This window comes from Chiloscyllium plagiosum, unplaced genomic scaffold, assembly GCF_037043375.1.
Source record: "Chiloscyllium plagiosum isolate Xiang-an unplaced genomic scaffold, Cpla_swu_hap1 HiC_scaffold_7, whole genome shotgun sequence".
Classification (NCBI taxonomy): Eukaryota; Metazoa; Chordata; class Chondrichthyes; order Orectolobiformes; family Hemiscylliidae; genus Chiloscyllium; species Chiloscyllium plagiosum.
This window is the reverse complement of record NW_028270145.1, coordinates 113,232,946-113,377,124: the sequence shown is the minus strand read 5'-3', so window position 1 is coordinate 113,377,124 and position 144,179 is coordinate 113,232,946. Positions and strand designations below refer to the sequence as shown.

Genomic DNA, 144,179 nt, shown 5'->3' with positions numbered 1-144,179 from the left:
CAATCAGCCCAAATACCTCCAAATGTTTCTACTTCATGTTCTTATCCAAATGTCTTTTGGAATATGTACCTGTATCCACCACTTCCTCTGGCAGTTCATTCCACATGTTAACCATTCTCTGTATAAAAACATTGCTCCTTGTGTCCTTTTTCACCCTTTCTCCTCTGACCTTAAAAATATGCCCCCTAGTTTTAAACTCCCCCACCTTCAGGAAAAGACCTTTGCTAATCTTCTTATCTATGTTCCTCAAAACGTTATAAACCTCCAACAGGCCACCCCGTCAACCTCCTACGATCCAGTTACAAAAGTGGGCGGCACGGTGGCACAGTGGTTAGCACTGCTGCCTCATAGTACCAGAGACCCAGGTTCAATTCCTGCCTCAGGCGACTGACTGTGCGGAGTTTGCACATTCTTCCCTTGTCTGTGTGGGTTTCCTCCCACAGTCCAAAAATGTATAGGTTAGGTGAATTGGCCATGTTAAATTGCCCGTAGTGTTAGGTGAAGGGGTAAATGTAGGGGAATGGGTCTGGATGGGTTGCACTTCGGGGGGTCGGTGTGGACTTGTTGGGCCGAAGGGCCTGTTTCCACACTGTAAGTAATCTAAAAAAAAATTCACAGCCAATCTAGACTGTAATTATAGTTTAAACCCTCCATTCCTGGCAACACGCTGGTAAATCTTTTCTAAATCCTCTTCAGTTTAATAATGTCCTTCTTATAATAGGGCAACCAGGATTGTACACAGTACACCAGAACCGGCCTTACCAATGTCCTATAAAGCCTCAATATGAAGTCCCAACTCCGATACTCAAAGGTTTGAGCACTGAAGTCAAGCATGCTGAACGTCGTCTGAACCACACCATCTACCTGTGATACAAATTTCAATGAAATATGTACCTGAACCCCAAAGTCTGTCTGTTCTATAACACTACCAGGGCCCCACCATTAATTGTATGAATGCTAGCCTTGTTTGTTTTACCAAAATCCAATACCTCCCACTTTTCCAGATTAAACTCCATCTGTCACTCCTCAGCCCATTGACCAAGGTCTCTTTGTAATCTTAGATAACCTTCTTTATTCTCCGCTTGACCACCAATATTGGTGTCATCTGTAAACTTACTAACCCTGCCTCCTAAATTCTGATCCAAATAATTTATATAAATGACAAACAAAAGTGGACCCAGCACCGATCTCTGTGGCACTCCACTGGTCACAGGCCTCTAGTCTGAAAAACAACCCTCCACTACCACACTCAAAACTATAATGCTACTACTACTATACTGCTATACTGTCTCCTACTATAATGCTAATTTTGTGTCCAATTGGCATAAATCCCGTAAAATCTAACTTTAATAATTAGTCTACAATGTGGAACCTTATCAAAGACTTTACTAAAATCCAAGTAAACAATGTGTAAATTTCTCAAAACATTCAATCAAGTTTGTGAGACATAATTTCCCTTGCACCAAACCAGGCTGACTACTCCTAATCATTCCTTGTCTCACCAAATACCTGTAAATCCTATTGTTCAGAATCACTTCCAATAACTTACCTACCACCGCTGACAGGCTGGGAAATGTTGGGTAAGTAGAAGTACAGTAGCTGATATTTAAGGGCAAGGATGTTGCCAGGGCTGGAGGATTTGAGCTATAGGGAGAGGCTGAACAGGCTGGGGCTGTTTTCTCTGGGGCATCAGAGGCTGAGGGGTGACCTCATAGAGACTTACAAAATTATGAGGGGCATGGATAGGGTAAATAGGCAAAGTCTTTTCCCTGGGGTCGGGGAGTCCAGAACTAAAGGGCATAGGTTTAGGGTGAGAGGGGAAAGATATAAAAGAGACCTACGGGGCAACTTTTTCACGCAGAGGGTGGTACGTGTATGGAATGAGCTGCTAGAGGAAGTGGTGGAGGCTGGTACAATTGCAACATTTAAGAGGCATTTGAATGGGTATATGAATAGGAAGGGTTTGGAGGGATATGGGCCGGGTGCTGGCAGGTGGGACTAGATTAGGTTGGGATATCTGGTCGGCATGGACGGGTTGGACCGAAGGATCTGTTTCTGTGCTGTACATCTCTATGACTCTATGTTTGGACAATCAGTCACAGTACCGTGAGAATGAAAGACTTAAGTGAATGATTTACCATCTGTAGCCACCTAAGAAAGTTAACGATAGTATCAAAATAGAAGATGAGCAGCAGGTCAGAAGTTTAGACAGAATACTATAGAACATAGAACATAGAACATAGAACAATATAGCGCAGAACAAGCCCTTCAGCTCTCGATGTTGCGCCGACTTGTGAACTATTCTCAGCTCGTCCCCCTACACTATCCTATCATCATCCATGTGCTTATCTAAGGATTGATTAAATCTCCCTAATGTGGCTGAGTTAACTACATTGGCAGGTAGGGCATTCCACGCCCTTACCACTCTCTGCATAAAGAACCTGCCTCTGACATCTGTCTTAAACTTATCACCCCTCAATTTGTAGTTATTAAATTGAATTATCAAAGTCAGCAAAGAATTAAAGACAATTAATAAAGGGGGAGAAATTATGTAGAGAAAGTTTACTGGAAATATGAGAACATTTTACAGCAACTTCACAAAGGAAAAGACGTAAGTTATGTGACATTGGTCCTTCAGAGTGACAGTTGGATAATTAGTAATGGCAAATAAAGAGCAAATGAATTGAACAGTTAATTTCTATCTGTCTTCATTTAAAGGGCATAATCAATCTCCCAGAGTTAATTATGAATTGAGGAGGCGAAAGGAAGGGTGTACCTGGGTAAGAGATGGGAAAGTGATGGGCAGGGGTTAGAGTCATCATGGCATTTACAGATTCATCAACATCTACAACATAGAAAAAGGACCTTCAGCTCACCAAGTCTGTCCACACCCTTGTACGCCTTGGCCTCACAAGTGCACATCTGATCACTTCATAAATGTTATGAGGGTTTCTGCCTTTATCACCCTGACGGGCAGTGGGTTCTAGATTTCTGCCACCCTCTGGGTGATTAAGTTTTCCCTCACATCTCCTCTAAACCTCCTGCCCCTTACCCTTACAGTTTTGCCACTTGGTCATTTATCCATCCAAGAGGAAATGTTTATTCCTTCTAGCCTATCTATGACTCTCATAACCATGTACCCCTAACCTTCTCTGCTTCAAGGAAATAACCCCAGTCAGTCTAATGTCTCTTCATAACTGAAATTCTCCAGCCCAGGCAACATCCCCCTTGGTAAATCTCACTTTACCCTCTCCAGTGTAATCATAACTCTCCTGTCATGGGGATTCCAGAACTTCATACAATAGTCTTGCTGTGACTTAACCAACTTTTATTCAGTTCCAGCATAACCAACCTGCTGTTAAACTTTATGCCTCAGCTAGTAAATGCAAGTATCTCATAAGAACATAAGAACTAGAAACAGGAATGGGCCATCCGGCCTTCGAGCCTGCTCTGCCATTCAATAAGATCATGGCTGATCTTTTCGTGGACTCAGCTCCACTTACCCACCCTCTCACCATATCCCCTAATTCCTTTATTGTTCAAAAAAAATCTATCATAACTTTAAAAACCTTTACTGAAGTAGTGTCAATTACTTCACTCAGCAAGGAATTCCATAGATTTACAACCCTCTGGGTGAAGAAGTTCTTTCTCAACTCAGTCCTAAATCTGCTCCCTGTAATTTTGAGGCTATGCCCTTCTGTCCTAGTCTCACCCGCCAGTGGATGCATCGTCTCTACTTCTATCTTATCTATTCCCTTCATAATGTCATATGTTTCAATAAGATTCCCCTTCAATCTTCTGAATTCCAATGAATATAATCCCAGTCTAATGAGTCTCTCCTCATAAGCCAACCCCATCAACTCCGGAATCAACCCAGTGAACCTCCTCTGCACCCCCTCCAGTGCCAGTCCATCCTTTCTCAAGTAAGGAGACCAAAACTGCACACAGTCTTCCAGGTGTGGCCTCACCAGCACCCTGTCCAGCTGCAACATAACCTCCCTGCTTTTAAACTCAATCCCTTTAGCAATGAAGGACAAAATTCCATTTGCCTTCCTAATTACTTGTTGTACCTGCAGACCAACCCTTTATGATTCATGCACAAAGACACCCAGGTCCCTCTGCATAGCAGCATGCTGCAATTTTTTACCATTCAGGTGATAATCCCTTTTACTGTTCCTCCTGCCAGAATGGATGGCTTCACATTTATTAACATTGTACTCCATCTGCCAAACCTTTGCCCACTTGTTAAAGTATTTATGTTTCTCTGCAAGGTTTCACAGTCCTCTACACACTTTGCACTGCCACTCATCTTAGTGTTATCTGTAAACTTTGACACACTACATCTGGTCCCCAACTCATATGCCTTCTTAACCACATTATCCACCTGTCTCACCACCTTTCAGGACCAGATGCACACCAAGGTGCCTCTGATCCTTGGTGCTTTCCAGAATCCTACCATTCATCATTTAATTTAGTAGGTATCATGTTGGATTTGAACCCAAACCATTAGGATTTTGATCTATGCCTCTGGATTAACATTGACTTTACTACTAAACCCCACCACCTCCCTACAGAATGCAACCAATTTTCTGAAGCCTTTCATTCTTACTGGTTAAACATCATTAAATCGCTCTTAAATATCTGCTACTATACAGTCATCATTTAACCCAATTTCCCAGTTCACTGATTTAAGAATAGTGAATATCAATGCTCTATTCAATAAATAAGGCAGATCAAAAGCATAAAACCACAGTACATTGAAATGAGTATCTATGATTGGGAAAATGTTGGATACTTTAATTAACAAGGATACAGTCACACACTTGGAAACTTCTGATGTAGAGTCAATGTGGTTTTGTGAAAGGGAGATCCAATTTATGAATGAACCTGTATAAAAGGGAAGCAGAGACAAAAATAGAAATTGCTGGAAAAGCTCAGCAGGCATGGCAGCATCTACAGAGAGAAATCAGTGAAAATATTTCGGATCGAGTGACCTTTCCTAGAACTGATGGTAGCTCGGACAATGTTGGTTTATATTTTTTTCTTCTTTTTTTCATGTAGGTGTTGGGCACAGTGAAGTAACAGCAAGTGCAGAAACCTTTATTTATTTTCCACCACCAGGAAGAAAAAATACCCGAGTGGCCAGTGACAAGCAGCGCGCTTTATGTTGGTTTATATGCAGAAGGTGGGGGGTAGAGGTAAGGACTAAACGACAGGTGGGGATAGAGCCCAAAGAGAGAGAAGAGCAGTTAGACATCCAAAGGATTGGATAACAATCTGGCTAGCAGGGTGAAAAGCTGTTAATGGGGATAGTTAGTGACTAACAATAGGTGGTGTGTAATAGCAACTTACGCATGTGTTGGTGAATTAGTCATGGAAAATGTAGAGCAATAGGGTAGGGGAATGGGTCTGGCTGGGGTATTCTTCAGAGGATCGGTGTGGACTTGTTGGGCTGAATGGCCTGTTTTCACACTGTAGTGCTTCTAGGATTCTATGTGATAACAAGGCCTGATTGTGGGGGTTGGGGTAAGGACATGGGAGAGCTCAAACCCTAAACTTATTGAATTTCATATTGTGTCTGGAAGACTGCAGGGTTCGGAGGCGAAAAATCAAATGGTTTTCTTTCAGCCTGCGCTGAGCTTCACTGGAGCATTGCAATAACAGAGTCATAGAGATGTACAGCACAGAAACAGACCCTTCAGTCCAAAATGTCCATTCCAACCAAATATCCCAACCAAATCTAGTCCCATTTCCCAGCACTTGGTCCATAACCCTCTAAACCCTTCCTATTCATATACCCACCCAGATGCCTGTTAAATGCTGTAACTGTACCAGCCTCCACCACTTCCTCTGGCAGCTCATTCCATACATGTACCACTCTCTGCATGAAAAAGTTGCCCCTTATGTGCCTTTTATATCTTTCCCCTCTCACCCTAAACCTATGACCTCCCCCACCCCAGGGAAAAGACAATGTCTATATACCCTCTCCATGCCTCTCATGATTTTGTAAACCTCTATAAGGTCACCCCTCAGCCTCCGACGCTCCAGGGAAAGCAGCTCCAGCCTATTCAGCCTCTCCCTATAGCTCAAATCCTCCAAACCTGGCAACATCCTTATAAATCTTTTCTGAACCATTTCAAGTTTCACAACATCCTTCCGATAGGATGGAGACCAGAATTGCACGCAATATTCCAACAGTGGCCTAACCAATGTCCTCTGCAGCCGCAGCATGACCTTCCAATTCTTTAGAATCTTGGAATCCCTACAGTGTGCAAACAGCCCTTTTGCCCCACAAGTGCACACCAACCCTCTGAAGAGCACCCCACCCAAACCCATTATTCCACATTTACCCCTGATTAATGCACCTAACCCCACACCCTGAACACTGTGAGAGGAAACTGGAGCACCCGGAAGGAACGCACACAGACACAGGGAGAATATGCAAACTCCACACAGTCGATTGAGGCTGGAATCAAACCCATGTCCCTAGCACTGTGAGGCAGCAGTGCTAGCCACTGAACCACTGTGCCACTATACTTAATACTCTGACCAATAATAGAAAGCATACCAAATGCCTTCTTCACTATCCTATCTACCTGTGACTCTACTTTCAGGGAAGTATGAACCTAGACTCCAAGGTCTCTTTGTTCACAACTTTCCCCAGGGCCTTACCATTTAGTGTATAATTCCTGCTAAGATTTGCTTTTCCAAAATGCAGCACCTTGCATTTATCTAAATAAACTTCGTCTGCCACTTCTCAGCCCATTGGCCCATCTGATCAAGATGCCGTTGTAATCTGAGGTAACCTTCTTTGCTGTCCATCACACCTCTAATTTTGGTGTCATCTGCAAAGTTACTAATTATACCTCTTATATTCACATCCAAATCATTTATACAAATGACAAAATGCAGTGGACCCAGCACCTTTTGGCACCCCACTGGTCACAGGCCTCCAGTCTGAAAAGCGACCCTCTACCACCAACACTCTTCTATCTTTGAGCCAGTTCTGCATCCAAATGGCTCGTCCTCTCTGTATTCCGTGAGATCTAACCTTGCTAACCAGTCTACCATGAGGAATCTTGTCGAACGCCTTACTGAAGTCCATATAAATCATCAAGAAGGGCTTATGCCCGAAACATCGATTCTCCTGATCCTTGGATGCTGCCTGACCTTGGATGCGCTTTTCCAGCAACACATTTTCAGCTCCAGATAAATCACGCCTACCACTCTGCCCTCATCAATCCTCTTTGTTATTTTTTTCAAAAAACTCAATCAAGTTTGTGAGACATGATTTCCCATGCATACAGCCATGTTGACTATCCCTAATCAGTCTTTGCCTTTCCAAATACATGTGAATCCCATCCCTCAGGATTTCCTCCAACAACTTGCCCACTACTGATGTCAGGCTCACCTGTCTATGGTTCCCTGGCTTTGAACCACCCTTCTTAAACAGTGGCACCACGTTTGCCAACCTCCAGTCTTCCAGCACCTCACCTGTGACTATCAATGAAACAAATATCTCAGCAAGGGGCCCCGTAATCACTTCCTTAGCTTCCCACAGTGTTCTAGGGTACACCTGGTCAGGTCCTGGGTATTTATCCACTTTTATGCATTTCAAGACATCCAGCACTTCCTCCTCTGTAACATGGACATTTTTCAAGATGTCACCATCTACTTCCCCACGGTCTATATCTTCCATGTCTTTCTCCACAGTAAACACTGATGCAAAATACCTGCTTAGTACCTCTCCCATCTCCTGCAGCTTCACACATAGGCTGCCTTGCTGATCTTTGAGGGGCCCTATTCTCTCCCTAGGTAACCGTTTGTCCTTAATGTATAAACCTGAGACAGAGATGTTGGCCAGGGAGCAGGGTGGCGTGTTGAGATGGCAGGCAACTGGAAGTTCAGGGTCTTCTTTGTGAACAGAATGCAAGTGTTCTGTGAAGCAGTCACCCACTCTACATTTCATTTCCTCAATGTAGAGGAGACCACATTATGAGCAGCGAATGCAGTAGACTAGATTGTAGGAAGTGCTTCACCTGAGTGTGTGTTTGGGTCCTTGGATTCCAAGGAGGGAGGAAGTAAACAGACAGGTGTTACATCTTCTCCAGTTGCAGCGGAAGGTGTCACGAGGCTGTGGGGGGTTGTTGGGAGTGAAAGAAGAGTGAACCATGGTATCTCAAAGAGAATGCTTCCCTCAGAAGGCTAACAAGAGAGGAGAGGGGAATATGTGTTTAGTGGTGACATCTTACTGGAGGTGGCAGAATTGACTGCTAATAATCCTCTGGATGTGGATGCTGGTGGGATGGTAAGTAAGGACAAGGGGGACCCTATCATTGTTGTAGGAAGGAAGAGAGGGGGTGAAGGCTGAAGTGCAGGAGATGGGTCAGGGTCGCGTCAACAATAGTGCTGGGAATCCTTAGTTGACAAAGAAGGTGAACATTTTGAAGGCTCCCTTGTGGAAGTTGGCATCATCAGAACAAATGTGACAGAGACATAGGAACTGGGAGAATGGAATAGAGTCTTTACAGGAGGAGGGTACAAGGTGTATAGACCAGTTAACTGTGGGAGAGACTGCTGGTGGGTGGAGACAGTTCAAGCCTTTGTTCCAGGAAAAATCTGAGAGACCTGAGATCATCCAGGTGGGGGATGGATTTGTAAAGGTATTGCATGTCCATGCTAAAGATAGGTGGCTGGAGCCTGCAAACTGAAAATTCTGAAACTGGCGTAAAGTGTCCAGGGAATCAGTGCTGGCAGTGCCACAGGAATCAGTGCTGGTGTCTCAATTATTTGCTAACCATGTCAATGATGTGGACGAAGGAACTGAAAATATAGCTGTAATTCTTTCTGATCACGTTAAGATTGTAATTATAGAAGAGGAGACTGCAATGAGATCAAGATAGATTAAGTGAATGAGAAAAAAAAAGCAGATGAGAGTGTAATATAGATGTATGTGAGCTTGTCCACTTCACTAGGAAGAAGAAAAAAGAGCATATTATCGAACTGGAGAGAAATTGCAGAACTCTGTGGTGCAGTGAAATTTAAGTGTCCTGGGACATAAATCACAAAAGGTTAGTCTGCAGATGCCACAAGTGATTAGGAAAGTGAATAGAATGTTGTTCATTCCAAGGAGATGGAATATTAATGTAGGAATGTTTTGCTAAGACTGGGGGTGCATCTAGGGTACAATGTACCATTTTAGTCTCCCTATTTCAGAAAGGATACAGTCTTATGAGCAAAGGCTAAACAGTTGGGACTCTACTCACTGGTGTTCAGAAGGTTGAGATGTGATCTCATTGAGATGTTTAGGATTCTTCAGGGATTTCACAGGGTAAAGGCTGTGAGGATCATAGAATCCCTACCGTATGGAAGCAGGCCATTCGACCCATCGAGGCCACGCTGACCCTCCGAAGAGCTAATCCACCTAGCCTGCATATCTCTGGACACTATGGGCAATTTAACATTGTCAATCCACGTAACCTGCACCTCTTTGGACTGTGGGAGTAAACCGGAGCACACCATGCCGAGACAGGGAGAATGTGCAAACTCCAAACAGACAGTCACCTGAGGGTGGAATCAAGTCCAGGTCCTGGCTGCTGTGAGGCAGCAGTGCTGACCACTGAGGGACCATGCCATCCCCTGAGGATGTTTCACCTCATGGGAGAGTCCAGAAACAGAGGGCATAGCCTCAGAACAAAGGGGCACCAATCCAATTTGAGACTGAGATGAGAAGAGATTTCTCTGTCAGACGGTTGAGAGTCTTTGGAACTCTTTGCTACAGAGAGCTGTGGTGCAGAGTCCTTATGTATATTTAAGGCTGAGATGGATAGATTCTTACGCAGTGGGGGAATCAAGGATGATGTGGAAAGGGAAGCAAAGTGGATGCGAGAAAGTTTGGATTAGCAATGATTGGTTTGAATGGCGGAATAGGTGATGAATGGCCTACTCCTGTTCCTATTTCTTATCATCTTAGGATTAGGAGCAGTTTAGAAAAGATTCATTCAACTGGTTCCTGACATAGAGTCATAGAGTCATAGAGATGTACAGCATGGAAACAGACCCTTCGGTCCAACCTGTCCATGCCGACCAGATATCGCAACCCAATCTAGTTCCACCTGCTAGCGCCCGGCCCATATCCCTCCAAACCCTTCCTATTCATATACCCATCCAAATGTCTCTTAAATGTTGCAATTGTACCAGCCTCCACCACATCCTCTGGCAGCTCATTCCATACACGTACCACCCTCTGCGTGAAAAAGTTGCCCCGTAGGTCTCTCTTATATCTTTCCCCTCACACCCTAAACCTATGCCCTCTAGTTCTGGACTCCCCAACCCCAGGGAAAAGGCTTTGCCTATTTACCCTATCCATGCCCCTCATAATTTTGTAAACCTCTATAAGGTCACCCCTTAGCCTCCGACGCTCCAGGGAAAACAGCTCCAGCCTGTTCAGCCTCTCCCTATAGCTCAAATCCTCCAACCTTGGCAACATGCTTGTAAATCTTTTATGGACCCTTTCAAGTTTCACAACATCTTTCCGATAGGAAGAAAACCAGAATTGCACGCAATATTCCAACAGCGGCCAAACCAATGTCTTGTACAGCCGCAACATGACCTCCCAACTCCTGTAGGAGAAAGTGAGGACTGCAGATGCTAGAGATCAGAGCTGAAAATGTGTTGCTGGAAAAGCGCAGCATCCAAGGAGCAGGAGAATAGACATTTCGGGCCTGAGCCCTTCCTGAAGAAGGGCTCAGGCCCGAAATGTCTATTCTCCTGCTCTTTGGATGCTGCCTGACCTGCTGCGCTTTTCCAGCAACACATTTTCAGCTCCCAACTCCTGTAATCAGTACTCTGACCAATAAAGGAAAGCATACCAAACGCCTTCTTCACTATCCTATCTACCTGCGACTCCACTTTCAAGGAGCTATGGACCTGCACTCCAAGGTCTCTTTGTTCAGCAACACTCCCTAGGACCATGAAGTGGTTCCTTATGAGGAAAGGTTATATTAGGTTGCACCTGTATCCCATTGGAGTTTTGAAGAATGAGAGATGACTGAATTAAACCATGTCCGATCCTGAGGGGATTTGACAGCATGAATCCTGAGAGGAGGCTTTCTTTTGAGGGAGATGCTAGAACTGGGCAACAGAGATCAAAAATAAAGTGTGTGACATAAATTAAAGGAATACTTTCCTCTTTGAGAGTCGTAAATCTTTGGAGCTCTCTTCCCTGGACAGTAGCAAAGATGGAGGCATTGAGTATTTTCTAGCTGAAAATGTGTTGCTGAAAAAGCGCAGCAGTTCAGGCAGCATCCAAGGAGCAGGAGATTCGACGTTTCGGGCACGAGCCCTTCTTCAGGAATGAGGAGGGTGTGCCAAGCAGGCTCAGATAAAAGGTAGGGAGGAGGGACTTGGGGGAGGGGCTTTGGAAATGCGATAGGTGGAAGGAGGTTAAGGTGAGGGTGATAGGCCGGAGTGGGGGTGGGGGCGGAGAGGTCAGGAAGAAGATTGCAGGTCAAGAAGGTGGTGCTGAGTTCTAGGGTTGGGAATGAAACAAGGTGGGGGGAGGGGAAATGAGGAAACTGGAGAAATCTGAGTTTATCCCTTGTGGTTGGAGGGTTCCTAGGCAGAAGATGAGACGCTCTAGGTGTTAGTGAAGTGGATGAACTGTTCAACCTCCTCGTGGGAGCACGAGGCAGCGCCAATACAGTCATCGATGTAGCGGAGGAGGTTGAACAGTTTATCCACTTCACTAACACCTTCCACCCCGACCTCAAATTTTCCTGGACTATCTCAGACTCCTCCCTCCCCTTCCTAGACCTCTCCATTTCTATCTCGGGCGACCGAATCAACACGGACATTTACTATAAACCGACCGACTCCCACAGCTACCTAGACTACACCTCCTCCCATCCTGCCCCATGTAAAAATGCCATCCCATATTCCCAATTCCTTCGTCTCCGCCGTATCTGCTCCCAGGAGGACCAGTTCCAATACCGAACAACCCAGATGGCTTCCTTCTTCAAAGACCGCAATTTCCCCCCAGACGTGGTCGACGATGCTCTCCACCGCATCTCCTCCACTTCCCGCTCCTCCATCCTTGAGTCCCGCCCCTCCAACCGCCACCAGGACAAAACCCCACTGGTCCTCACCTACCACCCCACCAACCTCCATATACATCGTATCATCCGTCGTCATTTCCGCCATCTCCGAACGGACCCCACCACCAGGGATATATTTCCCTCCCCTCCCCTATCAGCGTTCCGAAAAGACCACTCCCTCTGTGACTCCCTGATCAGGTCCACACCCCCCACCAACCCAACCTCCACTCCTGGCGCCTTCCCCTGCAACCGCAAGAAATGCAAAACTTCACCCACACCTCCCCCCTTACTTCCCTCCAAGGCCCCAAGGGATCCTTCCATATCCGCCACAAATTCACCTGCACTTCCACACACATCATTTACTGCATCCACTGCGCCCGATGTGGCCTCCTCTATATTGGGGAGACAGGACGCCTACTTGCGGATCGTTTCAGAGAACACCTCTGGGACACCTGGACCAACCAAACCAACACCCCGTGGCTCAACACTTCAACTCCCCCTCCCACTCCACCAAGGACATGCAGGTCCTTGGACTCCTCCATCGCCAGACCTTGGCAACATGATGGCTGGAGGAAGAGCGCCTCATCTTCCGCCTAGGAACCCTCCAACCACAAGGGATGAACTCAGATTTCTCCAGTTTCCTCACTTCCCCTCCCCCCACCTTGTCTCAGTCCCAACCTTCGAACTCAGCACCACCTTCCTAACCTGCAATCTTCTTCCCGACCTCTCCGCCCCCTCCCCCTCTCCGGCCTATCATCCTCACCTTAACCTCCTTCCACCTATTGCATTCCCAACGCCCCTCCCCCAAGTCCCTCCTCCCTACCTTTGATCTTAGCCTGCTTGGCACACATTCCTCATTCCTGAAGAAGGGCTCATGCCTGAAACGTCGATTCTCCTGCTCCTTGGATGCTGCCTGACCTGCTGTGCTTTTCCAGCAACACATTTTCAGCTCTGATCTGCAGCATCTGCAGTCCTCACTTTCTCATTGAATATATTCCAGACAGGGACTGTTATTGGAAGTCACTGAGAATGTTGTTTTCTGCCCACAGTCAGAGAGATGATCCCACAGAATGGTGGCATAGTCTCAAGAGGCTGAATGATCTTATCATGCTCTGTGGGGTGGCATGGTGTGGCTCAGTGGTTAGCACTGCTGCCTCACATTGCTAGGGTTTCAGGTTTGATTCCAGCCTCGGGTGACTGTCTGTGTGGAGTTTGCACATTCTCCCTGTGTCTGGGTGGGTTTCCTCCGGGTGCTCTGGTTTCCTCCCACAGCCCAAAGATGAGCAGATTAGGTGAATTGGCCACGCTAAATTATCCATCGTGTTAGGTACATCATTCAAAGGGAATGGGTCTGGGTGGGTTACTCTTTGGAGGGTCAGTGTGGACTTGTTGGGCTGAAGGGCCTATTTCCACACTGTAGGAAATTTAATCTAATTCATTTGTTTGTACCAGTGTTAAGATTTACCTGTATGGTGTCGGGGGCGAAGGACCTGAGATATAATAATAGACTGGAAAGTCTGGGATTTTTTCAGCACTTATTGAGGTTTATAAAATTGGGAGAGGCGTGGATAAGGTAAATAACTAGGTTCTTTTCCCTTGGGTGGGGGAGTTCAAAACTGAAGGCATATTTTTAAGATGAGAGGAGAAAGACTCAAAAAGGACATGAGGGGAAACGATTTTACACAGAGAGTGGTTCGTGTGGGATGAATTGGCAGAGGAAGTGGTGGATGCAGGTATAGTTGTAACATTTAAAAGACATTTGGATGAGTACATGAGTAGGAATTGTTTGGAAGGATATGGGCCAAATGCAGGCAGGTGGAGCTAATTTAGCTTGGAAACATTGTCAGCATCGACCAAGCTCTACGACTCTGTGTTCTGAAAGGTAGATTGCTAAAACAGTCACCAATCAATGAACTGCCTTTTTCCTGGAATGTCATATTTTCTCAAAACTCAGCAGTTGCTCTGAAACCATTGACTGAGACTCACTCACCTCTGCGGGCTTGAGACACTGCACTCACACCCATTCATGCAGTCTCCGGAAGTTGTTTCCCATTGTAGAAAAATCTAAAACCTGAGGGCATATTCTCAGGGGTTGCACATTTAAGAAAAATCTGGAATTGAGAATCTACCAATGACCATTAAACCATTGTCGATTGTCAGAAAATCCCTTCTGGCTTATTAATGTCCTTCAGCAAAGGAAATCTGCTATCCTCACCTGGTCTCACTGACATGTGATTCCAGACTCAAAATAATGTGGTGGACTCTCAACAGTCATCTGAAATGGCCGAGCAAGCCAATTAGTTGTATCAATCACTATGAAGTCTCGACTTAGAAATGAAACTGGGTGGACAACCTAGCATCAACCTAGGCACCTATACTAACTATGACAGAAATAGCCCTGTCAACCTTGCAAAATCCATCTTGCTAACATCTGGGGGCTAGTGCCAACATTAGGAGAGCTGTCTCACAGACTAGTGAAATAACAGCCTGACATAGTCATACAAACAGGGCCCTAATCACCACCATCACCAGCCCTGCATACATTTTGTCATTGGCAGGACAGACCCAGCAGAGATAATGGCAGTGATATGCAGTCAAGGGGGGGAGTTGCCCTGGAATCCTTAATATTGACTCAGGACCCTGTGAATTCTCGTGGCTTCAGGTCAACCATTGCCAAGGAAATCTCCTGCTGATTACCCTCCCTCAGCTGATACACTACACTTGGAGAAAGCACTGAGGATAGCAAAGGTGCAAAGTATATTCTGAACAGGGAATTTCAATGTCCACCACTGCAGTGATTACAACAAAGTCACTCAGGTGGACCTCATAGAATATGAGTTCCTTGATTGGGGCTGTTAAGCTGGTCCAATCAGGGAGCCCTGGCTGACGGATATAAACAGGAATGGGGGGTGTGGGCGTTTGCACTCCCTTTTTGATTTCCTTAAAAACCTTCTCCTCTGCTTTTGGCTGCACTTCAGTCCCACGCTCCTGATCTTTGGGCACCAGGTACGGAGGAAGGAGGGCAGGTCTGAAGACCTCCTCGTGGGTCTGCTCCTGGGCCTGGCCAAACTGGCCATCAACAGGTCCAGGCAGCGGGCCGTGGAGGGGGTCGTTAGGGCCGACTGCCTGCCCCTCTTCCGCGGTTACGTTAGAGCCCGGGTGTCCTTGGAGAAGGAGCACGCGGTGTCGACCAACACCCTGGAGTTGTTCAGGGAGAGGTGGGCGCCGCAGGGAGTGGAGTGCATCATTTCTCCCTCCAATTCTATTTTGATTTAGTCCCTACCCTCCCCTTCACTGTTTTGATCACACAGCACTGCCCTCTGATGTGAAGGGCAGTGCTTGTCACTGGCCACCCGGGTGTTTTCCTATCTTCCTGGTGGTGGAAATTGAATAAAGATTGGTGCACTTTGTGTCTTCCACTGTGTCTCACACCTGCACACACACACCATGGGTGCTGGGGGAAAAAATAAGCACTACCGCACCTAGGTGGTAGTGTGGGGGTTAAAAGAACAAAAAAGGAAAAAAAAAAAAAAAATCCCCCCCGGTCTCTCTGCGGAAGAGGCACCGGCCCTTGGAGGGGAGGGACTCTCCTGCAGTGCACCGGCGGTGCTGCCCCTCTCTGGGGGACGAACCTACAAAAAAAAAGAGAAAAAAAAATAAACAGGAATGGGTAGGTCAGAGGATCCCCTCGTGGGTCTGCTCCTGGGCCTGGCCAAACTGGCCATAAACAGGTCCAGGCAGCGGACCGTGGAGAGGATCGTTAGGGCCGACTGCCTGCCCCTCTTCCGCAGTTACGTTAGAGCCCGGGTGTCTCTGGAGAAGGAGCACGCGGTGTCCACCAACACCCTGGAGTTGTTCAGGGAGAGGTGGGCGCCGCAGGGAATGGAGTGCATCATTTCTCCCTCCAATTCTATTTTGATTTAGTCCCTACCCTCCCCTTCACTGTTTTGATCACACAGCACTGCCCTTTGATGTGAAGGGCAGTGTTTGTCACTGGCCACCCGGGTGTTTTCCTATCTTCCTGGTGGTGGAAATTGATTAAAGATTGGTGTGCTTTGTGTCTTCCACTGTGTCTCACACCTGCACACACACACCATGGGTGCTGGGGATAAAATAAGCATTACCGCACTTAGGTGGTAGTGTGGGGGTAAAAAAAAAGTAAAATAAGCACTACTGCACTTAGGTGGTAGTGTGGGGGTTAAAATAAAAAAAAACAGTGTGCGGTAGTGCGGGGGTTAATAAAAAAAAGAAGGAAAAAAATAAATAAATAAACAGGAATGGGTAGGTCAGAGGATCCCCTCGTGGGTCTGCTCTTGGGCCCGGCCAAACTGGCCATAAACAGGTCCAGGCAGCGGGCCGTGGAGGGGATCGTTAGGGCCGACTGCCTGCCCCTCTTCCGCGGTTACGTTAGGGTCCGGGTGTCTCTGGAGAAGGAGCACACGGTGTCCACCAACACCCTGGAGTTGTTCAGGGAGAGGTGGGCGCAGCAGGGAGTGGAGTGCATTATTTCTCCCTCCAACTCTATTTTGATTTAATCCCTGCCCTCCCCTTCACTGTTTGATCACACAGCACTGCCCTTTTGTGAAGGGCACTGCTTGTCACTGGCCACCCGGGTGTTTTCCTATCTTCCTGGTGGTGGAAATTGAATAAAGATTCATGCACCTTGTGTCTCTCACTGTGTCTCACACCTTTGCTGGGGAAAAAAATAAGCACTAACGCAGTTAGGTGGTAGTTTGGGGGTTAAAACAAAAAAAAGAAAAAAAATTAACAGGAGTGTCCTGCTTGTCAAAAACAAAAAAAAAAATAAACAGGAATGGGTAGGGCAGATGATTCCCTCGTGGGTCTGCTCCTGGGCCTGGCCAAACTGGCCATAAACAGGTCGAGGCAGCGGGCCGTGGAGGGGATCGTTAGGGCCGACTGCCTGCCCCTCTTCCGCGGTTACGTTAGAGCCCGGGTGTCCTTGGAGAAGGAGCACGCGGTGTCCACCTACACCCTGGAGTTGTTCAGGGAGAGGTGGGCGCCGCAGGGAGTGGAGTGTATTATTTCCCCCTCCAACTCTATTTTGATTTAATCCCTGCCCTCCCCTTCACTGTTTGATCACACAGCACTGCCCTTTGATGAGAAGGGCGTTGCTCGTCACTGGCCACTCGGGTGTTCCCTTTCTTCCTGGTGGTGGAATATAAATAAAAATTTACACACTTGTTGTTCTTCTCTGTGTCCGACACCTGCACACACACGACATGGGTGCTGGGGAAAAATAAGGAATATCGCTGTTAGGGGGGAGTGTGAGGGAGAAACAAAAGAAAATGATCAAGAGAAGCAAAGGAAGAAAAACAGGAGTACCAGACAACCTGTTCACTCTGAAAGCTGGCTCTGAGGAAGCTGAATCAGTGAGTGAGGGACTCTCCACTTTGTGCGTTAGGGAGAGGACTGACCTCTCAACTGCCTGGACCACACAGGCAATATATTCATTACTGCTGTTGGTGCTTCCTACTGAGAAGGAGAGGTTTCTTTTTTGTCTCTCCCCCTTGTTTCAGTTGGACTTTGTTCTGATTTATTGTTTTTCTTTATTAGTTATTGTGATTTTTTTTCTCCGGGTTTTCTTTCTGTTTATTTCTGTTAATTTGAAGCTGTGCGCAGGTGGTTACCACCAAAAAAAGGAAAAAAAAAACAAACAGGAATGGTAGGTCAGCGGATCACCTCGTGGGTCTGCTCCAGGTCCAGGCAGCGGGCCGTGGAGGGAGTCGTTAGGGCCGACTGCCTGCCCCTCTTCCGTGGTTACGTTCAAGCCCAGGTGTCTCTGGAGAAGGAGTACGTGGTGTCCACCAACACCCTTGAGCTATTCAGGGAGAGGTGGGCACTGGAGTGTTTAATTTCTCCCTCCAATTTGATTTTGATTTAACCCCTGCCCTCCCTTCACTTTTTTGATCATGCAGCATTGCCCTTTGTCGAGAAGGGCACTGCTTTTCACTGGTCACTCTGGTGTTCCCTTTCTTCCTGGTGGTGGAATATAAATAGAGATTTACACACTTGTTTTTCACTGTGTCCAACACCTGCACACACGTGCTGGGGAAAAACAAGCAATATTGCTGTGAGGCAGTAATGTTGGGAGAAAATAGAAATTTTTTAAAAAGAAAAAGAAGGAAAAAAAGGAGAGTCTGGCCACTCAGGTGTTTTTTCCTTCCTGGTGGTGGAATATGAATAAGGTTTTCTGCACTCATTGTCTCTTTGCTGTGCCTTACACCTGCCTGCACATGACATGGGTGCTGACAGAAAATAAGCATGACCACTGTTTGACGATGGTGTGCGGATTTTAATAAGTATATATAACCAGGAGATTTAGAGTCTCCTCAGAAATAAAAAATATAATATCTATCTGCTAGCCAACGTAGAAATGAAAGGATAGGCAGGATGAACACATGGCTAGAGTGGTGCTGTAGGAGGGAGGGGCTCAGATTTGTTGGACATTGGGACTGGTTCCGGGGAAGGTGGGACTATTAGAAATTGGACAATCTACACCTGAACCAGACTGGAACTAACATCCTTTGGGGAGCTTTTGCTACTGCTGCTGGGGAGATTTTAAACTAATGTGGCAGAGGGCTGGGAGCCAGAAGAGAATACAAGTATACAGCATGGTGGAAACTGGAGACTATAAGAATCATGAAGTTAGCATTAACAAGGGGACGGCACGGTGGCACAATGGTTAGCACTGCTGCCTCACAGCGCCAGAGACCTGGGTTCAATTCCCGCCTCAGGCAACTGTCTGTGTGGAGTTTGCATATTTTCCCCAAGGCTGCGTGGATTTCCTCCGGGTGCTCCAGTTTCCTCACACAGTCCAAAAATGTTCAGGTTAGGTGAATTGGCCATGCTAAATTGCCTGTAGTGTTTGATGAAGGGGTAAATGTAGGGGAATGGGTCTGGGTGGGTTGCTCTTCGGCGGGTCAGTGTGGACTAGTTGGGCTGAAGGGCCTGTTTCCACACTGTAAGTAATCTGATCAAGAGTAGGCAGAGAGCAGATGAATGCGAAAAGAACTGATGGCCTGAAGTGCATATAGTGTGTAAGGCTTGGATTGGGGCCTGGGAGAATGATGTTATTGCAATCAAAGAGAGTTGGTTGAAGGAAGGGCATGATTGGCAACTAAATGTTCCAGGATATATACACTTCAGACAGGACAGGGAGGGAAGTAAAAGTGGGTGGAGGAGTTGCATTGCTGGTCAGGGATGATATCACGGCTGTGTGAAAGGAGGACACTATGGATGGCTTGCGTAGTGAGGCATTATGGGTGGAGCTGAGAAATAAGGGTGCAGTTACATTGTTGGGGCTGTATTACAGGCCTCCCAACAGTGAGCATGAGGTAGAAGTAGAAATAGGTAAAAAGATTATGAAAAGATAAAGAGGCAACAGGGTGGTGGTGGTGGGAGATTGTAATTTTCCCAACATTGATTGGGATATACTTAGTGTCAGAGGTCTGGATGAGGCAGAAATTGTAAGAAACATCCAGGAGAGTTTTCTAGAGCAGTATGTCAATAGTCCGACGAGGGAAGAGGCCATTTTGGGCCTGGTGTTGGGGAATGAGCCAGGCCAGGTGGTAGAAGTTGCGGTGGGGAATTTCTTTGGGAACAGTGACCACAATTCTGTAAGTTTTAGAATACTCGTAGATAAAGATGAGAGTGGTACTAAGGGAAGAGTACTAAACTGGGCCAAGGCCAATTAAATCAAAATTAGGCAGGAGCTGGGAAATGAGGATTGGACACAGCTATTTGAAGGGAAGTCCATATTTGAGATGTGGGAGGCTTTCAAAGATAGGTTAAAGATAGTGCAGGACAGACATGTCACGTTGAAAGCAAGGGATAGGAAAGGCAAGATTTGTGAACCGTGGATGACAGGAGAAATCGTACAACTAGCCAAGAGGAAAAGGGAAGCATACATAAGGTCTAGGCAGCTAAAAACAGAATGGACCCTGGAGGAATATGATAACAGTAGGACCACTCTTAAACGAGGAATAAAGGGGTCATGAAATAGAATCCCAAAGCCTTTTATTCTTATATAAGAAGCAAGCAGGTAACTAGAGAAAGGATTGGTCCACTAAAGGATAATGAAGGAAGGCTGTGTGTTGAACCTGAGAGAATGGGTGAGATCCTGAATGATTACTTTGCATCAGTGTTCACTGAGGAGAGGACCATGATGAATGTTGAGATTAAAGATAGAAGTTTGATTAGTCTGGATCATGTTGACATAAGTAGGTAAGATGTGTGGGGTAGGCTAGAGATTATTAAGGTGGACAAATCCCCAGGACCGGATGGGATCTATCCCAGGTTGCTGAGGGGGGCGAGAGAGGAAATAGCTGGAGCCCTGACAGATATATCTTTGTGGCATCCTTAAATACAGGTGAGGTGCCGGAGGACTGGAGGGTTGCTCATGTTATCCCCCTGTACAAGAAGGGTAGTAGGGATATTCCAGGTAACTACAGACCAGTGAGCCTGACATCAGTGATAGGAAAGTTGCTGGAGAAGGTACTGAGGGATAACATCTATTTATATTTGGAAAAAAATGGGCTTATCAGTGATAGGCAACATGGTTTTGTGCGGGGGGAGATCATGTCTTTCCAACTTAATGAGTTCTTTGAGGAAGTGACCAAGTTGATAGATGAAGGAAGGGCTGTAGATGTCATATACATGGACTTTAGTAAGGTGTTTGATAAGGTTCCCCATGGTAAACTAATGGAGCAAGTGAAGTCACATGGTCTGCAGGGTGTTCTAGCTAGGTGGATAAAGAACTGATTGAACAACAGGAGACAGAGAGTAGTAGTTGAAGGGAATTTCTCAAAGTGGAGAAATGTGACCAGTGGTGTTCCACAGGGGTCAGTGCTGTTGTTTGTATTATACATAAATGATCTGGAAGAGGGCACTGTTGGTATGATCAGTAAGTTTGCAGATGACATGAAGATTGGTGGAGTAGCAGAAAGCATGGGGGGGGCTGCCAAAGAATTCAGGATGATATAGATAGACTGGAGAGCTGGGCAGAGGGGTGGCAGATGGAGTTCAATCCAGTCAAATGTGAGGTGATGCATTTTGGGAAGTTTAATTCTAGAGCAAATTATACAGTAAACTGAAGAGCCTTGGGAAAAGTTGATGAGCAGAGAGATCTGGGCGTTCAGGTCATTGTACCCTGAAGGTTGCTGCACAGGTGGATAGAGTGGTCAAGAAGGCATATGGTATGCCTGCCTTCATTGGACGGGGTGTTGAGTATAAGAGCTGGCAAGTCATGTTAAAATTGTACACAACGTTGTTTTGGCTACATTTAGAAAACTGTGTACAGTTCTGGTCACCACATTACCAAAATATTGTGTGCTTTAGAGAGGGTGCAGAGAAGATTTACGAGGATGTTGCCTGGTATGGAAGGTACTAGCTATGAAGAGAGGTTGAGTAGGTTAGGATTGTTTTCATTAGAAAAAAGGAGATTGAGGGGGGACCTGATTGAGGTCTACAAAATCATGAAGGGTATAGACAGAGTAGACAGAGATAGGTTTTTTCCCAGAGTGAAGGATTCAATAATGAGAGGTCATACTTTCAAGATGAGAGGTGAAACGTTTAAGGGGGATACACGTGGCAAGAACTTACACAGAGGGTGGTAGGTGCCTGGAACGCGTTGCCAGCAGAGGTGGTAGAGGCAGGCATGGTAGATTCATTTAAGATGCATCTGGACAGATGCATGAGTAGGTGGGGAGCAGAGGGATATAGATGCTTAGGAATTAGGTGACAGGTTTAGTCAGTGGATTTGGATCAGCTCAGGCTTGGAGAGCTGAAGGGCTTGTTCCTGGGTTGTAAGTTTTCTTTGTTCTTTGTTCTTTGTACACCCATGAGATTGGAATCTCCTCAGTTGAGGAGCACAGCAAAAACATATATATAAACAGGAGCGTCAGAGGTTATGTTCACTGGGAGAGCTGGCTCTGAGGGAGCTGGACCAGTGTCAAATATGATGTTTGTGTAAATAAAGGGTGATTTGGGCCGGCATGGTGGCACTGCTACCTCTCAGTGTCAGGGACCCGGGTTCGATTCCAGCCTCAGACGACTGTCCGTGTGGAGTTTGCACATTCTCCCCATGTCTGTGTGGGTTTCCTCTCGGTGCTCTGGTCTCCTCCCATAATCCAAAGATGCGCAGTTTGGGTGAATTGGTCAAGTTAAATTGCCCACAGTGTTCAGGGATGTGTAGGTTAGATGCATTAGTCATGGGTAAATGTAGAGTAAAAGGGTAGGAGAATGGGTCTGGGTGGGTTTCTCTTCGGAGGGTGGGTGTGGACTTGTTGGGTCAAAGGGTTTATTTCCACACCGTAGGGCTTCTGTGATTCTAAGGTGACTTGGCGATGGGATACCAGCTGCTGTGGAGTTATTTCAATCTCCAAGAGTGTCTCAGCAGCAGCATTACTGATTGAGCTATTCAGGATCTGCTCAGCAGATGGTGAGGGAACCAACAAGAGGGAAAAATATACTTGACTTAAGAGGGACTACTGCACAGTCCTTGTGAAGTCAAAGTCTTGCCTTCACATAAAAATACCCTCCATCGTGTTATGTGGCACTATCACTGTGCCAAATGGGTTGCAGAGGAACACAACTGGGTTGCGTTATGGCAGAATGACCTGCATCCCTCTAAACCCTTCCTATTCATATCCAGAGGCCTTTTAAATGTTGTAATTGTACCAGTTTCCACGACTTCCTCTGGCAGCTCATTCCATACACGTACCACCCTCTGTGTGAAAAAGTTGCCCATAGGTTCCTTTTAAATCTTTCCCCTCTCACTTTAAACCCATGTTCTCTAGTGTTGCCCCCACCCCCTACTTTGGGGAAATGACCTTGGCTATATATGCCTCTCATGATTTTATAATGTTGCAGCTGTACAGGACATTGGTTAGACCACTTTTGAAATATTGTGTGCAGTTCTGGTCTCCCTCCTATGGGAAGGATGTTGTGAAACTTGAAAGATTTACAAGGATGTTGTCAGGGTTGGAGGGTTTGAGCTATAGGGAGAGGCTGAATAGACTGGGACTGTTTTCCCTGGAGTGTCTGTGTCTCAGTTGAAGACAATGCTTATTCACAATGTACTGAGGAAGAGGGGACGTGACCTGAGCCACATCTAGCTGTGAGGTTCTTCATAGAAACCTTTGCTATTGGTTGCTTTGCTTGCAACTGAGTACATTTTTATGACACAGAGTTTTCCTGTCAGGACCTGTTGGAGAATAGGGTTACACTTGAACACAAAATAATCTGAATCAGTCCACCTTCCTGAGCAACTCCTTATCTTCAATAAGAGATGAAATCAAACAATGTGAACCTGATGTTCCCAGCGCAAGTCATGCTGAACTGGTACTTCCCACCCTCAGCTTTTTGTGTATTTAAGAGATATTTCTAAGAACAGGTCCTGCTTTGTATCATGGGATATGGGTGTCACTGGTCAGGCCAGCATTTGTTGCACTTACATGCAGTGGCTTGTGAAGCCATTTCAGGGACAGTTAAGAATCAAATGCATTGCTGTGGGACTGGAGTCACATGTAACCCAGACTGGCAGGTTTCCTTCCTTTAAGGACATGAGTGAACCAGATGGATTTTTACAATGATCAGTAAAGTTGTCATTATTCCTACCATATGTTCAGCATTCCCTGCAATTTTTTTTTTGTTTGTTCATGGGATGTGGGTGTTGTTATTTGGACTCGCATTTATTGCCCACCCCCAAGTTGCCTTTGAGAAGGTGAAAGTGAGCTTCCTTCTTGAAACTGCTGAAGTCCATATTCTGTAGGTTCAACCCACAGTGCTGTTACGGAGGGAATTCCAGGAATTTGATCCAGTGACACTGAAGGAACAGTAATATATTTCCAAGTCAGGATGGTGAGTGGCTTGGAGGGGAACTTGCAGGTGATGTTTAATGCTGTCCTTATCCTTTTAGAAAGAAGTCATTGTGAGTTTGAAAGATGCTGTCTGACAGATCTTGGTGCATTTCTGACGGCATCTTGTAGTTAGTACACAGTACGGCTACTAAGACTTGGTAGTGGAGGGAGTGAATGTTTATGGATGTGGTGCCAGTCACGTGGGCTACTTTGTCCTGGATGGTGTCAAGCCTCTTGACTGTTTTTGGAGCTGCACCCATCCAGGCAGGTGGGAGTATTGCATCACACTTGTAGACAGTGGGCAGATTCTGGGGAGTTGGGAAGTGAATTATTTGCTGCGGGATTCCTAGTAACTGACCTTCGCTTAGAAACACAGACACATAGAAAACACCAGCAACAGTAGGCCATTTTGCCCTTTACACTTGCCCTGCCATTCAATATGATCAAAGCTGATCATTCAACTCAGTACCCTGGTCCACTTTCTCCTTGTACACTTCGAATTATGTCCAAGTCCTTCTTGAGAACATTCAATGTTTTGCCCTCAACCACTTATTGTGGCAGTGAATTCCACAGCTTTACCACTCTGTCAGTGAAGAAATGTATCCTCATCTCAGTCATAAAAGGCCTAGCTCGTATCCCTAGATTGTAACTTGGCTCTGGACTCCCTGGTCATCAAGAACACCCTTCCTACATTTATCCTGTTAGAATTCTATAGGTTTCTAAGAGATTGCCTCTCATTCTTCTAAACTACAATGAATACTCCACGACTGTGGTTTTATGTGGCACTGTCGGCTCTGGTTTCCTCCCACGGTCCAGAGTTGTACAGGTTACGGAGATTGGCCATACTAAATTGCCTGTGGTCTCCAGGGATGTGCAGGCTAGATAGATTATGCACGGGAAATGCAGGGTTACAGGTAGGTAGTGGGTCTGGGGGATGCTCTTCAGAGGGTTGTTGTGAACTTAACAGGCTGAATGGCCTGCTTTGTCATTGTAGGGATTCTATGATTAGTGCCTCCATTGATGTGTATTCTTTGTGCCTTTTTAATCTATGCACTAGAATTCTGAATATTCCGAGACAGCCAGGGCTCTTTGGGCCTGTTGCTAACAATTGTTGCCAGAACACCCTTCCTCAGATTGGACATTCCTCCACACAGAGGAAGCCTCAGTCAAGAAGCCTACCAAGTCACTTTTCAATGGGAACAGGGCTGATCTGTTTGCGTTTCAAATTCCAAAAGAGAAAGAGAAAGAAAGATGTGGCCAACCTGGACCAGATGGAGTCAGGAGCCAAAATGCTTTCTACTTTGCCAGTGCCGCCATCTTGGAACTGACTTGAAACGTTAACTGTTTCGCTCTTCACAAATACTGAGTTTTTCCTGTCAGTTTCTACTTCTGTTTGTTTCACATAAGACCATGGGTCATAAGACCATAAGAAACAGGGACAGGAGTGTGCCTTTTGGCCACTCAAGCTTGCTGTGCTATTCACTTGGATCTGGGCTGAACCCACATTCCTTATGTACACTCTCCTGCATTTTCCCATTACCCTTGAATCTATCTTGGTCATAATCTCGGTCAAAGAGCTAAATATTAAGGATTGCCATAGATTCGGAGAGGCAACAGGCCCCTCTTTGAACCATAGAGTCCCTGCAGTGTCGTTGCTGTCCCATTGCTTTCTTAAAATGCCCTTGTTCTTCCTATACTCCACTAGCGCCTCCATTGATTTGCATTATTTGTGCCTTTTCAAAACCTACAGTAGAGTTTGTAATATTCCGAGACAGCCAGGGTTCTTTGGGCGTACTGCCCCTCCTCTTCACCCTCGCCATTGTAGCACTCCCTCCATAGCCAGAATGTCCTTCCTCAGGTTCAGGACTCCCCCACGCAGAGGAAGCCTCCTTCATGTCTTGTCTTCAAGAGGCCCATCAAGTCACTTTTCAATAGGATCAGAGCTGATCGATTCATTTCAAATTCCGCATTTCCATCTACTCCTCCAATAACTATCCATTCCTCTGCCTAATGAGGGTCCAACTAACTCCACTGTAAAAATATTTAAGGAGCCTGCCTCCACTGCCTTCTGAGGTAGAGAGTTGAAAAGTCATAGGGCAGAATCACACAGGGACATCAGCCATTGGTGGGATTTGTGTCAGAATCAGACGAGAGGTTGATTGTCTTGATGTCTTGTGCACTTTACTGCATCTTTTATGCATTTGTTGAGCCAAGCAGCCAGCTGTCAATTAAGAGGGATTGTTACTTGTTAAGTGAAATGTTGCTCACTAATACTCAGTCTCCTATCTTACCAAACTGGATAATTGGGGAAGGTGTGTATTATCGCTGGACTGTTAATCCAGAGAGCCAGGTAATGTTTCAGGTTTAAATCCTGTCATGTCAGATGGTGGAATTTGAATTCAACAAAAATCTGGAATTAAGAGTCTAATGGTGACCGTGAAGCAATTGTTGATTGTTGGCAAAACCCATCTGGTTCACTAATGACCCTTCTTCAATTAAACTGCCACCCTTACCAGTGTGGCCTATATGTCACTCCAAAACTACAGCAATGTGGTTGATTCTTAACTGCCCTCTGGGCAATTAGGGATGAGCAATAAATGATGGCATAGCCAGCCACGCCCTCATCGCATGAATGAATAAATAAAAAAACTAATAAGCTGGGGATTGAGAATTCTCAACATGACAGGACCTGGCAACTTCAGCTTATTGCTGGTTTTAAGGAGCCACAATGTTGCTCAGAGTCGAGCAGAATCTCAGGACACAATGCACAGGCGTCAGCCACGCACATCCCTCATCAACAGAAATTTGCCAGTCCCTCTCAACCAACCTGGAACATCTCCAATTCATTCATCGGACACTGTGGAAGCACAGAGCTCCTTCACAGTAATCAGTATTGAAAAGCTGCTGCAAGAGCACTATGGGAGCAGCGGCAGGCACCTACCTCACCGGTTGCATCCCAGGGCTGCTTGCTTACTCTCTCAGTGCACACTCACTGAACACCTATCTGCATGCTCACAGCCTCCCAAGCCTTACCCTGCCAATTTGTGCATGCACACAACCAGGCAGCTTGTCCTCCATCTGGCAGGCGCCCATCTTGCTATGCTGCAGCTTGTCTCATTAATCTCACATTCACTCCATAACAAACACACTGCATGTGCAGCAAGCAGGCAGCCCTGTCTCATAGTCTCAGGGGAGCAGACCTCACTGAAGCCCATGGAGGCACCTGTCAGTGTGGGGGTCCCAGCACTGTCAGTCAAGGCCTCCCATACCAATCCAGGTGATTGAACAGCTGCCTGGTTGGGGTGACGTCAGTCAGGGGACCATGCCTCTGCAGTCCAGGCGAGTGGGTCACTATCTGTCACGTGGCTCTGTAGTGATGAGACTGAGGCAGGAGTATTTGGGCCAGTGACATCGGGAGGATCGGTCAGGTCTGTGCATTTTCCGGGGCTCTCAAGGCAATGGGGGCCATGCTCAGTCCGTCAGACAGTCCACAGAAACAAAGACAAAAGGTGGATGATGTGTCATGGGGACTGCTGTCATAGGAGGAAGACTCAGGAGCCTATTGGGAGCTGCAGGCTTTGGGAAAGATGGATAGAAATGAAAAGGAGACAACAGTATTTGTAAGATGTGTGGAATACGTTAAAGCATGGATGGGAACAAGGTAATGCAGAGGCTGGAAGGGGCACCCTAATTTCAAAAGGGGAGACAGTGTATGTCTACACCTGGATTAGAGTGGTGCTGGAAAAGCACAGCAGTTCAGGCAGCATCCGAGGAGCGGATGCTGGTTGAACTGCTGTGCTTTTCCAGCACCACTCTAATCCAGAATCTGGTTTCCAGCATCTGCAGTCATTGTTTTTACCTATGTCCACACCTGCCACGGTCACACCATATGCCAGGGGCTGGGGGAGGGCCGGGCCAGGCCAGCACTTGAAGGCTCATGTGGATGGTTTGGGATGGGTGATGTGGCGAATGGGGCTTATAGGATGAACTATGAGCAAGGGGACATGGATGTTTGGGGTCTCACCAATATATTCCGGCAGAGGTTGGAAGTCAGTGATTGAGGAGCATTCACACACCTTCTGTTATGCTGGAATTCAATAGTAGGCAAAGGGGCTGAAAATGGCTGTGACCATTCTCGGAGTGGACATGTAAGTGAGGCAGAGACTGCAGGACCCAATGATGTGAGATCCTATAGAGGGAAAACAACATTACTCATTGACCCATTGGGTGTATTGTATTGTACTGGACACAGACCTGTGAGAACCCTAATCTCTGGCCATCCTAAAGCATTTATCCCATTTGCTGTGCAGTCCTCTGTCCCACGCATCATCGAGCACCTCATTCCTACCAACACTTTGTAACATCAAGGTTAGAGAAAGATTGGGAAGTTGTACAATGAGGGGAAATGGTACCGACTGAACTTATTGCCTTTATATGCTTTTTTTCCTCTTGCATCCACTTGCTGCTCCAGGCTCTCAATATAGACATTGATCTGTAGTACATCCTGTGTGGAGGTGAAGTTAAGCATCATGCTGGCACAGTTACTTTTGAGGCTAGAGAGATTCAAGGAAACAACTGTAGAGGCAAAACAGTGCAGTTTATTCAAAAGTGAAAATTCATAGACAGCGCAATAGGTTTGCATCTTTCTCTCCATCCCACTATATCTCAGTGTAGTCCCAAGTTCAAAAGCTGGGAGTCCGCTCAGCATTTTGGCCCTGGAATTTTGGTTGGGTAACCTGGGGTGTAATTGTATCTGGTTGGCCCAGGCCTGCTGAGGTCTTCTCGCCAGGGACAAGTAGACTATCTAAGGGATCATTGTGCAAGTTGTAGTGGAATTGAGTGAGGTGAAAGTGGGTGGCAGGGCTGTCAGTGCTGGTGCAGGTCGGGGAATGGTGATGGTTTGATTTGATTTGATTTGATTGATTTGATCATTTTCATTTGTACTGAAGTGCAGTGAAAAGTATTATTTTGTGTGCTGTCCAGGCACACGTATGTACATCAGAGTATTAGAACATAACGCAGAATCTATGGTAGATTGACTTTGAGAAGTCAAGTCAAATCAGGGCTGGACTTATACACTTAATGGTAAGGTCCTAGGGAGTGTTGCTGAACAAAGACACTTTGGAGTGCAGGTTCATAGTTCCTTGAAAGTGGAGTCACAGGGAGGTAGTGTATTGAAGAAGGTATTTGGTATTCTTTTCTTGATTGGTCAGAGCATAGAGTATAGGAGTGGGGAACGTGGCACACTGATTAGGCCACTTTTAGAGTAGTATATGCAATTCTGGTTTCCCTCCTATCGGAAGGATGTTGTGAAACTTGAAAGGGTTCAGAAGAGATTTACAAAGATGTTGCCAGGGTTGGAGCATTTGAGTTATAGAGAGAGGCTGAACAGGCTGGGACTGTTTTCCCTGGACCATCAAAAACTGAGGGGTGGCCTTTTAAAGGTTTATAAGATCCTGCGGGGCATGGATAGGATAAATAGACGAGTGGTTTTTCCTGAGATGGGTGAGCCCAGACCTAGACAGCATAGGTTTAGGGTGAGAGGGGAAAGATTTAAAAGGGACCTAGGGGCAACGTTTTCATGTAGGGTGTGGTGTGTGTATGGAATGAGCTGCTAGAGGAGGTGGCGGAGGCTGGTACAATTACAACATTTAAAAGGCATCTGGATGGGTATATGAGTAGGAAGACCCAGAGGGATATGGACTAAGTGCTGGCAGGTGGGACTAGATTAGGTTAGGATATCTGGTCAACATGGCCAAGTTGGACTGAAGGATCTGTTACTGTGCTGTACATCTCTATGACTCTATGAGTCAACAGCAGAGTTTTGCACAGCAGGATACCTAGCCTCTGACCTGTCATCACTGTGTTTATGAGGTGACTCCAGTTGAGTTTCTGCTGAACAGTAACTCCCAAGATGTTGATAGTGGGATTCAGTGATGGTAGAGGCACTGAATATCAAGGACAATGGTTAGATTGTCTCTTACTAGAGATCATTGACTAGTCCTGTATTCCCTACTGAGGGGATCTGATGGAAATGGATACAACTCTAATAGGGCTGGACAGACTATATGCATGGACTCTAAAACTAAGGGACACAGCCTCAGGATACAAAGTAGACCATTAGAACTAAGGTGAGGAAACATTCCTTCATTCAAAGGGTATGGAACCTGTGGAATTCACTACAACAGATAACCTTGGAAGGCAATTCACTAAATATATTTAAGAAAGGGATAATAAATATTTTTAAGAATTAAAAATGTGAAGAAGCATGGGGAGCAAGCAGGAATATGCATTAATTTGAAGAAACAGCCATGAACGTTTTGAATGGTAGAACAAGGGCTAAATGGCCTACTCATACTCCAAGTTTCTGTTCCTAATTTTAAAATTAATATGTTTCTAGACAAGGAGTTGCCATGTCTGAGATGGGAGTCCCAGGAGGAACAATGTTGAGGGGGGTTGCTATAGATTGTTCACAGAGGTTTTTCGTATTTCACAGGCTTTGCCCATGTCCAACTGGAGGAGTTTTTGACTCATTTCGGTCTTATTGCTGGTTAGCTGTAGGGAGAGCTTGGTAATGGGTGTTAGGATTGATGGAAAAGATGGGAAGATCTCTTCGCCAATCACATGGGAATTTGTTTACCTCACAATGCCTAATATCAAACACTGAATATGACAAGTACTGGGACTAAGGATGAACGTGTCACAATCTTCACTTCACCATTGGCGGCAGGGCCTTGAGGATTCTGAGGCCCAAACCTCTGAACTTTCTTCCTGAAAGCTCACTACCCTATTTCTTGCAAGATACATCCAAAACCCCACCTCTTTGAAGCAAGCTTTTAATTAATTTTCGTAGACCTTCCCCACATTGATCATGGTCAGTCTTGGACACCAGTGTCAATGCTTGATCCTAGGGTGTTTGAACTCAGGAGACTGTTAAAATACAACATTAGTCCTAACCCTTTGTTCACTGGCCACTTGCCCATCAGACGCCTTGGGTCTGCCCACTCTCTAACCCTCACAGCCCCGCCTTTTTTCCCATTGTAGAGGTGAATTGCTGGAGTCATCACACTGCATAGCCACCTAGGGTCCATCAAAGCCCCTCAGGTAGCCAATAAGTTACCAGTTAAGGACCTCATCCCACACCCACTGCTATTTTGACTCTGACAGGGGAAGTAGGTAACCAAGCAGCTTTTATTGGCAAGAGGCAGAAACTCCTTTTTGTTGGCGAATAGGGGGAGCGCAATATCTCTGTCTTTCAAATGCCAGGTAGGTATTACGAGAAAAGGTTAAGCAGGTTGGGCCTGTACTCATTGGAATTTAGAAGGAGAGGTGGACTTATTGAAACATAAAAGATTCTTCGGGAACTTGACAAGTTAGTTGCAGAAAGGTTGTTTCTCCTTAGGAACCTAGAAGAGAGTATCATCTCAAAGTAAGGATCGCCATGTTAGCATCAAGAGGAGGAATTTCTTCCCTCAGATGGTTGTAAATCCGTGGAATTCTTTACCACAGAGGGCTTTTGAGGCTGGCTCATTTAAGCATATTCAAGGCTAAGACAGACAGACTTTCAATGAGTAAGGAAATCAATGGTTGTGAAGAAAAGGCAGGAAAGTGGAGTTGAGGATTATGAGATCAGCGATTGAATGGTGGAGCAGACTCAATAGGTTGAATGTGCGGGAAAAGCACAACAGGTCTGGCAGCATCCGAGGAGCAGGAGAATTGACATTTCAGGCATAAGCCCTTCATCAGGCATGAGGCTGTGAGCCAAGGGGGTGGAGAGACAAATGGGATGGGGGTGGGGCTGGGGGTAAGGTAGCCGAGAGTGCAGTAGGTAGATGGAGGTGGGGGTAATGGTGATAGGTCAGAGAGGAGGGTGGAGCGGATACGTGGGAAGAAAGATGGACAGGTAGGACAGGTCATAAGGGAGGTGCAGAGTTGGAAGTTTGGAACTGGGATAAGGTGGAGTGAAGGGAAATGCGGAAACTGGTGCAATTCATATTGATCCTGTGTGGTTGGAGGGTCCCGAGGCGGAAGATGAGGTGTTCTTCCTCCAGGCATCGGGTGGTTAGGGAGTAATACTTCAACTTCCCCTCCCACTCCGCCAAGGACGTGCAGGTCCTGTGCCTCGTCCATCGCCACTCCCTAACCACCCGATGCTTGGAGGAAGAACGCCTCATCTTCTGCCTTGGGACCCTCCAACCACACGGGATCAATGTGGATTTCACCAGTTTCCTCATTTCCTCTTCCCCCACCCTCACCCAGTTCCAACCTTCCAACTCTGCACCTCCCTCATGACCTGTCCTGTCCATCTTCCTTCTCACCTATCCACTTCACCCTCCTCTCCAACCTATCACCATCACCCCGAACTCAGTCTGCCTGTTGCACTCTCAGCTCCCTTCCCCTCGGTCCCACCCCTCTCTCATTTATCCCTCCACTCCCTCAGCTCACAAGCCTCATTCCTGATGAAGGGCTCTTACCCGAAACGTTGATTCTCCTGCTCCTCGGATCCTGCCTGACCTGCTGTGCTTTTCCAGCACCACACTCTCGACTCTGATCTCCAGCATCTGCAGTCCTCACTTTCTCCTCAATAGGTTGAATGGCTTAATTTTACTCCTGCAAATTACAGTCTTATATGGGGCCAGAGGAACATATGAACAGATGCAGAAAATAATTAAGAAAGCTAATGAAATGCTAGTCTTTATATCATAGAGGATTGGAGTATAAGGATGTAGAAGTTATGCTGCAGTTATACAAAACCCTGATTAGACCCCACTTGGAGTGTTGTGAGCAGATCTGGGCACCATACTTTAGGAAGGATATATTGGCTTGGAGGAAGAACAAGGTAGGTCTACAAGAATAACACCTGGACTTTGGATATTAAGAGAGATGATAAAACTATTGCCTTTTTTCTCTAGAATTTAGAAAGTTAAATGCTTATCTGATCAAAGTCTTCAAGGTATTAACAGGGAAAAACAAAGCTGAATTATTTCCACTGGGTGGACATTCTAGAACTAGAGGACACAGAATCAGGCTAATTGGCCTATCAAGTCCACACCAACCCTTTGAAGAGCATGCCACCCAGACCCACCCCATAACCCTGCATGATTAATCCACCAAGCCTGTACATCATTGGGAGTGGGGGAGGAAACCAGAACACCTGGAAGAAATCCACGCACACACAGGGAGAACGTGCAAACTCCACACACAGTCATCCAAGGCTGGAATTGAACCTGGGTCCCTCGCGCTGTGAGGCAGCAGTGCTAACCACTCAGCCACCATGCTGCTCAAATATAGTCTGAGAAATATTGCCAAACTATTCAGGAGAGATGTTAGGAAGCACTTCTACACACAAAGTGTGGTAGGTGTTTGGAAGTCTCTTCCATAAACAGCAGTGGATGCTGGATGAGTTGTTAAGCAGGTACATAGAGTTAGGCCACAGATCAGCCATGTTCTTTAAGGAAGAAAACCTGCTGATCTGGCCTACATGTGACTCTAGACCTACAGCAGTGCCATTAACTCTTGAACTGTCCCTGAAATGGCCTCACAAACCAGAACCTCCTCAAAGGCAACCAGGGACAGGCAATAAATGCTGGCCCAGTCAGTGACATCAACCTCCCACAAAAGAATAAAACAACTGAATAAATAAATGCAGGTTTTTATTTGTTGCTGCTAGAAAATGCAATGGTGTCATAAACACAAATAACCAACAAGAGACAGAGATCAGTTTGAAAATGCAATAAATCATCGGCAGTGCTTTTTAGAATTTCCCTACAAAAAATGTACAAAAACAGTAAAAGACACCAGAGAAATGGGACAAACAAAATGAAGTCATCAATGGCAAATCAGAGATTGCCTCCCCAAGTGCATCATCAGCTAAGTATGAGCCTCTAATCACAAGCTTCCAACTCCCGCCAATAGCTTCCAAAATTTTATTGGGCACAGGGGATGCAAGTAATGAACACCATGAAATGAAAGACCAGACTTCAAGCAACTGGCTCGAAATGTATTGGACTTCAACACAAAGCAGAACAAAAATATCAAACACAATCAGAGAGGCTCTCAAACATCTCCTATCCCATTTAATCTCTACAATAACCCTTATAAAATGTAACACTAATATAGCAAACATCTACACATATTTATCTAGAATTTAAAAAAAGAGTAAGACACAAGATTATCTTTGGTTTGGTGTTCCTTACAAAGCAAGAGGGAAAATTAAAATTAATTAGGTTAAGTATTGGCACTAGGGCCAGAGGTATCCCATCAACTAACCAATGCCTGCCCATAGCTGGCACAGTGTGCCTTGCCCACGATCCATTAGTTGGAGCAGTTTCTCCTGCTTCATAAACAGAAGAAAGTTCTGGGCAGTGTGTTGGAGCTCAGATAGCAAAATGCAGTTCCACTATCAACCCGTTGATCAGAGAGAGGGAATTATCTCCGGGTCTTGGCAATCCCAATGTTGACAGATTCTTCAGGTGAGGCATGTTGCAGGCAAGGACAGTGAGATGTCCTATTGGTCACCAATAAGAGCCCTGGCAGCTTCAGGAATTTAGAGATTAATCTCCAGGATGTCACCACAAGCAAAACCCGGGAAAAACATCATCCAGACATCCCAATCAAAACTGTGCAAGGCTTTCAAATTCTTTGAGGACTGTTTGAAATTTTGGAGAAATGGGGTGGGGGGAGATGGGGAAGGATTCTTACTGGAGATTGAGAACCATTAATCCAGAGACCAATGAAATGTTCTGGGGACTGGGGATCGAATCCCACCATGGCAGAAACTGAATTCAATAAAAATCTGGAATTAAGAGTTTGATGACGACCGTAAAACTATTGTCAATTGTCAGGAAAAAGCTAGCTGCTTCACTAATGTCTTTTAGGGAAGGAAACTGCCATCTTTACCTGGTCTGGTCTACATGGGATACTAGACCCACAGCAATGTAGTTGACTCTTAACTGCCCTCTGGGCAATTAGGGATAGGCATTAAATGCTGGATGAGCCAGCAACATCCACATGCCACGAAAGAATGAAAAAAAAAATTGTGAGTAAACATGGAAATTGGGAATGTGGAAAATCTCAACAATAGACATATCATCTATTTGGAAAGATATTTGCTTCATATCAATTCTGTGAAGCATGGCAGTTTGATTAGTGAACGCTTGGCTTCTACGCTGTATTTTGCAGCTATGTCAGCCTTAAATGATGGTTACTATCTACACAAAGTGTGGGAATTTGCATTTCTTATGATGAAACTTGAAGCTAAAGTCATAATTGGGCATCCTTCATTTGGAGTTGAACTACAGTTCGCGTGATCTAACTTGAAAGTATAACAGACTTGGAGGGGTTGAATGGCCTCCTCCTCCTCCTACCAGAGAATTTGGAGTTTAAAGTGTTGAAGCAAAACATTACACTATTCTGTGAGTCTAGACCACATGTGGAGTATTGTGTGCAGCTTTGGTCTCTGTATGTGAGGAAGGATGTTCTGTCTATGGAGGGAGTTCAACAAAATTTTACCAGACCGATTCCTAGGATGATAGGACTGATGCATGAAGACAGTTTGGATTGGTTAGGACTATGGTCATTGGGGTTTAGAAGAATGAGGGGGGGGGTAGCATCGAAAATTCTAACAGGACAAAACAGGGTAAACACAAGAAGGATATTCCCGATAACCGTGGGGTCCAGAACCAGGGGTCACAATCAAGGACACAGGGTAGGACTGAAATGAAGAGAAACTTTCTCACTCAAAGGATGGTGAGCTTGTGGAATTGTCTAACAAAACATTGAATATTTTCAAGAGGAGTTAATATTTTTTTTAGATTAGATTACTTAGATTAGATTACTTACAGTGTGGAAACAGGCCTTTCGGCCCAACAAGTCCACACTGACCCACCGAAGCGCAACTCACCCAGATCCATTCCCCTACATTTACCCCTGCCCCTAACATTACGGGCAATTTAGCATGGCCAATTCACCTGACCTGCACATCTTTGGAGTGTGGGAGGAAACCGGAGCACCCGGAGGAACCCCACGCAGACACGGGGAGAATGTGCAAACTCCACACAGGCTAAAGAGATGAAAGACTATGGGGAAAAAATGGGAACAGGGTATAGAGTTGAATGGTCAGCCATGATCATATTGAATGGCAGAACAGGCTTCAAGTGCTGAATGGTCTAGTCCTGCATATCATTTGTATGCTTCTATATCTGCCTCCCTTCAGAAGAATCCCAGAACGAGGGACAAAGTAAAATGAGGTGTTTACTGGAGCAGGATCACAATTACCTGGTAGCAATGTGGTGAGGATTTAAACCAGACTCAGGAGAGGAGGCAGTCACATAGTGTGGCTGCTGCTGGATCACGAGAAGACACAACCCCCAATTCAGCCAGATTCTGAAACTCCAGTCCTTTCAGCCATTCTGCACAAGAGAGAATGTCTGTGGGAAAAGGTGAGCTCAAAACACGGGAGAGGGACACAACACTGCTCACTCCCTCACAGCATCAGCTGAAACCTGACTCCCAGCTAGAATTCCACTGCGATCAGGATCAGGATGTGCCCGAGGTCTTGTCAAACATCTTGTGGAACATGGAGGGGATGAATGTATGACTGTTAAATTTGCTAATGGCATAAAAGTAGGTTAGAACGCAAGTTGTGAAGAGGACAGGCAGAGTCTACAAAAAGATAAAAGTAAGTTAAGTGAATCGGAAAAGAATGGCAGATCAGAGTATAATGTGGCAGAATATAAACTGGTCCACTTTGGCATGAAGTATTGGAAAGCAGCAGATTGTGTGAATGGAAAGGGACTGCAGAACTCAGGTGCACAGGGACTCAGGTTTCCTTGTACCCTGAATCGCAAATAATTAGTATACAGTATAGCAGGTGATCAGGAAGATAATGGAATGCTAGCATTTATATTCCAATCCTCTTACAATAAACATAGAATTGTTTACCACAGCTGCACAAGGCCATGGTGAGGCCACATATACAATAGTTGAGTATTGTATAATAGGTCTCTTTATTTAGGAAAGGACACAATTACATTATGAATGCATTTCTGGGACGTGAGGCTGATCTTCTGAGTAAAGGTTGAACAGGTTGGGCCTTTTTTCCACTGGAGTTTATAAGAGTGAGAGGTTGGTCTGATTTAGACATAAAACATTCTGAGGGATGTTTTCCTTCCAATGAGACACAGGAGAGAACGAACGAACAATTTAAAAATAAGGGATTAACAACTTAAGACAGAAATCACAACATTTTTTTTCTCTCCCAGAGGGTCCTGAATCCGTGGAACTCTCTTCTTGAGATTTTGTGTTGATGAAATTATTGAACATCTTTAAGGCTGAGATAGAAAATTCCTGAGTATCAAGGGAGCCAAAGGTTGTTGGGGTTCAGCGGGAATGTGGAATAACAGCCAAACATCAGTTCAGCAATAATCACAGTGAATGGCATGACAGGTGATATTTTCACTAGACTATTAATCCAAAGACCCAGGCAATGCTCTGGGGACTGGGTTCAATCTTGCCATGATGGATGGTGGAATTGGAATTCAATAAAAATGTGGAATTGAGCTCTAATGATGACCAAGAAACTGTTGTCAATATTCATGAAAAACCCAACTGGTTCACTGATGCCCTTTAGGGAATAAAAGAACCTATCTGGTCCAGCCTACATGTGACTCCAGACCTACAGTAATTTGGTTGACTCTTAACTACCCTCTGGGACAATAAATGCTGACCAGCACCATTCACATCCAATGGAGAAGAAAAAACAGGCTCAAAAGATCAAATGGCCTTCACCTGCTCCAATTTCACATGCTCCAGTGGGAAAATTGTTTGATTTCTGCTGTGAAAGGGAACCAAAGTGGATTTAAGATACAGCCATCTAGATAAATGGTAGAATAGGTTTGTAAGACTGAATGGTCTCCTAGAATTCCAGAGCTACTCAGCGACTAAAGATTTGTGATTAGAAAAAAAACGGAAGAATAATAGCCTCATGAAGAATTGAGTTGCGAGGGGAAAGAAAGTAAAAGCTCGCACACATTCCCCAAGAAATTAGTGGAACCACCTGGTAACTAGGCAACCTGGAGATAATTCAAGGCTGAGGAATATCCAATAGGCCCAAACCAGTGAAATAGTCTCAAATGAAGCAAAACATTTTATCAAAAGTACCAAAAAGAAGAAATAAAATCATCAGCAAAAGTAACTCAGTTCATTGTTGCTCTCACTCAAAGTTACATGATTCTGGAATGTTCTGAGACTGTAAACAAAATAATTGTCCTATCGCTACACCGATTCATTTTCAAAACAAAAATTACCTAAACCCAACAACAAAAAAAAGTGAAGATGTCATGAAGAATTAAACTAACTGAAGACCAGAGAAACATAATTAATGATGAATTTAATAATGAAAATGAAAAAAAACTATATGTGCTATCTGGCTGAGCCAGTTCTGTTGGATTGTACCTGATTGTGTTGCTTAAGGAGAGGATCACCCCCTCAGCTCCCTTCTCCAATCTCTAGGCGAGGGGTCTTCCTTTTGAATATGAAACCTGGCTCTCAGTGCCTCAAATGCTACAAGATATGTCTTAGACCCTACAGTCAGTCCAACAATTACTGGACTCTATTCGGTTGGATTTGGAATGTTCTGGAATACCAAACAAAACAGCACCCAGGTATATAAGCCAATTGGCTAGTTTTAAAATTCACAACACCTGTCAAGTTTGTCTAAACTTCACCCTAACCCACCTTGCCCTGCCCTCCCACCCAACCCCAAATCCAGTGTCCCCTCCCAATCCGGCTCTTTCCAGTAGTTTTGCTTTTGCAAGTTGGTGATGTTAAAGCCGAAAGAGTGAGAATGAAATGTGAGTCTTTCCAGTCGAGGTCCCTTTGTTGCTTCAAGCATCGACTCTCTCTGAATCTCAAGGTCGAAGAGCCCATCCCATCAGCATCACCCACGCAGACCTGCGAAAAGTAACAGAAAAAGTGGTTACCCAGTGGGTTGGCAAGGGATCAAATGGATTACCCAAATCATCAGTGAGATTAGAAAGAATCATTCGAACAAAGAAGAGTACACTAAGTTGTCTGACCCTGTTACACAAAGACAGAAGGATGCCACTCGTCCCTTGATCTGTTACACAAGGACAAGAAGCCATTCAGTCCTTTGAGTTTTTATATGAACAGGAAGCAGTAATTGAGTTCCTTGAGTCTGTTACACCTGTCAATTAATTGATCTATAATCCAACACCATTTACATGACCATCTACATAATCCTTGAGTAGTAAAGGAATTAAGGGTTATAGTGAGCGGGCAGGTAAGTCGCGTGGAGTCCATAAAAAGATCAGCCATATTGAATGGCAGAGCAGTCTCGATGGGCCAGATGGCCTACTCCTGCTCCCATTTCTGAACCTCCTTATACATGCTGGAAAGAAATTATGCAAACTCCCGACCCACACACACAGTCTAATCACACATAAATTAGGAGATGCACAAGATGGCAGAATGTAATGAAAGCAGAGATCCTGAAGGTTTGTAGGACTGGGTGAGGTAAACAGATGGTGGGGCAATGGAAGAATTGGGAAAACAAGAATAAAAGATGTTAAATAATATCATTTATGGATGGGGGTCAATAAAGATCTATCAGCACAGGTTGGTTTACCCTTATTTCTGGTTCCCTCTGGAGCATCTTGCAAACATTTCAGTTCTCCGACAAATATTAGAAGCTCTCAATGTTATTTTGGGGCAGTAATGTATCACTATTATCCAGTAGAAGGCTTTTTGTGTGCCCCAACATTTACTGTGATAGTTCCTTGTGACCATCTACATTCCTGCAGCTAAACAGGTTAGATTACTTACAGTGTGGAAACAGGCCCTTCGGCCCAACAAGTCCACACCAACCCGCCGAAGCGCAACCCACCCAGACCCATTCCCCTACATTTACCCCTTCACCTAACACTATGGGCAATTTAGCGTGGCCAATTCACCTAACATGCACATTTTTGGACTGTGGGAGGAAACCGGAGCACCCGTAGGAAACCCACGCAGACACGGGGAGAACGTGCAAGCTCCACACAGTCAGTCGCCTGAGGCGGGAATTGAACCCAGGTCTCTGGCGCTGTGAGGCAGCAGTGCTAACCACTGTGCCACCGTGCCGCCCACTAGGTTAGTTTAGGAAATGGGAACAGTTTCCCATTGTGGCACTGAGATTCTTCAAATCAGGAAAATCAGGAGCACGTAGATAGCCACATTTACTACAGGAATCGAGTCTGGGAATGATCTGGGATGGAGAGTGCTACACAGAGAGCCACTCAACAGGCTGACTGGCCTCCTTCTGTGTCAGGTGGAGTCGAGGAGAAAGCACCTTAGACACAGCCTCAGCACCTAACTAATATTAACATAACGACAGATCAAATCATAAAAACAGAAAGTGCTTGACAATCTCAAAGTAAAATGCTGGAAACCTGAAATAAAAACAGAGAGCTGGAGAAACTCACCAGACCTAAAATTGTCTGTGGAGATAGAAACACAGTTAATGTTTCAGTGCTGGGATGACCCTTATTCAGAATTGAAAGGGTTGTAAAATGGGGGGGGGGGGGGGAACAGATGGTGAGAGTGCCCAGAGCGAAAGATGAAGGGAGTGTTAATGACGGTAAAGGAAAGAAATGGAGATATAACACGTGTAAATATGAGGAAAGGAGAAAACAGGCCCACTGTTCTTCTCCACAACTTTCTGTTTTTATTTCAAATTTCCAGCATCTGCTGCATTATACTTTTTATTTCAAGGGTTCTGCTATTCTGTAAGGTGTTGTTGAGCTCAGTTGGCTGGACAGGTGGTGAGTGATGCCAAAAGATGTGGATTCAATTCCTGCACTGGCTGAAATCACCATGAAGACCTTTCGCCCATATCTGAGGCATGGCAGCCCTCAAGTTAAGCCATCACTAGTTATCTTTCTGTCTCTCTCTCTCTCTATCTCTCTCTCTCTCTCTCTCTCCAATAACAGTGCAGCCCTATGTTCTGGTAGAACCTCGGTGACTTTACCTTTATTGTTCTGGACCAGGTGAAAGACCCTGGGTCCCAGGTCTGCAGGATCCATTCTGATTAGATTCTGAAATCCAGCTACCGTCACTCAAACCTTCTCTTGGCAAGTCATGTTGCAGCTATACAAGACTTTAGTTTGACCACATTTGGAGTAATATGTGCAGTTCTGGTCACCACACCTTGGGAAGGATGTGGAGCCCTTGGAGACAGTGCAGAAGAGGTTTACTAGCTTTTGCCTGAATTGGAATGTATTACTTTAAGGAGAGGTTGGACAAACTTGGATTGTTTCGCTAGAGCATCAGAGGCTGAGGGGGCGACCTAATAGAAATCTATCACATTATGAGAGGGGTGGATAGGGTGGATAATCAGAATATTTTTCCTAGGGTGAACATGTCAAAACCTATGATGCATAGATTTAATGTGAGGGGGGTAAAGTTTGCATGCGAGGAGAGTTTTTTTTAAAAAACACAGAGGGTGGTAAGTGCCTGGGAGGTGGCAAAGCAGAAACATTAGAAAAGCATAGGAGGCATTTGGATAGACGAATGAACAGGCAGTGAATAGGGGAATATGGAATATGTGCAGGCAGACTTTTAGAATGGCATCATGGTGAGCTGAAGGACCTGTTCCTGAGCTCTACTGTTCTGTGTTGTTTCTTTCAATGGAAACCTGCTCGAAATACATCATCCATAATTAGAGAAAAAGCCCACCAACTCATTGAAGTAAAAGGGGCTACACAGTCAGTTAGTAGGTGATTGACAATTCACACTGAACTGAAATTCAGGTCTGACAAGTGAGAGGACTGCACTGACACTCAGCAAAAGCCAGGAGGCAGTATTTAATCTATTTTCACTGCTCATGTTTGCTATGGCTCTCAATGAGCAGCTGTCTTACTTCAGAGTCAGAAGATTGTGTAAGTGCTCGAGTTTCCCTGAGCCTATAATTTGGATGGTCACTCGCAGCGCAATACTTGAGACAGTGCTGTAGTGTCTGGCTATGGTTGCATTGTTATCTGCATGAGTTTGCTTTCTAACACACTGCAATTCAATGGCTCCAGAAATTTTTTTTTATTGAAAGCAAAAATAGAAAATGCTGGAAAAACTTGGCAGGTCTGGCAGCATTTGTAGAGAGAAAACAGAGTTAACATTTTGGGCTGCAAGTCACTGAACCCAAAATGTTTTCTCTGCTTTATCTTCACAGATGCTGCTTGAGTCTTTCGAGCAATTTCTGTTTGTGTTTCTGATTTCCAGCATCCACAGTTCTTTCAGATTTTTGTAATTACGTTGCAGGCAGTTCACAAAAGAATCACTAGATTAATTCCACAGATGAGGCAGCATCCGAGGAACAGGATAATCGACATTTCGGGCAAAAGCCCTTCATCAAGGGCTTCATCCTTGCTCCTGCTCCTCGAATGCTGCCTGACCTGTTGTGCTTTGCCAGCACCACACTCTCCACTCTGATGTCTAGTTTAGATTAGATTACTTACAGTGTGGAAACAGGCCCTTCAGCCCAACAAGTCCACACCGACCTGCCGAAGCGTAACCCACCCATTCCCGTACATTTACCCCTTTACCTAACACTACGGGCAATTTAGCATGGCCAATTCACCTGACGTGCACATCTTTGGACTGTGGGAGGAAACCGGAGCACCCGGAGGAAACCCACGCAGACACGGGGAGAATGTGCAAACTCCACACAGACAGTCGCCTGAGTCGGGAATTGAACCGGGGTCTCTGGCGCTGTGAGGCAGCAGTGCTAACCGCTGTGCCACTGTGCCACCCACTGATTTCCAGCGTCTGCAGTCCTCACTTTCACCTAATTCCACAGTTGAGTCCTTTGAGGAGATATGAGCAGAGTCTCCATTGATGATGTCAGAAACAGAAGAGGTTGCAGATTAAGTAAGGAAACAGGAACAAGAAGAGACTATTTCATCCCTCTTATATCATTCAATCCATCAATCATGGCTGCTTTATGACTCCATTTCCCTGCCATGTCTCTGCACCCCTTTATAGCTTCACCTAACAACAACCCACCAATCTCCTTCTAATAAAGGACTTTATTTGGAATGTTCTTCTTCACAGAGCAGGTGGAGACAGGGTCATTCAAGGTTCCTGATTAACAAGGGAGTGATGGGTTAGTGAGGGCAGGACAAGCCAAAAGGAAAATTGGAGGTGTAGTGGACAGCGAAGAGGGTTACCTCAGATTACAACAGGATCTGGTCCGGATGGGCCAATGGGCCGAGAAGTGGCAGATGGAGTTTAATGTAGGTAAATGCATTTTGGGAAAACAAATCTCAGCAAGACTTATACATTTAATGGTAAGGTCCTAGGGAGGGTTGCTGAACAAAGAGACCTTGGAGTGCAGGTTCATTGCTCCTTGAACGTGGAGTCACAGGTAGTTAGGATAGTGAAGGCGGCATTTGGTATGCTTTCCTTAAATCAGTCAGAGTAGATTAGATTCCCTACAGCGTGGAAATAGGCCCTTTGACCAAACCAGTCCACACTGACCCTCTGAAGAGCAACCCACCCAGACCCATTTCCCTCTGACTAATGCACCTAACACTATGGGCAATTTAACATGGCCAATTCACCTGGCATGTATATCTTTGGAATGTGGGAGGAAACCCACGCAGACACAGGGAGAATGGGCAAACTCCACACAGACAGTTGCCCAAGGTGGGAATTGAACCTGGGCCCTGGTGCTGTGAGGCAGCAATGATAACCACTGAGCCACTGTGCCACCCTGTATTGAGTACTGAGTACAGGAGTTGGGAGGTCATGTTGCGGCTGTACAGGACATTGGTTAGACCACTGTTGGAATATTGCGTGCAATTCTGGTCTCCTTCCTATCAGAAAGATGTTGTGAAACTTGAAAGAGTTCAGAAAAGATGTTGCCAGGGTTGGAGGATTTGATCTACAGGGAGAGGCTGAACAGGCTGGGGCTGTTTTCCCTGGAGTGTCGGAGGCTGAGGGGTGACCTTCTCGAGGTTTATAAAATCATGAGGGGCATTGATAGGGGAAATAGACAAGGTCTCTTCTCGGGGATTGGGGAATCCAGAACTAGAGGGCAGAGGTTTAGGGTGGAGGAGAAAGATATAAAAGAGATCTAAAGGGCAACTTTTTCACACATAGGATGCACGTGTATGGAGTGAACTGCCAGAGGAAGTGATGGAAGCTAGTATGATTGCAAAATTTAAAAGGCTTTTGCTTGGGTATATGAATAGGAAGGGATTGGAGGGATATGGGCCAGGTGCTGGCAGGTGGGACTAGATTGGATTGAGATACCTGGTTGACATGGACGATTTGGATTGAAGGGTCTGTTTCCGTGTTGTACATCTCTATGAGTCCATCTGATCACAATCAGATCAGATTTGACCACAGCAAATGGTGGAACAGGCAATGGAAAACCGAATGACCAACGGCTGCCTCAAATTCCCACACGACACACACACACAGCATCCCAAAACAATTTACAGCCAATGATGCACCTTTAAAATGTTTTCATATAGGAAATCTAATTTAAGTACAGTAAGACCACATGAGCTTGGAACAACAGATATTGCCAGGTAATACACTTTCAGCGATGCCATTAGTGAGATGAATATCAGGCCCTCGACTGTGAAGACAACACCCCATCTCTTCTTTAAGATGGAGCCACCAGATTTGTTATGATTACCTCAGAGAACTAACAGCACCCAACTAATATCTTACCCAAGAGACAGCACCTGTGCAGCACTCCCCAGCACCATATCGAGTTATCAGCCTAGATTTTGCGTCAAAGACCTTGATGGGATTTGAACCCCAGCTTCATGGTTCAAAATCTGAACATAGTTGACCTCAATAAATGATCAGTGATTGACGATCTATTTTACCTGCTTTGTCAGCACAGGCGCCCTCCCTCTCCTGAGCAAAGTTCAGTCGGTTCTGCTCGACAGCTGTGCCGTTTGACTCAGGGCTGCCACTCCTAGGTTGGTGAGGGAGCTCTCCTGATGCCCGGTACGCCATGTTCAGTTGTTCCTGAGCGAGCTTTAGGTGTCGGTGAACCGCCTCAGACATCTCAAAGCTCCCCGGCCCCAGTCCACCAAGGTTGTCTCGGTATGGCACATTCCCATTGCCCAGCTTGGTCTTGTCCTTGCGAAGCACAGAGTGGTAGCCTGGAGGGGCATAGGGGGTGGCCTTGGAGGGGCGGGGGGAGCGGGAGGCCAGCCGCCTGCCCCTCAAGCCATCCCTGATGCCGCCAAGGCCAAGGTGGAAGAGCTCAGCAAAGTTGAGCACTAAGCAGAGACCACTGACCACATACATGACCAACAGGAAGATGGTTTTCTCTGTGGGACGTGACACAAAACAATCGACGGTGTATGGACAAGGATTCGTACTGCACACAAAGCCAGGGAGCACCTCAAATCCATACAGAAAATATTGGCCAGCCAGGAAACCCATTTCAAACAGAGTTCTCATCAGGAGCTGAAAAACATACATCTTCATGAGCCCATCTTCTTTGATACGCCTCCTGCCATCATGTGGCTTCTTCTCAGGAGCTTTCTTGTCAGCCTCAGTCTCAGGTTCATGCTCAATCTCCTCGCAGACCATGGGGTCTTCCTCATCATCACCTTCTGCCTCCTCGTAATCCCGAGCAGCTCCCCGATGCACAATGGGCATCTTTCTCTTAGGTTTTGGCTGTTGGGCACCCTCCATCCGGGCTATCCGGTGTATGGCATAGCCAAGGTACATGATGGATGGCACTGAGATCATAATGATCTGGAAGACCCAGAACCGGACGTGGGAAAGGGGTGCAAAGGAATTGTAGCAAACGTTCTCACAACCAGGTTGCTGAGTGTTACATGTGAACTTGCTTTGTTCATCATGGTAGATAGGTTCACCACCAACTGCCAACAAAACAATGCGGAAAACAATGAGGACCGTCAGCCAGATCTTGCCAACAAACGTGGAGTGGTTATGGATCTCCTCAAGGAGTCTCGTCAGGAAGGACCAACTCATCTTCGAAGAGTGAGGCCTTCAGCACAACGGCACTGGAAGAAACCAACAGAAAAGAAGCGTCAAGCCTCCTGAAATGGACTTCAAGACACAGAAACAGCGTTTGGCCCAGTTGGCCCCTCAAAGCTACTGTACTATTCAGTAAGATCATGCCTGATCAGATTATGGTGAAAGCTCTACCTTTCTATCTGCAACCGCGCGCCCCCCCCCCCAAAAATATGAAGATCAAAAATCCATCTTTTAATACTTACAATAACCTGTCTGGTCTGAAAATTCCACAGATTAATGACCTTCAGAGAGAACAAAATTCTCGTTGCCTTAAAGAGGGAGATCCGTTATTAAAGGGATCCCCCACTAGAGGAAACACCCTCCCAGTGTCCACCCTACTGTTCTGAAGAAGGGTCACTGGACCCAAAACATTAACTCTGTTTTATCTCCAAAGCTGTTGCCGGGTTTGCTGTGTTTTCCCAGCAATTCCTGTTTTTATTTCTGATTTCCAGCACCTACAGTTTGTTGTTTTGTTTCCCTCAGGATCAATGTTTTTTTTTTCATTCATTCACAGATTTTGGGTGTTACTGGCTGCACCAACATTTATTACCCATCCCTAGTTACCCAGAGAGCAGTTTAAGAGTCTAGAATCCCATATAGACCAGACCAGGTAAGCAGTTTCCTTCCCTAAAGGACATTAGTGAACCAGATGGGTTTTCTCAATAATCAATAACAGTCATTATTAGATTCTTAATTCCAGATTCTGTCTTATTGAATTCAAATTCTACCATCTGATATGTCAGGATTTGTACCCAGGTCCGCAGAACATTACCTGGGTCTCTGGAATAATAGTCTAGTAATAATAACAAATGTTTCCATTTACCTTCTGAAAGATTAAAAAAAGGAAGAGGAATACGCCATTTGGCCCTTCAAGCCTGCTTTACAATTCAATAAGACTGTCTAATTCTGTCCCCTGTTCCTGTTTTTCTCTCCATACCCTTTATAATCTCTTTACCACGAAGAACTACATCTAAGTTCATCTTTAAATACACCACTTTTCTTTTGTGAAATCATGTCCGTGGACATCTAGAGTCCTCTGTACCAAGCAGTTCTGTAAGAAAGCTGCATTTCTATTCGGGATTAGTGGTGCTGAAATCGCTGCTCCTCGGATGCTGCCTGAACTGCTGTGCTCTTCCAGCACCACTAATCCAGAATCTGGTTTCCAGCACCTGCAGTCATTGTTTTTACCTTGCCTTTCTATTCGACCTGCCCAAGTGGACAAGTTCACATTTACCCACACTGCTCTCCATCTGCCAAATTTTGGCCACTCGCCCAACCTGCCTGTATCATTCAGACCCTCGACAACTCACTTTCTGAGCCATTTTGTTGTCTTTTGCAAGCTAGGGAGGAGAACAAAGAGCAAAACAGCACAAGGACAGGCTCTTTGTCCCTCCAAGCTTGCGCTGACACATTTTGCCCACCATACTAACACTGTCTTCACTTACCGGATCCGGATCCCTCTATTCCCTTCCTATTCTGTTTCTTGAATGAGGAGTGTAACACCACTCCCTGTGGACACTGTTTAACAACTAGAATAAACCAGGTTTAATTTGGTGTTGAGAGTTCCAAGGGTTGCACCGTTTTAAGTCTACCCTACAATGATATCATAGGTGTCATTGGCAAGTTCAGCCATTTTGTATTTGGCCTTTTCAAAGTCATCAATAAAGGTCAGAAATAGTTGAGACCTCAGCACTGATCCCTGTGGCACTCCACTTGTTAGACCGTGCCAATCTGAGAAAGATCCATGCATATTCTTGGCTTGCTGTTAGCTACCAATCTTATAATCATACTAAAATGATACTCCCACACGATGTGCTTTAATTTTACAGAGCAACCTTTGATGTGGTACTCTATCAAATGTCTTCTGGAAATCGAAGCACATCATATCGACAGGTTCTGCTTTATCCACCTTCCCTGATATTTCCTCAAAGAGCTCCAAGAAATCAGTCAAACACAATTTCCATTTCCAGTCCAGAGTCAGTTTAACTGCCTGATCCATTTACTAATTTTCCTTCTATAACCCTCTGCAATGGATTCCACCAACTTTCTAATGTCAGATAGCAGTCTAGTGGGCATTTCCACTTTTCAGTCTTCCTCCTTTTTTGAATAATGATGGTACGTTTGTTAATCTGTTTTCATAATCTAAGAAATTTTGGAAGATCATAACCAATGCCTTTACGTTCCCTACAACCACTTCTTTCAAGATTCTAGACACACAGTCTGGGGACCTTTCGACTTCTAAGTCTAATATTTTTCCTAGCACCTTTTCTTTGGTGCTTATAAATATTTTTTAAGTCCTTCTTTTTCTTCACTTCTTTTCAAGTACCTTTGAGAATGCTTTTTTTTTTAAAGTTTCCACAGTGAAGACAGATGCAAAATCTCTGGTCAACACTTCTGCCATTTCTTTCTAATCAATGATCAGACTTGTTATCTAGAGGAACAACACTTCTCAGAAGGTTAGGCTGAGAAGATGAGAGTAATCCAAAGAGGTTCTTTAAGTATATTAAAGGAGAAAGAATACCGAAAGAATAACATGGCTTGGAAAGGGTGGACGCTAGGAAATTGTTTCCGTTAGGCAAGGAGACTAGGACCCGTGGACACAGCCTTAGAATTAGAGGGGGTAAATTCAGAACAGAAATGCGGAGACATTTCTTCTGCCAGAGAGTGGTGGGCCTGTGGAATTCATTGCCACGGAGTGCAGTGGAGGCCGGGACGCTAAATGTCTTCAAGGCAGAATGCGGGTAAGTGGAGTTGAAATGCCCATCAGCCATGATTGAATGGTGGAGTAGACTCGATGGGCCGAATGGCCTTACTTCCACTCCTATGTCTTATAGTCTTATGGAGAGAGAAAGAGAGTGAGAGAGAGAATAGGACCCCTCAAGGACCATAGTGGGCATGTATGTGTGGAACCTCAGTGAATATTTCTCTTCCATGTTTACCGTGGAGAAAGACAGGAAGACTTGGGAACTTGGGGACAGTCGATATCACAGTAGAGGTGGTATTGGATGTATTAGAATGTATGAAGCTAAATCTCCTGATATCACCAGATATATCCAAGAATACTGAAGGAGGCTAGAAAGGAAATTGTGAGGGACGCTGACTGATCATTTTGCATTGTCGTTAGCCACAGGTGAGGTTCTGGAAGACTGGGGGGTAGCGAATGTTGTCCCCTCAGTCAAGAAGGGCTGCAAAGGAAAACCTGGGAATGAAATACCAGCAACCCTAACATCTGTGGTAGTCAAATTAGTTGGGAGGAATCTGAGAGATAAGATATATGTGCATTTGGAAAGTCAGGGTTTGATTAGGAGTAGTCAACATGGCTTTGTGCATGAGAGATCTTGCCTCACAAATTCGTTATAGAGTTCTTTGATGAAGTGACCAGGAAGGTTTATGAGAGCAGGGCAGTAGATGCAGTCTATGTGGATTTCAGTAAGGCCTTTGATAAGTTTCCACCTTCTGGAAGGTTGGATCGCATGGAATCCAGGGGGAACTGGTAAATTGAATACATAATTGGCTTGAGGAAGGAATTGCAGCAGGATCTTGATCAACTGGGGAAATGGGCCAAAAAATGGCAAATGCAGTTTAATATAGTCAAGTGTGAGGTTTTGCAATTTGGAAAGTCAAACCAAGGTAGGAGATTCATGGTGAATGATCGAGCCTTAAGGAGTGCAGGACAGACTTGTCCCTGTGAAAATGAGGGATAAAAATGGCAAGATTAGGGAACCATGGATGACAGGTGAAATTGTGAGACTAGCTAAGTGGATAAAGGAAGCATACATAAGGTTTTCATAATGGCTTTCATTAACAGGGGGATAGTGTTTAAGAGCCGTGATGGTTTGCTGCAGCTCTACAAGTCCCTGGTGAGGCCACACTTGGAATATTGTGTCCAGTTCTGGTCGCCCTACTATAGGAAAGATACAGAGGCTTTGGAGAGGGTGCAAAGAAGGTTTACCACGATGCTGCCTGGACTGGAGGGCTTGCCTTATGAAGAAAGGTTGAATAAGCTCGGACTTTTCTCTCTGGAGAGAAGGAGGAAGAGAGGAGACCTGATCGAGATGTACAAGATAATGAGAGGAATAGATAGAGTCAATAGCCAGAGACTTTTCCCCAGGCAAGGATTGACTGGTACGAGAAGTCATAGTTTGAAGATATTAGGAGGAAGGTATAAAGGAGACGTCAGAGATAGGTTCTTTACGTAGAGAGTTGTGAATGCATGGAATGCGTTATCGGTGGTGGTGGTGGAAGCAGAGTCATTAGGGACATTTAACCGACTGCTGGACACGCACATGGATAGCAGTGAGTTGAGGGGTGCGTAGGTTGTTACTATATTTTATATTAGGACTAAAACTCGGCACAACATCGTGGGCCAAAGGACCTGTTCTGTGCTGTACTTTTCCATGTTCTATAAGGTCTAGGCAACTGAAGACAGATGAAACTTTGGAAGAATATCAGGAATGTAGGACCAATCTGAAACAAGGAATTAAGAGGGCTAAAGGGGGTCATGAAATATCTTTAGCAAACAGGGTTAAGGAAAATCCCAAAGCCTTTTATTTATATATAAGGAACAAGAGGGTCACTAGATAAAGGTTTGGTCCACTCAAAAACAAAGGAGGAAAGTTATGCGTGGAGTCAGATAAAATGGATGAGATTCTTAATGAGTACTTTGCAACAGTATTCACCGAGGAGAGGGACGTGACGGGTGTTGAGGTTAGGGATAGATGTTTGGATTACTCTAGGTCAGGTCGGCATAAAAAGGGAGGAAATATTGAGTATTCTAAAAGGCATTAAGGTGGACAAGTCCCCAGGTCTGGAAGGGATCTATCCCATGTTACTGAGGGAAGCAAGACAGGAAATAGCTGTGGCCTCAACAGGTATCTTTGCAGCATCCTTGAACATGGGTGAGGTCCCAGAGGACTGGAGAATTACTGTCCCCTTTGTTTAAGAGGAGTAGCAGGGATAATCCAGTATATACAGACCTATGAGCTTGACATCAGTGGTAGGGGAGCTGCTGGAGAAGATACTGAGGGATAGGATCTTTTACATTTGGAAGAAAATGGGTTTATCAGTAATAGGCAACATGGATTAGTGCAGGGAAGGTCATGTCCTACCAACTTAATAGAATTCTTTGAGGAAGTGACAACGTTGATTGATGAGGGAAGGGCTGTAGATGTCATGTACATGGACTTCAGTAAGGGGTTTGATAAAGTTCCCCATGGTAGGTTGATGGAGAAAGTGAAAATTAGAGTGGTGCTGGAAAAGCTTTTGCCTGAAATGTCAATCTTCCTGCTCCTCGGATGCTGCCTGACCTGCTGTGCTTTTCCAGCACCACTCTAATCTTGATTCTAATCCCCAGCATCTGCAGTACCCACTTCTGCCTTGATGGGAAAGTGAAGTCAAATGGGATCCAGGGTGTACTAGCTAGATGGATAGCAAACTGGCTGGGCAACAGAAGACAGAGTAGTAGAAGAAGGAAGTTTCCCAAAATGGAGAACTGTGACCAGTGGTGTTCCACAGGGATCCGTGCTGGGACCAATGTTGTTTGTGATATGCATAAATGAGCTGGAGGATGGTAACCTCGTTACCACAACCACATTTGCTTCCTCAGTGCCTGTCTCCGTAACCAACTCATCCCACACGGACTCCGGACCACCTTTAAACCAGCAGAGTTCGGACCCGAACAGGACAAACAGTACAGACTACAGATTCAAAAACACCAGCAACAGTTCTCCTTCAAGATCCTCCGCTCCACACTTGCATCAATGCGCCGGCACCCAACCTCTCCACAGTCAGCCCTGCCTCAGCTGAGGGCCACACTCTCTCAGAATTGCAAAGGACCCACTCTGTACTACATCCTCAGGAGAATTCATACTCTCAACAAACAGTATTTCAATTCCATCTCAAACATACATGCACATCCACTAATATCATTTATTGTATCCGTTGCTCCCGATGCGGTCTCCTCTACATTGGGGAGACTGGGCGCCTCCTAGCAGAGCGCTTTAGGGAACATCTCCGGGACACCCGCACCAATCAACCACACCGCCCCGTGGCCCAACATTTCAACTCCCCCTCCACTCTGCCAAGGACAGGGAGGTCCTGGGCCTCCTTCACCTCCGCTCCCTCACCACCAGACGCCTGGAGGAAGAACGCCTCATCTTCCGCCTCGGAACACTTCAACCCCAGGGCATCAATGTGGACTTCAACAGTTTCCTCATTTCCCCTTCCCCCACCTCACCCTAGTTCTAAACTTCCAGCTCAGCACTGTCCCCATGACTTGTCCGGACTTGTCCTACCTGCCTATCTTCTTTTCCACCTATCCACTCCACCCTCTCCTCCCTGACCTATCACCTTCATCCCTCCCTCACTCACCCATTGTACTCTATGCTACTTTCTCCCCACCCCCACCCTCCTCTAGCTTATCTCTCCACGCTTCAGGCTCACTGCCTTTATTCCTGATGAAGGGCTTTTGCCCGAAACGTCGATTTTGAAGCTCCTTGGATGCTGCCTGAACTGCTGTGCTCTTCCAGCACCACTAATCCAGAATGGAGGATGGTATAGGTGGTCTAATTAGCAAGTTTGCAGATGACACTAAGATTGGTGAAGTAGCAGATAGTGAAGGGGACTGTCAGAGAATACAGCAGAATACAGATAGACTGGAGAGTTGGGCAGAGAATTGGCAGATGGAGATCAATCCGGGCAAATGTGAGGTGATGCATTTTGGAAGATCCAATTCAAGAGCAAACTATACGGAAAAGCCACAGGGAAAAATGATGTACAGAGACGTGGGTGCTCAGGAAAATTGTTCCCTGAAGGTGGCAATGCAGATCAATAGAGTGTTCAAGAAGGCATATGGCATGCTTTCCTTCGTTGGACAGGGTATTGAGTACAAGAGTTAGCAGGTCATGTTTGGTTCAGCCACATTTTGAGTACGGTGTATAGTTCTGATCGCCACATTACCAAAAGGATGTGGACGCTTTGGAGAGGGTGCAGAGGAGGTTCACCAGGATGTTGTCTGGTATGGAGGGCGCTAGCTCTGAAGAGAGGTTGAGTAGATTAGGATTATTTTCATTAGGAGATGGAGGTCGAGAGGGGACCTGAATGAGGTCTACAAAATCATGAACGGTATAGACAGGATGGATAGCAAGAAGCTTTCTCCCCCCAGAGTGGGGGACTTAATTACTCGGGGTCATGAGTTCAAACTGAGAGGGGAAATGTTTAAGGGAGATATGTGTGAAAAGTTCTTTACACTGAGGGTGGTGGGTGTCTGGATGCGTTGCCAGCGGAGGTGGTACAGGTGGGCAAGACAGCGTCATTTAAGATGTATCTAGACAGATACATAAATGGGCAGGGAACAGAGGGATACAGATCCTCAGAAAATAGGCAGCAGGTTTAGATAGAGGATCTGGACCGACGCAGGTTGGAGGGCTGAAGGGCCTGTCCCTGTGCTGTAATGTTCTTTGAGTGTAGTTGAATAGAGAGAGTTTGGAGTTCAGGTCCATTGTTCTCTGAAAGTGGAGTCCCAGGTAGACAGGGCAGTGAACAAAGCTTTGGGCCTTCGTCAGTCAGGGCAAGGAGTATAAAAATTGGGAAGTTATGTTGCAGTTGTACAGGACATTAGTGAGGCCGCACTTGAAGTATTGTGTTCAGTTTTGGTCACCTTGCTACAGGAAGGATGTTATTAAACTGGAAAGAGTGCAGAAGAAATTTATAAGGATATTGCCAGGACTCAACAGTCCAAGTTATAAGGAGAGGTTGGTCAAGCTGGGACTTTTTTCTTTAGAGCGTAGGGAGACTGAGGGGGGATTTTATAAAAGTGCATAAGATCATGAGAGGCATGGATTGGGTGAATGCAGTCTTTTTTCCCATGGTTGGGGAATCAAGGACGAGAGGGCATTAGTTTAAGGGTAGAGGGGAACGAACAAAAGGAAACCTGAGGGGACAACCTTTTTTAAACAGAGGGTGGTGCGTATATGGATTAAGCTGCCAATGGAAGTGGTTGAGGCAGGTACATTAACAACATTTAAAAGGCATCTGGACAGATATATGGATAGGTAAGGATTAGAAGGAAATGGGCCAAGTGGAGGGAAATGGGGTTAGTGATGATGACGATTTTGGTCAGCATGGACCAGTTCGGGCCGAAGAGCCTGTCTCCGTGCTGTAGGACTCTATGACTCTAACACTTGCTTTAGCAACACAAAAAACACCACAACAAATTGGAAGGGGCAACACAAGGCCAAGCTTGTCACAGATGGTCAAGTTCACAATCTCAAGTTATGCCGAAAACCAGGAGTCACAGCTAAATAAAGAAACCACTGCAGTAGGAGATGATGGCCCAGTGCTAACTTCATTGAGCAGTAGCAATCCTGCTAGGACATGGTTTCAAAACCCACCGTGGCCATTGATGGAATTCAAACTCCAATCATTAAAACAATTTGAAACTGAGACAACATGGTATTGATAACTGTGAAGCTATCCCTGATTGTTATAAAGACCCTTTACATCACTGAGGGATAACATGCAGGTGCAGTAATCCAATTGGAGTGTCAGCTTTCATCGCAAGGGGGTTTGATTGTAGACCACATTTGGAGTACTGTGTGCAGTTTTGGTCTCAGGAAAGATATTATTGCCATATAGGAAAGATTTGATCTCTCGAGAGATTTACTGGATATTTCCTGGGCAGGAGAGTTTCAATTATGAAGGTTGGAAGAGGCTGAGGTTGATTTCCTTACAGCAGAGAAGGTTGAGGGGGAGGGAATGGATCTGATTGAGATGACGAAATTCTGAAGGGCATACATGGGTTAGATAGGGGAGAAACCTTTCCTCTGAATAGAGGGGTCAATAACCAAGGGCATAGGTTTAAGATAAGGAACAGGGGATTTAGAAGGATTTGAGGAAAAATCTTTTTAGCCCGAGGGTGATGGATATCTGGAACTGACTGGCTCAGAGGTTGAGAGGCAGGAACCCTGAAGTCATTTAATAATTATTTAGATGAACACTTGAAATATAATAGCACACGAGGCTACAGGCCAAGTGCTGGAAAATGGGATTAGAATAGATAGGTGTTTGATGACTAGCAGACCACAAATGGGCTGAAGAGTCTCTTTCCATGCTGTAAAATCTCTGATTATAGGGAGTAAAATAAACGTTCATCAGACTTGTTCCAGGGATGGTCAAGTTCACAATCTCAAGTTATGCCGAAAACCAGGAGTCACAGCTAAATAAAGAAACCACTGCAGTAGGAGATGATGGCCCAGTGCTAACTTCATTGAGCAGTAGCAATCCTGCTAGGACATGGTTTCAAAACCCACCGTGGCCATTGATGGAATTCAAACTCCAATCATTAAAACAATCTGAAACTGAGACAACATGGTATTGATAACTGTGAAGCTATCCCTGATTGTTATAAAGACCCTTTACATCACTGAGGGATAACATGCAGGTGCAGAAAGATTGGGAAAACTAGACCTGTATTATCTAGAGATTCGAAGATTTAGAGTTCATCTCAATGAAATTTATAACATACCTCAAAGAATAGACAGGGTAGATTCAGGTAAAATACTTCCTTTGTTTAAGGTAAAGTGGAACTAGAATTCGAGGCACTATTTAAAAATAAGGAGGATGCCATTTATGAGCAAGTTGAGTATTTTATTTAAGTCAGAGGGTTGTGAACCTTTGGAATTCTCTACCACAGAAGCTCAGACTTTGAGTATACTCAAGGTAGGGATTGATAGATTTCCGATAACCAATGCTATACAGGGTTATAGCAGGAAAGGCTGAGGCACTTGGGGCTGTTTTCATTGGAGAAGAGAAAGTTTAGGGGTGACTTGATAGAGGTGTACAAGATGATTAGGGATTTAGATAGGGTTGACCATGAGAACCTTTTTCCACATATGGAGTCAGCTATTACGAGGGGGCATAGCTTAAAATTAAGGGGTGGTAGGTATAGGACAGATGTTAGGGGTAGATTCTTTACTCAGCGAGTCGTGAGTTCATGGAATGCCCTGCCAGTAGCAGTGGTGGACTCTCCCTCTTTATGGGCATTTAAACGGGCATTGGATAGGCATATGGAGGATAGTGGGCTAGTGTAGGTTAGGTGGGCTTGGATCGGCGCAACATCGAGGGCCAAAGGGCCTGTACTGCGCTGTATTTTTCTATGTTCTATGTTATGGAGATGGTGTGAGTAAAAGCCATTAAAATGTTTGGTCAACCACAGGCTGCATGGGCTACTCCTGCTCATATGTTTCCATGGTGATGCAAGGGAAATCTTTTTCACCCAGAGGGTGGTGAGACTCTGCAACTGACTGCCCATAACTGTGGTCAAAGCAGAAACCCTCCTAACATTGAAGGAGTATTTAGATGTTTACTTGTGATGTCAAGGCACACAAGATTATGGGCCAAGTGCTGGCAAAGGGGATTAAAATAGATAGTTGGTTTAGACCGGCACTTACTCAATGGGTTGAAGGGCCTTTTTTTCTGTGCTGGATTCCAAAGGTAGGGTTATAGAATCTTAATTTCAGCACAGATGGAGGCCATTCAGACCATCATGCCCATCCTGATAGTTCTTTCAAAATCACATCCAATCCATCCACTCTTCACACCCTGTTGGTTATTCATTTGTCAGGTACATGTTCAATCACCTTAACAACCCTCTGGGTGAAGAGATGTCTCATTTTCCTCTGCTCCTATTACCAATTACCTTAAACCCCAGAAGCTCTGGTTAATTGTCCAGTTAACAGAGGAAACTCTGCCTCCTCAGACCTGCTCTGTCAAGCTCCCTGTAAGTTTAGATTCTTCTGTTCAGGATCTTCTTAATCTTCCTTGCCCAAAATGAAAAATATGCCTGCACACAGCTGAACAGTACGCAGCAGCACTGTCCTCACAGCCAGTGCATAGCTGCCCTGCCTCCACAATCAATGCACAGCATTTCGCGTTCCCTGCCAACTCCCCCCAACAACCAGTGCGCAGCAACACTGTGCCCAATCAGTGGTCAGCAACACAGCTTCCCCCACCCAGTGAACAGCAGCCCTGTCCAAAGTACTACAGACCCCAAAAGCCTCAGGCCCTGGTTAATGCACCAGCTGGTCCTCAATTCTGTGTAGAAGACATGTTTACCAATCACTGACAGCCAGAGGTATATAGGTAGACTGCAGAAGCTGGAAACCAGATTCTGGATTAGTGGAGCTGGAAAGGCACAGCAGTGCAAGCAGCATCCGAGGAGCAGGAAAATCGACATTTCGGGCAAAAGCCCTTCATCAAAAGCCCTACAGAACCCCCCTGGTGCTCACCTTCACCCTAACAATCTTCTCATAAACCAAATCATCCACTAACATTTCCGCCACCTCCAAAAGGACCCCACCACCAGGGGAAGATTTCCCTCCCCACCCCTTTTCACCTTCCGCAAAAACCGTTCCCTCCATTACTACCTGGTCAGGTCCACGCCCCCCTACAACCCACCCTCCCATCCTGGCACCTTCCCCGCCACCGCAGGAATTGCAAAACCTGTGCCCACACCTCCTCCCTCACCTCCATCCAAGGCCCTAAAGGAACCTTCCACATCCATCAAAGTTTTACCTGCACATCTACTAATATCATTTATTGTATCTGTTGCTCCCGATGCGGTCTCCTCTACATTAGGGAGACTGGACGCCTCCTAGCAGAGCCCTTTAGGGAACATCTCTGGGACACCCGCACCAATCAACCACACCACCCCGAGGCCCAACATTTCAACTCCCCCTCCCACTCTGCCGAGGACATGGAGGTCCTGGGCCTCCTTCACCGCCGCTCCCTCACCACCAGACGCCTGGAGGAAGAACGCCTCATCTTCCGCCTCGGAACACTTCAACCCCAGGGCATCAATGTGGACTTCAACAGTTTCCTCATTTCCCCTTCTCCCACCTCACCCCAGTTCCAAACTTCAGGCTCAGCACTGTCCCCATGACTTGTCCTACGTGCCTATCTTCTTTTCCACCTATCCACTCCAATCTCCCCCTGCCCCTGACCTATCACCTTCATCCCCTCCCCCACTCACCTATTGTAATCTATGCTACTCTCTCCCCACCCCCACCCTCCTCTCATTTATCTCTCCACCCTTCAGGCTCTCTGCCTTTATTCCTGATGAAGGGCTTTTGCCCGAAACGTCGATTTTACTGCTCCTCGGATGCTGCCTGAACTGCTGTGCTCTTCCAGCACCACTCTAATCTAGAAGCCAGAGGTATATGCTATACGTAGATTCATCTAATCAAGCTTTACGGAAGGATGCCATTCAGCCAATCTCTACTAATTCTTTCAGGAAGTAATTCAGTTCATCCCATCCCCCTGCTCTTTTGCCATTTCGCTGCAATTTCTTTTCTCAGCAAGATTTATTTATTTTTCCTGTGAAGCCTGCTCCTCAACTTGTATCCTACCAAGCAGTTTATCCCCAAACCTGAAAGCTCAATAGAGACAGAGTCACACAACGTAGTAACAGACTCTTCGGTCCAACCAGTCCATGCCGACCATAATCCCAAATTTAAATTAAACTAATCCGACCTGCCTGGGTTTGATCCATATCTCTCCAAACCTCTCTTATTCATGGACTTATCCAAATGTCTGTTAAACATTGTAACTGTATCCACATCCAGCACTTCCTCTACAAATTCATTCCACATGCAAACCACACTGTGTAAAAAAAAGCTCATGTCCTTTGCAAGTCTTTCTCCTCTTACCTTAAAATATGCCCCTAGTCTCGAAATCCCCCATCATAAGGAAGAGACACCTGCCATTCATTTTGCCTATACCCTTCATGATTTTAAAATCCTCTATAAGGTCACTCCTTAGCCTCGAATGCTCTGGTGCAAAAAGCCCTAGCCTATGCAGCCTCTCCCTATGAATACCTTGTGTTAACTCTGGTTGTTTTGCCACCTTGACCCTGTGCTTTCCACTTGCCAGCCTGTCAGCCAATTGGAAACCCTCTCTCTTTTTTTAGGTTACCCCAGCAATTCATAGTTTTGCTTTGCCTCTTAATAAATTCCCCGTCACCTCATACAATCATAGATTTATACAGATCTACAGCACAGAAAAGACCCTTCAGCCCATTGAGCCTGTGCCAATCAAAATCAACCACCTAACTATGCTAATTCCACTCTCTAGCACTGTATATCTTGACATTGTAAGTAGGCATCTAAATACTTCTTAAAATGTTGAGGATGTCTGCCACTACCATCCTTACAGCAGCCAGTTCCAGATTCCCACCACCCTCTGGGTAAAAGGTCTTTTCCTCTAACCTACCTGCGTCTTACATCAAACCTATGCCCTCTGGTTATTGATCCCTCTCTCAAGGGAAACGTTTCTTCCTATCTATCCTATCCACGCCCACCATATTTTTTATATCTCAATCATGTTCCCCTTGCTTCAATCTCCTCTACAGTAGGCAAAATGACCCCAGTTTCTCCAATGAATCCATCCAAGTCCTTCACTCTTGGAGCTAACCCTGTGATTGTATATTTTTTGTCTTTATTGCTCTCTTTCTGAAACCTTCACATTAAGTTCCAAACCTGTGGTGTCTAGAACCAGGCACATTGCTGTACACAGAATCACTGAGAGGAAGTAGGAACACAAACAAGATCAACCTGTCTCATGTTGACACCAAATCTGACACCACAAGTATGTCCAGCATGCAGGGTAGGACGAGGCTGGTTTGAATTGTTGAGTGCGATGACTAGCTGACAGGTTGTGCAGTGAGTCTAGCAACAAAATGAGGAATGATCAAGGAACAGTCTCCTTTGAACTCTTCCACATCTACTCAGAAATTTCAGAAACATATTCACTGCTGCCTCTCACATGAGTTCAAACCACTAGCCCCTGCCATGGGTCATGTATTAAGTTAGGCCCTGTATTAAGTCCTCCATTCAATAGGTTTGTGGCTGATCCAATATTACCACACCTCCACTCCTTCTACCTTCCCCTGTAGCACTTGATTTCCTGACTAATGAAGAACCCCTTCCACTCAGCCTTAAGTATACATGAGGACACTAACCCCCTCGGCTAAGTTTTCAAACCGGGTTCTGAAAAAGCTGAACTGCTTTGGGCCATTTCGGAAGGCTGTTAAGAGTTAACTATGTTGCTGTGGGTCTTGTGTCTCAAGTAGATCAGACTAGCTAAGGACAGAAGTTTTCCTTCCCTGAAGGATAGTTAACCAGTTAACCAACCCAACAATATTGCCAATTCTTGCCCCAGTCATTGATTTATGCTGTTTTATAACTTCTGAACATCTATTCTAAATGCGCCAGAAAGGTATTCAATTACAATGGCATCACATGTGCTCATCCTCATTGGACAATATGCATTGCACATGAGGGTCAACATCTTCAATTGAATTCCAACTTCCAATGTTATTGGATCACACCCAGCGATTGGAGTAACAGTGTAGTGCCTATTAGACGAGGTGTTGTTGGAAGCTCTACTTTTCAGATGAGATACGAAACCAAGATCGCAGACTGCCTTCCTTGGGATATGAAGGATCTCATTCTCACTATCCTGAAGAGGAGCAGGGAGCTCTCCCCAGTGCCCCAAGCCAACATTTGGAAAATACCTGAAATGGCATGGTGGCTCAGTGGTTAACACTGCTGCTTCTCAAAGTCCGGGGTCCCAGGTTCAACTCCACCCTCAGGTGAATCTGTGTGGGAAATGGTAGGGAAGTGGATCTAGATGGGATGCTCTTTGTAGGGTTGGACTCAAGGGACTGCTTCCACCACACTGTAGGGATTCTATGATTCAAGGTGCCTCAGTCAAGACTCCGGACACGTTATTTTGGGTGTGGGCAAGAGGACGTGGAATCCACATATTTTGAACTCAATTTCTACTCAAGGTCGTGCAAAAAGATAGTTCATTTTTTCACAGCCTTGATGAAACTTTTATTTCAAAATGTTTGATCAACTTCAAATATCCAAGGCAGGAGGGTGAACACAACTGACAAACAGGTATATTCACTAAGAGTTACAACATGGTACTTCTAGACAAGAAATGGAATCTTGTTTAGACATTGTGGAGAGGACCTGCATAAAGCCCTGAGGCTTAATAATCAATGTCAGAACACAGAAACATAGAAAATAGGAGCAGGAATAGGCCATTCAGCCCTTCAGGCTGTTCTGCACCCCAAGGTGATCAGGACTAATCATCCAATTAAGTCCCCTGTATCCTCTTTCTCCCCATATCCTTAGATTGCATTAGCCCCAACAGCTGTATTTAATTCTTTCTTGAAAACATTCAATATTGTGGCCTTAACTGCTTTCTGTAGCAGAGAATTCCACAGGCTCACCACTCTCTGGGTGAAGACACTTTTCATCTCAATGCTAAATGGTCTCCATATTCTTAAACTATAGCCCATGGTCTAGACTCCCTGTCTAGTCCTGTTAGAATTAAGTTTCTAATGGGGTCCCCCTCATTTTTCTAAACTCCAATGAATATAGTCCTGGCCAAACCAGTCTCTCTTCATGTACCAATTCTACTATCCCAGAAATAAATCTGGTCAATCTTTGCTGCATTCCCTCTATACCCAGAATATCCTTTCTCAGATAGAGAGATCAAAACTGCACAAAAATCTACTGGTGTGGTCCCACCAAATCCCTGTATAATGCAGCAAGTCATCCCTGCTCCTGAACTCAAATCCACTCACTATGAAGGCCAATATACAATTTACTTCCTTCACTGTCTGATGCACCTGCACGCTTACTTTCAGCAACTGGTGTACAAAGACACCCACTCATTGCCCTTCCCCCTTTCCAAACTATCACCCATCAGAAAATGATCTGTCTTCCTGTTTTTTGCTCTGAAAGTGGATAACCTCTTATTTATCCCCATTATACAGCATCTGCCATGCATTTGCACACTGGTTAGTCCAAATCTCACTGAAGCATCTCTGCATCCTCCACACAGCGCACCCTCCAATCCAGCATTGTGCTGTCTTGCAAACTTAGCAATATTACATTTTGTTCCCTCCTCTTAATCATTGATATCAAGCATTCAACTCCACAAGCAGATAACAAGATATGAAGGGATATGGGCCAAGTGCTGGCAAGCGGGACTAGATGAGGTTGGGATATCTGGTCGGCATGCATGAGTTGGACCTAAGGGTCTGTTTCCGTGCTGTATATCTCTATGACTCTATAATGGTTCTTTGATCAATAATCCTTGCCCTTAAAAAGCAGCAGGATGGAATGAGACAAGGAAGCAGAATGTGAAAATTAGAAAGGAAGAATATGATTTTAGATAACCTAACTTTATGATGTATTATTTCCTCTATCAGGACACTTCTTTGTGTGATAAATAATCTCAATATCATCACTAATAGACCACCTTGCTCTCATACATTTCTACTCTGGGCTTGCTACACTATTCCAATGAAACTCAACACAAGCTTGAGGAACAACACCTCATTTTCCTCTTGGACACTTTACAGCCTCTAACACACAACACTGAGTTCCACAACCTCATTATTTTTGTACTCTGTATACTGTTTTTATTAATATCCCCAGTCATGTCTATATGCATCTTGTTGGCTTTGTTCTCAGCAGAGGGCATCTATTTTCTCCTTTCCAGATCTTTATTTACACACACTTTACACCTCTATCTGTCCTTTACCACCACTAGCACTCCCCTTGTCTTTTGGCTTAATGAGGATACTCAAGTCTGTCCCCCTCAATCTTCCCTCTCACTCTGTCAAAAGTATAAAAACAACCATTTTACATCCTATTCAGTTTCAAAAGAGAGTCAGACTGGATTTGCAAATTAACTCCGTTTCACTCTCCAGAATTCTCTATTTTTATTCTCTAAGATCACGGTTTATTTTACTTGGTGTGGAGCTCATGCCAATAATTTCTTATTTTAACTTTATCTCCTGACAGCAAGTTAATCATGGACTGAGCCAGGGGACAGATAGTGAGAGAGAAATAGAGAGCTAGACACCGAACCCAACAGAGTGCAAAACATTGGGAGTCTTCAGTAGCTTCACATTTACATAGGCCAACTGGTCTACTTTATTTGTAGTCTCTACACAATCCATCTGTCACCTATTGCATCTAACCCCTCAGCTAATTCTTCTCAGTCCTGACCTGAACCATTAATTTCCCTGCTCCTCCGATGCTGCCTGACCTGCTGGGCCTTTCCAGCTCCACATTTTATCCATTTACCTTTCTTCTGCTGTCGTGTGCTTATTGAGTTTCTCCTTCAAAAGCATCTGTGCTTTTTTAACTGAAAACCATTGCCTTGTGGGAGCGAGTTTCACACTGTCACAACTCTCCTAGTAAAGAGGATTCTTCTCAATTCCCTGTCAGCCTTATTTGTGTCTGTCTTTAATTTGATGGCATCTTAGTTTTATACCCCGCTTCACAACTGGAAATATTTTCTACACTGGACTCCATTGATATTTACAGACCTCTGCCCAGTCACCAATCTAATCCCAGTGGAAATTTTGCAAAGTGCACACGTGTGGGAATTGGGAAAAGAAGTTGCTAGAGGAGATAGAGATCCCACTACAAACCTTTCAGACCCAACATCAACTGTTCCTTTTAATAAGCAAACTTGTGCAAAGGGAAGCAAGTTGCATAACTTACCGTAAAACTAGGTCAATAACTGGCCTTGGTCCAAACTCTTCGAAAACCAACTCCTTACAGTGCAAAAGAGAAAAAACAGTTTTAAAATATTGCAATGAGCACTCCCTGCTATCATGGCATCCAACAGGGACTGATCGGAACTAAAAAAGACACCCAGCTATTTAAAAATTAAGACCCTCCCCTTGAGCAACACGTTTCACTCAGTAAATCCTGAGGAAAAAAAATTCCACTTCAAAACAATGAAGCAATGATGCGTCAAGTCTGGGATAATAATCCTTTTGCCCAATACTGTGCTAACTTGTCTGTGCATGCATCAAAACAGCTTACATTTCAAAACAGGCCAGCTCTACTGGTGACTAATATTTGAGAGCTATTCACTGCTTCATCTTGCTTCCCACTTGGCAATTTAGCACTCCCATGGGAACAGGAGTAGGCCATTCAGTCCCTGAGAATGTTCAATAAGGTCATGCCTGATCTGTGGCCGAACTCTGTATACCTACCTTTGACCATGTCCCTTACTAAATTTGCTTAAGAAAAATTTATCTATTTCAGATTTAAAATTAACCACTGTTATAGTATTCACTGCCATTTGTGGAAAAGAGTTCCAAACCTCTACCACCCTCTCTCTGTATGTAAAAGTGCTTCCTAACATCTCTCCTGAACAGTTTGGCCCTAATTTATAGACTGTGCCCCCTAATTCTCAAATCCCCAACCAGTGGATATAGTTTATCTTCATCTACCCTGTACTCTCTTATTAATATAAGACCATAAGAAATAGGAACAGGAGTAAGTCTTTGGCCCCTTGAGCCTGTTCCACCATTCAACAGGATCATGGCCGCTCTGACATTCCCCACATCCATTTTTCATGAACTCCTTGACTCCCCTACTATCAACTATCTATCTCAGTGTTAAATATACACAAGTAGTTTCAAAGACTCACAACCTCTGAGAGAAGAAATTTCTCATCTCAGTCTTCAATTGGCACCCCATAATGAAGATTTCATTCAGATCACCTTCAACCTTCTAAAATTCTACAGATAAAAGGCTTAATTTGTATGATCTCTCCGGAAGTCCAGGTATCATTCTTGTAAACCTGTGTTGTATTCTCTCCAAGGTGAAGGTATTCTGTGGTGCCCAGATCTGCTCACAGTACTCCCAGGTGGGCTCTCACCAGGAATTTGTATAACTGCAGCACAACTTCTGCATCCTTGTACTCCAGTCCTCTAGATATAATGGCTGGCATTCCATTAGCTTTCTTGATTATTTTCTGCACCTGCTCATTTTAAAGATCTATGTAACTGAACCCCTTCAAATCCAAACAATTCACAATCTTTATTGTGATCCCAGCATTTCTAAACGCATAGGTCAGACAATTAAAGAACGGAAACAGAGAGTGCTGGATACGCTCAGGGGGTCTGGCAGCATCTGTCAAGAGTTAATGTTTCAAGTCCAATATGAGTTTTGATTCCAAAAAAGTCAGTCAGTCTTTGTCAAATAAAACTGCTCAGGCTCATGCTCTACAACATTTATTATCTTCCCTCACTCGCTGTCACTCTCCCTCAATCTCCTACAACACTAAACTAGCATGACCTCTGTGCTGCTGCCTAGCTCACCTTGGAAACTTCTTCCCTGCTGTTATCAGACTTTTGAACAGGCCTCTCATATATTAGAGTTAATCTTTCTCTGCACCTTCTCTGTCACTGTAACGTTACATTCTGCATTCTGTTCTATTATCCTGATGTATTTATGTAAAGTATGATTTACCTGGATAGCACATAAAACAATACTTTTCACTGTATCTTGGTACACGTGACAATAATCAAATTAAATCATCATCTTTCCTCCACTTGCACCAACATCAACAGCCCTGCCCCCCACTTTCACGTCATTCAATTCTTCCCTCACTGTCTACACCAAGTATGATCACAGTCATCTTCTTCCCCATTGCCTACTGTCGATTTCTAGCACGATGGAAGGTGACAGTAGGTGCTCCCTAACCAGTGGCATCCAACCTCTGCCTGAACATACTGGGGAGACCCCAAGCATCAATGACCCCTTCCTGATAGCTCATCCTGCAAGCCCTATTTGTACATTGCCCATCCCAACCAGTCTACATGAGACTTCAACTGCTGGCCTACCCCTTTTCAAACCCTGGCATATGGGGTGACCGTGCCAGGTGTGAACATACACTGTCTTCCCTTTTGAAGCCAGGATGCCCCTGATCATGGGCAACTCCTTTTAACTTCTGCATGACCCTGTTCCCATCCATGCTTTACCATATTCCGCACCTCCCCTTACAAATACCGTTGCCTCCTTTAGATTTTTTATCCATCTTTCCCACAGCCTGCAGCTCCCTTTAGGTTACGCACAAGTGAGGACTGCAGATGCTGAAGATTACAGTCAAGAGTGTGGGGCTGGAAAAGCACAGCAGGTCAGGCAGCATCCAAGAAAATGAAGGGCTTTTGCCTGAAATGTCGATTCTCCTGCTCCTCAGATGCTGCCTGACCTGCTGTGCTTTTCCAGCACCACTCGCCCAAAAGGCTCCTGAGTCTTCCTCCTAATGACAGCAGTCCCCATGAAACATCATCCACCTTTTGCCTTTGTTTCTGTGGACTGTCTGACGGACTGAGCGTGGCCCACTGCCTTGAGAGCTCCAGAAAATGCACTGACCTGATCGATGATTGTGCATCTTTCCGACCTCACACGCCCTAACACTCCTGCCTCAGACTGGTTACTACAGACACTCAGGACAGAGTGTGAACCACGCCCCTGCACTATTGAGGTATGGCCCCCACTGCAGAGGTGATGTCATCCCGACCAGGCACCTGATTGTGGTCAATCACCTGGATTGGTATGGGAGGCCTTGACTGACAGTGCTGGGACCCCCACACTGACAGGTGCCTCCATGGGCTTCAGTGAGGTCTGCTCCCCTGAGACTATGAGACAGGGCTGCCTGCTTGCTGCACATGCAGTGTGTTTGTTATGGAGTGAATGTGAGATTAATGAGACAAGCTGCAGCATAGCAAGATGGGCGCCTGCCAGATGGAGGACAAGCTGCCTGGTTGTGTGCATGCACAAATTGGCACGGTAAGGCTTGGGAGGCTGTGAGCATGCAGATAGGTGTTCAGTGAGTGTGCACTGAGAGAGTAAGCAAGCAGCCCTGGGATGCAACCGGTGAGGTAGGTGCCTGCCGCTGCTCCCATAGTGCTCTTGCAGCAGCTTTTCAATACTGATTACTGTGAAGGAGCTCTGTGCTTCCACAGTGTCCGATGAATGAATTGGAGATGTTCCAGGTTGGTTGAGAGGGACTGGCAAATTTCTGTTGATGAGGGATGTGCGTGGCTGACGCCTGTGCATTGTGTCCTGAGATTCTGCTCGACTCTGAGCAACATTGTGGCTCCTTAAAACCAGCAATAAGCTGAAGTTGCCAGGTCCTGTCATGTTGAGAATTCTCAATGCCCAGCTTATTAGTTTTTTTTATTTATTCATTCATGCGATGAGGGCGTGGCTGGCTATGCCATCATTTATTGCTCATCCCTAATTGCCCAGAGGGCAGTTAAGAATCAACCACATTGCTGTAGTTTTGGAGTGACATATAGGCCACACTGGTAAGGATGGCAGTTTAATTGAAGAAGGGTCATTAGTGAACCAGATGGGTTTTGCCAACAATCAACAATTGCTTCACGGTCACCATTAGACTCTTAATTCCAGATTTTTGTTGAATTCAAATTCCACCATCTGACATGACAGGATTTAAACCTGAAACATTACCTGGCTCTCTGGATTAACAGTCCAGCGATAATACACACCTTCCCCAATTATCCAGTTTGGTAAGATAGGAGACTGAGTATTAGTGAGCTGCACGGTGGGCATGGATCGGGACTCCTGGTGATAGCAGAGACTGCAGCTACAGCTGCACGGTGGGCATGGATCGGGACTCCTGGTGATAGCAGAGACTGCAGCTACAGCTGCATGGTGGGCATGGATCGGGGCTCCTGGTGATGGCAAAGACTGCTGCTACAGCTGTACTGTGGGCATGGATTGGGACTCCGAAGCCGCGAGGCAGTGGAAATGAATTTACAACAAGGACTCATTATAGTCCTGAAACCGGAACACCTTGCAGAAATCCCAGAGATTTTAAGAAAACCTGGAGCAGTGCTTGACAAGAAGGACTGTAAAGTTGTACATTATATCTTAATTTTCTAGCTTTATTTTTTTTCTGTCAATTGAACAGAAGTTGGAGCCGTATTTTAAGTAATTTCATTTTATTCATTTTGTCATCCAAAATGGTGCCAGATTGTGGCAACAAACCATCTTTAACCGTATTTTCCCAAATGCATGTGGCAATAAAAGCATTCATTCATTCCAGAATCACTCATCTTCAGAACTGAAAGGAATTGGGAAAAGTTATTTTTCATACTTTTAACAGATGCAAAGGAGGAATAAGAGATCAGGTGTATGGAGGCTCGAAGTAAAACATCAAAGGGAATGCTAGTGGTGGAGAAAGAGAAGAGAATGTAAAATGACTGTAAATTAATGCGTGTACGGGAGAGAACAGGTCATCTCTACAAAGAGCAAAGTAAACAAGACAGAAACAAGACAATACTGGGAGGAGGGGCATGTAGGAAAATTAGAGAATTGATTTAACTTGATCAGTTTCTAAGGTTATGAAATTCAAATTTTGAGACATTGAGTCTGTAAAGTAGCTAAAGCAAACAATGAGGTGTCGTACCTGGAGTTTGCATTGTGTTTCTTTGGAACATTATATGTCCCTTTGTTTTATAACACACCTGTGAAGCACCTGGGGGCATCTCACTCTATTAAAGGTGCTTCATGAATAAATTGTTGTCATTAACAGGAAGGATACATCTGCCTTCAGTGCCCAGAGATCATTGAACCACCTGAGAGCGCAGATAGAGGCAAGTTTCTGCCATGTTTTCTACATTCCAATAGACAGTGTTCAGGAAGAACTTGGCTGATAATTCATGGAGTACCGAGGTTGTGGAAGACGCCATATAATTCATTGTAAGTTCCTTTACATAAAGGTACTTTTACCACTGAGCATTGAGTAATGATTTCACCCTCCAAGTACTTTGAATAGGTCACAACACTACTCATTCCAGACATTTGGAAATCAGTGTTTGTGTGCAATGATGCAAATCACAAGTTATCCTTACAGACGGAAGTCAAATGTGTTTTTGATGGACGCGCCCCAGCCTAACAGAAGCTAATCATTTGTACCAGTATCTTGACACATTTGAAGTTGAAGTATTGAAGGAAGAGGGAGGATCTGATTTAAACTTACAGATTTCTGAGAGGCCTGCATAAGTGGAAATGAAGAACATGTCTCGACTAGTAGGAGAAACTAGGACCCAAGGGCACAACCTCAGAGTGAAAGGACAATCTTTAGAACTGAGATGAGGAGGAATTTCTACAGAGGGTGGGGAATCTGTGGAAGTCAATGCTGCAGAGGGCTGTGGAGGCCAAGTCATTGAGTATATTTAAGACAGAGATATATAGATTCTTGATTAATGAGGGGATCTAGTGTTACAGGGAGAAGCAGGAGAATGGGGTTGAGAAACATATCAGCCATGATCAAATGGCAGAGCAGAGTTCCTGGGCCAAATAGCCTAATTCTATTCCTATATCTTATTGTCTTATGGTCCCTCTATTATAAGGTCAGAAATGGGGATGAGCAGTGGTGCTTGCGTAATATTCAGCACCATTTACTACCCCTGAGACACTGTATCAGTCTGTGTCCAAATGGGTACATGGGTAATATCCAGGTTTAGGATGATAAGTGATGAGTAACATGTGTGCCACACAGACGCCAGCCATTGACTATTGTTTCTTGTTGACAATCTAGCCATCACTATGTGACATTCACTGGCATCACTTATCAACATCCTGACAGGTTACTATTGACCGGAGACTAAACTGGACTCACCATTTAAACAATATGATACAATTGCTGTGTGCAATTCTGGTCTATTGTGTGCAATTTTGGCCTCTTTATCTGATTGAAGGATTTTCTGGCTATGGAGGGAATGCAACAAAGGTTTACCAGACTAATTTCTGAGATGGTCGGACTGATGTATGAAGAGAGATTGGATCAGTTAAGACTACATTCACTGGAATTTAGAAGAGTGAGGGGGAATCTCAAAGAAATATGTAAAATTCTAACAGGTCCAGACAGATTAAATGCAGGAAGGATGCTCTTGATAACCAGGGAGTCCAAGCCAGGGGTCACAGCCCAGAGATACGAGGTAGGCCATTAATGACGGAGATAAGGAGAAATTTCTCCAGATAGTGGTGAGCCTGTGAATTCACTGCCACAAAAAGCGATTGAGGGCAAAACACTAAATGTTTCCAAGAAGGTCTTAGACATAATTCTTAGGACTAAAGGGTTCAAAGTATACAGGGTGAAAGTGGAATGAGGGCTGAGTTGGATGATCAGCCATGATCATATTGTTTGACACAGCAGGCTCAAAAGGGCCAAATGGCCTACTCCTGCTTCCACTTTCTGTGCTTTCGTGTTTCTAAGAGAAGGTCAGTTACTAAGAATCCCACAGCAAATATCTCGCTTCCTAACTCCCCAAAGTCTGCCTACTATCTATAACTCACGTTAGGAGTATGACAGAATACTCTCCACGTGCCTAAGGTGGGTGCAGCTCCAAAACTGCTTGACACTATGTAGGACAAAGCAGTCGCTTGACTGCCACTATATCACAAGCATTTGCTCCCTCCACTTCCAACACTCAGCAGCAGCACTATGGACCCCCTATAAAATACACTGCAGAAATGCATCGAGACTCCTCAGACAACATCTTTCAAACCCACAACCACTTCCTTCTGGAAGGACAAAAAGCATGGAATTATCACCCCCTGCAAGCTCCCCTCCAAGCCATTCACCATGCTGAATTGGAAATATATTGCTGTTCCTTCAGTGTCACTGAGTCAAAATCCTGGAATTCCCTCCATAACAGCATTGTGGGTTTAACCTACAGCAGCATTTGGACTGTAGCAGTTTCACAAAGGAAGCTCACCTTCACTTCCTCAAAGGCAACTTGGGGGTGGGCAATAAATGTTAGCCCAGCCAACATCCCATGAATGGGCAAGGAAAATTGGAGGATGTGCTGAACATATGATAGGAATTATGACAACTTTACTGATCATTGTAAAATCCCACCTGGTTCACTCATGTCCTTAAAGGAAGGAAACCTGCCAGTCTGGGTTACATGTGACTCCAGATGTGATGCAATTGATTCTTAACTGTCCCTGCCTCACAAGCCAATGCATTTTGGTGCAACAAACGCTGGCCTGACCAGTGACACCCATATCCCATGATACAAAGCAGGACCTGTTCTGAGAAATATCTCTTAAATACACAAAAAGCTGAGGTTGGGAAGTACCAGTGCAGTACGACTTGCACTGGGAACGTCGTGTTCACATTGTTCGTTTCATCCCTGTTTGAAGATAAGGAGTTGCTCACAAAGGTAGGCTGGTTTAGATTATTTTGTGTTCAAGTGCAACCCTATTCTCCAACAGGTCCTGACAGGAAAACTCTGCGTCATAAAAATGTACTCAATCGGAAGCAAAGCAACCAACAGCACAGATTTCTATGAAGAACCTCACAGCTAGATGTGGCTCATGTCATGTCCCCTCTTCCTCAGTAGTTTGTGAATAAGCATTGTATCCAACTGAGATACAACATAGTGGTTAGATACAGAACTCCTTCCATTCTTTTAAACAGAGAGTAAAACTCCCTCTACCACTATCATCAGCAAACACTCCCAGGGCATCGACAGCACGGGGTTAGATACAGAGTAAACCCCCCCTACACTATCCCCATCAAACACTCCCAGGACAGGGACAGCACAGGGTTAGATACAGAGTTAAGCCCCCTCTGCACTGTCCCCAAACACTCCCAGGACAGGGACAGCACAGGGTTACATACAGAATAATAGCTCCATCAAACACCTGCTGGTTGAGATGTCTTGCTTGTATCCGGTTTTTGAAACATAAATCAAAATAAAATGAGTCAATAATTTCAAGTCAGTTGAATGAGCCATTTCCTGTTCCCAGATCATCTTTACTCATCACAATTTTGGGGACAGGGAAATAGATGATGTGTGACACAAAATAGGTACATTGATGGCCCAAGTAGGTAGCGTCTTGCTCCACATGCAATTCATGAATTGCTTCATAACGTAGAAGTTTATATTCTTCCCAGCAAATATCCAGGCAGACACATATCCACACATTGACTCATGCACATACATATATTCATGTGTACAAACGTACATGCAGACATGCGTATTTGCAATCGTACAACACACCACCTGATCCAGGAGGAGGCCATTCAGTCCCTCAAAACTTGCTCCTCCATGCAACTAGATCAGGGCTGATACGTGACTGGAGTGCGTATACCCATTAACCTTAGGGAGGATATAGTGGCCTTGAACGGAATACAATGTAGGTTTATAAGAATGATACCTGGACCTCAGGTGTTACAAAGAGCAATGACACAAATTATAATTTACACATTTAAGGGAATACTTGGTCAAAGTCTTCAAAATATTAACAGGAAAAGACAGGGGAGATAAAGAGAAATTATTTCAACTGGTTAGTCAATCTAGAACTAGAGGCATAGTCTGAGAATTACAGCCAGATTATTCAGGAGAGATGTTAGGAAGCACACATAAAGGATAGTAGATATTTGGAACTCTCATCCACAAATGGCAGTCAATGCTGGATCAGTTGTTAATTTAAAATCTGAAATAGATAAAACTTTGTTAAGCAAAAGGTATTAAGGGATATGGGCCAAAGGCAGATAGGCATGAGATCTGCCATGACCTCTTTGAATGGTGGATAAGTTTGAGGGGCTGAATGGCCTATTCCTGTTCCTACCTTCTATCCTCTTAATACCTTTGGTTAACAATAATCTATTAATGATCAATTACCTATTTAAATTTCCAATTTAAAATGGACAATTATTCAAAATTGAGAGAACTGTGAATGCTGAAAATCAGAACTAAAAACAGAAATAGCTGTAAAAGTTCAGCAGGTCTGGTAGCTTCAGTGAAGTGAAACGGGCATTAACGTTTCGGGTCCAGTGACCTGACTTCAGAACTGTTCGCCAGAGCCAATATATCCTTGCTAAGGTGTAGTGCCCAGATCTGCTCACAGCACTTCCAACTGGAGTTTCCCTCCAAAGCCAATATACCCACTAACCTTAGGAAGGATATGTGCGCTCAGGTCACACATCAGCTAATTGATTGGGGGAGCAAGTTTCAAGGAGTTGAGTGGTGAGTTTGTTGGTGGGTTGTATGATTGCAAATGGGCATGCCATAGGTGTTTGTACACATGCAAAAATGATTTTTCCTTATCTATTGATCTTCATAAGTAGAGATATTGAGTACAGAAGCACAGAAGTAGCATTATGCTTTCTCAAGTTTTTGAGTATCGTATCCAGTTCAAGTCACCAAACTTTAGGAGGGTACAGAGGAGGTTGACTGATATGGCTCCAGGGATGGGGAGTTTTTGTTTACCTTGGAGCCAAGATGATTGAGGAGAGATTTGATACAGGACAACAAGATTATGATAGATTCGGATAAACTAAGACAAAGACCACCTACTCCAGGCATGTGTCATAACATGTCTCAATGGGTCGATTTAAAAAAAATAAACTAGACAAAGACACTTGTGGGACAATGGTAGTTTCCCTACCTCTGAACCAAGAGACCTGGGTTTAAGTCCTACTGGCTCTTGAAGTGTGTGAAACATGTTGATTAACAATATCCACAAAGGACAGCTGTCCTCATTAATAACAGTACAAAATTTGGAGACACAAATTTAAGGTTTTGAGATGGGAATTTTTTTTTAAAACATTGTGGAAATTAGAAAGATGAGAGACGATCTCATTGAAATTAAGAATTATTAAGAGCTTGACAGGGTAAATGCTGAGAGGACGATTCCTTCATGGGAGAGTCTAGGGCCGCAGGGTATAGTCTCAGAATAAAGAGGCGCCAATTTAAGACTGAGATGAGGAGAAATTTCTCCTCTCAGAGGAATGAGTGCCTCTGGAATGCCTTGTCACAGAGAGCTGTGTGGACAGAGTCCCTGTGTGTATTTAAGGCTGAGATAGATGAATTCTTGGTCAGTCGGGGAAACCAAGGATAAGGGGAAAAAGGCGGGAAAGTGGATGTGAGGAATGTCAGATCAGGTATGCTGCTATTGAATGACAGAGCAGGCTCAAGGGGCTAAATGGCCTACCCTGCTCCTATCTCTTATGGTCTTATCAGTGATAATGACCTGAAACTAGGTTTCTCCACAAGTGGGGAATTTCATGTGGATACTGATAGGGGTTCAATTGAGACTTTGGGAAATAAACTTGCAGAATGATAGGGATACACTGGGGGAACTGGCCTGGATCAATGGGCTGAAGAACCTCTTTCACGATGCACCTATTCAACCCTGGATTCAAATCAAAGTAGGCAGAATGTGAAACAAGGTTGGACTAACAGCCCAGCAATCCATTTCTCTACTCAGCAGCTGAACCCCGGAGTAAATATTGTTAATTGACAGCACTAGCTCTCTGATTATATAGCGACCGAGTGCACACTTATTGATACAAGGTAAAGCAGTTTTAAGTATGCACAGTTTCTACTATTGAATGTGTTGTTACAAATCGTTTAATCACTACAGGATTCAGTGATTCTGTACAGTGTAAAGTGAGTCAGTAAGTGTGGAAGGGACCATGTCGGGGGGTAGGGGCATGCTGAAGGCAGCTGGACTCCCCTTTGGGAAAATGTCCCCTCGTGTGGATTTTGTTTTGTGACACCTCTGAAGTGTCGTTAACCATGACTCTTTGCAATCCTCATCAATAATTTAGAACAGCTCAGGAGGCTGTTCCTCCTCTCTCCACAAGAATCTCAGTGAGTCTCCCTCTCACTGCAACCCCCAGGTCATCTCTTCTGCCCTGAAGCTCTTCAACCATGTACCTGTCAATCTTCCTTCCCATCCAACCGCTCCACCCTCCTCTCTGACCCATCACCTTCATCCCCACCCCCCTCCACCTATTGTACTCTTTGCTACCTTCCCCCCAGCCCTACCTCCCCCCAGCCCCCCATCCCATTTATCTCTCCACCCTGGTGGCTCCCTGCCTTCAGTCTTCGTGAAGGACTTTTACCCGAAATGTTGATTTTCCTGCTCCTCAGATGCTGCCTGACCTCCTGTGCTTTTCCAGCACCACTCTAATCTAGACCCAGGAGGCTGTTCCGCCCACAAAGCCTGTGCCAGATATTTTGAAGATTAATATAGTCAATCATACTCCCTTGCAAATACTGAAAATGTGTTGCTGGAAAAGCGCAGCAGGTCAGGCAGCATCCAGGGAACAGGAGAATCGACGTTTCGGGCATAAGCCCTTCTTCAGGAAATGCTCCCTTGCAAATACTGACAACACCATAGCTCCCCCGACCCCATTCTCCCCGGGACAGACTGTAAATAGTGACAACCACCCCCCTCCCCTACCTGCCGATCTCATGTAATACTGACTCACTCCTCCCAGGTTACACTGTAATTACTGACACCCTCCCCCTGTCACAGATCACCTGTAAATACTGACTCACTTCCCCCCACCCCCCTCTCCAGGGATCTCCTGTAAATACTAACACACTTCCGCGGACCCCCAGTTAATACTGACACACTGCCAATTACACCGTCACCATCTTTAATTTCAAACGTGGAGGTAAATCATTTTCCTTAACAACTCTCTGAATTCAAAACTGATAGCGATGGAACACCACAGTCACTAACTCCAAAGAGAAAATGTTCTAATGGACTCACTGCACAATGTGAAAATGCTTGTGCTGTATGGAATGTGAGCAAAGACCCTGACTCCCTCTCCCTATCCCATCTACCCTGACTCTCCTCCCCTCTCTTTCTCCAATGCTGACCAGAGACAGGCAAAGTGCAGCAACCAAGGAAGCTGGTATTCCAGTCTTTAGAACAGGGTTTGTTCTCCCTGCAGATTTACTGCCATCTATAAAATCCAACAAGAGGCATCTGGATAACTGTTCTGCAAAGCTTCAGCTCAGGGTTTGAAAACCGGTTAGGGAAACTCAGCTCTAACTCTGCCAGACATACTCTCTCTGTGCAACATGGTGATTTCTGTTTTGAGAAAAGTTCCCTTTTGTGTCTCCCTTGTTCAGCCGGCAGCCCTCACAGGGCATGTGTCTGAAGGCTATGAATTCACCCAGCTTTGTGCTGTGTGTACTGGAATGCTTGCTGAGCCTATTAAACGGAGTCTGGAAGTCTGGATAACCTGTAAACTGAGTCGTACATGAGCAGTGATTATATAGAAACCACACTTACTCCTGGAGGCCCCAAATTCTTTCACTTCCAATTAGCCACACAAATAAAAAACCTACAAAGACAGGCAGACTTCCTTCCTAAAGGACATTAGTGAACCAGTTGGAGTTTTTATGAGAAGCCATCAGCTTTCTGGTCACTCATTACAGAGACCAAGTTTTCCTTCTCAGGCTAGTTGTTGGTCTTAAACTGAATTTATTCTCCAACAGCCCAGTTGCAATTTGAACTCTGAATTAATCAGGAATGTTAATATAAATGGATAGTGCTTTTCGCACACCCATCCCAATAACTCGAACGTTAACTTGAAAGCCAGGCAAGAGAGCTCTCCCTTGTGTCCTGAGCCACTATTTGTTCCTAAGTTAATGGAAAGAAACAGATCAACAGGTCTTTATTCCAATACTGCACATTTGTTAGCGCTCAGCTGGAATTTGTGTACAGATCTGGGCACCAGGTTATAGGAAATATGTGAGCATATTGGAGAGAGTACAGAAGCAATTGACAAGGATGGTTCCAGGGATGAGGATCAATTGAAGCAGTTGGCACTGTCCTCCTTAGAGAGGAGGCGGCTAAAAGCTGATTTGATAACATTTTTCAAAGTCATGCACTGGCTAGTTAGAGAAGGAACAGGTTCTCCTCACCTACTTTAGAAACGAAAACAGAAGTTGCTGGAAATGCTCTGCAGGTCTGACAGCATTTGTGAAGAGAAATCAGAGCTAACCCTTAAGGGTCACCAGACCCAAAACATTAACTTATTTCTCTTCACAGATGCTGCCAGACCTGCTGAGCTTTCCCAGCAACTTCTGTTTCTGTTTTACAGCAACCGCAATTCTTTCAGTGTTCCTTATCTACTATCTTGTTTAAAAAAAAAATGAGGGGCCTAGATTTAAAGTAAGGCGCAAGGGTGATGTGAGATAAAACTATTTTCACTCAGCAAATAGCCAGGATCTGAATTGCACTGCCTAGTAATGTGGTGGATAGGGGTTCAATTGAGACATTCAAGAGGGGCATTGGATGAGTATTTAGGGGAAAATAAAAGTGCAAAGGTATGAGCAAAAGGTGGGGGATTTGTACTCAGTGATAGAACTGGTGCGGGCTATGATTGGCCTCATGGCCTCCATTGGCAGCACAATCCTGTAATTTATGTGATCTTGCTGTGCATGTGTTGATTGCTATCCACATTTCCAATATCCACCCAGTTGCTATCCTTTGCATTTACAGTGAAATTGTGACGAAATCACAGGGGCGCTTGCAGAGCTTCAAGAGAACAAAGAAAATATAAATGTTACTAGATTTGCCAACAAACACATCAAAGAAATGAAAAGACGGTAATGCAATAAATATGGGACTGTCTTTGCTGTTCAATTGTTCTTTGATTCATTCACAGGATATGAGTGTTTTTGGCTAGGCCAGCATTTATTGCCTATCCCTAATTGCCCCGAAGGCAGTTAAGGGTCAACTTATTTCTTTGGGTCTGCAGTCATAGGTATTTCAGACCAGGTAAGGATGGTAGAATTCCTTCTTAAAGGACATTAGTGACCCAGATGGGTTCCCCCCAAACCAATAATTTATTGATCGTTATTTATTGAATTCAAATTTCACCATGGAAAGTTACCTGGGTCTCTGGAATAATAATCTAGCAACAATAGCCCTTGGCCATCACCTTTCACAGACCTCCCACCTTAGATTGCTCACACCTTACAATAGCTGACTGTGGACAGTAAAAGGCACTGAAAAAAAAAGGGGTGGGGGTTGTTCTGAAAGAGTTTAGTAATCCTTTGCTGCCTAGGGTACTGCAGTCAAAAAAGTTTAATGCAGTCTGTTTTGTTATCAATATGGTCAAACATGTTCCTTTCGTTTCCATACTGCTGTGCATCACGCTGGAGCCGTGCTGTACCTTTTCAGCCAGAGAAAGTAGGCAAGCAAGCAGACCAGCATGTATTAGACTCTCAGGGTTACAGCTTCCTCAGCTGAAGAAGATTCCACATCTACAGTCACCTCGTCAGTCGGTTCCGTTACGCAGTGTAGGACGTTGCCCCATGACAGACTGCAGCAGTTTGGCCATTCAGCCCATCAAGTCTACTCCACCATTCAATCATTTCTCAAACTCATTTTTCATGCCTTCTCCACCAAACCTTTGATCGCCTTACTAATCAAGAACATAGCTGGCTCTTAAATCCACGCAATGACTTTACCTCCAGAGCCCTCTGTGACAACAAGTTCCACAGACTCACCACCCTGTTGCTGGAGACATTCACCCTCAGTTCTAAAGGGTGTCTTTTCACTCTGAAGTTGTGCCCTTGGGTCCCAGTCTATCTTACATATGGAAAGATTTTCTCCACATCCACTCTATCCAGACCTCTCAGTATTTTGTAAATTTCAATCAGATCCTCTCAAAACAGTTCACAATATTCCAAATTGCCCCCTTCAGAGTGAGCATCATGCTCACCCATGCTGTAATTCCCTCACCAACCTTGAGGTGGATTGGAGGGAGCCTCATTATTAGATTAGATTCCCTACAGTGTGGAAACAGGCCCTTCAGCCCAACAAACCCACACCGACCCTTTGAAGAGTAACCCACCCCCCTGTGGCTAATGCACCTAACACTATGGGCAATTTAGCATGGCCAATTTACCTGACCTGCACACCTTTGGACTGTGGGAGGAAACCGGAGCACCCGGAGGAAACCCACGCAGACACGGGGAGAATGTGCAAATTCCACACAGACAGTCGCCCGAGGCTGGAATCGAACCCAAGACCCTGGTGCTGTGAGGCTGCAGTGCTAACCACTGAGCCACCGTGCCGCCCGCAGGGTGCTTGGCCATTCACTGCTCTCAGTGTCTTCTGCAGTCATGGTCCATTTTTTAACACAGCATGGCCGATGCAGTCAGTGACCATCCTCCACATCTTCTTCATCGTGATGGGGGGTGAGGATGTTCTCTGCTCAAGCCACCATTACCACATGGGCAGAGGCTTCCTTGATGTCAGAATAGGGTCATTGTTTACATCCCCTTCCTTTGTCGGAGAGAATACCAGCATGGTAGACTGGTTAGTAAGGTTAGATCACACGGAATAGTGAGAGAACTAGCTATTTGGATACAGAACTGGCTTGATAGTGGAAGACACAAGGTGTTGGTGGAGGGTTGCTTTTCAGACTGGTGGCCTGTGACCAATGGTGTGCCACAAGGATCGGTGCTGGGTCCACTGTTTTTCATTATTTATATAAATGATTTGATTGTGAACATAAGAGGTACAGTTAGTAAGTTTGCAGATGACACCAAAATTGGAGGTGTAGTGGACAGCAAAGAAGGTTACCTCAGATTACAACAGAATCTTGATCAGATGGGCCAATGGGCCAAGGAGTGGCAGATGGGGTTTAATTCAGATAAATGCGAGGTGCTGCATTTTGGAAAGGCAAATCAGGGCAGGACTTATATACTTAATGGTATGGCCATGGGGAGTATTGCTGAACAAAGAGTATTGCTGAACCTGGAGTGCAGGTTCATTGTTCCTTGATGGTGGATTCACAGGTAGACAGGACAATGAAGAAGGCATTGGTATGTCGGTCTTTATTGGTCAGTGCATTGAGTAGAGAAGCTAGGAGATCATGTTGTGCCTGTATGGGACATTGGTGAGGCCACTATTGGAATATTGTCTGCAGATCCGGTCTCCCTACTATCAGAAGAATGGTGCGAAACCTGAAAGGGTTCAGAAAAGATTTACAAGGATGTTGCCAGGGTTGAAGGGTTTGAGCTACAGGGAAGAGGCTGAACAGGCTGGGGCTGTTTTCCCTGGAGCATCAGAGGCTGAGGGGTGACCTTATAGAGGTTTACAAAATTATGAGGGGCATGGATAGGGTAAATAGACAAAGTCTTTTCCCTGGGGTCGGGGAGTCCAGAACTAGAGGGCATAGGTTAATGTGAGAGGGGAAAGATTTAAAAGGGACCTGTGGGGAAAGATTTAAAAGGGATCTGAGGGGAAAGATTTAAAAGGGATCTGAGGGGAAAGATTTAAAAAGGGACCTGTGGGGAAAGATTTAAAAAGGGACCTGTGGGGAAATGTTTTCATGCAGAGGGTGGTACGTGTATGGAATGAGCTGCCAGAGAAATTGGTGGAGGCTGGTACAATTACAGCATTTAAAAGGAAGGGGGTTTAGAGGGATATGGGCCAAATGCTGGCAAATGGGACTAGATTCATTTAGAATATCTGATCAGCCTGGACGATTTGGATCAAAGAGTTTTCTTTCCCATGCTGTATATCTTCATGACATTGTACTTGCGGAATGTCTGACAGGATTGAGCGTGGAATCGCTTACTCCTCAGCCATGCTCGCGTTTTGCTACATGTCGCAGCTTTCCACTTTCTGTATCGACCTTGCCTCCTCAATCAGCAGCCAAATGATGAGTGAGCTTATTGAACGGTGGAGCAGGCTCAAAGGGCCGAATGGCTACTCCTACTCCAACTTCCTGTGTTTCCAGGATAACATTTTTAACTTTTCCCCCCACAGGTTCAGACAGACCTGAAGAGCTTAGGTTTGGCCAGGATCAATGCAGAGAGGTTGTTTCTCCTGTTGGAGAGTCTAAGACCAGAGGTGTAATTTCAGAATAAGGGATCGTGCATTTAAGACAGAGACGAGGAGGAATTTCTTTTCTCAGAAGGTATTGAATCTGTGAAATTCTTTCCTTCAGAGGGCTGAGGAGGCTGGGTCTTTAAGTATATTCAAGGCTAAGATAGACAAATTTTTAATCATTAAGAGAACCAAAGGTTATGGGGGAAAAAGCAGGACAGTGGAGTTGAGGATTATTAGATCAGCCATGGTCTCAGTGGGCAGAATGGATTATTTCTGCTCCCATGCCTTATGGTCTTATTATCCTTTCACAGAGATATCTCAATGTTGAATGATGATTTCACGCTCTAGCCAGGTCTAATTCTATGATTAGTTGGTCCAATCATGTTGAGCCAACAGCTAAGCATTCACAAGTTCTGGGGCTTTCCAACTTCATTTAGTCATGAACATCCTTCTGTTGCATTCCCTATTCTGCCAGCACAAACAGCCGACAACTTTCACATCACCAGAATTCTGGCTTATCCAGAGTTGTCTAATCACAATTTTCAATGCAGTGGTTAAGGAGCTATTAAGATGGTGACTAAAAAACTTCATCGAGCTTTTAATAATAAGCTTAAGAGGAGGATGTAGAGGAAATTCAGAGTTTATGGTCCAGGCTCCCAAAGGCATAACCAACAATGGTGCTGTGAAGAAAATTTGAGTGACACAAAAGGCTAGAATTAGGGTACAGAAATAGGATCATGAATGCCTGCAATGCAGAAGGTGACTATTCATCCCATGGAGTCTGCACTGACCCTCAAAAGAGCATCCCATGCCCCACACCCTTTCCTCGTAACCCTGCATTTATCGTCACTAATCCACCTACCCTGCATAACCTGCAGTATTACAAAGCAATTTAGCATGACCAATCCACCTAACCTGCACAATTCAGGACTGTGGGAGGAAACCGATGCACTTGGCAGAAACCCATGCAGAAACAGGGAGAACATGAAAACTCCATAGTCAACCAAGGCTGGAATTGAACTTAGATCCCTGGCGCTGTGAGGCAGCAGTGCTAACCTTTTACATCTCAGTTGTAGCAGGCTAGTCTTTTACTCCAGATTTATATTGTCATGGTGGGATTGGGATTGAAGACCCTAGAACAGCAGCTGAGGGCTCTGCACTACCAAACCAGTGAGGTAACACTACACCAGCATCTTCCCTTTCTGTGGTGGTAAGAGATACAAAGGGGCAGTGCTTGTGAGGGCTTTGAAAACAGGATTGAGCATTTGTTAGAAATGAAGTGGGAGATACTTGTGTCAACAATGGTCATTTTACCAACAACAGTCGCAGGGACTCCCGAAATCCGGCATGGCCAGTGTTCAGGTTGTCTGATGATCGCCCATTGCTGCTAAATTCAGGACTGTGTATTATTTCAATACAATTGCAGAGTTGGGAATATGGAGTCACCAGTTCTTGCCACAAGCCCATCCCTCAAGTCTTTTGCTTCCTTGGAAGAAAGAATTCTTTTCTAAGATGACCACTGTTTGAACAGCAAGGTCATACGCAAAAAATACACAATGAGGTGAGTGATTAGTTAATTATCATCAATTAGTTAGCCAGCCATCAATATCAAGGAGATTAAAGTCCAGAACAATGAGGTCAACTTATTCCAATGTAAACAAAAAGCAGCAAAGTTAAAAATCACAACTCCAGGTTATAGTCCAACAGATTTATTTGGGAGCACTAGCTTTGAGTGCTGATCCCTCAAAGTGGTTGTGAAGCAGGACCATAAGACACAGAACTTATAGCAAAAGATTACAATGTCATGCAAGTATCTGCTTCACAACCACCTGATGAAGGAGTGGCGCTCCGAAAATTAGTGCTTCCAAATAAACCGGTTGGACTATAACCTGGTGTTTGTGATTTTTAAACTTGGTCCACCCCCCAATCCGACACCAGTGCCTCCACATCCATATCAACAGTGATAGTATCTCTATCTCGGAGCCAGGGTGCCTGCTCTCAAGCCCCACGTGCTCCAAAAAGGTATGTTATAACATCTTTGAAAATAAACGTCACAGTGATCTCTAGCATAGGAAACCAGCCCTTCAGCCCATTGAATCTGTGCCAGTCAAAAACGTGGTTGTTCCGAACTGTTCCAATCCCAGTCAGGTTGCATTCCATTTCTGTAAGTGTATAATGGCAGCACAGAAGCTACCATTCCCACCTTGATCTGAACATAATACTCAACTTCTTCACCTGTCAAGAATAGAAACTTTTTTAAAATTTCTCAATCCAGCAAGAAGTTATGTTCTTCTTTGCAAATTAGCTTCAACATTTTAGATGTTCCCCTCGGTAGGGAAATGTCTTTAACTAGGGTGCCACAGTTTAAAGTATCCCACTTAAGATGGAAGTGATGAGAACTTATTTTTCTCTTGGAAGATCATTGGTCTTCGGAATTCTCTCTCCTAGAGAGAGTGGTGGAGGCTGGATCATTGAAAATATTCAGGGTCAAGTTGGACAGAGTTCTGATTAACAAGGGAGTCAAAGTTTATAAGGGTACAGCAGCAAGTGAAGCCAAGGTCATAATCAGATTCATCAGGACCTTAGTGAATAGTAGCGCAGGATTGATGGGTTGAATGGCCTGTCCTTCTTTAATTTTATAGCTTTGAATGTCAATGTTGGCATCAATTGCTTTAAGCTGGGAGGAGTGTCTTGTAGTACAGTTATAACATCAACACCTTGAGGCTGGAAAGGCCCTGGTTCAATTCCTACCCACTCCAGATGTGCATGATAACACTCCCAAGCAGGCTGAGTAAACGCTTATTTTAAAAGTCTCTTTAAGGGAGTAAAGCACACTCAAGACATTGATATAACCATCTTACTTTGGAAATCCCAATGCAGTTTACACAATTAAGCATTCTGGTTAAGTAGTTACTACTGTAACACAGGAAACAACAATGGCACACAGCAAGATGCTGAGCACAATGTCACAATGACTTGATAACCTGTTTATTAATGTTGATTTGTCAATGAAGGTGTAAATGCAAGCAATAGGGGAAAAGCACCCCTTCTCTTCCAATAGTAATCCAGAACTCCAGGCAGGTTAATGTTCTGGGAGATCTAGTTCAAATCCCACAATGGCAGATGATAAAGGTTTAAAATCATAAAACCCCTAGAGTGTGGAAACAGGCCCTTTGGCCCAATTTCACACCGACCCTCTGAACAGTATTCCACCCAAAACCATTCCCCTACTCTACATTTACTCCTAACTAAATGCACCTAACCTACACATCCCTGGACACTGTGGGGCAATTTAGCATGGTCAATTCACCTAACCTGCACAACTTTAGACGGTCGGAGGAAACTGGAGCACCCAGATGAAACCCACGCAGACATGGGAGAATGTGTCTGTGTAGACTTTGCACAGTTGCCAGAGGCTGGAATCAAACCAGGTCCCTGGTACTGTGAGGCAACAGTGCTAACTACTGAGCCACCGTGCACCCGTTGACTTCAATAAATATTTAGAACAAAAAACCTGACCTCATGATGACCACATAGCCATCATGATTGTCATTGAAACCCAGCTTCTTTACTAATGTCATTTAGAGAAGGAAATCTGCCAGTCTTACCTGGTCTGGCTTCTGTGACTCCAGACACACACGATGCGATTGACTCTTAATTGCCCTCTGGGTAATTGGGGATGGGCAATAAATGCTGACCTAGCCAGAGACACCCACAAATGATAATTAGAAAAAGCTGCCACAGGATCTTTTGTGTCTACCGGATAGATAAGGGCTCAGTTTAATATTGCATTAGAAACGTAGGGTCTTCGACAGTGTAGCAATCCCCTTGGTCCTCTACGTCAAGATTGTGAAGCAATAATTGTGCGCTCAACTTTCAGAAATTGGTCCCAAATCTATGAAAATGTGACTCAAGAGGGGAGCACATTACTCACTGAGGCTCAGTCGGTGATTAGCATAACAAGGCGAGATCACCACAAATGATAAAGGCTCAGGAAAATACCAAATACAATTCCAAGTTTTCACAGAACTGCGCAGACAAATTCTCTGAGCTCAGCAGCCAAATCTGTGAGCGCAGATGGGCGGTAATGAGAACCCCACTTACCCCAAGGGACAGGCAAAGGAGGAGCTAACACTATGTATAAGAGCATTCAATCCAGAGGAAATTGTTGGAAAACATCTGCCAGCAGCCCAGGAACTTTCTCAATCTCATCAAACACATGCTGGTCAAAGTGAGGATTGTTGCCCTATTCCACACACAGCAAACCTGAAGGTCAGGCACAATTAGCCAGGAGTCAGGTTTCAGGAGTCAGGAGTGCAGTTAACAGAGAAGAGGAGTGATATAATGAACCCCAGACCCACATCATACAATCCGGAGGTCCCTGTAGCTCCTCAGCCCCATAAGCCAGGCCACAAGGCCAGTGCAACATTGAGGGTGAGCCACAGGGTCAGAGGTGCCCTCCTTCAGATAGAATACCAAACCAAGGCCCCCCTCTACTCTCTCAGGAGTACAGAAAAAAAATTCCCCTTGCCAATATTGTGAAGAAAAGAAAAAAAAAGGGAGAAAAAAGGCAGCTAATCTGTGGAATTCTCTACAGCAGAAGGCTGTGAAGGCCGAGTCATTGAATATAATTCAAACTGATATTGTTTTACATTTTAAAGGCATCAAAGGTAATGGAGAGAAAATGGTTGGATAACATTGAGATACAGGATCAGCCATGATCACATCGAAAGGCAGAGCAAGCTTAGAGGCCAAATGGCCAACTCCTACTCTAAGAGTTTGCGTTTCCATGGGAATGCCCCTCCCTCCCCCCCCTCCCCCCCCACTGCCCAACTCCCCAGGAGACCCTAGGGCCAATATTTATCCGATGACCAACATCACCAGTGATCTTCTCATCACCATATTCCATTTTGTGGGATCTCATCTGTGCTATCTGCCTCTACTTATCAAAACTTTCAAATAGCATCTACAATACATAAAGGGTACTCAACAGGCTGTAAAAATGTTTTGGACTGCACCCCACAGTTACAAATAGCAATCTCTCTGAACATCACATGAACTCAGAATCCTAAGCATCCCACAAACCTATCTGCCCCTTTAAGTTTCCATCTACAAAGAAGACAACGGACTTAAAAGCTCTGCAAATTGAGAGAAAGTATTGAATGTGAAAGGTGTTACACAAATGCAAACATGCGTTGTTGTTGTTGTTGTGGTTCCACCTAAAAACCATATGGGATCTTGGCAGGCAGGAGGTGGAAGAAATTGCGATGCTTCTCATGGTGAGATATCTGTTCACCCATTACAGAGAATGGAGGAATAATCATTTATTGTCAAGTTATAGGGGAAGGAAATAACCTAATTGAACCAAACTAACCCTGACGTTTTGACAAAAAAAACCCATACTCTAAAGAGTGGAGCCATTCATAAGTATAAGATGTAAGAAAATGTAAAAGTTAAATTGATAGAACACCTTTTATCACTAGCTGACATTACAAAGCACTTTCCTGCTAACAAAGCACAGTTCTTGAAGTGGAATCAGTGTTACAATGTCAGACGCACAGCAAGCTCCCACAAACAGCAATATGTTAATACCATAGCTTTACTTTTTAAAATCAAGAGAGGAGAACTGGCCCAGATGATCAGGATCGAATCCCTACAGTGGGGAAGCAGGCCATTCAGCCCATCGAATCCACACCAACCCTCTGAAGAGCATTTCACCCCCAACTCTACATCTGTACCCTGCATTGCCCATGGCTAATCCATTGAGCCTGCACATCCCTGGACACTAAGGGCAATTTAGCATGGTCAATCTACCTAATCTGCACATCCCGGACTGTGGGAGGAACCAGAGCTTCCAGATGAAACCCACGCCAACACTGGGAAATTGCAGTTACCAGAGGCTGGAATTAAACCCGGGTCCCTGGCACTGTGGGGTAGCAACGTTAACCACTCAGCCACTGGGTAGATGGCAGAATCAAGATGTGAGACTGTGGGGGAGGTAACTCCCATGCTGGTCTTCAAAATGGCAGCAGTGGGATCTGTTACACCCATCTGAAAGACAGCACAGCTTTCCCTCTATGCTGCACTGGGAGTGTCAGCCTTGTTTGTCACACAAGTTTTTGGAGTGGGGGACTTGAACCCACAACTTCCAGCTTCAGAGTCAAGAAGTGGCAACCATCAAGCCAAAACTGATCCAGCAGGAAGAGATTAGTGATTAAGTGAGAATGGAGAAATGCTTTCCACTGGCAGGAGGGCTAACAACCACAGGCCACAAACTTAAAATAATTGGCACAAGAGACAGGAGCAACATTCAAAAATACAATTTAAACAAAAAAAAAACACACAGCAAGATTTGGAATATCTGCCTGAAAGGGAGGAAGCAGATTCCAAAGCAAGTTCCAAAAGAGAAAAAAAATCAGATAAATATTTGAAAAAGGAAAAACAATGCAGGACTGTGGGATAGAAGGAGCGAGTGGACTAACTTGAAACTTCCATCATCTTAGATCAGCCATGGTCTAGCTGAATAGCAGAGCAGGGTAAATGGGCCGAATGGTCAATTCGCATTCCAATTTATTTTCATTCTTTAAAACGTGACAGCATATACAGTGAGTCGAACAGCCTTCATCTGTGCCATTTGCTTCCGTGTGGCTATATTAAAGGCAGCTCTCCACGTGGCAAGAGATGCCAACCCAGTATTATGTTAATGCACTGATGACACTTGCCAGACCTGCTCTACCCTTCCACCACCCACCCACTGCTCCCTTATTCATGTTAACAACAGGTAGAGGAAAATTAGGGAAAGATTTATACAGCACAAAAATGTTCAGTGCATTTGAGTGAATCAAAGGGACAGAGAGGGAGAGGGACAGAGATGGAGAACAGCTTAAAGGAAGATTCAGATCCCCCCCATTCAAAACAAAAGGGACAGGCGGTGAAGGGGATTAACTCACAGATGGTATAAAAGCAGTTTAATGGTATTGTGCAGTGTCAAAACACACAACCCCTCCCATCCCGTAACCCACAGGCCCATTAGCAAACGGACCAGTCACTTCTTTCTAACACTGCTCCATCCTGGTTGACCTAACCATTAAACCCTGCACAAATCACACTGCATGTAGCATTTAAATAAGCTTCAGGACACAGAGGAATACCTTGTATTCTCCACTTACTGGAGGATGGGCACAGATGGCACTAATTTAACTCCCTTTTCTGCTTCAGAGCACACAGACTCCCGCTGGATTCTGAGCCCAGGTAGCTATGCTTGCTGTTCTTTCCCCAGCCTTGCCAGAGGCTAGTTCACAAGGGGTCGAAGTAAGGGGCTTCGCAGTTAGACACTGTCATGGCTTGTTAGCCCCGGACGCTCATTGGCGTCTAACCAAGAGTGTGAAGTTGCAACTACCCCCATGTGGGACAGCCTGGAAAAGGAAGAAAGCAGGAGGAGGAGAGAGGACCTGACTGAGCTTTTTAAGGTGATAAAAGGAGCTAAATGTGGGAGACATGGAGAAAACATTTAAACTTGTGACCAAGACTAAAGTAGGGACACAGATGTAATTAGTCACTCACTGATCCTGGTTCCAGGTTAAGGGGATAGATTGAAAAAGTTGAAACTGTTCTCCTTGAAGTGAAGTATGGGAGGAGATTTATTAGAGAATTTTAAAATTATGAACAGGCTGGATACAGCAGAAGGTATTCCCATTTGCAAAAGAAACAAGGATGATAGGGGCACATGTTTAAATGGGCAAACAAAGCAAGGGTGACGTGCAGAAACATTTTTCACAGCAAGTATTCGGGGTCTGGAATCCACTGCCTGGAAATGTGATAGAGGCACATTCAATTGAGGCATTCAAGAGGGAATTGAAAGATTATACGGATAGAAATGGTGCACAGGAGAATCCTTGACAAAGGGTTGATGTATGGATAAAAAAGGTAGGAAATCAGAATGAGATAATAGAAGAAGCTGAATGGCCTCTCCTGTACCATAACAATTCTATGATTCTGGGATAAATCCAACTGGAAATTCAAGACAGACCATTTCAGCCAGAGAGCAGTGTGAATGTGGAACTCAGTCCCAGAGGGAGCGGTCGAAGTATCATTATAGACCTAAAGAGGTGAAGAATTAGAGGCGAAGCTGGGTAATCATGAGAGATACAGAAGGATACATTGATTCAGCAAGATGACAGGAGATGGGAGGAGAATGGAGTGCAAACATCAGCAAAAAGAACAGTCAAGTCAGGTGGCCCGTTGCCTTGCTGCAGGTATTTTGCAATAACATACTTGGCATACTATATTCGTCAGTATTCACATTGGAAAAGGGCAATGTTAGTGAGAATACAGAGATACAGGCTACAAGATTAGATGGGATTGAGGTTGACAAAGAGGAGGTTTTAGCAATTTTGGAAGATCTGAAAATAGATAAGACCCCCGGGCCAGATGGAATTTATCCTCAGATTCTCTGGGAGGAGATTGCAGAGCCTTTGGCTTTGATCTTTAGGTCATCATTGTCAACAGGACTGGTGCCAGAAGACTGGAGGATAGCAAATGTTGTTCCCTTGTTTAAGAAGGGGAGTCAGGACAACCCTGGTAATATAGGCCAGTGAGTCTTACTTTGGTTGTGGGTAAGGTTTTGGAAAAGGTTATAAGAGATAGGATTTATAATCATCTAGAAAAGGAATGATTTGACAGGGATAGACAACGCAGTTTTTTGAAGGGTAGGTCGTATCTAACCAACCTGGAGTTCTTCGAGAAGGTGACAAAACAGGTGGATGAAAGTAAAGCGGTTGATGTGGTGTGTGGACTTCAGGAGAAAATGAGGACTGCGATGTGGAGATCAGAGTCTAGATTAGAGTTGTGCTGGAAAAGCACAGCAGGTCAGGCAGCATCCAAGGAGCAGCAAAAATCAACATTTCAGGCAAAAGCCCTTCATCAGGAAAGACATTTGATAAGGTTCCGCATGGTAGGTTATTGCACAAAATATGGAGTTTCAGAATTGAAGGTGATTTAGCTGTTTGGATCAGAAATTGGCTAGCTGAAAGAAGACAGAGGATGATGGTTGGTGGGAAATGTTTAGCCTGGAGCTCAGTTACTAGTGGTGTACAGCAACGATCTGTTTTGGGGCCACTGCTGTTTGTCATTTTTAATAAATGGTCTGGATGTGGGCATAGAAGGATGGGTTAGTAAATTTGCAGATGACCCTAAGGTAAGTAGAGTTGTGAACAGTGCCAAAGAACATTGTGGGTTACAGAGGGACATAGATAAGATGCAGAGGTGGGCTGAGAAATGGCAAATGGAGTTTAAATGGGGAGAAGTGTGAGGTAGTTCACTTCCGAAGTAGTAGCAGGAATGCAGAGTACTGGTCTAATGGTAAAATTCTTGGCGGTGTAGATGAACAGAGAGATCGTGGTGTCCAGGTGCATAAATCCCTGAAAGTTGCCACCCAGGTTGACAGGGTTGTTAAGAAGGCATATGGTGTGCTAGTGTTTATTGGTAGAGGGATTGAGTTTTGAAGCCATGAGGTCATGCTTCAGCTGTACAAGACACTGGTAAGGCCACACTTGGAGTATTGCGTACAGTTCTGGTCACCACATTATAGGAAGGATGTGAAAGCTTTGGAAAGGGTTCAGAGGAGATCTATTAAGATGCTGCCTGGTATGGAGAGAAGGTCTTACGAGGAAAGGCTGAAGGAACTGATGTTGTATTTGTTACAGAGAAGAAGGTTGAGAGGGGACTTAATTGAGACGAAGAAGATAATCAGAGCATTAGTTAGGTTGGATAGTGAGAGCCTTTTTCCTCAGATAGTGATGGCTAACACGAGAGGACGTAGCTTTAGGACAGATGTCAGAGGTAGTTTTTTACTCAGTAGAAGGGGTGAGGAACAGCTAGCCTGCAATAGTAAGACTCGCCAATGTTAAGGGCATTTAAATGGGCATTGGACATACAGATGGATAATAATGGAACGGGGTGTGGGTTAGATGGGCATCAGATTAATTTCACAGGTCGGTGCAACATCGAGGGCTGAAGGGCCTGCACTGCGCTGTAACGTTCTATACTATAATGACAAGCCTCCCATGGATTAGTCTTTGCCCAAGTGAAACCTCTTCTCTATACTGACCCCATTAAACCGTTTTTCAGAATTTTAAAGCTCTGCATCAGGTTGGACCTCAACCTCCTATTTTCGAGGACAATATTGTCCTTATCCAGTCTACCCTACATGTGACTCCAGACCTACAGCAATGCAGTCGACCCTTAACTACCCTCTGAAATGGCCCAAGCAAGCCACTCAGATCAAAGGATGGGCAACAAATGCTGATCCAGCCACTGATGCCCATATCCTATGGCTAAATAAGAAAAATTGCTGTGAACCTGGAATCACACATGGGTAAGGACAGCTTTTCTTACCTAAAGAAGGTTAGTGAAGGATAGGTTTTAACAACAATTCAGAAAAGGTTCACAGTCACCATTAGAGACTAGCTTCCAATTCCAGATTTGATCATTAAATTGACATTCCACCAGCTGCTGTAGTGAGATTCCCACCAGGACATTAGCAGGGGCCTCTGGATTACTCCTCCAGTGATATTAACTGCCCTGAGACACTTCATGGAGGATATACTAGTCTTGGAGATGGAGCAGGAGTAAGTGAGGACTGCAGATGCTGGAGACCAGAGCTGAAAAGTGTGGTGCTGGAAAAACACAGCAGGCCAGGCAGCACCCGAGGAGCAGGAGAATCGACGTTTCGGGCATAAGCCCTTCTTCAGGAGATGGAGCAGAGAATTACTGGAATTGTTCCAGGTAAGAGGGTCTCCAGTAATGCAGAGAGACTGGAGAAACCATGCGTATTCTCCTTAGAACAGAGATGGTGAAGAGGGGATTTGACAGACCAATTCAAATTGGGAAATGGCCTGCATCAGGCAAATACGCAGGGAGACAATGTCCATTGACAAAAAAGGGTCAGGAATCAGTGACTGGCTCAGAGGAAATGGTTTTAGTTTTAAACAGTGAGCTGTTACTAACTATCTGGAATGCCTCAAAGATTTCATAGTATCGTATGCTAACATTCTCATTTTTAAAAGCCTTGATGTTCCTGGAGTGAAGCTCCTGCCCAGGGACACCTGAGCAAATATAGGTCCCAGATCAGAACAGGATTGGGGATGGCGGGAGTTGTTTTAATGAGGGAAAAGGGCTTTGCTGTGGTGCCTCCCGTCGGCGATCAGCCCGCAATTGCTGCCCCAGGCTCATAAATTAGGGCTATGGGAGACGGGGGTGGGGAATTGGAATCAGATGTTCCCTCACCTCAAAAAAACAGAGGGGAACGGAAGTGAAATCTCATTTTGTAAATCCACATTGTAACCCAGAGGGATCAAATAGCACGAAAAAGATAAAAGGACAGGATGAAGTGAATGAACAGAGCTCTGCGGAGGGGGGGGAGGGAGGGATGAGAGAGTCTGAGGGAATCTGGAAGGGGGGAGAGGAGGAGGAGGAGGAAGAGAGAGAGAGAGAGAGAGAGAGAGAATATGGGAAAAAGGGGGGAAAGAGTCAGGAGAAGGAGAAGAAAGGCTGATGATAAAATCCTAGTTTCTCCACTGTTATTACTCATCCAAACATTTCCCTCCCGGTCCCAGGACAAAAGGTGGGCTCGCAGCTCGGTCTCTCCATCTGAACAATCCCTCCCCTCCTCCTCTTTCACATACACACTCTCTCTCTCTCTCTCCTCCTCTTTCACATATACACTCTCTCTCTCTCTCTCTCCTCCTCTTTCACATACACACACTCTCTCTCTCTCTCTCCTCCTCTTTCACACACACACTCTCTCTCTCTCTCTCTTTCTCCCCCTCTTTCCCCGCCGTGAACCTTCCCGCCAGCTTCCCACATGGAAAAATAAAAGCACATTGAGACCAAGGTTAAAACAAAAAGCAAACCCGCTCCCCCACCTTCAAGCAGCTCAGGCACAGAGGGGGATTTGATCGAAAAAACATCTGATGGAGAGGGCAAGATTCAAAAATCGCGGAATTGAGAGAGACAAGTGTTTCAGAGGGACGGAGGGGGAAAAGTGACTGGGGGTGATAAATAAATAAGAGAGAGAGAGAGAGAGTAAAGAAACAGGGCAAGGTGAGATAACCACAAAAGTTTGTAAAACTTTGCTGGAAGTTTTATACTCTACGACCGACCAGTTCGTTTTGTTTTACATTGAAACTGACCCGAAATCGCAGCCTGTGATCAGAAATGGTCATACTCTGAAAGTCCAGGAGGTGCAGAGAGCTCTACTCACCAGAGTCCGGGAACCTCTGACTCTGTGCAAGATGCACGACCCACTCTCTCCCTCTTTCAAACAAAGACCAGGCAAAAGGAAGACACACAGTAAAAAAAAAGCTGGCTGAGAAAGAGAAGGGGGCACGTGATTCCTCCTAAAATCTCCCCAAAGTCCTTCCTCCCAACTCCTTCTCCCCGCCCTCCAGCTCCGAGCAGGAGCCTGATGAGGGATGTACCTGGCACACAGGGACAATGTGCTCAGACCCCGTGCTCTCCCAGTTTAAATCCTGATCTCCTTCCCGCCCCCCCCCCCCCCCCCAGCACATCTTCAGTTGTCAATTTCAACGCTAATTCTCCGATGACATGGTCCCATTATGAAGTGGGAATGAAAATAATATTCCTCACCCTGCAATGTCCAGGGTCATTGAGAATTAAAGAGGGGATGCACATCGAAATTCACAGGGGCAAATTTTCAACACTTTCACCAGCAATCCCTCCCACATCCCTACATTCCACAGCAGCATTTCTCCCCATATCCCACCCTGTCACCTATCCCTCCCCATATCCCACCCTGTCACCTATCCCTCCCCATATCCCACCCTATCACCTTTCCCTCCATATATCCCACACTATCACCTTTCCCTCCCTATATCCCACACTATCACCTTTCCCTCCCCACCCATCCCACTCCAGTACCTTCTTCCTGCAGTGACCATGTAATCAATTGTTGTAAAAACCATCTGGTTCACTAATGTCCTTTAGGAATGGAAATCTGCCATCCTAACCTGGTCTGGCCTACATGTGACTTCAAGCTCAGAGCAACGTGGTTGACTCTTAGCTGCCTTCTGGGCAATGAGGGATGGGGAAATCACTTCTGGCCTAGTCAGTAATCCCCACATCCCACGAAGCTATAAAAACAACCCCAGACTTTCCACAGCCCCATATCCCACCATATTCTTGACATCCAGGGCAGGTCAGTGTGCTTCAGCTCAATCATTCCATCACGGGATTCCTGAACGTGAGAAATTTGCTAATCCGGTTAGAGATCAGAAGCAAAACCCTGTCTGTAGTCCAGACAGAATGTTCCGGAAATTCTGCAGCCTCCCAGAGTAAGAAACATTCCCAATCTGGCTTCTCACACATCCTCAATATCCATCACTTCACCGTATGGGGGCCATGTTCAGGGCCCACGCAGCCAAAGGTATAGCTACCAATGGTACAACCAACTTCAGCTGCTTCATCAATGACCTTCCCACCATCATAAGGTCAGACGTGGGATGTTTGTCAATGATTGCACAATGTTCAGCACCTTCCGTGACTCCTCAGATACTGAAGCAATCCAAATTCAAATGCAACAAGATCTGGACGATCTTGGGCTGACAAGTGGCAAGTGTCAAGAGGGTAAAGTGAGGACTGCAGATGCTGGAGATCAGAGTCGAGAATGTGTGGTGCTGGAAAAGCGCAGCAGGTCAGGCAGCATCTAAGGAGCAGGAGAATCAACGTTTCGGGCAGGACCCCTTCATCAGGAATGAGGTTGGGATCCTCGGGAGTCGAGAGATAAATGGGAGGGGGGTGGGGCTGGGGGTGAGGTAGATGCGAGTGTAATAGGTGGATGGAGGTGGAGGTAAAGGTGATAGGTCAGAGAGGAGGGTGGAGCTGATGTGGGAAGGAAGATGGACAGGTCATGAGAGCGGTGCTGAACTGAAAGTTTGGAACTGGGGTAAGGTGGGGTGAGGGGAAATGAGGAAACTGGTGAAATCCACATTGATGCCCTGGGATTGGAGGGTCCCGAGGTAGAAGATGAGGCGTTCTTCCTCTAGGCGTCGATGGTAAGGGAGTGGTGATGGAGGAGGCTTAGGACCTGCAAGCCTGACTACCCTGGCTGACCTATTGTCTCAGCCTGCTCCTGCAGATGGTAATTCATCTCCACATACCTCGATACTGTCCTATCCTCCTGGTTCAGGAACTTCCCACATAAGTTCGAGACACCACCCACGCCCTCCACCTGCTCCAAGACTTTTGTTTCCCTGGCCCCCAACGTTTCATCTTCACCATGGACATCCAGTCTCTGTACACCTCAATCCGCTATGACCAGGGCCTCCAAGCCCTCCGTTTCTTCCCCTCCAGGAACCTTCCACTGACACTCTTATTCGTTTGGCTGAACTGGTCTCACCCTCAACAATTTCTCCTTCGAATCCTCCCACTTCCTCCAGACAAAAGGGGTAGTCATGGGCACCCACATGGGACACAGCTATGCCTGTTTATTTGTCGGCTATGTGGAAAAGTCTATCTTCCGCACTTACACCGGCACCACTCCCCACCTTTTCCTCCCCTACATTGATGAGTGCATCGGCGCCACCTCATGCTCCCAACGAGGAGGTTGAACACATTCCACCTCGATCTTAAATTCACCTGGACCATGTCTGATACCGCTCTCCCCTTTCTGGACCTCTCCATCTCCATCAACAGTGACCGACTCAACACTGACATCTTCTACAAACCCACCAGTTCCCACAGCTACCTGGATTATACTTCTTCCAATCCTGCCTCCTGCAAAAATGCCATCCCTTATTCCCAATTCCTTCGCCCCCACTGCATCTGCTCCCAGGAGGACCAGTTCCATCACAGAACACACCAGATGGCCTCCTTCTTTAAAGACTGCAATTTCACTTCCCACATGATTGATGATGCCCTCCAGTGCATCTCATCCATGTCCTGCACGTCGACCCTTGAACCCACCCCTCCAACTACAACAAGGACACAACCCCCTGGTCCTCACCTTCCACCCCACCAACTTCCGTATACATCGCATCATCCTCTGCTATTTTCACCACCTACAAACAGACCCCACCACCAGGGATATATTTCCCTCCCCACCCCTATCCATTTTCCATAAAGACCGTTCCCTCCGTGACTCCCTGGTCAGGTCCATTCCCCCCAACAACCCACCCGCCCCTCCTGGAACCTTCCCCTGCCACCGCAGGAATTGCAAAACCTGTGCCACACATCCCCCATCACCTCCATCCAAGGCCCCAAAGGAGCCTTCGAAATCCATCAAAGTTTCACCTGCAATTCCACTAATATCATTTATTGTATTCTTTGCTCCCGATGCGGTCTCCTCTACATTGGGGAGACTGGATGCCTCCTAGCAGAGTGCTTTAAGGAACATGTCTGGGACACCCGCACCAATCAACCACACCGCCCTGTGGCCCAACATTTCAACTCCCCCTCCCACTCTGCCAAGGACATGCAGGTCCTGGGCCTCCTCCATCGCCACTCCCTCACCACCCGACACCTGGAGGAAGAACGCCTCATCTTTCGCCTTGGGACCCTCAAACCCCAGGGCATCAATGTGGACTTCACCAGTTTCCTCATCTCCCCTCCCCCCACCTTACCCCAGTTCCTACCTTCCAGCTCAGCACCATCCTCATGATCAGTCCCATCCGTCCATCTTCCATCCCACATATCCATTCCACCCTCCTCTCTGACCTATCACCTTTACCTCCATCTCCATCTACCTATTGCGCTCTCAGCTGCCTTCCCCCCAACCCACTCCCCTCCCATTTATCTCTCCACCCCCGAGGCTCCCAGCCTCATTCCTGATGAAGGGCTTTTGTCCAAAATGTAGATTTTCACTTGCACTTGTACTCTCTGATCTATTTCACCTTCTTTTTGTTCCAATTTTGGCTCTTGCCTTTTACCTTAGTTTGTTAACACCAAAAACTTGGTGTTCCCGTACTGTATGACTCTATGACTCCACGTGGATCCAAATCCCACCAAACATTGCTGGTGAGATTGGAGTTTTATTAATAAATCTGAAATATAAAATTGGTGCTGCTGATTATGGAATAATCGTTGATGCCCTTGACCTTCTGGGCAGTTGAGTCTGCATGAAGTTCCACAGTGCACCTTGTAGCTGGTATACACTATGCTACTGAGCATCAGTGATAGAACGAGTGAATGCTTGTGAATGTGTTGTGTATCAAGTTGGCTGTTTTGTGCTGGATGATGTAAAGCTTCTTGGGCAGTATTGTTGGTAGCCTATTAATCCAGAAATCCAGGTAATTTTCTAGGAACCTGGGGTCAAATCCTGCCATGACAGATGATGAAATTTGAATTCAATAAAAATCTGGAATTAAGAATCTAATGATGGCATGACATTGTTGTTGATTGTCAGGCAGAACCCATGTGGTTCATCTGATGGACCCTTTAAGGAAGGAAATTTGCCATCCTTACCTGGTCTGGCCCACATGTGAATCCAGACCCACAGCAATGTGATTAATTCCTAACTGCCCTCTGGAGAATTAGGAATGGGCAATAAATGCTGGCCCAGCCAGTAAAATCCACATCCTGTGTATGAATAAAAAAAAATCAAAATGCAAGCTTTGACCTGAATGAGTTTGTTGGCTGTTGTTTTTCAAAATGGATGCTTCTTGAAGAGGCCAGATCTGACCTCTGTTTAATGTCCCATCCAAAAGACAGTGTCACTGGCACTCCCTTGATTATGCACTCCCAGTCTCAGGCTAGATAACACATTCAATTGTTCTTGATTCAGAGGTGTGAGTACTGTGGAACAATGGCTGACACTCACACGGCAGTGGGGGAGATGCTGTTAAATGGTCAGAGACTTGATCAGAGCCTTTAGGAAGGCTGTTAAAGAAGGAGAGAGGGTCAGGAATTCAGCATGGCCAGCCAAAGCTAATATCAGGGATGCTGAAGAGACCAGAATTTCAGAAACACAGAGATTTTGGAAGGTTGTGGGGCTGTAGGAGGTTATTAAAAAGGGGAAGCAACCATATTATGTGACCCTTAAACAACCCTTGAATTTAATCACTTCAGCCCTAGTACTGTGTGTCTGCAATATTCCGGCTGCTCGACATATGCTTCCTGGCCAGCAGCCCTCAGGGAGATTCAATGATGAGCTAACAGCTGGTAACTGCTTGACAGATTTCAGCATGAAATTTTCATAAAGGACCCCAACCTTTCACAAATCTGCATCTGTATCTGTATGTGGCGGTGGTGGTCCTATAACTGGATCAATAATCGAGATGGTCCTATCATAGTCGGTTTGGAACTTGGATCCAGGCTAAAATAAAATCAGACAAAAGTCACCTTAAAGCTATCAAAGAAAATCCCAACTGGTTCAGGAACTCTTTGCTATCCTGCCCCACATAGAAACCTGCTCAATTCTTAATTTGTTTTTTTATGAGCACATCCTCAAATACTGACCAGAGTTAGACACTTCCTGTGTAACACATTGAGTTTACAGCCAGAATCAGCAGAACTGATCTAACCTGACGTATTCTGGCCATCTGTCTATCTTTGTCTAGCCTCCCCTAAGTTCAGGTAGAGGGAGTTCAGATACAAATCATGATTGATGATCCAATTAACTGACCAATCAGACTCAAGGGGATAAATGGCCCACTCTTGCTCCTCTGTTTTTCAGTAAGTGGAAGGTGTTAGCGGTTGATGCATTGTTGAGGAGAGGGAAACGATTGCCACAGTCACTCAGTGATAACAACCCACACATGATCTGCAGCCATGACCCAACAAATGAAGAATGAATATAACTCAGCCATCAAGACTCAAACTGATAAATATTTGTTAAATAAAGGTCACGAGGGACATGAAGCAGAGGCTGGCAAAGCAGATTTCAGGAATGAGCCATTCCTTCCTGCTACACCGAAAGAAAGATAGATCTTACATTTACATAGTGCCTTTCTGGAGCATCATTTTTGAAGTGGGATTTCTGATATAATGCAGCTGGACTACACATAGCAAGAACCCATGAGGAGCAGAACCTGAATTTTGCTGAAAAGGAGAGATAAGAGATTATCAAAGATTTTCATCTCCTGCTCATCAGGACAAATGCAAACATGCCAAATTTCAAAGCATATTAACAATTCATACCACAGGATCAAAGGGTGTGGATTTGGTTTTATCTTTTTCTCCTATGGTCAAAATTGTTGTGATTCTTTAAAATTTGGCATTCTTGCATTTATCCAGATCCAAGCAAGTCAAAAAAGGACTTTAACAATGTGTATCACTCTTCAGAAATATCGTAATTACAGAATGACCCTGTTTTCATCTGTGATGTCAGTCACGGGGTAAACTTGACCATGACATCAGGGAGAACATGGCATGTCTGCTCCTTGGATGCTGCCTGAATTGCTGTGCTCTTCCAGCACCACTAATCCAGAATCTGGTTTCCAGCATCTGCAGTCATTGTTTTTACCCCATGTATGTTCAGGCGTTGACCTTTTCTATGAAGAGAACAAACCGTACTGCATTTACACTCTTCATCCTACCCTCTTGAACCTCCTTCACAATTTAAAAATCTTCATTAGGTTCTGCCAGGTTTCACCCTTTCTCTTTCGCCAGCTATTTTTCTACCAAGGGCAGAGTATTGGAAATATTGATGATTCAACTTTCCTACCTCATTTGGTATTAGAACAGATAGTCATTAATGAATCTGATTTTGAATTTCGCCAGTTTTACCTGGAGATTGGTATAAATTGGACCTCACTACAATAGGTAGTAATTGAGGAGCTTAGTGTAGAAGGGATAGTGGTGTAAGGTTAATATCACTGGCCTGATAATCTGCTGGTGCTGTTGAGACACAAGTTCAAATCCTGTTTAAGCAGCTAGTGACATTTATTAACAAATCTAACATCAATTGTTATTTTTAAAAAAGTCTTGTTCACAAATGCATTTTAGGGAAGATATCTATCATCCTTACCTGTCTGGTCTATGTGTGACTCCAAATTCTTGACTACCGTCTGAAATAGGAGCTTGGATAATCCAGGAACTTCACACCTGAAACCTGTGTGCAGTTCTGGTCTCCTTAACTCCTGTGCATAAGAAGGCTCATGCAGCATGTCTCAATGACTACCACGCAGTGGCCCTAACTTCAGTGCTCAAGAAGTGCTTTGAAAGGCAGGTCAGGGCATTAATCAACTCCAGCCTCCCCACTACTCTTGACCCACTCCAATTTGCCTATTGGACCAACAGATCCACGTTAGATGCCATATCACTTGCCCTTCACTCCTCCCGAGAACATCTTGACACCAAGAACAGTTACGTAAGAATCCTACTCATTGACTACAGTTCAGCCTTCAACACTATTATCCCCTCGAGACTGATTACTAAACTTAGTGATCTCGGACTAAGCCCCACTCTCTGCAACTGGATCCTCAGTTTCCTGACCCACAGGCCACAATCAGTGAAGATCGGGGACAATATTTCATCCTCACTAATGCTCAACACTGGAGCCCCCCCCAGGAGTGCGTACTCAGCCCCCTACTGTATTCACTGCATATCCATGACCGCGTCGCCAAATACCAGATTAATGCCATTTACAAGTTCACTGATGACACCACCATAGTCGGTCGAATCTCAAATGGCGACGAAACGGACTACAGACGGGAGGTGGAAGATCTGGAAAAATGATGCTCTGAGAACAACCTAGCTCTTAATGCCAGCAAAACCAAGGAACTTTCGGCGGGATGTTACTCATGCCCCCCTACTCATTAACAGCATTGAGATGGAACTAGTGGAGAATGTCAAGCTCCTGGGAGTGGTCATCCACAACAAGCTTTCTTGGACTCTTCATGTGGACACACTGGTTATAAAGGCCCAACAACATCTCTTCTTCCTCAGGCAGCTTAGGAAATTTGGCATGACAGCGAATAACCCTATCAACTTTTATAGGTTCGTCATCGAGGGCATTCTGTCTGGATGTATCACTACCTGGTACGGCAACTGTACCATTGAAGATCGAAGACGGTTACCAGAGAGTGGTGAACTCGGCCCGGACAATCACAAAGGCCAACCTCCCAGCTATAGAATCCATCTACCAGGCCCACTGTCAAGGAAAGGCCACCAGCATTCTCAAAGATCCATCCCACCCTGGCAATGCTTTTCTACAACCTCTACCATCGGGGAGAAGGTACAGAAGCCTGAACACACGCACCAGCCGGTTTTGAAACAGTTTCTACCCTACTGTTGTTAGAACACTGAATGGACTCACAAACTCTTAACATTCGCCTGTACCTGTGTTTTTGTTTTTGCTGCTGTTTACCTATTATTTACTATCTATGCTACTTAACTCTGTGATCTGCCTGAATTGCTCGTAAGACAAAGCTTTTCACTGTGTCTCGGTACACGTGATAATAAATTCAATTCAGTTCAATTCAATTCAACTATAAAACCTTAGCTCGAGAATGAGATTTGAAAGAAGTTCTGAGATTTACATATTAATGAACTGAAACTTGCAACCTATTCTAAAAGATGAAAAATCTAACAGCAGCCTCGGCTTGTTCAATATATCGTATCAGTTGCATGCATGACACTATGATCTTTTGCTATAAATTCTGTGTCTTATGATCATGCTACCTGATGTAGGAGCAGTGCTCCGAAAGCTAGTGCTTCCAAATAAACTTGTTGGACTATAACCTGATGCTGTGTGATTTTCTACTTTGTCTATCCCAGTCCAACACCAGCTCCTTCACATCGTAACTCAGGAATGCTGTTGTTATCATAGAGGGAGTGCAGTGAAAGTTCACCAGTCTTGTTCCTAGGATGGTGCAGCTGACGAGTGAAAAGTGATAAGAAAAATGAGATTGGGATAGGTGAGGTAGATACAAGTAAGATATTTCCCCTGATCAGGGAATCTAGAATCTGGGGCACAATTTAAGACTAATAGGGGACCACATAGGTCTGAGATGAAGAGAAATTCTTTTACTCAAAGAGTTGTGAACCTTTGGAATTCCCCATCACAGAGGACTGTGAGGCTCATCCTTTGAGTATATTTAAGATAGAGACTGATAGATATCTGCTTATCAATGATGTGAATGGTTATGAGGATGGAATGAGTTAAAAAAGGCATTGATTAGCTAGATTCATACTGAATGGCATGGTAGGATGATGGGCTGAATGACCTATCAAGCCAATCAATTCAAGGGCATTTAGACATTGGTCAGTGCGTTGACTATAGGAGTTATAGAGTCATAGAATCATACAGATCTACAGCATGGAAACAAACCCTTTGGTCCAACCTGTCCATGCTGACCAGATATCCCAACCCAATCTAGTCCCACCTGCCAGCACCCGGCCCATATCCCTCCAAACCCTTCCTATTCATATACCCATCCAAATGCCTTTTAAATGTTGCAATTGTACCAGCCTCCACCACTTCCTCTGGCAGATCATTCCATACACTTACCACCCTCTGCGTGAAAAAGTTGCCCCTTAGGTCCCTTTTATATCTTTCCCCTCTCACCCTAAACCAATGACCTCTAGTTCTGGACTCCCCACCCCAGGGAAAAGATTTTGTCTATTTATCCTATCCATGCCCCTCATAATTTTGTAAACCTCTATAAGGTCACCCCTCAGCCTCCGACGCTCTAGGGAAAACAACCCCAGCCTGTTCAGCCTCTCCCTGTAGCTCAGTTCCTCCAACCCTGGCAAAAACCTTGTAAATCTTTTCTGAACCCTTTCAAGTTTCACAACATCTTTCCGAGTTGAGAGGTCATGTTGCAGCTGTCCAGGACACTTTTGGAATACTGCGTTCAATCCTGGTCTTCCTGCCATTGGAAACTTGAGAGGGTGCAGAAAAGATTGACAAGGATTTTGCCAGGATTGGAGAGTTTGAGCTACAGGGAGAGGCTGACTAGGCTGGGGTTGTTTTCCCTGGAGCATCGGAGGCTGTGGAGTGACCTCATAGAGGTTTCTAAAGTCATGAGGGGCATGGGTAGGGTGAATAGTCAAGATCTTTTTCAAGGGTAGGGGAGTCCATGTGTGAATGGAACGAGCTGTCAGAGGAAATGACAAAGGCTGGTACAATTACAATATTTAAAAGGCACCTGGGTGGGTATGTGAATAGGAAGGGTTTAGAGGGATATGGGCCAAGTGCTGGTAAATGGGACTAGATTAGGGTATCTTGTCAGCATGGATGATTTGAAGCAAAGGATCTGTTCCCATGCCATATAACTCTTTGGCTCTATGACTCTACAAAAGCTGAAGTTTCCAAAGTCACTCGCGTCCCATGGAAAGATAAAGAAACAAGGTAATCCTAAGAGGCAGCTAGATAAACATATCAGGTAAAGTGTATGCTAAATATATGAAATGAAGAGGGCTTGAAGGAGGTTTGTGTGAATCATTTAACACTGGGAAAAGCAGCTCCCACTTTTCAAAAAAAATGAGAGGGCATGGATTGAAAGTAGTTTGCAAAAGAAACTCGGATAGTATGAAAAAATTATTTTCACTTAGTGAGTAGCCAGGGCCTGGAATGAACTGCCTGGAAATGAGGCAAGTTTATTTGAGGCATTCAAGAGGGAATTGGATGATTATTTGGATAAAAATAATGTAGAAGGGTATGGGGAAAAAGCAGGAGGTTGGTACAAGAGCTGATGTAGGCAGGAAGCACCAAATTACCTCCTTCTGCACCATTAGAAGTCTGTAATTCTGTGATTCATTGGCATACATTACTTCTCTGAGCTGAAGAAAATCAACATAATTTACCTTTCTTTCCTCTCAATCCTTCACCGCATTTCCCTCAAGCTGAAAAAAAAGAAAATCTATCAATCTTGGTCTTGAAAGATCGTCTTTGTGATTCTTTTTGCAATTGTATGATTGAAACTCTGAGGCCTGCCCAACAGAGAGCTGGTTTGTTTAAGAACAGGAGAAAGAGGGTTTTGTGTTTTCCGCAGAGTGAGGGAAGCACTGGAGAGGGTGATGGGAGCCTCAGCCTGGGGAACGTTACTGAACACACCAACATCAGGAGGAAAGGTAATGAAAGCGTGACTGACCCCTTTGATGTGCAGTGGGGCCCTGCACAGAGTCAGTGAGCAGCACTCAACCTGGACTGGTTAATGACAAAGCTCATTGTTTTCACTGAAGGCTTCTGTGAAGACTTAAAGGCCTGTTTCCATGGAGATGTCTTTTCTTGTGGCAATTTTATTAAAGCAAGGTGGGTAGACTTCAGCACTGCCCTCCCCCACCCCATTACTCCAGCTCTCCCTAAGGTCATCAGCCAAGATGCAACTCCGCAAAGCAATATCTCACACAAAAATGAGATATTGAGGTGAATAGATTGGCCAGCTAATGACAACGTACTCGTGAAGGTATGGAAATCAAGCTCGTTACTAACCTATGAGTGAATATATTTAAAAAAGCTCCAAGTATCTAATGTTGAGGTAGATGATATGTTGAATCGAAGGGTACATTGTGCAGATGTGGTGGCCAAGGAATAGATTCAATCATACAAAAGGGATAAAATCCTCTCAGTAAAACCCACAATCATGAAATGTTTCTAAATGGCTCTAGCTGAGATTGCTATCCTTCATAGATGTCCCTTGTGGTACTGTTCATAGAGTCATAGAGATGTACAGCATGGAAACAGACCACGCTTTAAGGGGGCAGAGGTTACTGAACTGGGCAGGAAAGGTAATAGAAACAGACAGTGCTGGATAAGATATGGAGGGACAGTTTTATGAGGAGAGGTTGAGTGAATTGGTAGTCATTGGAATTTAGAAGAATGAGAGGTGACCTTATTGAAACCTACAGATTTTGAGAGGACAAGAGGGTAGATGGAGAGAGGCTGTTCCCCCTGTGGGAGAATCTATGACCAGGGGGCATAATCTCAGAATAAAGGGACACCCAATAAAGACAGAGATGAGGAGGAATTTCTTCTCTCAGAAAGTAATTAATTTGGGGACTTTTTTTTACTGCAGAGGGCTGTTGAGGCTGTCATTAAAGTTTAGATTTTAGATTCCCTACAGTGTGGAAACAGGCCCTTCAGCCCAACCAGTCCACACCGACCCTCCGAAGAGTAACCCACCCACACCCATTTCCCTCTGACTAATGCACCTAACACTAGGGGCAATTTCCCATGGCTAATCCACCCTGACCTGCACACCTTTGGACTGTGGGAGGAAACCAGAGCACCCGGAGGAAACCCACACAGACACGGGGAGAATGTGCAAACTCCATGTGCAAACTTAGTTGAAGGTGCGATGGACAGATTTTTAATTAGGAAGGGAATCAAGGGTTAAAGGATAAAGGAGAAAAGTGGAGATCAAGATGATCAAATCAGCTGTAATCTGATTGGTGGAGCAGAATCGATGTGCTGAATGGTTTATTTCTGCTCCTATGTTTTATGGTCCTACGATCTGAAACTCAGCAGCTGTGGCAAGGGAAACAGAGTTAACACTTCAAATCCAATAGACAATAGACAATAGGTGCAGGAATAGGCCATTCTGCCCTTCGAGCCAGCACAACCATTCATCATGATCATGGCTGATCATCCTCAATCAGTATCCTGTTCCTGCCTTATCTCCATAAGGAGAAAGTGAGGACTGCAGATGCTGGAGATCAGAGCTGAAAATGTGTTGCTGGAAAAGCGCAGCAGGTCAGGCAGCATCCAAGGAGCAGGAGAATCGACGTTTCGGGCATGAGCCCTTCTTCAGGAATGAGGAAAGTGTGCCAAGCAGGCTAAGATAAAAGGTAGGGAGGAGAGACTTGGGGGAGGGGCGTTGGGAATGCGATAGGTGGAAGGAGGTCAAGGTGAGGGTGATGGGACGGAGTGGGGGTGGGGGCGGAGAGATCAGGAAGAAGATTGCAGGTTAGGAAGGTGGTGCTGAGTTTGAGGGTTGGGACTGAGACAAGATGGGGGTAGGGGAAATGAGGAAACTGGAGAAATCTGAGTTCAGGATGAACTCAGATTTCTCCAGTTTCCCCTTATCCCCATAACCCTTGATTCCACTATCCTTAAGAGCTCTATCCAACTCTTTCTTGAAAGTATCCAGAAAATGGGCCTCCACTGCCCTCTGGGGCGGAGCATTCCATACACCCACCACTCTCTGGGTGAAGAAGTTTCTCCTCAACTCTGTTCTAAATGGCTTACCCCTTATTTTTAAACTGTGTCCTCTGGTTCGGGATTCACCCATCAGCGGAAACATGCTTTCTGCCTCCAGAGTGTCCAATCTGTTAATAATCTTATACGTCTCAATCAGATCCCCTCTCAGCCTTCTAAACAAGCCCAGTATACAATGCGGGACTATCTTTCAGAGTAAGATAGTCCCGCATTCCGGGAATTGACCTCGTGAACCTACACTGCATTCCCTCAATAGCCAGAATGTCTTTCCTCAAATCTGGAGACCAGAACTGCACACAGTACTCCAGGTGTGGTCTCACCAGGGCCCTGTACAGCTGCAGAAGAACCTCTTTGCTTCTATACTCAATTCCTCTTGTTATGAAGGCCAGCATGCTATTAGCTTTCTTCACTGCCTGCTGTACCTGCATCCTTGCTTTCTTCTTCAGTTCTGAAGGTCAGTAATACCGTACGTGAAATGTTAACTCTGCTTTCTCTCCAGAGATTTCTCCAGCACTTTCTGTCTTTGTTTCAGATTTCCAGCATCTGCAATACTTTGTTTTGTTTTTGACTGCAGGAAAGGTATTTAAACATAGAATGTAGAGCAGTGTTGCACAGGTACAGGCCCTTCAGCCCACTATATCTCTGCTGACCATGATGTCATTCTAAACTAATCCCAGCTGCCTGCACATGGTCCGTATCCCTCTATTCCTTCTCTGTTCATATGTCTAATTTGATAAGATATCTTTGTTGCTGAAATCTGTTCTTGAAGCATTTTAACAAATGCGCAGTATTGTAGAACAGTGAAATTAACACTGTGTCACACTCTCACTGTTTGGATACATTCAGGGGAAAGTCCCTCAGATTCAGGAACAGTTGGTTCCAGAGCTCATTAATATTCTCCAAAGGAACATTTAACATGAGCTGGTGTATAGGTGAAGTTATGTATTTAGGGCAGGACTCAGACAGATTATTTAAATCATTGGAATATTTCAGTACATTTTTATTGAAGTTAGTCATCTGTGAAAGGCTATTTGTTTGCAATTATTCTTAATGAACTTTCAGTGCTGGAAATGAATTTCTCTATTGTCAGTAAAGTGAAATTGAACTTGATTCATATCATCGATATCCAAGAAAATTTGTTGTCACAAATTACTGTCACCTTTTCAAATGAAAGAGAGAATGTGTGCTTATATAGTACCATTGTCAAACTCACCATGTCCCAAACCACTGGATAATCAAGTCAGAGGTCACACGACACCAGGTTATAGTTCAACAGGGGTGGCACAGTGGCTTAGTGGTTAGCACTGCTGCCTCACAGCACCAGGTTCCCAGGTTCGATTCCAGGGTCTGTGTGGAGTTTGCACATTCTCCCCATGCCTGCGTGGGTTTCCTCCGGGTGCTCCGGTTTCCTCCCACAGTCCAAAGATGTGCAAGTCAGGTGAATTGGTCATGCTAAATTCCCCCATAGCACGTTAGGTCAATTAGTCAGAGGGAAATGGGTCTGGGTGGGTTTCTCTTCAGAGGGTCGGTGTGGATTGGTTGGGCCGAAGGGCCTGTTTCCACACTGTAGGGAATCTAATCTAAAGATCTATTTGAAATCACAAGCTTTCAGAGCACTGCTCCTTCATCTGGAAAAAAGGGCACAAGCACAGAATTTATATGCAGAAGGATAACGGTAAGGTAATTCCAAGTAATTAAGAGTGTCAAAAGATAAGTACGAACAGTGTAGACATGTTGGGCTGAATGGCCTGTTTCCACACTGTAGGAATTCTAGGGTCCTATCTGATAACAAATGATGTGAGTGGAGTGTCCATAGGCTGAATAACAAGACTTTGAGGAAGATCAAAGCGTCAAACAGTGTGAGTAAAGTGTCAACAGCTGAGTAGCAAGTGAAGGGGTGACTTATGATCCGATCGATAATTACAAAAACACAAAAATAGGAAAGTGCCAGGAACAAACTCCACATCACTGGATAACCAACACATCACTGTTATAATGTGGGGAAACACAGAAACTAGCTTGCTCACAAGATCCCACTAACAGCAAATGTAACAATGATCAGATCATCAAGTCCTAGCTGTTGTTTGAGTTAGAGATATTGTCAGATACCAGGGAGGTGGGTTAATGAGAAACGATGAAGTAGTGTACATGGAAATAAATCATACAGTGAGACACATGTCAAAAGGAGTAAGCTTTGACAGATAATAAAATGATAGCAACAGATATTGGGTGCATAAAAGAAAAAGGTTGCTGGGTCAAAATCCTGGAATTCCCTCCCTAAGGGCATTGTGGGTCTACCCACAGCACATGGACTGCAGCGGTTCAAGAAGGCAGCTCACCCCCACCTTCTCAAGGGGCAACTAGGGACAAGCAATAAATGCTAGCCCAGCTGGTGACACCTCACATCCTATAAATAGACTGGGGCTGTTTTCCCTGGAGCATCAGAGGTTTATAAAAACATGAGGGGCATGGATTGGATAAATAGACAAAGTCTTTTCCCTGGAGTGGGGGAGTCCAGAACTAGAGGGCATAAGTTTAAAGTGAGAGGTGGAAGATTTAAAAGAGATATAAGGGGCAAGCTTTTCACACAGAGGGTGGTACGTGTATGAAATGAGCTGCCAGAGGAAGTGGTGGAGGCTGGTACAATTGCAACATTTAAGAGGCATTTGGATGAGTATATGAATAGGAAGGGTTTGGAGGAATCTGGGCCAAATGCTGGCAAATGGGACTAGATTAATTTAGGATATCTAGACAGCATGGATGAGTTGGATTGAGGGATCTGTTTCTGTGCTGCACAGCTCCATGGCTTTGTAAGCAATATTTTGCCATCTTTATGATTTTTTAGATTACATTTTAGATTACATTACAGTGTGGAAACAGGCCCTTCGGCCCAACAAGTCCACACCGACCCGCCGAAGCGAAACCCATCCATACCCCTTACCTAGCACTACGGGCAATTTAGTATGGCCAATTCACCTGACCCTGCACATCTTTGGACTGTGGGAGGAAACCGGAGCACCCGGAGGAAACCCACGCAGACACGGGGAGAACGTGCAAACTCCACACAGTCAGTCACCTGAGTCGGGAATTGAACCCGGGTCTCAGGCGCTGTGAGGCAGCAGTGCTAACCACTGTGCCACCGTTATCTTTTAGAGACAAAGAAAACTGCAGATGCTGGAATCCAAAGGAGACAAGCAGGAGGCTGGAGGAACACAGCAAGCCAGGGAGCATCAGGAGGTGGAGAAGTCAAGGTTTCGGGTATAACCCTTCTTCAGGAATGGAAGTGGGGTTAGCAGGAGCAGCAGAAAGAGGAGGGAGGATTGTGAGTGGGAAGAAGGTTGGAATGGTGAGCTTGTGATAGGTGAATACAGGTGGTGGGTACGACCTGGTTGGTTGATGGGAGGAATGAATCTGATTAGTAGCTGAAAGGAAGGGTCGGTCGGAGGAATGGACGGGAGGAGGCGGGGCTGGAGAGGGAGTCGGGGGAGGGGTGGAAAGGTTATTTGGAATTGGAGAACTCAACTTTGCATCCTCTGGGCTGTAGGCGGCCCAGGCGGAAGATAAGGTGTTGTTCCTCCAATTTGCGGTCTGATTCACTGTGGCAATGGAGGAGGCCGAGGATGGATATGTCGGAAAGGGAATGGGAAGGGGAATTGAAATGAGTGGTGACCAGGAGGACAGGCTGGCCCTTACGGGTCCGGCTGAGATGCTCGGCAAAACATTCCCTTTACGTTTGGTCTCTTGATGTTGAGAAGATCACACCAGAAGCACAGAATGCAGTCAACTAAGTCGGAGGAGATGCAGGTGAACTTCTGTTTCACTTGGAAGGATCATGCCCTTCACCTCTTTGGAAACTTCCAGTTCTCCGGCCCCAGCACTTCACCTTCACTATGGATGTGCAGTCCTCATCCACGGCCATTCCCTACAACGGCAATGTATTTCCAAATAGGTTGGTGAGTGGTTTGGAGGAGAACTTGCAGGGGGTGGTGTTCCCATGTATCTGCTGCCCTTGTCCTTCTAGATGGAAGTGGTCATGGATTTGGAAGGTATTGTCGAAGGCACCTTGTCAAATTTCCGCAGCGCATCTTGCAGATGGTACACACGGCTACTACTGAGTGTCGCTGGTGGAGGGAGTGGATGTTTGTGGATGTGATGCCAATCAAGCGACTGCTTTGTGCTGGATGGTGTTGAGCTTCTTGAGTGTTGTTGGAGCTGCCCCCATCCAGGGCAAGTGGGGAGTATTCCATCACACTTTATGTTCAGACATGGAGTTGAATGGTGGAATAGATACGATGGGCTAAATGGCCTATTTCAGTTTTTCATTTGATGTTATAACCTGTTCAGAGAGGTTATAATAAACCACTGGAATAGGCGGGACTTGAATCCAGGGCTCCTGGCTTTGAGGTAGGGACACTGTCACTGCACTGCAAGATCCCTCAACAGTGAACTGTATGATGATCCAAATCACAGGAGTCCTCAAAATGTAGGGGCAAACTGTGGATTAAATACTGAATCAGAGGGAAAAAGGCTTTGAACTTGATGAGTGTAGGAAAAGCTCCAGGCATCAGCAAAATAACATCTAAAAACTGATGGGGAGAAGAAGTGAGAAATGAGAGCAGAAATCCCTTATCAAGTACAGAGCAAATGATCATTTCCAAGTGATTTGAGGCATCCATTACCTGTTGTTGCCTAAGAAACCTAAAGCAATAGAGTGCAATTATTTTAGAAACATAAACGCAATGAGTCATAGCATTGAAGTGAACTGGAAAATCCTCATAGACAAAAAGTAATAACACGGTTGAAGCAGAAATTGTTGAAACACTGTCTGCATTTAGAACTGGAGTCTGAACAGGAGAAGGAAGGTTTAACCAAAGAACAGTCTTTACTAAATACCTCAAAGTTATCGAGACAATTGCACAAGTTTCCCAGACTGTGAAAATGTGCTCAATCGTAATTATCACCAAATGTGAGTCGACTTGTTGACAGTGAAGCAGTGAGGTTTATCCAGAGATTACATTGGGAACAAATTCCTTAGAATGCTTGGGATGTATTCCCTAGAAAAGGGACAATCAGGCAGGTTTCAAATGAAGACAGGGGGAACAACAAGGCTGTGTCCAGTTGCCAACATTATTCAATTTTTACACAGAACAAATTTTAACAAAATTCAGTGTACTTCCAGGGTAAACGTTGGAGACAAGAACATGAGAAACCTGTGTTACACTGACGACACAGCATAGCTTTACAGAATCAGTTGAAAATCACACAACACCAGGTTATAGTCCAACAGGTTTAATTGGAAGTAGCACACTCTCAACTCTGATCTCAGGTCAGGCAGCATCCGAGGGCAGGAGAATCGACGTTTCAGGCAAGAGCCCTTCATCAGGAATGAGGCAAGTGGGCTGGGGGGGCTGCTGAGAATAAATGGGAGGGGAGTGGGCTGGGGGGAAGGTAGCTGAGAGTACACAGAGATGGGGGTAATGGTATTAGGTCGGAGAGGAGGGTGGAGTGGATAGGTGGGAAGGAAGATGGACAGGTCATGAGGGCAGTGCCAAGTTGGAACAGGGATAAGGTGGAGGGAGGGGAAATGAGGAAACTGGTGAAATCCACATTGATCCTGCGTGGTTGGAGGGTCCCAAGGTAGAAGATGATGCGTTCTTCCTCCAGGTGTCAGGTAGTTTGGGTGTTGGGTGTGGTGATGGAGGAGGCCCAGGACCTGCATGTCCTCGGCAGAGTGGGAAGGGGAGTTGAAGTGTTCGGCTACGGGGCGGTGGGGTTGGTTGGTGCGGGTGTCCCGGAGATGTTCTCTGAAGCGTTCTGCAAGTAGGCGTCCTGTCTCCCCAGTGTAGAGGAGACCGCAACAGGAGCAATGGATACAGTAAATGACATGCGTGGAAGTGCAGGAAAAACTCTGATAGATGTGCAAGGCTCCTTTGGGGCCTTGGATGGAGGTGAGGTAGGAGGTGTGCGTGCAGGTTTTGCAAATCCTGTGGTGGCAGGGAAAGGTACCTGGAGGGGAGGGTGGGTTGGTGGGGGGTGTGGACCTGTCAAGACAGTCTTTACAGAAAGCAGATAGGGGTGGGGTGCAGAGGGAAATATATCCCTGGTGGTGTGGTCTGTTTGTAGGTGGTGGAAATGGCGGAGGATGATGCGATGTATACGGAGGTTTGTGGGGTGGAAGGTGAGGACCAGGGGATTTTGTCTTTATTGTGGTTGGAGGGGTGAGGTGAGAGGGCGGAGGTGCGGAAAGTGAATGAGATGGACTGCCCTCTCATTAGACAGAGATGGCTGGTGGTGGTTTAACCTGAGGGACACCATGCCTCAGGTGAGGGGAAAGGTTGAGAAGGAGAGTCCTTCATGTCAACCTCAGCTGTGGCCAGAATTGAACCCACGCTGTTAGCATCCCTCACCAGCTCTCCAGCCAAATGACCATTCATGACAGACAAGGAGTCATGGTAGTTTGCATTACTGATGCTTTTACATTTATGTGTGGTTGTTTGTTATTCCTTCTACTCTCAGGGGCAGCTTGAACAGGGTAGGTCCCAAGCCTACATCAACAGGAATTGAACCCACAGTGTTGATGTTATTCTGAACTATCAGCAATTGAGCTCACCAGCCCTGATTGGGAGGCAGTCACTGAGAGTTGTCGCTATTTGCAAGGGCATTGGGAGAAGTGACATGAAATAATAAGCTCAGCCAGCTGAGCAGAGGTCCAGAATAAACAGGGGCTAGCAAGTTGTGCACCTTCCATAAAACAAAGGAGCAGAAGTAGGCCATTCAGCCCATCAAGTCTACATTCAGTGAGATCACAGCTGATCTGAATATCCTCAGCTCCTCTTTCCTGCCTTTTCCCCTTAGCCCTTAATTCCTTTACCAATTAAACATCTATCTAACTCAACCTGAATATACCTAATGGCCCAGCATCAACAGCTCTCGGTGATAAAGAACTGCACAGATTCACTACATTCTGAGAGAACAAATTCCTCCTTTTCTCTGTCTTAAGTGAGCAACCCCTAATTCTGAGGTTATTCCCTCTGGTTCTAGAGTCTTCCAACAAGGGAAAACATCCTTTCCACATCTACCCTGTCAAGTCCACTAAGAATCTTAAGTGTTGCAATAAAGTCGCCTCTCATTCTTCCAAACTCCAATGGATACAGATCCAACCTACTCAACCTCTTCTCCTCAGTCCCTCTATACCTGGTATCAGCCAAGTGAACCTTCGCTGCACTGATTCCAATGCCAGTCTATCTTCCCTTAAATAATGAGACCCGAACTGTTCACAGTACTCCAGCTGTGAACCTCCCTCCCTTTGGAATAAACGTCAACATTCCATCTGCCTTCCCTATTACCTGCTGAACCTGGATGCCTGTTTATTGTGATTCATCAATGAGGACTCTAAATCCTGCTGTGATGCAACTTGCTGTAGTCCTTCTCCATTAAATAATATTCCCCTGTTGTATTCTTCCTGCCAAATTACATTGCCACACACTTCTCCACATTCTAATCCAGCTGCCAGGTTTTTGACACTCATTTACCCTGTCTTGTCCAGCCCACTGCCTTCCTGTAGCCAATATGGCAGACACTGTGTCAGAGTGGGGGTCCTCAGCCCCACCAGGCAACATTTAGCACAGAATTGACCATCAGGGCACAAACCATCAGCTTATGAAATGAAAACGTCCCCATTAGTCTGTACCAGAACATTGTCAATTGGAAAGTACGCCTTCACAAATATTGCTTTGTGAAGGACTCAGATCTTTGGGTGGGTTGGGAGTGGGATGCAGCAATGTGTGTGGTTCTATGTGGCAGAGAGATAATGACACACCAGAAGATGTCCAGGCTAATGCTGTGGGCACATAGGTTCACATCTCACCATGGCCCCTGGTGGAATTTAAAATCCATCAATAAAATCTGGAAAGTTAGCTGTCAATAATCATCATTGTCAAATAATTGTGGTAAAGACTTATCAGGTTTACTTTAGGGAAGGAAATCTGTCGTCCTTACGCAGTCTGGCCTACACGTGACTCCAGACCCACAGCCAACGGGGTTACTTCTTAACTGCCCTCTGAAATGGCCGAGCGTGAAACTCAATCGAGGGGTAATGAGCAACGCACACCCAATGATGGCCTGTCAGTGATGCCCACAGGAAAGAGTACAGAGGATCTGAGAGACTCCTTGCTCCTGTCAGTGTCCCACCTTCAGCCCTGCAGGCTTTTCTGTGCAATGTAGGTTTCCATCCAGAATCACCTCCTTCTCCCCAGCTCCCTGCTTCAGACTGAGCTGTGTCAGCATCGCAGGTTAATATCCGTATTCCAATGACATTGCTCGAGTTAGGGTCAGCGGCTGAGATGCTAGTCCCCAGAATAAAAACTTATCAATGGAAATAATCAAAATGATTACAAGTGCAGGGGCTGTGGTTACTTCCCGATGTCTTTTTGTGATGTGGATTCCAGCCTCAGGCTGTGCTTATTTGACCAAATCAGATAAACTCAGATAGCAGCAATGAGAAGCTTCAAGGACCAGTGCATTTTACAGTCATGTTAATCAGTCTCCACTACATTTCAATGCAGCAAATATAAAGAATCTCCTTTGAATTAATTTATTCTCCAGTTGTTCATCCGGATTCAACAGTGCGCATGAATAAGGAAATCAGCGCTGTTTAAGAACATAAGAACCAGGAGCAGGAGTAGGCTGTCTGGCCCCTCGAGCCTGCTTCACCATTCAATAAGATCATGGCTGATCTTTTCATGGACTCAGCTCCACTTACTCACCCACACACCGTAACACTTAATTCTTTATTGTTCAAAAAATGATCTGGGAAGCCTCAACTACTTCATTGGGCAGGGAAATCCATAGATTAACAACCCTCTGGGTGAAGCCCTAAATCTGCTCCCTCTAATCTTGAGGCTATGCCCTCTTGTCCTAATTTAACCTGCCAGTGGAAACGTCCTCTCTGCAGTCTATTGTATCTACTCCTTTCATAATTTTATATGTTTCTACAAGGTCCCTCCCCTCATTCCTCTGAATTCCAATGAATATAATCCCTGTCTATTCAGTCTCTCCTCATAAACCAACCCCATCCACTCCGGAATCAACCTGGTGAACCTCCTCTGCACCCCCTCCAGTGCCAGTACATCCTTTCTCAAGTAAAGAGACCAAAACTGCACACAGTTCTCCAGTGTGGCCTCACCAGCACCCTGTCCAGCTGCAACATAATCTCCCTGCTTTTAAACTCAATCCCTTTCGCAATGAAGGACAAAATTCCTTTTGCCTTCTTAATTACCAGCAGACCAACCTTCTGTGATTCATGCACAAGGACATCCAAGTCCCTCTGCATAGCAGCGTGCTGCATTTTTTTAACCATTCAAGTAATAGTCCTTTTTACTGTTACTCTGACCAAAATGGATGACTTCATATTTATTAACATTGTACTCCATCTGCCAGACCTTTGCCCACTCAAACTATTTATGTTCCTTTACAAACTTTCACAATCCTCTGCACACTTTGCTCTTAGTGTCATCCATAAACTTTGACTTACTACACATGGTCCCCAACTCCAAATCTCTGAGTAAATTGTGAATAATTGCGATACTAACACTGATCCATGAGGCACACCACTAGTCACTGACTGCCAAACAGAAAAGCACTAATTTGTTTCCCCCACTCTGCTTCCTGTTAGTTAACCAAGCCTCTATCCACGCTAATGCATTACCCATAATGCCAGGCATCTTTATCTGAGGCAGCAGCTTTTTATGCGGCACCTTGTCGAATGCCTTTGGGAAATCTAGATACACCATATCTACTGGGTCCCCAATGTCCACCATGCTTGTAATGTCTTCATAGAATTCCAGTAGATTAGTTAAGCATAACCTGGCCTTCCTGAACCCATGCTGCACCTGCCCAATGGGACAATTTCTAACTAGATGCCTTGCTATTTCTTCCTTGATAATAGACTGAAGCATTTTACCCACTACAGAGGTTAAGCTAACTGGTCTATAATTCCCCGTCTTTTGTCTACCACCCTTCTTCAACAGTGGAGTCGCATTTCCTGTTTTCCAATTTGTGGAACTGCCCCAGAGTCCAGTGAATTTTGGGAAATTACCACAAGTGCACTTGCTATTATTCCCACCATCTCTAAAACCATCCTGGGGTATATTCCATCAGGGCCAGGAGACTTGTCTACCCTTAGCTCCATTAGCTTACCTAACACTACCTCTTTCATGATAATGATTGTTTCCAGGTCCTCACCTACCTTCATCTTTTTGTCAATTACTGACAGGTTATTTGTGTCTTTGTGTCCTATGATCCTGTCCCACTTGTTTCCTGATGAAGGAGCAGCGCTCCGAAAGCTAGTGCTTCCAAATAAACCTGTTGGACCACAACTTAGTGGTGTGTGATTTTTATCACTGTTCACCCCAGTCCAATCGGCACCTCCTCATCATTTATATTCTGTGCTAGTTTATTCTCATAATCAATCTTACTTTTCGTTATAACTTTTTTAGTGGCTTTCTGTTGACCTTTAAAGTTTTCCCAATCTTCTAGTTTCCCGCTGATCTTAGCCAATTTATATGCCTTCTCTTTCAAATTGATAGCCTCCCTTATTTCCTTAGACATCCATGGCAATTACCCCTTTTCCTACAGTCCTTCCTTTTCACTGGTATATACTTTTGTTGTGCACATTGAAAAACTGCCTTGAAAGTGCTCTACTGCTTATCAACTGTCTCACCATAAAATCTTTGCTTTCAGTCTACTTTAGTCAACTCCTCCCTCATCCTATTGTAATCTCCTCTGTTTAAGCACAGGACACTGGTGCTAGATTTTATCTTCGCACTCTCCAGCTGTATTCTAAATTCAACCAGACTGTGATCGCTCCTTCCAAGAGGATCCCTAATGATGAGGTCATTAATTATTCCTGTCTCATTACACAGGACCAGATCTCGGATTGCTTGCTCCCATTACATACTGATCAAGAAAACCGTTGCGGATATGTTCAATAAACTCCTTAAGGCTACCCTGACTGACCTGGTTTGAACAATCAACACGTAGATTAAAATCCCCCATGATAACTGCCGGACCGTTATTACAGGCGTTAGATATTTCTTTATTTATAGCCTACCCCAATCTGATATTATTATTTGGTGGCCTATAGACTATGCCTGTCAGTGACTTTTTATTCTTAGAATTTCTGATTTCCACCCAAATGGATTCAACCTTATAAAACCTATATCATCGCTTACCACCGCCCTGATGTCATGCTTGAATATCAGAGCTACATCACCTCCCTTACCTTCCTATCTGTCCTTCCGAATAGTCTGATACCCCTGGATATTTAACTCCCAGTTGTGACCATCCTGCAACCAGATAATATCAGACTTGAAGGGGAAAGAGGCAAGACTGAAACACAAGATGCTGATTGATGAACAGAATAATACCTTCCCACTTCAAACAGAACTCCTCCTGATTCTCTACAATCAGAAACAAAAGACTTTCTTTCTTATAACACCGTGAACAACCATGGGACGTCCCCACAGCACTTTATGGCCAATTAAAAACTCCTTGGTGTGTTTTCAATGCTTTAAAGGTAGAGAATTATGTCAGCCAATTTGTACACAGCAAGATCCCATACAGCAATCCAATTGTGGCCAGATAATGCATGCTGTCCCTGTTGCAACTGCTGTTAACCTACAAACATATGAATTAGGAGCTGGAGCAGGCCATTCAGCCCTCAAGCCTGTTCCAACATTCAATTCGATTGTGGCTGATCTTAGTGGAACTTCAACTCCACCCTCCCACTTACCCATGATAAAATTGACCCCCTTGACAGTCTGTAATTTGAGATCAGTTGTGATCTTATTGAATGGTACATCAGGTTCGAGGGGCCAAATGGCCCAATTCAACTCCTAGATCATATGCCCGTTCGCACGTTTGTGCGTTTCAATAAGGTCACCCCTGACTTTACTAAACTCTGACAGATCCAGGCTGGCCTATCCAAACTATCCCTATGGATTAACCCTCCCCCTCTCCTTGGTATCAAGTGAGTGAACCTTCTCTGAACCACTTTGAATACATTTACATCCTTTCTAAAACAAAGATGTGAAAACTGCACAAAGTACTCCAGACGTGGCCCCCATTAATGCCCTGTACAACTGTAGCAAAACATCCCTACTTTTATGTTCCGTTCTCTTTGTAATACATGACAATATTACACAGCAATAAATGTATTTTTTGGAAAACTATACTTTTACATTTTACAGCCAAAACCAGCAACACATGTGAACTCTCTGAGCTGTTTTTAAAGGAAAACTAAATCCATATGCATTAAAATGAATCTTGCTGACTAGCTCTATTTGTGAATAATAGGTAAATTATACTGTGAAACATGATCTGTCTTCAGCAATCTCTCACGGACAACAACGGCAATATAATTTGCTTTTGCAGAGGTGGCTGAGGGATTAACATGGGTCTCCGGACCACCAGAGAGATCTCCCCTGCTCTCCTTTGAAAAGTTGTCCATGGGATCTTTTACACCCACCTGGCAGAGGGCAGAAGGGCTTTGATTTAACATCTTATTCAGGTAATGGTGCCGCTAACAGTACAGAAACAACTAGTGTTTATATAGCACCTCTCAAGTTTGCAAATCATTACAATGGCTTCACAGGAGAAATAAAATTGCAGTCAAACCACTTATTCAGTCAGGTGACCAGACGCATGGGTTTTAAGGAGATGGTGTGGTAAATATGAGGAGGTCAGCCAAAGGCTACAGATGGACAGAGCAATAATAAAAGGAATTTAATTCTGAATAGTGTGAAGTGATACATTTTGGGAGGACTAACTAGGCAAGGGAGTACACAATGACTGGTAGGACCTTGGGAAGTCCAGAGGATCAGAGGCACCTTGGTCTGCATGCCCATAGATCGAAGATGGCAGCAGGACCGGCAGAGAAGGTGGTTCAGGAGACCAAAGGGATACTTGCCTTTGACTATAAGGAGCAATGATTGAGCTGCACATAATGTTAGCTTGGTCACCGCTGGAGTACTGTGTGCAGTTCTGGTCTCCACACTGTAGGAAGGATGTGATTACACATGAGGGGTTACAGACAATAGACAATAGACAATAGGTGGAGGAGTAGGCCCTTTGAGCCAGCACCACCATTCATTAGAGGGGAATCACCAGGATGTTGCCTGGTATGGAGTGATTCAGGGATGGGTTGCTTCAGCTATGAAGAGAGACAACTGGGGTTGTTCTGCTTAGAGCAGAGAAGACTGACAGAGGACCTGAGGTGTATAAAGTCCTTGGGGTTTGGGCAGGCTAGATAGGGGGAAATGTTTCCCTTTAGTAGATGGATCAACAACCAGGGAGTACAGTGTTAAAGTAAGGAACAGCATGTGAGGAAATATGTGAGAGTGGCACGGTGGCTCAGTGGTTAGCACTGCTGCCTCACAGCACCAGGGTCCCAGGTTCGGGTGACTATATGTGTGGAGTTTGCACATTCTCCCCGTGTCTGCGTGGGTTTCCTCCAGGTGCTCCGATTTCCTCTCACAGTCCAAAGATCTGCAGGCCAGGTGAATTGGCCGTAGTGTTAGGTGCATTAGTCAGAGGGGAAATGGGTCTGGGTGGGTTACTCTTCGGAGGTCGGTTGTGGACTTGTTGGGCCGAAGGGCCTGTTTCCACACTGTAGGGAATCTAAACTAATCTTTTCACCCAGTGGATATCTAGAACTCACTGCCTGACAGAGGCAGTAGCACTCAAGACATTTAGGAAATATTTAGATGAACTTTTGAAACACCGCAGCATGCAAGGCTGGAAAATGGGACGAGAATGGATAGAGGTTTGATGAGCAGCACAGATATGATGGCCGAAAGGCCTTTTCTGTCATACAAAATCTTTATAACTCTGAGAGGAAAGAAAGGCTGAGAAAGGAGAGAGGCCAAAGCAGCTAAATTGCGGTGCTTAGACTTAAATGCAATATTTGGAGAAAGTGAGGACTGAAGATGCTGGAGATCAGAGTCGAGAGTGTGGTGCTGGAAAAGCGCAGCAGGTCAGGCAGCAACCAGGAATCCTGATGAAGGGCTTATGCCTGAAATGCTGATTCTCCTGCTCCTCAGATGCTGCCTCACCTGCTGTGCTTTTCCAGCACCACATTCTCGACTTAAATGCAACACTTCACCTGGAGCTTAATATGTGATTTATAAAGGTTTAACATTAGTATAATAGAGCAACTACTAACCATCAAGTTTGATACTTGATTGCACGATATAAAGTGAGAATGATGAAAGTTCATGATATGTCATTGTCATTATTGTTTGTAACTTAGGTTTAAAAATATGGATTTACTTTTGATTTGTCTGTCTGCATTGTATGTGCCAAGAAGTGGAGGATTAAAATTTTAGTTTCATTTTAAATGTTTCTCTATGAGTGTTGTTGGGTTATCTGGAGTTTTGCTTCAATGCAGTCTTAAATGAGAATTAAAAAACCCCCTGAGGAGAATAGTTCAGTGCATTAGAAACAAAGGTAGAAGAAAGAATACAAGATCAGGCTGTTACCTAACAACATGGCTGCCTACCGTATATGGAGACAGAGACAGGAACAAGTCCAACCAGAATGACAATGTACAGGAAGCCTGTCATTCCAAAGTAACAGGCCTGTAACATCAGTGTAATTTAGCAGTCTCCAAAACAATCAGGTCAGAAGAAATTACCAATTTTTTTAATTTCAAAAATACACTTTATTCATAAAATATTTTGATGATCTGTACAATTGGTCATGCCACACATACGTAAACATTCCATTTCTTCGCATAGAGATCAAGTAATGCTCTGGTTTCCTCCCACAATCCAAACAAAAAGTGCAGGTAAGGTGAAATGGCCATACTAAATTGCCCGTAGTGTTAGGTGAAGGGGTAAATGTAGGGGAATGGGTCTGGGTGGGTTGCGCTTCGGCGGGTCGGTGTGGACTAGTTGGGCCAAAGGGCCTGTTTCCAAACTGTAAATAATCTAATCTAATCATTCATATATACAGGTCTGTACATTTACTAACCATATATTTAGCTGAGGTGTCAGCGGAGCCCCCTTACTGCATCGGCCTCCTGTGCTTAGGCAGGCAGATGTTACACGGTGGTCTTTCCCCGCCGCGCCTTGGCGGCAGCTGCCCCAAGCTTCAGCGCGTCCCTCAACACGTAGTCCTGGACCTTGGAATGTGCCAGTCCGCAACACTCAGTCGGGGTCAACTCCTTCAGCTGGAAGATGAACAGGTTTCGGACCACCCAGAGAGCGTCCTTCACCGAGTTGATGATCCTCCAGGCACAGTTGATGTTCGTCTTGGTGTGCGTCCCGGGGAACAGGCCGTAGAGCACGGAGTCCCGCGTCACGGCGCTGCTCGGGACGAACCTCGACAAACATCACTGCTTTTTTTTTATTTCAGAAATATACTTTATTCATAAAAACTTTGATCTATACAATTGGACATGCCATACATATGTAAACATTCCATTTCTTTGCGTATTGAAACAGAGTAATCATTCCTATTTACAGGTGCGATTGCATTGAGCTGAGGCGCCAGCAGAGCCCAAATGACTGCGTGGGCCCCCTGTTCTTCTGAGGCAGGCAGATGTTACACGGTGGTCTTTTCCCACCGCGCCTTGGTGGCAGCTGCCCCAAGCTTCAGTGCGTCCCTCAACACGTAGTCCTGGACCTTGGAATGTACCAGTCTGCAACACTCAGTCGGGGTCAACTCCTTCAGCTGGAAGATCAACCTGTCCTTCGTGGAGAAATTTATGAAGAAAAACACCTTTGAACACAAGTCCATCAGGAAGTGGTCAGCACGTAGTGTCCTTGAGACCCTTCGGGAAAAGGAGAGGGCGGATCCTGTCGAGCGGTTCCCTGAGCAGACTGTTAAAGCCATTTGGCAGAATGCCTCATTGCCAGAACTTTCCAACAAGCACCAAGACATGGCTTGGCTGGTGGTGAGAAGGGCTCTGCCTGTGAGATCCTTTATGCACGCCCGGATTCTCTGCCGCACCGCACGCTGCCCTCGAAGCGGCTGCGGGGGAGACGAGACTGTCGCACACCTCCTTCTGGAATGTGCCTAGGCAGAGGAAGTCTGGAGAGGAATGCAGTGGTGTTTGACAAGGTTCGTCCCGAGCAGCGCCGTGACGCGGGACTCCGTGCTCTACGGTCTGTTCCCCGGGACGCACACCGAGACGAACATCAACTGTGCCTGGAGGATCATCAACTCGGTGAAGGACACTCTCTGGGTGGTCCGAAACCTGCTGATCTTCCAGCTGAAGGAGTTGACCCCGACTGAGTGTTACGACAAACACCACTGCTTTGAAGTAAGTAAGTAGAAGAGAAATGTCAAAGAGGACAACAACCTGCAAGACTGTGGCAGGCATGGGTTTAAGAAACACATGTTAAAGATATGTTAACACATGTTAATGCCTGTCCGCAAGCTGTGACCTTCAGAGCATATCAGCCCACAGAAACATATAAGATGCACAGGCCAGAGTTGTCGTGGGCTTTTAGCCTCTGTTTTGTTTATTCTGAGAAGGGTAAAATACAAATATATCTGCAGTTTGGATCCTAACCGATAGGAGATCGCTTTCTGCTAAGAGGGATAGTCAACCTCTCATTATCCCTTCTTTTTAAATCTCTCTGTTTTTGAAGTTATCCTGACACTCTACACGTGTGACACTCCATGGCTTCACACTCAAATAGTCAAATGTTATTCTGAGACTGAAAAATGTGTTGCTGGAAAAGCGCAGCAGGTCAGGCAGCATCAAAGGAGCAGGAGCACCTTTTCCAGCAACACATTTTCAGCTCTGATCTCCAGCATCTGCAGTCCTCACTTTCTCCTAGTTATTCTGAGATTGTCTTCTGGTTGTCAAATAGTCCTTGAATGGAAACCCTCTGTCATCTTCAGGCCGCATGTCCACTTTTAAAAACATGCCATGATTAAAAGTTTGAAATATCCTGAAATAATCCTAGATTATCGTATATTGCTAAGATATTTGCCAGAATACATCCCTCATTGCTCATTCAGTTGCTTCTGTCCTTTCTCTAGATAGTTAATGGGGTAGGCCGCGTACAGTGGATGGACAGGACGTGGATTATGGAAGGGGCAGTATCATAAGATTCGGCCTTATTAGATTAGATTAGATTAGATTAGATTACTTAGATTACTTACAGTGTGGAAACAGGCCCTTCGGCCCAACAAGTCCACACCGCCCCGCCGAAGCGCAACCCACCCATACCCCTACATTTACCCCTTAAGTAACACTACGGGCAATTTAGCATGGCCAATTCACCTGACCTGCACATCTTTGGACTGTGGGAGGAAACCGGAGCACCCGGAGGAAACCCACGCAGACACGGGGAAAACGTGCAAACTCCACACAGTCAGTCGCCTGAGGCAGGAATTGAACCCAGGTCTCTGGCGCTGTGAGGCAGCAGTGCTAACCACTGTGCCACCGTGCCACCCTTATGAAGTACCTAAATTTACCTAGCACCTTTCCCAAATTCAATACCTAATTCTACCATAATTGCTATAGTGTTGGAAATTCAGGAGACAATGTATGTACACAGCAAGCTTCCACAGAGAACACCATGATGATGACCAATGCACAGAGGATGTTTCCCTTGGCTAGGGGATACATGTATATAAATGTATGAATTAGGAACAAGAGTAGGCCATTCAGCCCTTCGGGACATTCTCTGCCATTCAATAAGATCATGGCTGATCGGATTGTGACTCCCACCTTTCCATGTTCTCCCAGTTTCAGACCCACAACCAGAAGACAGTCTCAGAATAACAGGCAGGGAGTCCAAAACTGGAAGCCATAGGTTTAAGGTGAGAGGGAAAAGATATAAAAGGGGACTGAAGGGGCAACATTTTCACTCAGAGCGATGTGTGAATGGAATGAGCTGCCAGAGGAAGTGATGGAGGCTATTACAATTACAACATTTAAAAGGCATCTGAATGGGAATATGACTAGGAAGGGTTTAGAGGGATATGGGCCAAATGCTGGCACATAGGACTAGATTTATCTAGGATATCTGGTCAGAATGGATAAGTCACACGGAAGGGTCTGTTTCCGTTCTGTACAACTCTATGACTCTATGAGGAGGAAGTGCTTCACTGAGAGGGTGGGAAATCTTGATTCCAAGTGCTATGGAAGCTTAATCATTGAGCATGTTCAAGACAGAGGTTTCTGGAGGTTAGCAACAACAAGTGATATGGAGGTAATATGGGAAAGTAGCATTGAGGTAGCCACGGTCTAGAATGGCAGTATAAAATCAACATGCTGAATAGTCTCCTCCTGCACCAATCCCCCTTCTCCCACAAACTTAGCTTTGAATAGACAATCGGATCTGGTGATCCGACAGGGGTCAACTGAGGGATCAATATGGGTCAGGATGCCAGGGAGAAGACCCCTACTCACCTTCTAAATATAGCAGTGTGGGACATTATAAACCCCCTCAAGGGATAGGCAGGTTTCAGTTTGGTGCCTCAGCTGAAAGACGGCCCTCTGTCTCAGACCTGCACTGGGGTATTGGCTGAGATTATATATGCCTCAAATCTCTGCAATATAACTCAGAGAGGAGATCTGCAGCTGGGACCATCTGCACGTCAGCTCCCCTGAGCCCAGCCGCCCAGCATCAGAGCAGCGACAGATTTGGAGAGCCAGCTGGGACTCTGATATTTAAGACAGCCTGAGCGTGAAGCCCCAGCCCTCAGTTATTGTCCTTTCTTCAACATAATTTAAACTTTTAGCCTGCAGCACCATCGTACACCCTCAATCACTGCACTGTGCTCAGCTCTATAATTTGAAAAAGGTTAAAAGTTATAATTTAACCTTTAGGGATTACAGCGTCTCTCTCTTTCCCCCTCTCTGTGTAATGTGGGTGTGATGTTATTGCATGTATATTGACAGCAATGTCTGCAATATTTGACAAATCCCTGTGTAAATATCACGTCTGCTTCTTTTCAGCCCTGAATCAGCATGAACACTGTAACAATCAGACTGTTCTTTTACAAATTGCCAGGAAAATTAAAGCTGGAGGGATTATTGAGTTAGTGACTGCATGGATACATTAACTGTAAGACTGTTAGCTGACAGAGGGGTGATTAATGCTGGGTTTCACACTGTTGGCAAATTCACAGTCATATTCCCCCGGGGTCAGTAATCAGGCCATTTTTTATTCATTCAGAGCATGCTTTCAGAATAAAGGGGTGCCAGTTTAAGACTGAGATGAGGAAGAATTTCACCTCTCAGAGAGTTGTGAGTCTGTGGACCTTCCCACCAGAGAGCTGGAGGGCAGAGTCCTTGCACATATTTCTAGTTGCGATAGAGAGATTCTTGATCAGTCTGGGAATCAAGGGGTTTATTTTATTTACTTAGAATACGGATGTTGCCAGTTAATTTATAGCTCAAATTTAGTTGCAATTGAGAAGGTGGTGGTTATTTGGTAATCCACAATTCCACTTTACTGCCTTTTCCCCATTACCCTGATTGACTTACTGATTAAAAATATGTCTGTCTCAGAACAGAAAAAATGCAAGCAAGTGGATATGAGGAATGTCGAATCAGCCATGTCTTTATTGAATGATACAACAGGCTTGAGGGGCTGAATGGCCTACTCCTGTTCCTATTTCATATGGTTTCATGTGGATATCACTGGCTGGACTCCATTTATTACCTGTCCCTAGTTGCCCCTTGAGAAGCCATGATGTGGGCTGGTGTTGGACTGGGGTGAACAAGGTCAAATGTCACACAACACCAGGTTATAGTCCAACACATTTTTTGAAGTCACCTGATGAAGGAGCAGTGCTCTGAAAACTTGTGATTTCAAATAAACCTGTTGAACTATAACCTGATGTTGTGTGACTTCTGACCTTGCCCCTTGAGAAGATGGTGGTGAGCTACCTTCCTGAACCGCTGCAGTCCATGTGCTGTGGGTTGACCTACAATGCCACTAGGTAGGGAATTCCAGCATTTTGACCCAGTGACAGTGAAGGGAACGGCGATATATTTCCAAGTCAGGATGGTGAGTGGCTTGGGGGGAACTTGCAGGGGGTGGTGTTCCCATTTTTCTGTAGCTGTTGTTCTTCTAGATGGAAATGATCATGGGTTTGGAAAGTGCTGTTTGAGGAACTTTAGTGAATTTCTGCAGAGCATCTTGTAGATAGTCCACACTGCTGTTACTGAGTGTCGGTGGAGGAGGAAGTGGGTGTTTGTGAATGTGGTGCCAATCAAGCGGCTGCTTCATCTTGGATAGTGTTGAGTTTCCTGAGTATTGTTGGAGCTGCACCCATCCGGGCAAATGGGGAGTATTCCACCACACTCCTGACCTGTGCCTTGTAGACATTGGACAGGCTTTGTGGAGTCGGGATGTGAGTTACTCACTGCAGTATTCCTAGCCTCTGATCTGTCCTTGTAGCTACATCTCTTTTCGATAGTGACCTGGCGTTGTATATTAAGGGCGTAAGTTCAAAGTTTGCAGATAACATGCAGCTCAGACATGCAGTAAACAGCGAGGAGGATGGTAATGGAGATCAAGACGTTATAGATCAGTGAAATGTAGCAGATGAACTTAACATACAGAATTGTGATTTATACATTTTGCAGGGAAGAATGAAGGAAGCCAATATAAACTAAATGGTGCAATTCTAAACAAGATGCAGGACAGAATGTACTGGGGCTTTACACAGAAGCTTGTTGGACAAGTTGAGATGGCTGTTAACAAAACTGTGTACAAACTCTGATTGTATTAACAGAGGGAGAGTGTACAAAGCAGGAATCATACACTTCAGTCTTCATACAGCACTGGTTAGCTCTCAGCTGTAGTACTGTGTTCACCCTGGTCATCGATGCTTTTGAGATGATCCACAAGAGATTTATGAGAATAGTACTACATGTGAGGAGCTTGGGTTTGTATTATATTTTTTATTTACTCATGATTACTTAGGTGTCATTGGCTATTTATTAATTCCTAAAGCCAAAGTACAGAGGGATCTGGGATCTGGGATCTGGGATCTGGGAGTGCTAGTCCAGGATTCTCTAAAGGTTAACTTGCAGATTGAGTCCATGATTAAGAAAGCGAATGTAATGTTGTCATTTATTTCGAGAGGGTTGGAATGTAAAAACAGCGATGTGCTACTGAGACTTTATAAAGCTCTGGTTAGGCCCCATTTGGAGTACTGTGTCCAGTTTTGGGCCCCACACCTCAGGAAGGACGTACTGGCACTGGAGCGTGTCCAGCGGAGATTCACACGGATGATCCCTGGAATGGAAGGCCTAACATATGATGAACGGCTGAGGATCCTGGGATTGTATTCATTAGAGTTTAGAAGGTTGAGGGGAGATCTAATAGAAACTTACAGGATAATGCATGGCTTAGTAAGGGTAGACGCTGGGGAATTGTTTCCGTCAGGCGGGGAGACTAGGACCCGTGGGCACAGCCTTACAATTAGAGGGGGGTCAGTTTAAAATGGAAATGAAGAGACATTTCTTCAGCTGGAGAGTGGTGGGCCTGTGGAATTCATTGCCACGGAGCACAGTGGAGGCTGGGATGTTAAATGTCTTCAAGGCAGAGATTGATAAATTCTTAATCTCGCAAGGAATTAAGGGATACGGGAAGAGTGCGGGTAAGTGGTGTTGAAATGCCCATCAGCCATGATTGCATGGCAGAGTGGACTTGATGGGCCGAATAGCCTTACTTCCACTCCTATGTCTTATGGTCTTATTATTGGACAATGTTGAGCTGCTGCAGTTCAAGAGCTTTTTTTGAGTTGTCCTTATAGAAACAGGAGAAGCTCAATTCTGAAAAGTCATACTGAATTCAAAACATTCATTCTGTTTCTCTCTGCACAGATACTGCCCGACCTGCTGAGTTTCTCTCTCGTTTTTTTTGCTTATATTTCAGAACTCCAGCATTTTTTTTTCATTTATACATGGGCATTGCTGGCTGGGCCCAGCACTTATTGCCTATCCCTAGTCTCCCCTTGAGAAGGTGGGGCGAGCTGGTCTTCTTGAACCACTGCAGTCCATGTGCTGCAGGTAGACCCACAATGCCCTTAGGGAGGGAATTCTAGGATTCTGACCCAGCGACACTGAAGGAATGGTGATATATTTCCAAGTCAGGATGGTGACTGGCTTGGAGGGGAACTTGTATCCGTAGCACAGGAAGTTTTTATTTTATTTGGGGAAGTTTAGGTTGTTTTCCTTAGGGGAAAGAACATTAAAGGGAGATTTGTAGGGACTGCTCAGAATCTTGAGTTGTGTTAGGACAAAAGGAATGCACTGCTGATGGTGCAGCATTCCCTCGGTGCTGCAGTAAGTGAGAGAACCCAGATTTTGGGCTCCATTGTAAGATTACGGTTTAATCAATGACTTTAGGAATCAGCCCAGGGAGCCACAGCTGACATAGGATATTGAGGGAGTGCTGTAAGTGTGAAGATTGTGTTCTGGGAATTGGCTGAGAAAGCACAGCTACAAAGGAGACCACGGGAAGCAAGAGAAGACAATAACTGAGCTGGTTTTCTGTGCGAGGGCTCCAAGATCAGGAGATAATCTCTCTCTAGATACATGTTGGTTAAATGATGTCATATAAGAGACTGCATTCACTGCACACACTCTCTCATTGCTGGTAAATTTCCATTTCTCTTCCAGGATTTCCCAGTACTGGGAAGTAAATAGATTCTGAAGGATTAGCCAAGTTGAACATGTTGAAGAGTCACAGACTGCAATACAACATTCCAAACAGAGGCCAGTTTGGAGAGAAGGCAAAAAAAAAACTCAACAAGTCTGGCAGCATCTGTGGAGAGAGAAAACCAGAGGCTGACGTTGCCACTCCAGTGTCAATGCTGCCGGACCTGCTGTGTTTTTCCAACACTTTCTATTTAAACCGCATTGTCCTATGCCTCCTTTCCCCTTCCCGCCTACCTTCACACCTCTGTTCCTGTAAATACTTTACCCTCCTACCTCGTCTCCCTGGTGTCTCTACTTCCTCAGGAGGCTAAGGAAATTCGGCATGTTCACAAGGACTCTTATCAATTTTTACAGATACGCCATAGAAAGCATCCTATCCCGACGGATCAGTTTTGTTTGGCAACTAGTCTTCCCACGACCACAAGAAACTACGGAGAGTCGTAAACAGAGCCCAGTCCATCACGCAAAATCATTTTTCCTTCCACTGACTCTGTCTATACTTCCTGTTGCCTTGGGAAAGCAACGAAAGACCCTCCAACCTCAGTTATACTCTCATCCACCCTCTTCCATTGGTGGATGTAAAAGTTTGAATACACACAAGAATAGATTCAAGAACAGCTTCTTCTCTGCTTTGATCAGTTTTTTAAACTGACCTCTCAAATGTTAATTCTGATCTCTCTCTCTCTCTTTCGCTGTAACACCGTTTTCTGGACTCTGTGCTGTAACCCCTGATACACATTATACGGTACAATCTGCCTATGTAGCATGCAAAACAATACTGTTGTCACATGTACCAAGATACAGTGAAAAACATGAATCAATCAATCCCTGTCTACTCACTTGCATCAGTTTTCCACCTTCACCTGCTCTCAGCCACCCCGCACTTCTCTCTTCCTAGCTCCCTCTCTGCCAGCCTTCTCACCACCTCTTTACGTCTCCTCTAACCCTCCTGTCCACACATCCCTATCCATGTGGTAACTATGGACAAGACAGGGCTGGATTGAGAGTTTCACTCTGATCAGTCTGTGTGGTGAATAGGTTCCTCTTGGATGTCCAGACTTATATAGGAAGTTCGACCATTCACAAAAGTTATACAGAGCTGACAAATCAGGCCATTCAGCCCAACTAGTGCAGGCTGGGATAAAAACAGAAATTACTGAAAAAACCCAGCAGTTCTGGCAGCATATGTGGAGAGAAAGCAGAATTAATGTTACAATCCAATGGCCTTTCTTCAGAACAGAAAAGTCTTATTTTCTGATTTTCAGCATCACAGTTTCTTTGGCTTTCAGCCCATGGAGGAATATTCTCAATCATATTTACCCACCCCATGCTCATGTGCAGCAACTCCACTGTGGGCCTTTTATTAATTCCAGATTTTATTGAATTCAAATTTCACCCATCTGTCATGGTGGGATTTGAACCCATGAGTCCAACCATCTTCAGCTGCTTCATCAATGACCTTCCCTCCACCACAAGGTCAGAAGTGGGGATGTTCACCGATGATTGCACAACGTTCAACACCACTTGTGACTCCTCACATACTTTAACAGTACATGTTCAAATGCAACAAGATCTCAACAAAATCCAGGCTTGGGCTGACAAGCAATCAGCAGTCAACATTCAAATTCCAGGCAATGACCATCTCCTTCAGAGACAATCTAACCACTGTCATTTGACATTCAATGATGTTACCATCACTGAATCCCTTACTATCAACAACATGGGGAGTTACTATTGACCAGAAATTGACCAGAATTTGACTTTATAAAGCTCCGGATAGGCCCCATTTGGAGTACTGTGTCCAGTTTTGTTCCCCACACCTCAGGAAGGACATACTGGCACTGGAGCGTGTCCAGCGGAGATTCACACGGATGATCCCTGGAATGGTAGGTCTAACATACGAGGAACGGCTGAGGATCCTGGGATTGTATTCATTGGAGTTTAGAAGATTAAGGGGAGATCTAATAGAAACTTACAAGACTTACATGGCTTGGAGAGGGTGGACGCTAGGAAATTGTTTCCATTAGGCGAGGAGACTAGGACCCGTGGACACAGCCTTAGAATTAGAGGGGGTAAATTCAGAACAGAAATGCGGAGACATTTCTTCAGCCAGAGAGTGGTGGGCCTGTGGAATTCATTGCTGCAGAGTGCAGTGGAGGCTGGGACGCTAAATGTCTTCAAGGCAGAGATTGATAAATTCTTGATGTCACAAGGAATTAAGGGCTATGGGGAGAGTGCGGGTTAGTGGAGTTGAAATGCCCATCAGCCATGATTGAATGGCGGAGTGGACTCAATGGGCCGAATGGCCTTACTTCCGCTCCTATATCTTATGGTCTTATGGTCTTATAGAAACTCAACTGTACTGATTAAATATACAAATAATATATAAACACAATGGCTACAAGTGAATAAAACTTTAACAAAACGTGATTTCCTTCAAGAAAATTCAACTTCTGTCAAATGACTATATATGAATCTGAATGTCCCCCCACATTCTCCACAAGAGAGGAAAGATGCCTTCAGCATGTAGCCTGTTAAATCTCCACCCTTCAGCATCTTGTAGATTTCAATAAGTTTGCCTCACATTTTTCTAAACTCCAATGAGTACAGGCCCAACCTACTCAACCTTTCCTCACGAGACTATCCCTCCATACCCGTGATCAGCAGAGTGCACCTTTTCTGAGCTGCCTCCAGTGTAATGAAGGAGTCCTTCGGGCCTAAACTGACGACAGCTAAAGTCAGCATCTTCGCTTGGGGGACAGAGAAAGCTGAAAAGCCGCAACCTCAGACAAACAAATCAACAAAGTGGAAAGCACACCATCAACATCACCATCTCACCACAATCCCTGTCTCAGCAACAACTGACAACACCCACTTGAAATTTCATGACCTAGGCTTAAAAAAGCCTGCTAGATGATTGTGATGAGTTCAGACTGTGCAGACAATAGTGCTTTGTAGATAGACACACCAATTAAAAAGGGCATGATAGCTTCTTTAGCACCTGAGAAAATCAGGCAGTGTTCCTATAATTAATTCTTGCCTTCAGGAGAATCACGAACCCACCTTCTCCTCTCAGAAGTTGAGAGGCTCTGTTTGTTTACTTACCAACCATGATGGAATTGTCAGCCCTGATTCAGCGCCTGCTCTTCTTGTATTCACATTTCACACCAAAGACTAGAGCATACAATCCCGATCAGCGCTCCCAATGGGTGACGCTGTGGTGTAGTAGGAACGCCACTGGAGTAGTAATCAAGAAGCCCAGGCCAAAATCCTGGGAACAAGTTCCACCATTGCTGCTGGTGGAAATGTGAATCTGGAATTAAAATGTTGATCTAATAGTGACCATGTAACCACTGTCATTTGTCACAAAAGCCCATCTGGTTCACTAATGCTCTTTGGGGAAGGAAATCTGCTGTCCTTTTCTAATCTGGCCTACACCGTGACTCCAGACTGAGGAGATAGGGACCACTCATTTAAGGTAAAAACAAAGACTGCAGACGCTGGAAACCAGATTCTGGATTAGTGGTGCTGGAAGAGCACAGCACTTCAGGATGCTGCCTGAACTGCTGTGCTCTTCCAGCACCACTAATCCAGAACCACTCATTTAAGACAGAGATGAGGAGGGATTTTTATCTCTCAAAGGGTAGTGGATCAGCAGAATTCTTCACCACCGAAGATTGTTGAAGCTGTGTGATTAAGTATATTCCAGGCTGACATGGACAGATTTTTAATCAGTAAGGGAATCAAAGGTTATGGGGAAAATGCAAGGAAGTGGAGTTAAAAGGTATCAGATCAGTCATATTCTCTTTGAATGGTGGATCAGACGATAATGTAGTCTGATTGGCCTACATCTGCTGCTACGTCTTATGGTCTCACAGCTATGTGGTTGACTCACCTATTGTCCGAGCAAGGTCCTCAGCTATATCAAAGCTTAAAATAATGGAAGGAAACTGGACCAAATAAATAACTGGTCTGAACCAAAGCAATGGTGAGAGCAAACTCAGCGTGGCAGCCCTGGCAAAGTCTTTCCTGCATCTTACTTCTTTCTGTTTGGCTTGTGCAAATATTGGGAGAGCTGTCTCACAGGCTAATCAAGCAACAGCTTTGAAATAGTCATACTCACAGAACCATACCTTACAGACAATGTCCCAGATACCGCTATTACCATCCCTGGATATATCCTATCCCACTGGCAGAGGTAGCAGCACAGTGGGTACACAGTTATGAGGGAGTTGTCGTGGAACATTGATTCAAAACTGATTCCAGGCCCCGTGAAGTCTCATGGCCTCAAGTTAAAGAATTAGAGACAAAAAAAACTGCAGATATTGGTATCCAAAGTAGACAAGCAGGAGTTTGGAAGAACACAGCAAGCCAGGCAGCATCTCAAGGTGGAGAAGTCAATGTTTTGGGTGGGTGTAAGGGGAGCTGCAGATAAAGGGGGAGGCAGGGGCGGGGTAGCGAAGTGGGGGGGAGGTGAAGACAGGCAGAGGGTACGTTGGTAAATGGGAAGAATGAATCTGGTAGGTGGTTGGGAGGAGTGGAAGGGAGGGGGAAGGATCTGGGAAGGGAGTCAAGGGAAGGGAAGAGAGGTTATTTGGAATTGGAGAATTCAGTGTTGAGCCCTCGGGCTGTTGGCTGCCCAAGCAGAGGATGAGGCGGTATCCCTTCAATTTGCAGTTTGGTTTGTTGTGGCAATGGAGGAGGCCAAGGATGGTCATGTTGGAAAGGGAGTGGGAAGGGGAATTGAAATGGGTGGTGACTGGGAGGTCCGGTCAGCTCCTGCGGGCCTGGCTGCGATGTTCGGCGAACTGTTCCCTAAGTTTACGTTTGGTCTCCCCGATGTAGAGAAGACCACATCAGGAGCACCTGATGCAGTAAACTAGGTTGGAGGAGAGGCAGGTGAACCTGTGTCCCACCTGGAAGGACTGTTTGGGGCCCTGGATGGAGGTGACGGGGGTGGTGTTCTGGCAGGTTTTACATCTTTCTGGTTGCAGGGGAAGGTCCCTGTGTGTTGGGGGTGGGAAGGGGGTGGGAAGGGGGTGGGGGCAATGGTGGGGAGAGTGGCACAAAACAAAGACTGTCAAAGGGAATGGTCCTTGCGGAAGGCAGAGAGGGGTGAGGAGGGGAAGACATCCTTGATGGTGGGGTCGAGTTAGAGTTGGTGGAAGTGTTGAAGGATGATGCGTTGGATGCAGAGATCGGTGGGGTAGTGGGTGAGGCCAATGGGGCCTTTGTCTTTATTGCGTTGGGAGGGTTTAGAGCAATGGAACAGGCAATGGAAGTGGTACATTGGAGGGCTGTCTGGATAACAGAGTGGGGAAAGCACATTGTTCTAAATAGATGGACAGCTGGGATGCTTGGGAGTGGAATGTCTCCTTGTCCGAGCAGATGCATCAGAGGTGGAGGAATTGGGAGAATGGGATGGAGTTCTTGCAGGATTCTGGGTGGGAGGAGGTGTAGTCCAGGTAGATGTGAGGGTCTGCGGATTTGTAGTAAATGTCCATCTGGAGACTGTCGCTGGAGGTGGAAACGGAGAGGTCAAGAAAGGAGAGGGAGGTGTCCGAGATGGACCAAGTGAATTTGAGGGCGGGGTGGAAGTTGTGGGTGAAGACGATGAACTGCTCCAGTTCAGCCTGGGTACAGGACGCTGCACTGATGCAGTCATCGATGTAACGGCGGAAGAGTTGGGGGACGGTGCCTGTGTAGGTACTGAAGAGGGACTGTTCAACAAAGCTGACAGAGGCAGGTGTAACTGGGGCCCACCCAGGTTCCCATGGCCAGCCCTGGATTTGAAGGAAATGGGAGGAGTTAAAGAAAAAGTTATTGAGGGTGAGGATCAGTTCGGTGAGGCAGAGGAGGGTATTGGTGGAAGGGGACTGGATGGGTCGGTTGAAGAGGGAGAAGCTGAGGGCCTGGAGGCAATCTTTGTGGGTTATGGACATGTATAAGGACTGCACATCCATAGATAAAGCGCTGGGGCCAGGGAACTGAAAGTTATTGAAGAGATGGAGTGTGTGGTTGGTGATGCGGATGTCGGTGGGAAGTGCCTGAACCTGGGGGAGAGGGTACAGTTGAGGTAGGACAAGATGGGTTTGGGGGGGTAGGAGCATGCAGAGACAATGGGTCAGCCGGGAAAGTTGGATCTTGGGGAGCAGGTAGAGCCGGGCAGCATGGACCTGGGGGACTATGAGATGAGAGGCAGTGGAGGGGAGATCACCACAGGCAATGAGGGTGTGAGTGGTTTTGTCTTAATGGGTCGAAGTGGGATCATGGGCAAATAGGAGGTAGGACATGGTGTCAGAGTTGGCATTCAGTCTCTGTGACACAGAGATCCGATCTCCAGACTATCACTGCCTTGCCTTTGTCAGCGGGTTTGATGGTGAACCGGGCGTTGGTGCGGAGGGGTAGAGTGTTGCACGTTTGGAGGGGGTGAAGTTGGAGTGGGTGAGGGGGGGGGTGGAGAAACTGAAGTGGCTGATGTCACGTCGGCAGTCAGCAATGAAGAGGTCTAGGGCGGGTACGAGACTGCAAGGGGGTGCCCAAGTAGAGGAGGAAGGTTGGAGGCAGGAGAGGAGGTCCTCAGAAGGAGGTTGGGAGTTTTTATCAAAGGATGAGGCACAGAGGAGGTGGAGGTGGAAGAAGAGCTCCACATCATGGAATGTGTGGAATTTGTTGAGGTGGGGGTGGCGGGGAACAAATGCGGGCCCTTTACTGAGGATGGAACATTCGGCCTCAGAAAGTTTGAGGTTGAGGGGTTGGTGAACATTTGGCAAGGCTCGGGGGTTGGTTTTGGGGGAGTCCCGAGGTAGCTGAGGGAGTGGATGGCATGCGGTGGGTGAGGGTTGGATTTGGTGTTGTGGGGGGGAGAGGCTGTGGGAGATAAAAGAGATTGGGGGTGGGGTGAGGTGGGCTGGGGGAGTGAGAAGGAGTGTGGGGGGGGGGTTGAAGTGAAGAGGGAGAGATGGAGGGATAGGGTGCATTGTGGGGCTGGATGGGTGAGGACGGAGAGCTGGTGTGCTGGCTGGCTGTGGGTAAGCAGTAGGACCCAGGGGTGATGCTGGGAAATGTAGAGCGAGTCTTGATTGCAGAGTGGGCGGAGCCAGAAGCTGGATGGAAGTCGAGGTGGGTCAGAGAGTACTGTTGGCAGAATCCGGGGCAGCATCGCAGGAGGTTATGGGTGAGTACTTGGGGGTCCCGGTGAGTGGTCGCAAAGGCCTGGGTACTGACCTGGTTAAAGATAAACTCCTGCTGATTACCGTCCTCCACCAGCTGATAATTCAGCACTCCTCCAACACTGAGGGTGGAAACGGCACAGAATGTACTTGGATGGGGGATCTCAATGACCACCAACAAGTGTTGTTCAGCAGCAGCACGACTGATCAGGCTGGTTGGTTCCTAAAGGTTTGGAGGGTTTGAGCTATAGGGAGAGGCATGAACAGGCTGGGGCTGTTTTCCCTGGAGCGTCGGAGGCTAAGGGGTGACCTTATAGAGGCTCATAAAATCATGAGGGGTATGGATAGGGTAAATGGACAAGGTCTTTTTCCCTGAAGTGGGGGAGTCCAGAACTAGAGGGCATAGGTTTAGGGTGAGAGGGGAAAGAGATAAAAGAGACCTAAGGGGCAACTTTTTCACACAGATGGTGATACGTGTATGGAATAAGCTGCCAAAGGAAGTGGTGGAGGCTGGTACAATTGCAACATTTAAGAGGCATCTGGATGGGTATGTGAATAGGAAGGGTTTGGAGGGAAATGGGCCGGGTGCTGGCAGTTGTACTAGATTGGGTTGGGATATCTGGTTGGCATGGACGAGTTGGACCGAAGGGTCTGTTTCCATGCTGTACATCTCTATGACTCTGTGACACATTGCTGCTTAACTGGGTCTACAGCAGGTGGTGGGGGGAACCAACAAGAGAGAAAAAAATCTAAATGATCTCACGCTCACCAATCAACATGTCGCCAATCATCTGTTTATTACACTATCGGTAAGAGTGACCACAGTCTTCATGGAAATGAATTCCCATGTTCACATTGAGAGTACACTCCATCATGTTGTGTGGCACTATCACCGTGCTAAATGGGACAGACTTTGAACAGATCGAGCAACTCAAGGCTGGACATCCATGAAGTGCTTTGGGGCTATCAACAGCAGCAGAATTGTACTCCAGCACAATCTGGAACCACATGGCCCAATATATTCATTACCATCAAGCCAGGGAATCAATCCTGGTTCAATGGAGAGAGCAGGAGAGTGTGCCAGGAGCAGCAGCAAGCATACCTAAAAACGGGGTAGTAACCAGAGAAGCTACCAGAAAGGACTACTTGCACGCCAACAGCATAAACAGGAAGTGACAGATCGAACTAAGTCGGTCCACAACTAATGGATCAAATCTAAGCTCGACAGGTTTGTTGATGACACCACGGTGGTATGCTGGATCTCAAACAATGACGAGAGAGAATACAGGAAAGAGATAGAGTGCTTGTTGGCATGGTATAAAGAGAACAATCTCTCCCTCAATATCAGCAAAACTAAAGAGTTAATCATCAACTTCAGGAAGCAAGGAGGAGGACTCGCCCCTGTCTACATCAATGGAGCGAAGGTGGAGAGGATCAAGAGCATCGCGTTCCTGGGAGTGACAGTCACCAACAATCTGTCCTGGTTCACCCACATTGGTGAGATGGTCAAGATAGCACAACAACGCCTCTACTTCCTCAGGAGCGTAAGGAAATTTGGCATGTCCAAAAAAAAATTAAGTTCTCTGGTTACTACCCCGTTTTTATGCATGCCTAGTGCTGCCCCTGGCACAACCTCCTACACGCTCCATTAAACCAGGGGTGATCCCCTGGCTTGATGTTAATGGTGGAGTGGCGGATATGCCGGGCCATGAGGTTACAGATTGTGCTGGAGCACCAATTTTCACAAGTGCACCACAGAAAGCATTCTATCCAGATGCATCATGGGTTGGTATGGCAACTGCTCTGCCCAGGACCATACAAAACTACAGAGTTGTGAACATAGCCCAGTCCATCAGGCAAGCTAACCTTTCATCCATTGACTCCATCTATACTACCTTGGTGAGGCCACATCTAGAATATAGTGTGCAGTTTTGGTCTCCGATTAGGCTGTTGAGTTGGACAATCAGCTAGGTAAAAACAATGACTGCAGATGCTGGAAACCAGATTCTGGATTAGTGGTGCTGGAAAAGCACAGCAGTTCAGGCAGCATCCGAGGAGCAGTAAAATCGACATTTCCGGCAAAAGCCATTCATCAGGAATACCTGATATTCCTGATGAAGGGCTTTTGCCCGAAACGTCAATTTTACTGCTCCTCGGATGCTGCCTGAACTGCTGTGCTTTTCCAGCACCACTAATCCAGAGTTGGACCATCAGCCATGAATGGCGGAGGAGGCTCGAAGGGCCGAGTGGCCTCCCCGTGCTCCTAGTTTTTTTTATGTTTGTGTTTCTCACTGTCTTGGGAAGGCAGCCAACATCAAAGACCTCTCCCACCCCCCAGTTATAATCTCCTACAACCTCTTCTGTCCGACAGAAGGTACAAAAGCTTAAAAGCATGTACCAACAGATTTTAAAACAGTTTCTTCCCCACTGTTATTAGACTGCTGAACAGACCTCTCAAATTTTAAATGTTGATCTCTCTCTGTCTCTGTGCACCTTCTCTGCAGCCACAACATTGTATTCCTCACTCTGTTCTATCACCCTTATGCACCTTGTATGGCATGATCTGCCTGTACTGCACACAAAACACAACTTTTCACTGTACCTAGGTACATGTGACAATAATAAATCAAATCAAATCAATCCTGCCACATCCAGTTATGAAATATGGTGGATAATTAAACAAATCACTGGAAGGGGAGGCTCCATAAATATCCCCGTCTCAATGATAGGGGAGCCCAATTTATAAATGCACAAGCCTGAAGCATTCACAGTCATCTTCAGCCAGAAATGCCGAATGGATAATCCACCTCAGATACCAGCCTTTAGCCAATTCAGTTCACTCCACGTGATGTCAAGATATGGTTGGATGCACTGGATACTGCAAAGGTATGGGCCCTGACAACATTCCAGCAATAGTACTTGTACTCTGGAACCTGCCTCTCCCTAGTAAAGCTCTTCCAGTACCACCCAAACACTGGCATCTACCCAACTACGTGGAAGATTGCCCAGGGTATGTCCTGTACATAAAAAGGCTGACAAATCCAACCTGGCTAATTACCTCTCCATCAGTCTTCTCTCGATCATCAGTAAAGTGATGGAAGGTGTCAGTAACAGAGCTATCAAGCAGCACCTGCTCAGCAATAACCTGCCCAGTGACGCCCAGTTTGGGTTCTGCCAGGGCCACTCAGCTCCTGACCCCATTACAGCCTTGGGTCAAACATGGACAAAAGAGCAGAGGGGAGGGGAGACGGACAGCCTTTGACATCAAGGCAACATTAGGCCGAGTGTGGCATCAAGGAGCCCTGGCAACAATGGGTATCGGGTGAAAACTCTCCACTGATTGGAGTCAGACCTGGCACCCAGGAAGTATGATGGAACGTTCCCCTCTTGCCTGGATGGGGGCAGCTCCAACAACAATCGAGAAGCTCGAAACCATCCAGGACAAAGCAGCTACTTGACTGGCACCGCATCCACAAACATCCCATCCCTCTGTAGCAGCAGCGTGTACCATTCACAAGGTACACAGCAGAAATTCACCGAGGACCGAATGACAGATCAATGAGATTTTGGCTGATCAGAAAGGGGAGGTAATGGCCGAGTGGTATTATCGCTGGACTGTTAATCCAGAGACCCAGGTAAGGTTCTGGATGATGACCATAAATCCATTGTCAATTGTCGGAAAAACCCATCTGTTGACAAGTGTCCTTTAGGGAAAGAAACTGCCATCCTTACCTGGTCTGGCTACATGTGACTCCAGACCCATAGCAATGTGGTTGACTCTTAACCGCCCTCTGGGTAGTAACGTAGGATATTCAATAAATGCTAGCCCAGCCAATGACACCCACACACTGTGAATGAATATAAAAAAAAAATCCTCAACTTCAGCCTTGACTGCCCTCTGTGGTAAAGAATCCCATCAATTCATTACCTCCGGGAGGGAAGAAAGTCCTCCTTATCTCTGTCTTTTCTGAGATTATGCCCTCTGACATAAGAACTAGAGGGCATTGGTTTAGGGTGAGAGGGGAAAGATTTAAAAGGGACCTAAGGGACAGCCATTTTTCACACAGAGGATGGTACGTGTATGGAATGAGCTGCCAGAGGAAGTGGTGGAGGCTGGTACAATTACAGCATTTAAAAGGCATCTGGATGGGACTATGAATAGTTTGGGTTTACTGGGATATGGGCCAAGCCCTGGCAAATGGGACTAGATTAAATTAGGATATCTGGTTGGCATGGACCGAAGGGTCTGTTTCCGTGCTATACATCTCTATGACTCTACAACAAACATTTATTGAACTACAATTATCTTTTCAAAGATTTCCTTCCCTGTTTAAATAAATGGATTATATTGGAGTTTTCCAAACCTTTGGAACTTTCCCAGAAATCTAAGCATTCCTGGAAAATTATAACCACAATCTCTGCAGCTTCTTCAGGATATCCTTACTCTGGAGAAGATGCCCTCTGGTCCTAGACTATCCCAAACGGGGAAACAACCTTTCATTCTTCGAAACTCCAACTACAAGCTCAAACTACTCAACCTTTTGCCATAAGACAGTTTACCTATACCTGGTATCAGCTGGGGGAACCTTTTGTGGACTGTCTCCAATACCAGAACGTCTCTCTTAACATCAGGAGTCAAAACCATTTACAATATTCCAGCCGACTTACAACTAATGCCTTGTATAATTTTAGCAAAATCTTCCTACTTTTATTCTCCATTCACTTTGAAACAAAGTTCACTATTCCATCTGCCTTCCCTATTGCCCACTGATCTTGTCTTTTTGCAATTTATGGATGAGGATACCCAAATCCCTGTAGCTTTCTGCCATCTTTTGGAACAATATTCAGCTCCTCTTTTGTGATGCTGCTGCTCCTTTAACAAGGTTACATTGTCCTTGGCTTTCTTTCCCCCCAGGAGATTATAAAGACACAGGTTCTGAAAAGTCTGGGGTTAAAGGGTTTTAGGGTCAATTTGATTATAGCTAACAGATACTGTCTCAGGAAAAAGGCTTTCAAGTTTGTTTTTTAAGAAAGACACTTGTATAATGAGAGGGAGTTGGCCAATTCTCCCAGCTCAGTTTTTCAACACATTATCTGGGCTGACACCAATTGTTAAAGTTAACCTAAAAATGTAACTTTAAAAAAAGTTTTGTGATTTACATGTGAAAGAAGTGAAACTAACATAGTCATTCTAACAAATGAGAGACTTAACAAACAATCAAGGTATTTTTCAATGTATAATTTCAGTTACATCATACTGAAAACTTTTACCATAAATTCTGTGTCTTACAATTGTGTCCTCCACAACCACCTGATGAAGGAGCAGCGCTCCGAAAGCTAGTGCTTCCAATTAAACATGTTGGACTATAACCGGGTGTAGTGATTTTTAACTTTGTCCACCCCAGTCCAATACCGGCATCTCTACATCCGGTTTTCTCTGGTGTGATTTGGTTTTGGGCAGTCTGACTATTCACTGAAAGCAGTCAGGCAGTTGTGAAGCTCCTGGACCCAACGAAGCAGATCCAGGTTGGTCCTCTCTCTCTCTGACTTCTCCCCTGTAAGACGCTGTGTCTAATTTTACATTTTTTTGCCAAGGGGATTGTTGCAAGTACAGTGGTGCCTCGGAATCCAAATTTAATTTGTTCCAGGAGGCTGTTCGGATTGCGAAAGGTTCGGATTCCAAAACTATTTTCCTCATAAGAAATAATGGAAAGTGAATTAATCCGTTTCTGGACCCCCCCAAAAAAAATTTCAAGACACTTTTAAATGCAAATACACATGGTTAAGGTAAAATAAGATGAGTAAATGACCTAAATATCAAGTAATAATAATAAAAGCAAGAAATAAATGTACTAACATGAAAATAACTTCATTTATCTGAGTGAGGAGTGCTAATGGTGAATGCACTTATTTGCTTCACTGCTCTTCTTGGGTGCCATGGTGAATGCACAAGGATGATAATTTTAAAAACCCAGCACAAATCAAGGTGAAAACATGAGGTAAACTAGTGATGGACACACGAGATATGCTTTCACGACTACTTCCCGGGATGAACTGAACAAACAATGTGTGACCTGAACAGAACGTGGTGTTCGGATTCTGAAAATGTGTTCGGATTTTAGGGCAAAATTTTCTTGAAATAATTGTTCGGATTCCACGTTGTTCGAACAATAGGGCATTCGGATTCCGGGGTCACCACTGTATTTGGAATAGCATCATTAAGTAGGGATGATCTGTTATGTTTTCAGAGAGGTTAAGTTATTCGGTATTCTGTTTACTGTTGTTTATGTTTCATTCAGCAATCTTGTAAATAAATTCTGTTTTGTTTAAAACCGAATGGTTGGGCCGGCTGCATCACTCCTGGAATATCCACTTCACACCTGCTTAAAGCAACTAGCAAAGCTAGAGTTTGGGCTACCTTCTTGAAATGTTTTGAGGGGGGGTCTGGTCTGGTCCATATCACCTCCATCGGACACTCCTCCAGTCGCTGCTGCTGGACATCAATCATCAAGGTCCTCCGCTGTCCCTTTCACCAATGCTTCCACTCTTTCAGATAGGGAGGCCTAGCCATGGAGCTGGAGCCTCAGCTCAGTCTGCGAGTCCGGGCCAGGGGGAGGGGATATCAGCCTGGGACCTGTGCCTCGATTGCAGGGAGACCCTGGACTGGCATTGCTGCTGGAGCCTCCTCCTTCACCTGCCTCTCTCCAGCTTTAAAGAAAAATAAACAAAAGCAAAAAGAAGAGAAAGGAAGCAGAGAGGAATGGATGAGCCCTGGGCTCAGCCCTGCCATCTTGTATTTGCCCAGAGTGCACCCACCCCTGGTTATGACAGAAACCCCATCTCCTCACTTTGCTTGTTTCCTTCTCCAAAGTCACTTGATTTCGGGAACAGCAGCAGGTGGTTTACATTAAACTCCTGAATAACTCTTTGTTGATTCCAAGGCAGACCATGTACTGCTGAACACAATTTCAAGAAGTTGCCTGATCCTGTTAAATCCAGAAAAAAAATGCCCAAAATATTCCATCTCTTCCAGCTTCCTTCACGTAGTCCTTAAATGTAGCTATTGCTGGGCCGGAATAGCTCTGCCGGGATAGCATAAGACTGAAAATTAAAGGTAAAAACAATGACTGCAGATGCTGGAAACCAGATTCTGGAGTCGAGTGGTTTTGGAAAAGCACAGCAGTTCAGGCAGCATCCGAGGAGCAGGAAAATCCGACGTTGGGGCTTTTGCCCGAAACGTCGGATTTTCCTGCTCCTCGGATGCTGCCTGAACTGCTGAAAATTAAAGGTCCCTGGTTCAATACAGGTTCAGCAGTGCATTTTCAACATTTTAAATTCCAGTATCTATAGGCTGCACAATACTCTTACCTCAAAACAACCTGGGGATGCTTCTCTGAACTTACCAAATTGCATCTTCGTACCACTACATTCAGTACACCTACAGACATTTTAGAATGATTTCACTAACAGCAACAATATTTCCTTCATTTCAATAGTTTTGTTTCAAAAAAAAAACCATGGACTGCCTATGCCACCTTTGAAACTACTTTTTGATAACTTGTAGACAGCACTATCAGATTTCTATGTCCCTGCACCCCATTAAAAATGGCACTATTTAGCTTCAGGGTTCATTTGGAAATGAACAGCTTAAAAATGCAAACAAAACTTCAAGAACATCTGCTGCTCATGTACAGTCCTGTCCCAGCCTCTGAGCATGGACCAGTGTTACACAGGCAACATTCCACCATCCCCTCCCACTTCAATTACACAGTTACATCCAGGCATTAACTCTCCAAACACTGAAGAACATCACATCAAACAGCCAGTATATGGAAGAGGAGAAACTCTCAATCACCTCTTTGCCACGATTGATGGGGCCAGCCAGAGAGGACAGGCAGGGGCAAGGAAATATTCTCAAGACACTGCTCTGATATGAACAGCTCAAAGGTTCAGAGTACAGGTACAAAATGGGTTAGATACAGAGTAAAGTTCAATCCAACCCTACGCTGTGTTTGATGGAAATGGTGTAAAGGGAGCTTTACTCTGCATCTAACCCAGCGCTGTCCCTGCTCTGCGAATGTTCGATGGGGGCAGTGTAGAGGAAGCTTTACTCTGTCTCTAACCTCGTGCTGAAATACATTACGGTGTTTTGAAATATATTAAGGTTTTTGCAAGGTTTGTGAAGGTTTGTAGCTCAGGTTGAGGCTTAGGGTGTAGGTTTGCTCGCTGAGCTGTAGGTTTGATATCCATAGATAAATAGAAAGCAGAAGACAACAGCTTCGCTTCACTTGGAGGTCGCCACTGATGATGTTACCTAGCGAGGTAATGAAACGTCTGGATATCAAACCTACAGCTCAGTGAGCAAATCTACACCCTATATATTAAGGTAAACCAGTCTCCCTAGCCAGATGGGATCTACCTCAGGATACTGAGAGCCAAGGGAGGAAATAGCTGGGGCCTTTACAGATATCTTTGCATCCTCTTTGACCTCAGGTGAGATTCCAGAGCACTGGAGAACGGCCAATTTTGTTCCTTTGTTTCAGAAAGGAAACAGATAATTTAAATAACTATAAGCTGGTGAGTCTGATTTCAATGGTGGGGAAATTGTTGAAGAAGATACTGAGAC

General features: G+C 45.2%; 1 protein-coding gene across 2 annotated transcripts; it reads right to left on the bottom strand.

Annotated features, from left to right (window-relative positions):
• Positions 1-33,610: 33,610 nt before the first annotated feature.
• On the bottom strand, positions 33,611-92,922 carry LOC122551828 (gap junction gamma-1 protein-like). Of its 2 annotated transcripts, XM_043694320.2 has the most exons (4): positions 92,828-92,914; positions 63,628-63,680; positions 44,869-46,026; positions 33,611-38,926 (listed from the first exon to the last, which is right to left on the bottom strand). In XM_043694320.2, exons 3-4 carry the CDS (start codon positions 45,992-45,994, stop codon positions 38,913-38,915), a joined length of 1,140 nt encoding a protein of 379 aa, XP_043550255.1. In that variant the 5' UTR covers positions 45,995-46,026; positions 63,628-63,680; positions 92,828-92,914; the 3' UTR covers positions 33,611-38,912. The 2 variants fall into 2 exon arrangements, with proteins under 2 accessions (XP_043550255.1, XP_043550257.1); XM_043694322.2 differs by lacking the exon at positions 63,628-63,680 and having other exon boundaries at positions 92,828-92,922.
• Positions 92,923-144,179: the final 51,257 nt, after the last annotated feature.

Coding starts and splice junctions, on each gene's coding strand:
- LOC122551828 (XM_043694322.2), bottom strand. CDS start 45,994: ATGAGTTGGTCCTTCCTGACGAGACTCCTTGAGGAGATCCATAACCAC.